Below are 121,202 nucleotides of genomic sequence, written 5' to 3'. Positions count from 1 at the left end.
GCCAGGCAAGACCCTTGCTGGGGGTCCCCAATGCAGCTCTGGCCCAGTCCTCTCCCCCACCGCCCTCTCACCACTTCTGGAAAGGTTCCTGGTATTCCTGTCTCTGCTTCAACACTCTTCCACGCTAGCTGCAATCGCCTGGGTCTCTCCACCTCTGAAACCTTTTCGTAAACCTCCCTCATTGACTCAAGCTATATCCAGAACGTGTCTATTCATCACAACCCAAAAGCTTCTAACCATTGGAGAATTCAGTACTGGGAAGGAGATGGTGGGCATGGACCCAGAACATGGGAACTGACTGGCTGGGGCAGGTGAGGGAGCAGTGGTGGGGCAGAGGGGCTCAGACATGAGAGCAGGGGCTTCCTGGCAAGAAGCTGGCCTTCCCAGTTAGGAGGAAGCAAAGCTGCTGTCACAGTCACTGTGGGCCAGTGACGCCTTCAGGAATCTGCTGCAGGAGTGAGGAGCCACAGGACATGCAGACAGGAGACGGAAGGGACACAGAGGCATCCCATGTAAGTCCCCACTCCATCCCATACGAGAGGGCCACCACCATTGCCCACTCATCAGCCACATACCCCGAGCCCTCGTGGGACACAGAAGAAACCAATGACACAGGAGAGTCCCACATCCTCCCCCAACATTCACCCACAGGCAGATGCAAACTCAAGCGCTCTCTTATCCAGCTGCTTACCAGACACTAATGAAGAGGACTCTGTGTTGAATGGTCAGTGTCTTTCCTGATTTCAAATAACTAGAACCAGCCAGGCACAGTGGCTTACACTTGTAATCCCAGCACTTTGGGAGGCCGAGGTGGGCAGATCACTTGAGGCCAGGATTCGAGACCAGCCTGGGCAACATAGCAAGACCCTGGCTCTACAAAAAAAAATTTTTTTTAATGTGCTGGGCGTGGTGGTATGCATCTGTAGTCTGAGCTACTCAGGAAGCTGAGGTGGGAGGATTGCTTGAGCCCAGAAGTTTGAGGCTGCAGTGAGTCATGATCACACACTGTACTCCAGCCTGGGCAACAGAGTGAGATTCTGTCTCAAAAACAACAACAACAAAAATCCTACAATCTATTTGAAGGTCAAAGGCCAAAAGTGGCTTTGGCAAATAAAACTGAAAAAATTGTTTTATGATCACCTGCCCAAGTTTATCACAGGTGACTTCCAAGAGGGCAAACCTCTCACTATTCTAGCTGAGCCATAGACCAGACACCCCTCACCCCCACATCTGCCCCTTCTCTACTGTGCCCTACTCAGTTCACGGCCACGTCCATTACTGAGTTGATCATTTTTACTCCAGTCTCCCTACATCCAATCCATCACTACAGCCTGCTGGTCCCCATGATGTATCTCAAATCTACCCACCTTTCTCCATCACCGTGACCACCTCCCTGGTCCCAGCCACCATCTCCTGTCTCCTGGACCTCCACAGAGGCCTCCCTCCATGTGCTCCCTTGCCTCTCAATTCATTGCTCACATTTTTAACATGCAAATTGGTTCATCCCCACTGCTGAAAATGCTCCAGAACAGACTTCAAAGTTTTTAGCTCAAGCTGCATGATCCTGTGAACAGCCCTGCCTGCCACCTTCTCCAAGCCCCACTCATCACCAGCTTGCTCTGGCCTCAGAATGTTTCCGCTCCCCTCAGAGCTAATTTCTATCCTTCTGCCTGTTCCATCAGGCGAATAGTCAAGCCAGAGAGCGTTTGGAGGGAAGTTCTTGATCCTGCCAGCAGCCGCTCCAGCACATGGACATACTGATGGATCCCCAGGTCTCCAGGGCCCCCTTGGAGAGAACTGCAAGCACCTGGGGCCAGCAGTGAAAGAGGAAGGTCTGTCTATCCAGTCTCTCCTTGGGCAGAAACTGTCCTGAAATGCTTTGCGCAGTGGTGTGATCATGGTTTGTTGTAGCCTTGATCCCTCCCGGAACCCTAGCAGAGGTGCCTCACAGGAAGATGTCTTCTAAATGGCTATTTTGCTCTCGTATACATTTTTTTATTATTGTTTGTTTGTTTGAGACAGAGTCTCATTCTGTCACCCAGGCTGGAGTGCAATGGCGTGATCTTGGCTCACTGCAACTTCTGCCTCCTGGGTTCAAATGATTCTCGTGCCTCAGCCTGCTGAGTAGCTGGGATTACAGGCATGCACCACCATGCCCAGCTAATTTTTGTATTTTTAGTAGAGATGAGGTTTCACCATGTTGACCAGGCTGGTCTTGAACTCCTGGCCTCAAATGATCCACCCGCCTTGGCCTCCCAATGTGCTGGGATTACAGGAGTGAGCCACCGCACCCGGCCATCGTATACATTAAAATCCATGTTTCACCAATGACATTTGAAAAGCTCAGCCATTTGGGTAGAAATTAACATGAGGGCCTGTGACTGTGGGATTTCTGAACAGAAGTTAATGTCCAACTTTGGAGTAAGATGGTGAAAGGACAAGAAAGAAAAGAAGAGAAAAAATGGAGCTTTTGAGAAAGGGTGTTGATATGGTTTGGCTGTGTTCCCATCCAAATCTCATCTTGAACTGTAACTCCCACAATTCCCAAGTGTTGTGGGAGGGACCTGGTGGGAGGTAATTGGATGATGGGGGTGGGTCTTTCCCATGCTGTTCTTGTGATAGTGAATGAATCTGATGAGATGTGATGGTCTTATAAAGAGGAGTTCCCCTGCACAAGTCCTCTCTTGCCTGCTGACATGTAAGAAGTCTCTTTGCTTTTCCTTCATCTTCCACCATGACTGTGAGGACTCCCCAGCCGTATGCACCTGTGAGTCCATTAAACCTCTTTCCTTTATAAATTACCCAGTCTCGGGTATGTCTTTAACAGCAGTGTGAAAACGGACTAATACAGGTGCTAAGGTTTATTTGAATTAAACATATCAAAATCACAGAGAGATACCACTTTGCCTCCATTAGGATGGCTATGGTGGGGGGCAGGGGTGGAATACACAGAAAACAACACATGTTGGCAAGGATGTGGAGAAATTGACATTTTTGTGCATTGCTGGTGGGAGTGTAAAATGGTGCGGCTACTGTGGAAACCAGTATACGGGTTCCTTAAAAAATTAAAAATGGAATTACCATGTAATCCAGCCATTCCACTTCAGGGTATATACCCAGAAGAATTGAAAGCAGGGACTCAGACAGATCCTTGTACACCCATGTTCATTGCATCATCATTCACAATGACCACAAGGTGGGAGTAACCAAGTGTTCCTTGATAGATGAATGAATAAGCAAAATGTGGTCCATCCATACAATGGAATATTATTCCGTTTTTTGTTTCTTTGTTTTTTTGGGTTTCTTTTTTTAGACAGAATCTCCCTCTGTCGCCCAGGCTGGAGTGCAGTTGTGCAATCTCAGCTCACTGCAACCTCCACCTCCCAGGTTCAAGCAATTCTCCTGCCTCAGCCTCCTGAGTAGCTGGGATTACCGGCACGGGCCGCCACACCTGGCTAATTTTTGTATTTTTAGTAGAGACAGTGTTTCGCCACATTGGCCAGGCTGTTCTCAAACTCCTGTCCTCAGGTGATCCACCTGCCTCGGCCTCCCAAAGTGCTGGGATTACAGGTGTGAGCCACCTATTCAGTCTTAACAGAAGGAAATTCTGACACATACTATGACATGGATGAAACTTGAGGACATTATGCTAAGAGAAATAAGCCAGTCACAAAAGGACAAATATTGTCTGATTCCGCTTACAGGGGCACCTTGCATAGTCAAATTCATACAGACAATAAACAGAATGATGGTTGCCAGGGGCTGAGAGGAGGGGCAAATAGAGAGTTATTTAATGGGTAAGGAGTTTCAGTTTGGGAAAATTAAAAGTTCTTGAGATAGATATGTGGATGGTTGTACAACAATGTGAATGTATTTAATGCCACTAAACTGTACAGCTACAAAGGGTTAAAATAGTAAATTCCATGTGTCTTTTACCATAAAAAAACAAACAAACAAAACAAAATCAAACAAAAATACAAGGCCAGAAGCAGTGGCTCATGCCTGTAATCCTAGCACTTTGGGAGGCCAAAGTGGGCAGACCACTTCAGGCCAGGAGTTCGAGACCAGCCTGGTCATCATGGTGAAACCCCATCTCTACTAAAAATACAGAAATTAGCTGGGTCTGGAGGCGCACGCCTGTAATCCCAGCTACTCGGGAGGCTGAGGCAGGAGAATCACTTGAACCTGGGAGGCAGAGCTTGCAGTGAGCCGAGATCGTGCCACTGCATTCCAGCCTGGCAACAGAGCGAGACTCTCTCTCTCAAAAAAAAAAATGATAATAATAATAATAATAATAAATTTAAGGCCAGGCGCAGTGGCTCACGCCTGTAATCCCAGCACTTTGGGAGGCCGAGGCGGGCGGATCGTGAGGTCTGGAGTTTGAGACCATCCTGACCAACATGGTGAAACCCCATCTCTACTAAAAATACAAAAAATGAGCCAGGCCTGGTGGCGCACGCCTGTAGTGCCAGCTACGCGGGAGGCTGAGGCAGGAGAATCGCTTGAACCCGGGAGGTGGAGGTTACAGTGAGTCCAGATCGTGCCACTGCACTCCAGCCTGGCGACAGAGCAAGACTCCGTCTCAATAAATAAATAAATAAATAAATAAATAAATAAATAAATAAAATAAAAATAAATTTAAAATACTACAAATAAACTGGCAACATATATGGTTGCAATCACAGCATTTCCTCCTGAGTTCAATGGGGTGGGACAGCTGGCCGGGGTTGCTGCTTTGACTTCAGTGCAGCTTCCTAGCATTTCTGCAATCCCGGGGCAGTGGCGGGGATGCAGGGGGCAGGAGGGGTGGTAGAGTTTGGTCAGTCCAGGTGGGAACTGCAAAGCTCAGAGCTGAGTGCCTGCTCGCCTGTGGGAGTGCCCAGACACACCCAGCCACAGTGCACCCATCCAGCCTGCTGTGTCTGCAGGCACATCCGGGGCAGTGGGCACGGTGTGTCCAAGTGCATCCAGCCATAGACACTCTCCAAGCTGCAGCCAGTTCCTAGAACCTTAATAGACCAGCGGCAGTAAAATCATTTCACCTTCAATATTGTGCAGTAATTTTAAAATTATAGGCCTGAAACGGTGATAGTAAGTATGTCATAAAAGCACCATTCCAAAAAAAAAGTGTTTTATTGCAATGAAAATGTTAGCAGCAGGTCGCCCCTTGGTTTACATAACCTTCTCTGCGGGAACTTCCAGTGCTGAGTGCAGTTCCCATTTTCAACCAAAAAGCTCCCTCGGCCTTGCTGAAGCACTCAGAAGTACCCTCAAGCAATAATCATTTGTGTATTGATTTGGGGGAGAGTCAATCCAATCCCGTCCACCTCACTAAATTATTAATGAAGCCAAGCACATCAGAAACCCCAAGATGGGTTAACAGGTAAGGTTTGTTCTTTAACCCTGTTGGCGCCTGATATGGTTTGGATATTTGTCCCTTTCAAACCTCATATCGAAATGTGGCCCTCCAGTGTTGGAGGTGGGGCCTCGTGGGAGGTGTCTGGGTCTTGGGGTGGATTCCTCACGAATGCCTTGGTGCCCTCCACACAGTAATGAATGAGTGAGAGCTGATTGCTTAAAAGAGCCTGGCACTTCCTCCCACTTCCTTCCTCTCTTGCCACGTGGCACTGGCTCCCCGTTTGCCTTCCGCCTTCATTGGATTTTTTTTTTTTTTTTTTTTGAGACCCAGTCTCACTCTGTCGCTCAGGCTGGGGGGCAGTGGCACAATCTCGGCTCACTGCAACCTCCACCTCCCAGGTTCAAGCAATTCTCTCGCCTCAGCCTCCAAAGTAGCTGAAACTACAGGCACCTGCCACCACGCCCAGCTAATTTTTGTATTTTTTAGTAGAGATGAGGTTTCACTATGTTAGCCAGGCTGGTCTCAAACTCCTGGCCTCAAGTGATCTGCTTGCCTCAGCCTCCCAAAGTGTTGGGATTACAGACATGAGCCACCATGTCTGGCCTTGATTGGAAGTCTCCTGAGGCCCTTGCCAGAAGCAGATGCTAGTGCCAAGCTTCTTGTACAGTCTGCAGAACTGTGAACCAAATAAACCTATTTTCTTTATAAATGACCCAGCCTCAGGCATTCCTTTACAGCAACACAAAGCAGGTTACTACAGAGCCACAGGAATAAAGGTGACACCCTGAGACAGCCTGAGTCTCGAGGCCTAAGTACAGATTGTGGGAATGCAAGGCTGGAGGGGTGGATGAAGAGAGCCATGGACGAGCCCTTCCGTCCCAAGGAGTGGCCCCTCCTTAATCATAGCAGGTGAGAGGAGCAGACCAAGCTCGCTTTCAGCCAAGCTCAAAGCAGCTGGCAGAGGGGCTCCAGGTGTCTGGTAGCAAGACCACCAGCCCTGAGAGACAGAGAGACAGAGAGAGAGAGAGAGAGAGAGAGAGAGAGAGAGAGAGAGAGAGAAAACCTGGGATTCCCTGGGGGATGAAATAGGAAGCAGGCAGTGCTACCCACTTGCTGGAGCTCCGTGGGCCCCTCCACCACCACAGACAGCCCATCTTTATTATGAACTTAATAGCTGTATTTAAATCCATTCATTTTTATATTATTTAAGAACAGTGTTATGTTGGCCCAAACCAAATGAAACAACATTACAAAGGGGGAAAGGGCTGGGCATGGTGGCTCACGCCTGTAGTCCCAGCACTTTAGAGGGCCAAGGCAGGAGGATCACTTCAGCTCAGGAGTTTGAGACCAGCCTGGGCAACTTAGTGAGACCCCCATCTCTATAAAAAAAAAAAAATAGCCAGGCACAGTGGTGCATGTCTGTAGTCCCAGCTACTCAGGAGGCTGAGGTAGGAGGATAGCTTGAGCCCAGGAGTTCAAGGCTGTAGTGAGCCATGATTGCACCACTGCAGTCCAGCCTGAGGGACAGAGTAAGACCCTGTCTCTAAAAGGGGGGAGGGAGAGGATTATTATGAAACATGAATTAAATTTTTTAAAAAGAAAATAAAGTAGGCTGGGCACGGTGGCTCACACCTGTAATCTCAGCACTTTGGGAGGTCAGGGTGGGCGGTCACTTGAGGTCAGGAGTTCGAGATCAGCCTGGCCAACATGGTGAAATCCCGTCTCTACTAAAAATACAAAAATTAGCCTAGCATGGTGGTGCACGCCTGTAGTCCCAGCTACTCAGGAGGCTGAGGCAGGAGAATCGCCTGAATCTGGAAGGCAGAAGTTGTAGTGAGCCGAGGGATCACACCACTGCTCTCTAGCCTGAGTGACAGAGCGAGACTCCGTCACAAAAAAAAAAAAAAAGGAATTCAATTTCCCACAAATGAAGTGCGGCGATGTTTATGGAATTCACTGGTGTTGCCATGTTCCCCACCAATCTGAAGCAGCTGGCTTGATAGAACAGTGGAATGGCTTTTTTCTTTTTTCTTTTTTTTTTTGCACTCTGTCGCCCAGGCTGGAGTGCAATGGTGCGATCTCAGCTCACTGCAACCTCTGCCTCCTGGGATCAAGTGATTCTCATGCCTCAGCCTCCCGAGTAGCGCACGCCACCACGCCTTGCTAATTTTTGTATTTTTAGTAGAGACGGGGTTTCACCATGTTGGTCAGGCTGGTCTCGAACTCCTGACCTCGTGATCCGCCTGCCTTGGCCTCCCAAAGTGCTGAGTATACTGGCGTGAGCCACTGCGCCCGGCCTGGAATGGCCTTTTGAAGACGCAGTTACAGCATCAGCTCAGAGGCGATACCTTGCAGGGTTGGAGCAAGGTTGTTCAGAAGGCGGCATAAGCTCCGAATCAGCGTCCGATAGATGGCGCTGCTGCTTCTAGCCAGGACTCGAGGGTCCAGGAATCAAGGAATGGAAAAGGAATGGCACCGTTCACTATTACCCTTAGTGAGCCACTAGGCAATTTTGTTTCCTGTTCCTCCCATCTCATGGTCTGCTGGCCTAGAGGTCTTACCTCCAAAGGAAGGAATGATTCTGCCAGGAGTCACAGCACTGATTCCACCGAACTGGAAGCTGAGACTGACTCCTGGCCACTCTGAGCTCCCCATGCCTCTGAATCAATGAGCAAAGAAGGGAGAGACTGGGCTGGCTGGGGTGATGGACCTTGCCTGCCAAGGGGAAATTGGAACACCACTCACGCTGGAGGTGAGTAAGGCTATTTGGAACTCCGGAGATCCCTTAGAGGGATCTCGGTGTACGTGTTCCAAACTTCTCTCCCCATCTATGGCTTACTTTTTTTTTTTTTTTTTTTTTTTTTGAGACAGAGTCTTGCTCTGTCACCCAGGCTGGAGTGCAGCGGCACAATCTCGACTCACTGCAACCTCTGCCTCCTGGGTTCAAGTGTTTCTCCTGCCTCAGCCTCCCGAGTAGCTGGGATTACAGGCACCCACCACCATGCCCGGCTAATTTTTGTATTTTGGGTAGAGACGGGGTTTCACCGTGTTGGCCAGGCTGGTCTCAAACTCCTGACCTCAAGTGCTCTGCCTGCCTCGGCCTCCCAGAGTGCTGGGATTACAGGCATGAGCCACCACACCTGGCCCTATGGTTTACATTTTTACTTTCTCTTTTAAAAAATGTAGGCTGGGTGTGGTGGCTCACACCTGTAATCCCAGCACTCTGGGAAGTCAAGGCCGGCGGATCAGTTGAGCTCAGGAGTTCAAGGCCAGCCTGGCCAACATCGTGAAACCCCATCTCTACTAAAAATACAAAAAAATTAGCCGGGTGTGGTGGTGGGCGCCTGTAATCCCAGCTACTTGGGCGGCTGAGGCAAGAGAATCACTTGAACCCGGGAGGCAGAGATTGCAGATCGTGCCACTGCACTCCAGCCTGGGCGACAGAGTGAGACTTCATCTAAAAAAAACAAAGAGCTTTGGGATTCACTGAAAGAGGGAAATCAGAGGTGCGCACTCCAGCATCAGAGGAATCTGATCAGCCTGGCCGTCTCCAGGGCTTGATTCTCCTAGGTGTGGATTTACTGAACATCACCTGCTGGGCAGCCATCCCAGATGTCCACCCCGAAGCCTGCAGTCACCCTTAGCTGTGTGCCTGTGGGACTGAGCCAGAGAAGCTCTGCTGAGGAATTCAAGAGCAGACAGGCTCCTGGAGCATCAGCTGGCCTCCAACCCATCCTTAAAGCAAGGCTCACAACCTGCTTATGCAATTCAATCCCAGATACGCACACGTGCCCCAGGTGATCTGCCATACACAGCATAGTAAGCCCAGCCAGTGTCCAGCTTGGCATCATTTTATTTTTTTAAATAACTGATCACAACTGCTTCTTAGGAGCCACTCTAAATTCAGAAGAAGGTGTTACATTATCTCAGAGGCACAGATCAGTGAAGAACAAAACAGCGCTGAAAGTCAGTCCACACTAATTCCAACACCACCCTTCTCTCCCCGCCTGCCTGAATTTGCCTATCCTAGGCATTCTTTTCAGGGGCGGACGTGGGGCAGGGAGAGACCGCTTCTGGTGGAAACCAAAAGCACGCTCCCGTTCAGCCCCCAGAACATGTAGTAAATTGTCTTACACTTCATAGACATCCCATGTTTGCTAAAGTTCAATTAAATTTTAATTAGTTTTTTGTATTAAAGTATAATCTAATTGACTGTAGGAAATAAAATGTGGTGCGAAATGATGTTTCTGTTTCCACACCAGTCAACCTTTTAAATTAAATGATTGAATCTTGTAAATATAGTTTGTACAAATACATTCACCATTACATTTTGATTTATAAAACTCACCCATCACTGGCCAGGCGCAGTGGCTGATGACTGCAATCCCAGTGCTTTGGGAGGCCAAAGCAGGAGGATCACTTGAGCCCAGGAGTTTAAGACCAGCCTGAACAACATAGCAGGACCCTGTCTCTACAAAAAAATTAGAAATTGCCCTGGCATGGTGGCTCATGCCTGTAGTCTCAGCTACTCGGAAGGCTAAGGCAGGAGGATGGCTTGAGCCCTGGAGTTAGAGGCTGCAGTGAGCCATGATTGAATCACCACACTCCAGACTGGATGACAAAGTGAGTGAAACCCTGTCTTTAAAAAAGCAAAAAATTGGCCTGTCGCTGTGGCTCACACCTGTAATCCCAGCACTTTGGGAGGCTGAGGCGGGCAGAGCACTTGAGGTCAGGAGTTCGAGACCAGCCTGGCCAACATGGTGAAACCCTGTCTCTACTAAAAATACAAAAATTAGCCAGGCAGTAGTGGCACATGCCCATAGTCCAAGCTACTTGGGAGGCTGAGGCTGGAGAATTGCTTGAACCCGGGAGGCAGAGGTTGCAGTAAGCTGAGATTGTGCCACTGCACTCCAGCCTGGGCAACAGAGCAAAACTCCATTTCAAAAAAAAAAAAAAAAAAAAAAAAGGAAAGATCACCATCATTGAACAGAGGTGGGTGAGAGAAATGGATGAGTGATTCTGCCTCCTGCAGCTGAGAATTCAGCATACTGGAGACCACACTCTCAGCCTTCCCCAGCAGTGAGGAGGCCCTGCTCCTCCGGAGAGGCTGTAGGAGGGTTCTTCCCCAAGGCTGAGGCCACCTCTCAGTCATTAAAGCTGAAACCCTCTCCTGGAAGCAGCTGATGGTGTGTGCGTATCTCTGCCCTCCTAGCGCAGATGAAACCTCTCTTTCCCTGTCTGGAGCCCTTCAGGCCACAGTTGCATGGGAGGTAGAAACAGAGGGAAATGGGACAGTCCACCGCCCAGCAAATGCAGGCCCTGACCTACTGGAAGAGCACAGGCCATGGGCAAGAAATAGTTAAATCCACGTGGAGCTGGTGGGGACAGGCTCGGAAGACGAACCAGACTGCTGTCAACATGACTTTTATTATTTTAAGTTTTTTTTAGAGAGAGGAAGTCTTGCTATGTTGACCAGGCCGGTCTTGAACTCTTTTTATTCATTTATTTTATTATTTTATTTGATTTTATTTTGAGTTAGAGTCTCGCTCTTTCACCCAGGCTGGAGTGCAGTGGCGCAATCTCAGTTCACTGCAACCTCCACCTCCCAGGTTCAGGCGATTCTTGTGCCTCGGACTCCCAAGTAGCCGGGACTACAGGTGCGCACCATCATGCCCGGCTACTTTTGTATTTCTAGTAGAGACAGGGTTTTGCCATGTTGGCCAGGCTGGTCTTGAACTCCTGAGCTCAAGTGATCCACCCGCCTTGGCCTCCCAAACTGCTGGGATGACTGGTATGAGCCGCTGTGCCCGGCCTTTAATATTTTTATTTAGATTAGATTGACTTTTGTGCTGTGAAATGCATAGATCTTAAGCATACAATTTAATGAGTTTTGATAAACACACACCCAAACTCCTACAAAATAAAGAGCATTTCCATCAACCCCTCGAAGGTCTTTTTGTACCCGTTTTCAAGAAATCAATCTCTGCCACCTATGCAACCATTGCTCTGCTGTCACTATAGATGAATTTGCATTTCCTAGAGCTTTACGTAAGTGAAATCATAAATGATGTACTGTTTCACTGTACACGACGTGAGATTCCACCCACGTCTGTGTAAGTGTCAGCATCCCATCCCTTTCTCTTGCTGTGTAGTGGTCCATTGCCTGGATAACCCACAGTTTATTCGTCTCCTGTGGACACCTGGGCTGTTCCTGGTTTTTTACTATTGTATTGAGAGCATCTGTGGCATTTTCTTATAGACGTTGTTTTCATTTATTTTGGATAAATACTGAAGGCTGGGATTGTTCATAACCCAGCTTTTCAGATTCTGATAGAATGCGGTAATTTTCACTGCTTTGCTATACCCCTTGGGCCCTTCCTCTGCTGAAAATTATTTTGTCACTTATATGTGTTGTAGATATCTTTTTCTTGTTTGTAAGTTGTCCTTTTTTTTCCCTTTAAGATCAAAGTTATCATTCACCATCCCAATTTGCACAATTCAGAATCTGCCCAAAAATCAAACAAGCAATCAGCAGTAATAAGACAGTCAAGACAGTCAGGCAAGAGGGCTGCTTTAAAGAGCCACATTTAAACATCAAAGGCATTCCCATTTAGCAGGAGTATGCAATTTTTAAAAAATGGAATTATCCCATTCACAGTATCTAGAAATAACCCCAGCAAGAAATATATGGGACCCAGGCTGGGCACAGTGTCTCTTGCATGTAATCCCAGCATTTTGGGAGGCCGAGGCAGGCAGATCTCTTGACGCGAGGAGTCGGAGACCAGCCTGGGCAACACGGTGAAACCCTGCCTCTACTAAAAATACAAAAATCAGCCAGGCGTGGTAGCACACGCCTGTAATCCCAGCTACCTGGGAGGCTGAGGCAGGAGAATTGCTTGAACCTGGGAGGTGGAGGTTGCAGTGAGTCAAGATCGCACCACTGCACTCCAGTCTGGGCAACAAGAGTGAAACTGCTTCTCAAAAAAAAAAAAAAAAATCTATTTATAATGGTATCAAAAAAAGAAAATACTTAGAAATGTGCTTAACAAAAGAGGTGTAAAACTTATGCTCTGAAAACTAAAAACCTTGTTGAAAGAAATTAAAGAAGACCTAAATAAACTGAAAGCCAGTCCATGTTCATGGATTAGAAAACTTAACATTATTAAGATAACAACATCCCCCCAAATGATTTATTTCTATCAAATGCAATTTCTATCAAAATCCCAACTGGATTGTTTGCAGAAATTTACATGCTGATTCTAAAACTCATGGAAATTCAACAGACCCAGAATAGCCAGAACAATCTTGAAAATAACAACTTTGAAGTCCTCATACGTCCCAATTTGAAAATTTAGTACACAGCTATAGTTATCAAGAGTGTGGCACAGGCATAAAGCTAGACATGTAGATTAAGGGACTAGAATTAGAAATCCACAAATAAGCCCCCATATTTATGGTCAATTGATTTTCTACAAGGGTGCCAAGACCTTTGGGAACAGAATGGTCTTTTCAACAAATGGCGTTTGGATGAATGAAAATCCACATGCAAAACAATGAAGTTGGACCCCTCCTTCACATCATATACAAAATTGACTCAAAGTAGATCCAAAACTTAAATGTAAGAGCAAAAGCTATAAAACCCTTATAAGAAAACATTAGTGTAAATCTTTATGACCTTGAACTTGGCAATGGAGTCTTGAATATGACATCAAAAGCATAAGCAAAAAGGAAAAGTAGATACATTAGACTTGATCAATATTGAAACGTTTGCACTTCTAATGACAGTATCAAGAAAGCAAAGAAGGCCGGGCACGGTGGTTCACACCTGTAATCCCAGCACTTTGGGAGGCCAAGGCAGGCGGATCAAGAGGTCAAGAGATCGAGACCATCCTGGCCAACATGGTGAAACCCCGTCTCTACCAAAAATACAAAAATTAGTTGGGCGTGGTGGCACGCGCCTGTAGTCCCAGCTACTTGGGAGGCTGAGGCAGGAGAATCGCTTGAACCCGGGAGGTGGAGGTTGCCGTGGGCAGAGATCACACCACTGCACTCCATCCTGGTGACACAGTGAGACTCCGTCTCAAAAAAAAAAAAAAAAAATGCGGTGGCTCACACCTGTAATCCCCACACTTTGGGAGGCCGAGGTGGGCGGGGCGGATCACCTGAGGTCAGGAATTCGAGACCAGCCTGGCCAACATGATGAAACCTCGTCTCTACTAAAAATGCAAAAATTAGCCGGGCGTGGTGATGTGCACCTGTAATCCCAGCTACTCGGGAGGCTGAGACAGGAGAATCGCTTGAACCGGGGAGGCGGAGGTTGCAGTGAGCAGAGATCACACCACTGCACTCCAGCCTGGGCGACAAAGACTGCATCTCAGTAAATAAATAAATAAATAAATAAATAAATAAATAAATAGCAAAGAGAAAAGGAAACGGAGAAAAGATTTCAAACCCTGTATCCAATGAGGGACTTTTTAATTTTTATTTTTTCTTCGAGATGGAATCTCGCTCTGTCGCCCAGGCTGGATTGCAGTGGCGTAAGTATGAGCCAGAAATAAACCAGCTCCACAATGACGCAAGCCCAGTTTCCAATAAATTCATCCCTAATTGGATCCAGGTGAACGCTCCTATCAGCACTGCAAAGCGTCAAAGTCTCCTTACAAGCTTTCCTGGGCAATGTCAGTCAAAAACAACCAAGATACAAAGGCGCGAGAATTGACTAGAAAACGACAGAAATAAACAAACAAAAACAATAAACCCAGATCCATAGAAGAGGCAGGAAGAGGAACTGCTTCTGGGGCAGGTGAATTTGACTACACAGCCTTATGCCGTGACTGCAATTTCTGCACTGGGACTGTCCTGTCGGGTTTGACATGTGAAACCCTGGAGAATGTTTGTAAAAACTCCAATGCCTCACCCCACCCTACCCCACCACCCACAAAGCCTCGAATGCACTTGCTCAGGAATAGGTTCCCACATACAAATGTGGGTAGAACCCCAGCGCTGAGCAACCAACCCCAGCCCAGGCAGCTGGCTTCAGCCCACACCCGGCCGTCTGCAGCTGGGGCAGAGTCCCCTGCCTGGCCTGGAGTTTCCACGCAGTCATCGGACTGAGGGTCACGCTAACCGGACTCAGTCCCGCATCCCTCCACATGGGGTCCCCTTGGCCTCGCCGCCGGCCCAGGTCTTGCATTTGTGAAAAGGCTGCACCCACTGCGCGGCTGCAGGGAGACGGGCAATCTTCAGGCCTTTGCGAGGCTCAGCTAAGCCCGGCGAACGTCGAGGATCGGCACCCGCGTGGGCTCCCCCAAGTGGCAGCTTGGAGCCAGGAAGACTAGCGTGAGGAACCCACGCCACAGAAGGCGGCGCGGGAGAGCGCGTCCACCGCCCGCCCTGAGGAAGCAGCCTCGGGGCGAACACCGGCTCCTCGCTGGACTCGCACAGCTGCTTCCCAGCCCGCCCGCTCGCCTCCCACGGCCAGCCAGCACCATGGCAACCGCGGTCGCCTGGGTCCCCGCGCCGCCTACGCCCCACAGAGCCTGAGACCCGAGAAGGTGGAGTCCGAAGCCCGCCTGCACCCGCCCCCGTGGCCGAGGCCACGCCCCGTTGGGGGGGCCCGTCTACCTAGGCCGCTCGGGATCCCCCTCACACCCTCATAGTATCGGGCAGCCAGGCACAGAGTACAAAAGTGCAGGAGCAAAAACGGAAAGAGCTTGGACGCTCGGTTGAGGCACCGCTGGGATTCGAACCCAGGATCTCCTGTTTACTAGACAGGCGCTTTAACCAACTAAGCCACGGCGCCACCCGTGCAGGTACTTTCTGAAACTATTCTTTATTACTATTTACCATACGGGCCGCGCGCATGCGCACACACTCGGCCTGTTGTGGCGCACGCGTAGTGTAGCTCCCGATTCACACAGGCAGCTGAGACTGAGACCGGAAGCTCGGGCTGCACGGAGCGGGCGGAGCCTGGCCTCGGTCCGACTGTGACCCCGGTGAGCTTCGGACCATTCTGCCCCGCGACCTCAGCCTGAGAAGACCGGGGCCCTGCCAGCTCCCGGGACTATAACTTCAGTTGAGTCGCTACTTCCGCGGATCCTGAGCTGGGGGAAAGTCGAGGGGTCCGGAAGGCTCAAGAGGGATCGTGGACTTCAGGGTTCCCAGGCTGCTGGCGTGGAGCACCAACACCTTACATGGAGGGGTTTCTGCTGCCAGAGCAGGCAAGGCCCTCCCCTCCCTGGTTTCTCACTGACCCCTTCTGGGTGTCCTCACGCAACTACACCAGCCACTGGTCTCCGCACTTTCCAGAGGGCCTGTGGGCATCTACGAAGCCGAACACTGCCAACCCATCCACCCAGCATCCCTGCAGCATGCACAGAAAGGTTCACCCAGCATGGTGTGCAATAGGAAACTAAGCTCCTATCTCAGCCTATTTCTGGATTGATGCACGCTGTGCAAAATGCCGTGGCAGCAGGAAGAGGGCTGCACATAGGCAAGGGGTTCTGGAAATTAAGACGTCTAGAGGAGAAAGCATGAGACATCCCGTGATGGCAATGCCACCGCCACCCCCTTGCCTAACCAAACCGTCCTCTGCTCCGGGCAAGTGGCCATCTGGGAGCATTAGCCAGGGAGGCACTCGTGTCTTGCCATCACGTCCACAGAGGGGGCCCCACACCTTGTCATATTCATTTGACAAACTCTCCAGAACTGCTGGTGCCAGCCCCCACAGGTCACCTTACAGGGCAACTCCAGACTCCACAATGTGAGTCTAATATGTGTTCCAAGAATCAAACAGGATGAGCACCAAGACATAAAGCTTAGAAATAGCAAGACTGCTTTTCAAATGCACATGCACGCTTGTTTTCAAAAGAATTAGATTTATTCTGCGTGAAAACGGAAAGTAAAGTGTTCACTCCCCAAGCTGAGAGCTGAGGAGGTGGCACTGTGCTGAGAGTCCAGCCAGGGCTTGGGTCCTGCCCCAGTCTGACAGGCCTACTGAGCCTGGGAGGGGCCCAAGAGAAAGCCCCTGCAGAGCCCCGAAACCTACATGCTAGGTAGCCTGTGCAGGAGTCACTCAAAGGGGCCTGTGGCTGTCAGTCATCCTTGCTTCCCCTTGGCGGCGGTGAGTTCTCCCTTTCCGATGATGATGATGACGATGAAGGATCTGCTGGCAAGCCCCTTGTATCTATCCGGCAGAACACGCATTGGGTGAACATTTCAGAAGAGGTGTCACTCTTGAAGATGGAGAAAGGCCTGTCACATCTTTCGCACTGACATGGGATATTTTAAAAGAGCAGAAAGGAGGTGCTGGTCAGAGGTGATCCAGGCATGCCATTAGAATTCTCCCAGCTACCTTGAGCTGGGGCAAGGCAAGGGTTCCCCTCTCTGGAATCTCTTTTTGGTTTGTTTGTTTTTCTTTTTGTTTTTGAGACAGAGTCTCACTTTGTTGCCCAGGCTGGAGTGCAGTGGCACCATCTGGGCTCACTGCAACCTCCGCCTCCCAGGTTCAAGCAATTCTGCTGCCTCAGCCACCCGAGTAGCTGGGATTACAGGCGTGCACCACCACATCCTGCTAATTTTTGTATTTTTAGTAGAGATGGGGTTTCTCCATGTTGGCCAGGCTGGTCTTGAACTCCTGGCCTCAAGTGATCCACCCACCTTGGCAGCCCAGAGTGCTGAGATTACAGGCGTGAGCCACTGGGCGCAGCCCCTCTCTGGAATCTCTAACCCCACAAAGGTGGAAATTGCAGAGAGAATGAGCACAGGCTGCTTCCCCACCAATGGCTAAGCAGGTCCTGCCAGCTCATGTCTCCTGCCATGGGGGTCCTGAGGACATGCGTGGCAAGCCCCTTGACAGTTGGGAGGATGGGGGTGAGTGTCCTGCCCCATCCATTGTTCCGTGCAGAGTAAAATTGTGGGACTGAGAGGATGACTCCCTGACATCCTGAGAACACCCAACTTTTACAGAACCATGAGACGCAAGTAGGCAAGATTTCTGAACAAAGCAGGGGTGTGAAGCAGATTGATGCAGGTGCTAGGTGCCCTCCTGCGTCCCTGAGCCTGTTTCTGGCCAAAGCTCACAGAGTACACTGAAAACAAATGGCACAGCTCACCCATCACGTCTGCTTCCCACTAACAAGCAAGAGTGCCATGGGATGAGGTCTCCTAGGCCATGGGCAGAGGCCCCTCAGGGGTTCCCGCCATGCATGGTCCCCTGGAGAAGAGCCTGCAAGGTGGCGCGCCCCTGCCCTGGCTCTCCCAGCCCCTGGGCTTTGCTGTTCTGCCCACTCCAGGACACTGAGGCCTGCTGGAGAGGCGGGTAAACCCCACCTGGGGCAGGCCTCGGGGGAGCCTGGCCTCTGAGGCTTCTCATGTTGATTGATTCAGAGCAAGTCAAATGCAGCAGGCTCATCCTTGCTTCAGCTTCAGGTAGGCCTCTTTCTTTTCCTTTTTTGCAAGAAATAAATTAGATCCCAGTTCAGGTGCGGATAGCTTGCGTCTGTAGTCCCAGCATTTTGGGAGGCTGAGGCGGGCGGATCACTTGAGCTCAGGAGTTCGAGACCAACCTGGCCAACATGGTGAAACCCCGTCTCTAATAAAAACACAAAACAATTAGCCAGCGTAGTGGTGGGCGCCTGTAGTCCCAGCTACTCGGGAGGCTGAGGCAGGAGAATCGCTTGAACCTGGGAGGCGGAGGTTGCAGTGAGACGAGATCGCGCCATTGCACTCCAGCCTGGGCGACAGAGCGAGACTCCATCTCAAAAAAGAAATAAAAAGAAAAAAGGAAATTTGATCCTTTACCTATCTTATCCTACATTCCTACATCCCACGGTCCAACCCCAGAACAACAGGGCTCACAGAGGAGGCGGCTCCCAGGCCTTGCCGTAGGTGGCCGGTGAAAAACAAGGGCCATCACTGCTCTGTAGCAAGTCAGCTTTCACAGTTTAAGGGCCAACACCGCCACAGGGACAAGGTCCATGTGAGTCCCACCCCTCACAGAACTGCCTTGCAGTGCGGCTCCCAAATTAGCCATTCCCAGAAGCAGTGGCTCCCAGCCGAACCTTCTGAGAGGAGGCCAAGTCTAGGCGGCTCCAGGATTCCCAGGGAAGGACTTAAAGGGGCCCAGCCCGCACTCCAAGGCAGCAGCCAGGTGTGTGCACAGAGAGGCTCCAGCGGGGAGTTGCCTCCGCTGCCCAGGGACAGCCTCTGTGGCCAGCCCCAGCTGTGCCTGGTGAAGCAGAAAATATGCTGGCCCGACCACCAAGCTCTTGCACTAGAGAAGCGCAGGCACCTAAGCCTTTTGCATGGGAAGTGGGGCACTGGGGACCTGCCCAGGGTAGGAGGCTCACGCAGTGCCCAGCTGTGTACCCGGCCATTCCTCCACTGACCAGTGCTCCTGCAGGTCTCATCCCCTCCAAGCCCCCTCACTCCACCCCTCGGACGCACCAGGCTGGCTCCTGCCTCTCAGGCTCTGCATTGGCTGTTCTCTATGCTGGGAAGTTCTTTCTTCTCTTTTTTTTTTTTTTTTTTTTTTTTGAGACAGAGTCTCGCTCTGTCACCCAGGCTAGAGTGCAGTGGCGCAATCTCAACTCACTGCAACTTCCATCTCCCAGGTTCAAGGGATTCTCCTGCCTTAGCCTCTCGAGTAGCTGGTACTACAGGTGTGCACCACCAAGCCTGGCTAATTTTTTTGTATTTGTAGTAGAGACAGGACTTAACCATGTTGGCCAGGCTGGTCTCGAACTCCTGACCTCAGGTGATCCGCCTGCTTCAGCCTCCCAAAATGTTGGGATTACAGGCGTGAAACACTACATCCAGCTGGAAGTTCTTTCCTCTAAATATCTGCACGGCTCACCCCCTCACCACCTTCAAGTCGACACAGCGGTCAGTCCTCAATGAGACCTATCCTGACCACCCTTTAAAATCTTGCAACCTCCAGCACTCCTATTCCTGTTTCCTATGTATTTTTCTGTCAATTACTTATCACCATGAGACTTACTACACATTTTTCTTGTGTCTTTCCTCTTTGTTTCCTCTCTTAGAATTTAAGCTCCCCTGGGGCAAAAATGTCGGTCTGTTTGTTCACGATTGCATCTCCAGGTGCCCAAAGTTCATTCAAATGATAAATTAATTTATAGAGGGAACTAACGAAAGCCTTCACTGGGCTTAATTTTACCCAATACCAACCTGTTTCAACTTTAAGCCCACGGCCTTTTTGTACTTGATTACCAAAGGAATTTCATCAATTTCTTCAATATTCCACAGTCTCATGGTCCTATCCTAAAACAAATAGCAAACCAGCAGTCACAAAACAGGCTATGGTACATCCATACAAAGGAATATCATTCAACAATCAAAAGACATGGGCTGTCAAGGCACAAAAAAGACAGAGGAACCTTCAATGCACATTGTTATGCCATAGAAGCCAACCTGAAGAGGCTACAGAGTATAATTCCAACCATATGACATTCTGGAAAAGGCAAAACTGAAGAATATAAATAGATCAGTCATTGCCCAGGATTATAGGGAAGAGGAGGAGGGATGAATAGTAAAACTATTCTGTATGGCCAGGCGCAGTGCCTCATGCCTGTAATCCCACCACTTTGAGAGGCCAAGGTGGGTGAGGTCAGGAGTTCAAGACCAGCCTGACCAATATGGTGAAACCCTGTCTCTACTAAAAATACAAAAATAGCTGGGCACAGTGGCGTGCACCTGTAGTCCCAGCTACTTGGGAGGCTGAGGCAGGAGAATCGCTTGAACCTGGGAGGCGGAGGTTGCAGTGAGCCAAGATCGCACCACTGCACTCAAGCCTGGGCGACAGAGTGAGACTCTGTCTCAAAACAAACAAACAAAACTATTCTATATGACACTGTATTGGTGGATATATGATATGCATTTGGCAAAACTATACAGTAACACAAAGCATGAAACTATATAAACCATGGACTTTAGTTAATAATAGTTCCTGAAAGGAATGCAGTCCTGTTGATACCTAGATTTTAGCCCAGTGAGAGCTTATCAGACTTCTGTCTTACAGTACTGTACGATATTAAATTTATGTTGTTTAATGTTTAAACAGTACAGTCTGGTAACTTATAGCAGCAATAAAAAATGGATACATTGAGTATGTTACATTTCTTGATTCAGCAGTTGCAACTAAATATCCTGTGGGAGAACAAAGGGGACATTTTTGTAACAGATGTGTTGACTTCATGCTGCCTAAAGCTGTCAGATCTTACCAATAAGCATACTTCCTACAGTATAGCAAGTGGTTTGTCAAATCATGACAACAAAAAACGTCCTCCCAGCTCTTAGATACTTTAATTCAAAAGTTAGTTTCAAGCTGGGCATGGTGGCTCACACCTGTAATCCCAGCACTTTGAGAAGCCAAGGCAGGCGGATCACCTGAGGTCAGGAGTTTGAGACCAGCCTGGCCAACATGGCGAAACCCTGTCTCTACTAAAAATACAAAAATTAGCCAGGCCTGGTGCTGCATGCCTGTAATCCCAGCTACTCAGGAGGCTGAGGCAGGAGAATCACTTGAACTTGGGAGGCAGAGGTTGCAATAAGCCGAGATCGCACCATTGCACTGCAGCCTGGGTGACAGAGCAAGACTCTGTCTCAAAAAAATAATAATATTTTTTATTTAGCTGGGTGTGGTGATACACACCTATAGTGTGTTTGGGGCCACTTTTCACCTTCCTCGAAATGTACAGAAGCACTTAATGAGATTTTTTCTTTTTTTCTTTTTTTAAGACAGGGTCTTACTCTGTCACCCAGGCCGGAGTGCAGTGGCATGCCCTCAGCTCACTACAACCTCCGCCTCGCAGGCTCCAGTGATTCTCCTGCCTTGGCCCCCCGAATAGCTGGGACTACAGGCATGCACCACCATACCCCACTAATATTTTGTATTTTTAGTAGAGATGGGGTTTTGGCATGTTGCCCAGGCTGGTCTCAAACTCCTGAGCTCAGGCAATCTGCCCATCTCAGCCTCCCAAATTGCTGGCATTACAGGCATGAGCCACCGTGCCCAGCCAAGATTTTCAATTAGAGAAATGGAAAGAGATATCTTCCTTAAACATGTGCCTACAAGATGGCTATTATCATTTCTGACCATAGAAAAGATGTCAAAATGGGCCGGGCACAGTGGCTCATGCCTGTAATCCTAGCACATTGGGAGGCCAACGCGGTCGAATCACTTAAGGCCAGGAGTTTGAGACCAGCCTGGGCAACATGGCAAAACCCCGCCTCCACTAAAAATACAAAAAATTAGCCAGGCATGATCGCGGGCACCTTGTAATCCCAGCTACTCAGGAGGCTAAGGCAGGAGGATCGCCTGAGCCCGGGAGGTTGAGGCTGCAGTGAGCTGAGATCATGCCACTGCACTCCAGCCTGGGCGATATAGCAAGACCCTGTCTCTTTAAAACATAAATGGGCTGGGCACAGTGGCTCATGCCTGTAATCCCAGCACTTTGGGAGGCCAAGGTGGGTGGATCACCTGAGGTCGAGAGTTCAAGACCAGCCTGACCAACATGGAGAAACCCCCCTCTGTACTAAAAATACAAAATTAGCCGGGCGTGGTGGTGCATGCCTGTAATCCCAGCTACTCGGGAGGCTGAGGCAGGAAAATCGCTTGAACCCGGGAGGCGGAGGTTGCGGTGAGCCAAGATTGCGCAATTGCACTCCAGCCTGGGCAACAAGAGAGAAACTCCGTCTCAAAAATAAAATAAAATAAAATAAATAAATAATGCACATTTTAGATAGATATAGCCTATACCGTGAATTTATAGTGCAAAGGACTTCATTGACAAATACCTGGTCTTTCAAAGCAAGCTTATAGATTTAGTACATTGAACATTTTTGGAGTGCTGGGAAATAAAGCCTACAAATCAAAAAACCTGTTGTTGCCAGTAAGTAAAATCTTTTTTTTTTTTTTTTTTTTTTTTTGTGACTGGGTCTCACTCTGTCACCATCAGTCAGGCACAAGGGTTCCAATTGCTCCACATCCTTTGCCAACATTCATTATTTTCTGAGTTTTTTTATTATAGACCCCCTAATAGATGTGAAGTGATACCTCACTGTGCTTTTGATTTGCATTTCCCTAATGACTAATGATGTTGAGCATCTTGTCATATGCTTCTTGGCCATTTGTATATCTTCTTTGGAGAAATGCCTATTCGAGTCTTTTGCCCATCCTTGAAATGGGTTGTTTGTTTTTTGTTGTTGAGTTTTCGAAGTTCTTTGTGTATTCTGCATATTAATCCCTTATCAGATACATGATGTGCAACTATTTTCTCCCATTCTCTAAGTTGTCTTTTTGCTTTCTTGACAGTATCCTTTGATGCACAAAAGTTCTTAATTTCAACGAAGTTTAGTTTGTCTGTTTTTGCTCTCATTGCCTATACTTTTGTTGTCATATCCATGAAATCACTGCCAAAGTCAGTATCATGAAGATTTTCTCCACTGTTTTCTTCTAAGGGTTTTATAGTTTAGCTCTCAAGTTAAGGTGTTTGATCCTGAGTTAATTTTTCTATACAGTATTAGGTAAGGGTGCAATTTCATTCTTTTGCATGTAAATTTCCAATTTTCCTAGCACCATTTGTTGAAAAGACTGCCCTTTCTCCATTGAATGGTCTCGGCACCCTCATCAAAAATCCCTTATTTCTGGGCTTTCTATTCTAAGCCATTTGTCTATATGTCTGTCCCTATGCCAGAACTACACTGTTTTAATTACTGTAGACTTGTAGTAACTTCAAAGTCAGAAAGTGTGAGTCCTCCAATTTTCTTCTTCTCCTTCTCCCTCTTATTCTTCTCCTTCCCCTTCTCCTTCTTCAAGATTCTTTTGGCTATTCGGGGCCCCTTGCAATTTCATATGAAAATGCTGTTGGAATTTTGATAGGGATTATGCAGAATCTGTAGATTACTTTGAGTAGTACTGACATCTTAATGATGAGTCTTCCTATCCATGACTATAGGATGTCTTTCCATTCATTCAAGTCTTCTTTAATTTCTTTCAGCAATACTTTATAGTATTCATTGTGCCAGTCTTTCACCACCTTTGTTAGATTTATTCCTAAGTATTGTTTTATATGCCATTGTAAATGGAATTGCTCTTCCTTTTCAGATTGTTCATTGCTGGTGTATAGAAACACAACTGCTTTTTTGTGTGTTGATTTTGTACCCTGAAACTTCGTTGAATTCATTTATTAGCTTTAGTAGCTTTCTTGTTAATTCTTTGGAATTTTCTATATTTACGATCATGCCACCTATGAATAGAAATAATTTTGGGGCCGGGCACAGTGGCTCATACCTGTAATCCCAGCACTTTGGGAGGCCGAGGCGGGTGGATCACGGGGTCAGGAGTTCAAGACCACCTTTGCCAACATGGTGAAACGCCATCTCTAGTAAAAATGCAAAAATTAGCCGAGCATGGTGGCACATGCCTGTAATCCCAGCTACTCGGGAGGCTGAGGCAGGAGAATTGCTTGAACCCAGAAGATGGAGGTTGCAGTGAGCCAAGATCATGCCACTGCATGCCAGCCTGGGTGACAGAGCAAGACTCCATCTCAAAAAAAAAAGAAATCATTTTGGCTGGGCATGGTGGCTCACACCTGTAATCCCAGCACTTTGAGAGGCCAAGGTGGGCAGATCACTTGAAGTCAGGAGTTCAAGGCCAGCCTGGACAACATGGTGAAATCCCGTTTCTACCAGGAGAATTGCTTGAACCCAGGAGATGGAGGTTGCAGTGAGTCGAGATTGTGCCACTGCACTCTAGCCTGGGTGACAGAATGAGACCCTAGAAAGAAAGAAGGAGAGAAAGAGAGAGGAGAGAGGAGGAGAGGAGAGAGGAGGAGAGGAGAGGAAAGAGGAGGGAAGGCAGGAAGGAAGGATTGAAGGAAGGAAGAAAGGACAGAAAGAAGGAAGGAAGGAAGGAAGGTTGGGAGGGAGGGAGGGAAGGAAAGGAAGAGAATTTTACCTCTTCCTTTTCAATTTGGATGCCTTTTATTTCTTTTTCTTGTCTGATAGCTCCAGCTAGCACTTCCAGTACAATATTGAATAGTAGCAATGAAAGTAGGCATCCTTGTCCTGATCCTGATCTTAGGGAAGAAAAATTTTAGTCTTTTACCACTGAGAATCATGTTAGCTGCAGATTTTTTCTAAACACTCTTTATCATGTTGCAGAATTATCCTTTTATTCCTAGCTTTCTGAGTTTTTTTATTATTATAATGAAAGGGTTTTGAATTTTTTCAAATGCCTTTTCTGTGTCAGTTGAAATGATTGTATAGGGTTTTTTTTTCCCTTTGTTCTATTAATGTAATATATTACATTGATTTTATGTTGAACCACCCTGTATCCCTGCAATAAATCCCACTTGGTCATGGTAAATAATCCTTTTAATGTACTGTTGGATTTTATTTGCCAATGTTATGTTGAGCATATTTGCATCTATATTAATATGAGATATTAGTCTGTAATTTTCTTTTATTGTCATGTTTGTTCTTGGCTTTGGTATCCAACTCGTGCTGGCCTCATAGAATGAAGTCACTGCTTTACATTAAATATAAGTAATATGTATTTAATCAGTCCTATTTTATTTGTGTTCTCTTTTTTAAACAGTCTCTTACCTCTATATATCTTAAGAATATATAATATAACCTACAAAATTTATTATTTATTTATTGGAGACAGGGTCTAGCTCTGTCACCCAGGATAGAATGTAGTGGCATGATTGTAGCTCACTGCAGCCTCCGCCTCCCATGCTCAAACCATCCTCCCATCTCAGCCTCCTGAGTAGCTGGAACTACAGGTGTGCGCCACCACTCCTAGCTAATTTTTTGTATTTCTGGTAGAGACAGGGTTTCACCATGTTGTCCAAGCTGGTCCCAAACCCCTGGGCTCAAGCGAACCTCCCACCTCTGCCTCCCAAAGTGCTAGGATTACAAGCATGAGCCACTGCGCCTAGCCAAAAGTTTAAATATTCAATAATTTTTTTTAAAGAGACAGGGTCTCACTCTGTCGCCCAGGCTGGAGTATAATGGCATGATCACAGCCCACTGCAGCCTCAACCTCCTAAGCTCAAGCATTCCTCCCATCTCAGCCTCCCAAGTAGCTGGGCCTGGAGTAACTGAGACTATAGGCTCATATCACTATGCTTGGCTAATTTTTTGTAGAGACAGGGTTTTGCCACGTTGCCTAGGCTGGTCTCAAACTCCTGAGCTCAAGCTATCTGCCTGCCTTGGCCTCCCAAAGTGCTGGGATTACAGACGTGAGTGGCCACAACACCCAGCTTTTTTTTTTTTTTTTTTTTGAGACCACAACCAGTCTCACTGTTTGGCCCAGGCTGGAGTGCAGTGATGCCATCATGACTCACTGCAGCCTCGACCTCCCAGGCTCAAGCCATCCTCCCACCTCAGCCTCCCAAGTAGCTGGACCTGGAGTGGCTGGGACTACAGCCACACACCACCACACTCGGTTAATTTTTTAAAGTTTTTCTGTAGAGATAGCGTCTCACTATGTTGCCAAGGCTGGTCTCCAACTCCTGGACTTAAGCGATCCTCCCACCTTAACCTCCCAAAGTGCTGGGATTACAGGCATGAGCCACCATGCCCAGCCAAGATTTTTTTAAAAGTAACACTAAAGTACTGTATCAAAGAATAGAAAGAAACATTATAATTTTTTTTTTTTTTTTTGAGACAGAGTTTCACTCTTGTCACCCAGGCTGGAGGGCCATGGCGTGATCTCGTGATCTCGTCTCACTGCATCCTCTGCCTCCTGGGTTCAAGTGATTCTCCTGCCTCAGCCTCCCAAGTAGCTGGGATTACAGGCGCCTGCCACCATGCCCGGCTAAGTTTTGTATTTTTAGTAAAGACGGGGCTTCACCACGTTGGCCAGGCTGGTCTCAGACTCCTGACCTCAGGTGATCCACCCGCCTCGGCCTCCCAAAGTGCTGGGATTACAGGCGTGAGTCACTTCACCTGGCCAATATTTTTGTATTTTTCTCAAACATATTTGTTTAATTTGCCCTACTGTTAATTACTACTAATTGTCGCTGTTCACTAGTCCTGTTGTTTTGCTTAAATAATAATATTCATGGAACAGAAAAGTAAAAAATATAAAATAATGTATAATTTCAAGTGAACCTTTACTTCTTATTTTTATATTAAAGTAGTAACATATGGGCATATAATCTTTTGCTATATATTGTATTATTATGGTTTGTTGTTTTTTTTTTCTGATATGTTTGTATTCCAAGTTGGCTCTCTAAAAAGTTGATCATGCTAGGCAGCGCCTCTCCCACAGTCTCCTGGATCTAGAAACCTCTAGCCTAGAACATGACATGCTCAAATAAAGGGGTCCCCGACCCCCCAGTCTGTGGCCTGTTAGGAAATGGGCCACACAGCAGGAGGTGAGCAGGGGGTGAAGCTTCATCTGTATATATAGCCGCTCCCTGTCACTAGCTTTACCACCTGAGCTCCACCTCCTGTCAGATCGGTGGCCACATTAGATTCTCACAGGAGCACAAAGCCTATTGTGAACTGTGCATGCGAGGGATCTAGGCTGTGTGCTCCTTATGAGAATCTAATGCCTGATGATCTGTCACTGTCTCCCATCACCCCCAGATGGGACCGTCTAGTTGCAGGAAAACAAGCTCAGGGCTCCCACTGATTCTACATGATGCTGACTTGTATAATTATTTCATAATATATTACAATGTAATAATAATAAAGTGCACAATAAATGTAATGCCCTTGCACCATCCCAAAACCATCCCCCGCCCCCCAACCATGGAATAATTGTCTTCCACGAAACTGGTCCCTGGTGCCAAAAAGGTTGGGGGCTGCTGCTCTAATATGGGTGGAGGGCGGAGTAGGTCCCCACTTCTCCGGGGCTCACACCTGCAGGACAGCTGTTGGGATATCCTGGGCTGGCTGCTATGTGCCAGTGGAATGGGAATCTCAAGATGCAGTGCTGCAGGAAAGGGAGACCCCCCCGGACCTTGGGCAGTGTCAAAGGCTTATCCATGAGTTGATGCTTCCCCTTCAAGTCCCCCATTGGCTCCATTGCTCACTGATCCAGCCAGACTCTTTTTCCAACAAAGTTCAAATGTCAACGGTGCAGACACAGAAATACCTGGAAACTCCAAACTCATCGCGTTTGCGCACAGAAGGACATGCTGTCCACATTCCCAGGCAGCTCCGTGAACACGATGGCCCGGTCAGGTACAGCTCACCGAACCCACCCAGGAATTTTATACTTGGCAATAACTCTTCCACTATCACCAATCCTGGCGAATGTGATCGATATTGTAAGCTTGACCACTTTTACCTTGGAAGCAGACAGGATCCATTTCTTGTTGTTGCTAATGGCAACATCCATCACCCAGTCATTATGGCCCTGAAGAAATATCAAATTTTAATGAAAACGTGGAGAAAATAATTTTGAAAGAACAACAAAAACAAGCTGGGTGTAGTGGCTCACACCTGTAACCTGCCTTTTGGGAAGCCGAGGCGGGAGGGTCACCTGAGCCCAGGAGGTGGAAGCTGCAGTGAGCCATGATTGCACCACTGCACTTCAGCCTGGGCAACAGAGTGAGGTCCCATATCTAAAAAAACAACAAAAAGTCAAGAACCCAGTGTTGCTTACATTTAAGAGTAGCTGGCTGAGTGCAGTGGCTCATGCCTGTAATCTCAGTACTCTGGGAGGTTGAGGTGGACAGATTGCTTGAGTCTAGGAGTTTGAGACCAGCCCGGGCAACATAGTGAAACCCCATCTCTACTAAAAATACAAAATATTAGCCGAGCATGGTGGCATGCGCCTGTAATCCCAACTACTCAGGAGGCTAAGGTGGGAGAGTCACCGGAGCCCGGGGAGGTTGAGGCTGCAGTGAGTCATGATCATGCACTCCAGCCTGGGCAACAGAGTGAGACTGTCTCAAAAAAAAAAAAAAAGGAAAGAGCAGAGCAGCTCATTGTACTTCCTCAGTTTCATCAACAACATTTAGGGTGGAATACAAAGTGTAAAGACATGTGATATATGTACATTCTGTGTTTTTTTGTTGTTGTTTTTTGGGGTTTGTTTGTTTGTTTTGAGACAGAGTTTTGCTCTTGTCGCCCAGGCTGGAGGGCAATGGTGCAATCTCCACTCACTGCAACCTTCACCTCCTGGGTTCAAGCAATTATCCAGCCTCAGCCTGCCAAGTAGCTGGGATTACAGGTGCCCATCACCATGCCCAGCTAATTTTTTTTTTTTTTTTTGAGACGGAGTCTCGCTCTGTCACCCAGGCTGGAGTGCAGTGGTGTGATCTCAGCTCACTGCAAGCTCCGCCTCCCAAGTCCACGCCATTCTCCTGCCTCAGCCTCCCGAGTAGCTGGAACTACAGGCGCCCGCCACCACACCCGGCTAATTTTTTGTATTTTTAGTAGAGATGGGGTTTCACTGTGTTAGCCAGGATGGTCTCGATCTTCTGACTTCGTGATCTGCCTGCCTCGGCCTCCCAAAGTGCTGGCATTACAGGCGTGAGTCACCGCACCCCACCTAATGTTTGTATTTTTAATAGAGATGGAGTTTCACCATGTTGGCCAGGCTGGTCTCGAACTCCTGACCTCAAGTGATCCACCTGCCTCAGCCTCACAAAGTGCTGGGATTACAGGCATGAGCCACCGCGCCCTACCCATTCTATATTTATTTATTTAGTTATTTTTATTTTGACACAGGGTCTTACTCTGTCCCCCAGGCTGGAGTGTAGCAGCTCAATCATAGCTCACTGCAGCCTCAACCTCCTGGGCTCAAGTGATTCTCCTGCCTCAGCCTCCCGAGTAGCTGGGACTACAAATGTGTGTGCCACTGTGTATGGTTTTTTAAAATAGTACTCGGGTGTTTAGCAAGATTGGGGGAGAAATATTATATTCCCAGCTGGTCTCAGGTTTTCATTTGCATTCTTTGTTCTAGGAAATACCCCTCAGAGGCCCTGTAAGTGAGGGGGCTTTTTGCTTCCAATAACTGCAAACTCGATCCACTGTGGCTTAAGCAGAGAAGGAGTGGGGTGTTTTCTTTGGGTACATAGGAGCTCAGAGCAGGCCGGGCGCGGTGCTCCACGCCTGTAATGCCAGCACTTTGGGAGGCCGAGGCAGATAGATCACGAGGTCAGGAGATCGAGACCAGCCTGGCTAACATGGTGAAACCCCATCTCTACTAAAAAATAAAAATAAAAATAAAAATAAAAAAAATTAGCCGGGCATGGTGGTGGGCACCTGTAGTCCCAGCTACTCAGGAGGCTGAGGTAGGAGAATGGTGTGAACCCGGGAGGCGGAACTTGCAGTGAGCCAAGATCATGCCACTGCACTCTAGCCTGGGCGACAGAGCGAGACTCCCGTCTCAAAAAAAAACAAACAAAAAAAACAGCTCAGAGCAGATAGCTGCCATTGCTGCCTCAGACACTGAATGATGTCTGGGCTTTATGCCAGCATCTCTGTCCTTCTTTGGCCTTCCCCGTATGGAAAGAGGCAGAAAGTGAGGCCATCGTGTGGTCAGAGAAAAAGGAATCAGAGGGAAGGTTAAACCGCTTAGTGTAATTAAAGGACAGGAATTTGAGGATGGGAGCACAGAGAAAGAGGAGAGAAAAGGAGAGAGAATAGAACAACCGGCTCTGTCACCCAGGCTGGAGTCCAGTGGTGCAATCTCAGCTCACTGCAGCCTCTGCCTCCCAGGCTCTAGAGATTCTTATGCCTCAGCCTCCCAAGTAGCTGGGACTACAGGTGGGCATGACCACACCTGGCTAATTTTTGTATTTTTAGTAGAGATGGTGTTTCACTATGTTGGCCAGGCTGGTCTCGAACTCCTGACCTCCAATGATCCTCCAGCCTCAGCCTCCCAAAGTGCTGGGATTACAGGCATGAGCCACTGTGCCTAGATGACAGAGGGACTTTGAGCACAGAGAGGTTTAACATTCCATTTCAAGCCGTTTATTTGCTGTGAGTAAACTCACTTTGTCTCCCCAAGTCCTAGGAGAAGACAGCTCAGACAGACCAGTCCCAGGGACCTGAATATGGGCTGCTCAAGGACACATGTCTACTTTGTGTCCCTGGGAACAGAAAGACCAAGAATCAGGGATGCATGCATTCACAGCCAAAGGTGACAGTGAGATTGTGAAACCAGGGAGTATGCAGAAATCCTGGGGTGTGGGGCCCCTTGGGGGAACAGGGGCACAGCATGAGGCAATTGTGGGTTCTTGCTGTGTTGGATAACACATCCCCTTATCATAGAGCCACTCTGAGTTGGGGCTCCTCTCATCCTCTCACTTGTAGCCCAGAGCATTCAGTTGACATCCCCATTTTGGAACCCCAAGCTTTCTGTGCATGCCTCACTAGGGCATGCGTCTCTCTTCAAGGTAATTTCTGTTTTTTGTTTTGTTTTGTTTTGTTTTGTTTTGTTAGAGACAGAATCTCACTCTATCGCCCAGGCTGGAGTGCAGTGGCGCAATCTTGGCCCAGTGCAACCTCCGCCTCCCGGGTTCAAGCGATCCTCCCACCTCAGCCTCCCAAGTAGCTGGGACTACAGGTTTGCACCACCACACCCGGCTGATTTTTGTATTTTTAGTAGAGATGGGGGTTTCACCATGTTGGCCAGGCTGGTCTCAAACTCCTGACCTCAGGTGATCCGCCCACCTCAGCCTCCCAAAGTACTGGGATTACAGGAGTGAGCCACAGTGCCCAGGCCTGCACAGTAACTTCTGCTGTTCTTAGACACTCCCACCTCAGGGTTTTTGCATCAGCTGTTCCATCTGCCTGGACTGCCCTTCTTCTTCAAGATCCCCACTTATGTAGTCCTTTCTGTTCTCAGCTCAAACACCTCCTTCTCCAGGAAGCTCTGCCCATGCAATGTGGATGGGTCCCCCGCATCTGTCCCCATCATGTCACCCTGTTGTGGTTTCTCCATTTCACTCCTCACAGTCGGTGGTGTGTTTGCTGGCTTCCTGTCTGTCCTTCATCAGCCCACGGAGGCATCAAGGCCTGTGTCACTCACAGCTGTGTCCCCAGCAACCAGCATTGAGCACAGGAAGGACTCGGGAGGGAAGTTCAGATCCTCAATCTCATGTTGGCCACATGTACCTTCAAAGAGAGCTTCCGGTAGCCTTCTGCTACATCCCAAATAGCCACAGTCCTATCAAACCCTCCAGAAATGAGAAAAGAGCCTGCAACAGAAAATGAAAGGGTGGAGATGGGGGTCAACTTTCCAAGCCAAGTGAGCCCAAAGCCAGCTGAAGATGCCTTGGTGAGGCACCACCTCAGCTCACTCTGACAACACTGAAACCCCTTCCTGGAGTGGCTCCACGACCCCAAGCTAATTACAGCTGATTCTTATCATTTGCAGTAGTCATGTTCTATGACAGGGGTCCCCAGTCCCTGGGCCACAGACTGGTACCAATCCGTGGCCTGTTGGGAACCAGGCCACCAAGCAGACAGTGAGTGGTGGGCAAGCAAGCCAAAGCTTCATCTGTATTTACAGCCGCTCCCCATCGCTCGTATTACCACCTGAGCTCGGCCTCCTGTCAGATCAGCTGCAGCATTCGATTCTCACAGGAGCATGAACCCTATTGTGAACTGCGCATGCGAGGGATTAGGTTGTGCACTCTTTATGAGAATCTAATGCCTGATGATCTGTCACTGTCTCCCATCACCCCCAGATGGGACCGTCTAGTTGCAGGAAAACAAGCTCAGGGCTCCCACTGATTCTACGTGATGCTGACTTGTATAATTATTTCACTATATATTACAATGTAATAATAATAAAAATAAAGGGCACAATCAATGTAATACACTTGGGTCATCCCGAAACCATCCTCCACAGCTCCCATTTATGGAAAAGTTGTCTTCCATGAAACCTGTCCCTGGCGCCAGAAAGGTTGGGGGCCTCTGCAGTTTTTGCAGACACTGAATTAGTGAATACTGAACCATCGCTCCCAGGGGAAATACAGGGTCAGGTTCCTACGAGCTCTGGTCACATTCTCATCAGTTGATCAGTACGTAACTTTGTTTTATGTGTGTTTCTGTTTAAAGACACCTTATTGCATATATACTGTTGATTTGTTTACATTGAACTCACAACCAACAGCTGTAACTCATGCCTGAATGGATGCATGCATTTTCCCCATCATAGCACTCTTGCGCTTAGGAATGGCAAACAGCACTTTGGCACTGTGGTTAGGGATCATTTTATTTGTTATTTATTTATTTATTTATTTTTAGAGACAAGGTCTTGCTCTGTCACCCAGGCTAGAGTGCAGTGATGCAATCAGCTCATAGCAGCTTCAAATCCTGGTCTCAAGCAATCCTCCCACTTCAGTTACCAAGTAGCTGGGACTACAAGCAGGTGCCAGCACACCTGGCTAAATTTTTTTTTTTTGGTAGAGATGGGGTCTCACTATGTTGCCCAGGCTGATCTCAAACTCCTGGGTTCAAGCAATACTCCCGCCTCAGCACCCCCCCAGCACTGAAATTAAAGCTGTGAGCCACCACACACGGCTAAGGGAGCCATTTTACACAGCAAAATCACTAACAAAAAGCAAAACAAAGCCCAGGTGTGGTGGCTCACGTCTGTAATCCCAGCACTTTGGGAGGCTGAGGCAGGCAGATCACATGAGGACAGGAGTTCAAGACCAGCCTGGCCAACATGGCGAAACCCCATCTCTACCAAAAATACAAAAATTAGCCAGGCATGGTAGTGCGCACCTGTAATCCAAGCTACTTGGAAGGCTGAGGCAGGAGAATCGCTTGAACCCAGGAGGCAGAGGTTGCAGTGAGCCAAGATCGCGCAACTGCGCTCCAGCCTGGGCAACAGAGGGAGTAAAACAAACAAACAACAACAACAAAAAAAAATGGTGGCACTAAATAGACCACAAAAAGGACATTTTACCACGTGGGAGGTGAAACAAGAAGGCAGAGTGTTGCCTTGTCCAACCTCAGCTGGGAGGTGACTTAGATTTTTTGCTGCTCTTCACATCTGTGAGTGACCTTGAAAGTGCCATGAATGTTGACTTTAGGTTTACAAATAAATATCAGCAAGTAGGTGACTTCACAAATACAGAATCTGGAATAATAATGATTAACTGCATGTGATTCTTTTTTCTTTCTTTCTTTTTTTCTTTTTTTGAGACAGAGTCTCACTCCGTCACCCAGGCTAGAGTGTAGGAGCGCAGTGGCATAATTTTGGCTCAACTGCATGTGATTCTGAACCCCATAAAGCCAAGGACAGAAGCTGGCAGGGTGCCTCACAGTGGGACTTAGACAAGGGGTGCTGCTGAAGAGGGAAAGTTGCCCAGAAGCACCCTAGTGCTTCTCAAGCCAGGCCCCAGTGGCATGTGTGCCAGCTGAGGCCCCCAGACACACAGAGCAAGCCCCACTTCTCACCAGGATAGGGGAGCATACGTTTGGCTCCTGAGTGTCAAGAGCACCCACTTCCCTCCCTGGAGCTGGCTAGCCGCGGTGGCTTCCTGTCACTGCCCCCATTCACCTCTATGTCCCTTTATCTGGCAACAGCTCCCAATTTCCTGTGGGGAAACACTCCTGGCCTACTCTTAGTCCCTCTGCATCAGGGGGTTCTGACCCCAACCCTAGCTCTGCAGGTGGGCAAGTCACCCAGACCTGGCCAATCAGAGGCTTTCATTGCCCCCTAAGTGATTCATTAAGAGATGGACATGTGTCCCAAGCTGAGCCAATGGGAGTCTTCCCTGGGACTTGTTCTGGCACCATCAGACAGAAGGTCTCTTTCTCCAGGACTGCCAGGGGCCAGAACTAGGCTGAGCTGGACCACTAAAGGTCCTCTTTACCTCTTTAATTTTATATATATATATATATATTTTTTTTTTTTTTTTTTTTTTTTTTTTTGAGACAGAGTCTCGCTCTGTCACCCAGGCTGGAGTGCAGTGGTGCAATCTTGGCTCACTGCAGCCTCCGCCTCCCGGGTTCAAGCGATTCTCCTGCCTGAGGCTCCCGAGTAGCTGGGATTACAGGCATCCACCACCACACCTGGCTAATTTTTGTATTTTTTAGTAGAGATGGGGTTTCACCATGTTGGCCAGGCTGATCTTGAACTCCTGACCTCAGGTGATCCGCCCACCTCAGCCTCCCAAAGTGCTGGGATTACAGGCGTGAGCCATTGTGCCTGGCCTTTTTTTTTTTTTCTTTTTAGACACAGGGTCTCACTCTGTTGCCCAGGCTGGAGTGCAGTAGCACAATCATAGCTCACTGCAGCCTCAAACTCCTGGGCTCAAGTGATCCTCCCACCTCAGCCTCTTGAAGAGCTGAGACTACAGGTGTGCACCACCACACCCAGCTAATTTTTTAATTTTTTTGTAGAGACAGGGTCTTGCTGTGTTGCCCAGGCTGGTCTTGAACTCCTGGCTTCAAGCAGTCCTCCCACCTTGGCCTCCCAAAGCATTGGGATTACAGGCATAAGGCACCTCATCTGGCCATCTTTGCCTCCTTGGGGGTAAAGGCTGATACAGAGGGAAGCTAGGTTGAAAGACAGAGTGGAAGGGTTGGGTTCCCAACAGCATTGACTCTCTTGTCCCATCCATGCCTGAAGTCAGACGTGCTCTTGGACTTTTCCATTACAGGATTAATCAATTTCTTTGGTTGCATACGCCACATTGAGCTGAGTTTCTACCACTGTAAACTGGTACCTGTGGTCTTCCCTCTTGGCTTTTTTGTTCTCGTGGGGAAGAATCCGCCCTCCCTGTCAGCATCATTGGAAATTGCCTCTCTGTCCATTTGAACGGAACATGGAGAACTCTGCCCAGCACTCCCACAGGAATGGAGGCCTTCTGCATGTTAATTACTCACTGTCTCTGGCAAAGTGACAGGAACTGACAGAACCTTCGTGGCCCTGCATCAGAGTCACACAGGCTCCACGGTTTCGAAACTCCCCTGTGTGGACGTTCCATATTTTTAAGTTTTTATCCCAGGAGCTTGTACACAGGAAATGGCCACTGAAGGTAAAACAGCAGTTTGAGATTGCATTGGAATGTGCCCTGAAACACAAATGGTGGGGTGCACACATTAGCGCTTTGCTCCTGGAGGACCTGAAGACATATCTAAAGCCGGGGGTATTTTCTCCTGTGAGCTCATGGTCGGGGTGCACATGCTAGTACTTCGCCCCAAGAGGACCTGAAGACATACCTAAGTGGGGGTCAGCATCTCCTGTGAGCTCATGTTCATCATGCCTTTGATCACTGCCTACCATGGTCCAGATGTGAATTGCTCAGACTGTCACGCTGTTCCAGCATTTCTCGACTGCACCAATTTTTAGAAAAATAATAATAGAGACAGTGTTTCACTATGTTACCCAGGCTGCTCTCAAACTCCTAGGCTCTAGTGATTCACCTGCCTTGGCCTCCCAAAGTAGTGCTGGGATTACAGGCATGAGCCACGGCACCGGGCCAACCACACCAAGGTGGACATTTTGAGCTGGGTCACTCAGAGTTGCGGGGGCCGTCCTGTGTTCTGTAGGAGGTGGAGCAGCATCCCTGGCCTCTCCTGGCTAGATGCCAGGAACCCCCACACCCAGTTGTGACAACAAAACATGAGTCCAGACATTGTCAAATGTCCACTGGGGCACAAATTGCCCTCATTTGGGAAGATTCTGCAGTATTCCCTTGGCGCTGGAGGGAAAAGCAGCTGGTTTCAGGAGTGATTGATTGACAGACAGCCTTTGGGGCTTGGTGCTGGATCGCGCTTACACAGAGGCTCTCTCCTGCTCCCCATCTTTCCCCCAGCAATGTCAGGCGTGGTCTCGCCCGTTCCACCCCTCTCTTACTTACTCCTCTGCTTCTCCACCCCAACTATTCACTCTCCCTTTTTCTCACTCCTATCCTCATTTGTCTTCAGTGCTATTCAAGTATATTTCAGTGTTGTATATTTAATTAATAAAATTGTGGGTTATTTGGCTGGGTGCAGTGGCTCATGCCTATAATCCCAGCACTTTGGGAGGCCTAGGTGGAAGGATTGCTTGAGCCCAGGATTTTGACACCAGCCTGGGCAACATAGCAAGACCCCATCTCTATAAAAAATATAAAAATTAGCTGGGCATGGTGGTACATGCCTGTAGTCCCAGCTACTCTGGAGGCTGAAGCAGGAGAATCACTTGAACCCAGGAGGTGGAGGTTGCAGTGAGCCAAGATTGTGCCATTGCACTCCAGCCTGGGCAACAGTGCAAGACTCTATCTCGGAAAAAAAAATGAAGTTATTCATTCCAATTTTTAAGCATCTTCTTTTTCAGAAAAATAATAATAATAAAAAGCCTGTCTGTATTTTGCCACTTTTTGTTTGTAACCCTCAATGTCTTTCTCCTGTGATTCTCACCTCCTCTTGTAAGCAGAGTTTTCTCTGAGTAGCCTGGATCATAAAATCAATCATTTGACCTGAAGAAAAGGTTGAGCAAAACAATTTTCTAGAGCTCAGATCAGAGTTTTGGAACCCATTTTGGTTCTTTGAAAGGCACAAACTGAGCAACGCCAAAGAAGAAGAAATGTCAGCTTCGCAGGGGCACCCAGGATAAACCTCACCAATTCCCAGTGCCTGGTGAGCTAAGAACCATGCTGGCATATCATGGAGGTTGACTGCAAGCTCTCCCAGCAGCCAGACACTGTCATTGAGGTTTAAACCAGAGGTATACCCAGAGGATTATAAATCATTCTACTATAAAGACACATGCACACGTATGTTTATTGCAGCATTATTCACAATAGCAAAGACTTCGTGTCAACCCAAATGCCCATCAATGATAGACTGGATAAAGAAAATGTGGTACATATATACCATGGAATACTATGCAGCCATGAGAAAGAATGAGATCATGTCCTTTGCAGGGACATCATCCTCAGCAAACTAACCCAGGAACAGAAGACCAAACACCACACGTTCTCATTCATCAGTGGGAGTTGAACAGTGAGAACACATAGACACAGGGAGGGGAACATCACACACTGAGGCCTGTCAGGGGGTGGGAGGCAAGTGGAGGGAGAGCATTAGTACAAATACCTAACGCATGCGGGGCTTAAAACCTAGATGATGCGTTGATAGATGCAGCAAACCACCATGGCACATGTATACCTATGTAACAAACCTGCACATGTGTCCTGGAACTTAAAGTAAAAAAAAAGACATAGCAATTTCTAAATAAATAAATAAATAAACCAGAGGTATCTCTATGGACTCTCATTTCACATAAATCCCACTTCTCGTAGAAGGCCATTTCACCTGCACAGAAGTTTGGGGAAATGGCTATGCTGCACGCACAGTTCTAGACAAGATGGAGTCAACTTTAAAAGTGATTTTTTTAAATGGCTGAAATTTTACCAAATTTGGCAAAATATATAAACCTACAGATTCAAGAATCTGAGTAAAACCCAACAGGATAAATCCAAAGAAATCTACACCCAGACACATAATTACACTTCAGAAAACTAAGGACAACAAAAATATCTTGAGAGCAGCAAGAGAGAAATGACTTTTTACCTATAGGAGAAAAACAATATGAATGACAGTGTAAATGAAAACCACAGTGTGGCCAGGCACAGTGGCTCATGCCTGTAATCCCAGCACTTTGGGAGGCCGAGGTGAGTGGATCACAAGGTCAGGAGTTTGAGACCAGCCTGGCCAATATGGTGAAACCCTGTCTCTACTAAAAATACAAAAATTAGTTGGGCATGGTGGCGGGCGCCTGTAGTCCCACCTACTCGGGAGGCTGAGGCAGGAGAATTGCTTGAACCCGGGAGGCGGAGGTTACAGCGAGCCAAGATTGCACCACTGCAAATGATATAGCTGATCTTGCTAGAGGATTTAAAAAATTCATAATGTCGGTCGGGCTATATCATTTTCAGTTCTCAGTGCAAAATTAATAAGCAAGATCCCCATTCCTGAAAAAGCTAAGCACAGTATTACCATTTGATCCAACAATTCCACTCCTGGGTATACAGAGTAAAGAATTAAAAACAGGCCAGGTGCAGTGGCTCACACCTGTCATCCCAGAACTTTGGGAGGCCAAAGTGAGAGGATCACTTGAGCTCAGAAGTTCAGGACTAGCTTGGGAGACATAATGAGGCCCCGTTTCTGCAAAAAAAAAAAAAAAAAAAAAAACTTAAAAATTAGCCAGGCATGGTGGTGTGCACCTGTAGTCTCAGCTACTCAGGAAGTTGAGGCAAGAGGATCACTTGAGCCTAGGAATCCGAGGCTCCAGTGAGCTATGATCACGTCACTGCACTCCAGCCTGGGCAACAGAGCAAGACTCTGTCTCGAAATCAAATCAAATAAAAAGAATTGAAAGCAGGAACTCAAAGTTACATGTACATGTGTTCATAGCAGCATTATTCCCAATAACTAAAAGGTAGAAACAGCCTAAGAGGTCATCAACAGATGAACAGATAAACAAAATGTGGCATGTACACCTATAATGCAGTACTATTCAGTCATCAAAAGGAATGAAGTTCTTAATCCCAGCACTGTGGGAGGCCGAGGTGGGTGGATCACAAGGTCAGGAGTTTGAGACCAGCCTGGCCAACATGATGAAACCCCGTCTCTACTAAAAATACAGAAATTAGCCAGGTGTGGTGGTGGGCGCCTGTAATCCCAGCTACTCAGGAGGCTGAAGCAGGAGAATCACTTGAACCCAGGAGGCAGAGGTTGCAGTGAGCCAAGATGGCACCACTGCACTCCAGCCTGGGGTACATAGCGAGACTAAGACTCAAAGGAAAAAAAAGGAATGAAGTTCTGATGTTCTGATGCAGGCTACAACACAGATGAACCTTGAGGACATTATTTTAAGTGAAATAACCCAATCACAAGAGGACAAATAATGTATGATTCTACTTATATGAAATATCTAGAATAGGCAGATTCATAGAGACAGAAAGTAGAATAAACATTACCCAGGGCTGGGGGCATGGGGAATGGGGAGTTATTGCTTAACGGGTAAGAGCTTCTGTCTGAGATGATGAAATCATTTTGGAAATAAACAGTGGTGATGGTTGCACAACACTGTGAATGTAATGAATGGCAGAGAATTGCACACTTAAAAATGGTTAAAATGTCATGTTTTATGTTGTGTGTGTGTATATATATATATATATATATTTTTTTTTTTTTTGAGACAGAGTCTCACTCTGTCACCTAGGCTGGAGTGCAGTGGCACAATCTTGGCTCACTGCAACCTCCGCCTCCTGGATTCAAGCTATTCTCCTTCCTCAGCCTCCTGAATAGCTGGGATTACAGGTGCCCGCCACCACGCCCAGCTAAGTTTTCTATTTTTACTAGAGATGGGGTTTCACTATGTTGACCAGGCTGGTCTCGAACTCCTGACCTCAGGTGATCCACCCCCTCGGCCTCCCAAAGTGCTGGGATTACAGGCGTGAGCCACCGAGCCCAGCCCCAAAATTTTTTTAAATGATAATGTAATATCTCCAAAACGACTGAATTCACTTTATTTATTTATTTTTTTTAGACAGGGTCTTACTTCATTGTCCAGGCTGGGGTACAGTGGTGCAATCATAGCTCACAGCAGCCTCAAACTCCTGGGCTCAAGCAATCCTCCAGCCTCAGCCTCCTGAGTAGCTGGGACTACAGGTGTGTGACACCACACCCAGCTAATTTTTAAATTTTTTGTAGAGATGGGGTCTTGTGACATTGCCCGGGCTGGTGTTGAACTCCTGGCCTGAAGTGATCCTCCCACTTTGGCCTCCCAAAGCTCTGGGATTACAGCCATGAGCCACACGCCCAGCCAGACCTTCCCATTTTACAGGAGATGCTGGAACTTCACATTTTGTGGACTTCTCTGCACAATGGTTTCCACTAGTGGCTCACATTGAAACAAATGCATCTGAGGCCCAGCCCAGCCCAGCCCACAGGCCACAGCTGATGGCTCCCTCCTGCCTGCCTGTCCCCAGCCTCCTCAGAGCACCTATGACCAAGCTACAGACGTGTCCACATGGATGCTGGCTTATGTGGAATTCAGGAAGGCATGAATGGGGACGCCCCACCCAAACTCCCTTCTGGCCTCCTGGGGCCCAACTCACTTAGTGATGGTGAGCAGCGTGGCCTGGGATGTAACATCCCAGATCTTGATGCACCTGTCCAATGAGACAGAAGCCACCCTCTGGCTGTCGGGGTCAAAGCAGCATGACGTGATGGACCTTGTGTGATGATCTGCAGAACACGGAGGAAAGGGACTTGAGACCACGCCTTCCACCTGCTGGGCTGGAGGACTCCCATGACTTCCCCAGCCAGTGACGATTACAAAACACAATTCCAGTTTTCATCAGGAGCTACACACCTGCACAAACATTCCTGAGTGACTACTATGTCCCAGGCTTTGAACCAGGAGCACAGCCGGTTCCCTGCCCCCGCAGAGCTCCCAGTCTGATGGAGGAGACACCCCGGACCAGGCAACGACCTGCCACGTGCCACAGATCATGAGACGAGTGCACGGGCCACCAAGGCCCAGACAACATAAGCCTGGCCACCCTGAGGGGTCCAGGAAGGGCCCGAAAAGCCAGCAAGGGAAGCAGAAATGGAAGAGCACTCCAGGAAGAAGGAACAGTGCTTGCAAAGGTGTGGGCCGGATCATGGAGCAGTGTGGGGCAAAGCTGGAGTCTGAAGAGTGGTGGGGGCAGAGTGTCAAGTGGGCTATTAGGGGCTATTAGGGAAGCTGTGGGGCAGTGCACATGGCATAGTGCCACATCGATAAAAAGAAACACAAAGCACATATGAGAAGCAGTGTTGTGTGTGCAAACACGTGTACGCACAGGCATACACACAGGGTTCAGGAAGACCGCCCAGCAATGTACGGTTCATAACAGGTGCCTCTGGGGAGGAGGCAGGACAGACACAGCAGCCTTTTGCTTTTTTATTTACATAATGAATGATTTTTTTATTTTTGAGACAGGGCCTCGTTCTGTCACCTGGGCTGGAGCACAGAGGCGCGATTTCAGCTCACTGCAACCTCCACCTCCTGGGTTCCAGCAATTCTGCCTCAGCCTCCCGAGTAGCTGGGATTACAGGCGCCCGCCACCACGCCCGGCTAATTTTTGTATTTTTAGTAGAGACAGGGTTTCACCATGTTGGCCAGGCTGGTCTTGAACTTTTGAGCTCAGGTGATCCACCAGCCTCGGCCTCCCAAAGTGCTGGGATTACAGGCATAAGCCACCACGCCCAGCCCATAATGAATGTCTTTACAATGATTACACATTTTTTTAACTTTAATTTTAAGATAATTGTAAACTCCCATGGAGGTGTAAGGAATAACAGAGAAATCACCCATGTCCTTCACCCAGCAGCCCCCATGGGAACATGTGGCATCATCATCACACAGTGTCCCAACCAGGAAACTGTCATACAACAATTACTAAGTCCTATATTTTAAAAATAGGCTGGGCACAGTGGCTCATGCCCATAATCCCAGCACTTTGGGAGACCAAGGCGGGCAGATCACCTGAGGTCAGGAGCTCGAGACCAGCCTGCCCAACATGGTGAAACGCCATCTCTACTAAAAATACAAAAATTAGCTGGGTGTGGTGGCGGGCGCCTGTAATCCCAGCTACTCAGAAGGCTGAGGCAAGGAGAATTGCTTGAACCCAGGAAGTGGAGGTTGAGGTGACCCGAGATCGCGCCACTACACTCCAGCCTAGGAGACAGAGCAAGACTCCATCTCAAAAAAGAAAAAAAAAAAAAGATACAGGTAGGCCAGGTGAGGGGGCTTCTCCTATAATCCCTCACTTTGGGAGGCTGAGGCAGGAGGATCCCTCGAGGCCAGGAGTTTGACATTAGCCTGGGCAACATAGCAAGACTCTGTTAATGTTAACTCTGTTAATGTTAATGTTAAGAAGCCTGAGCCTCCACTCAATAAAAGATTAGGCTGTCAATGACCACATGAGGTTGGAGCCGAACATTGTGTCCTTTGTTAAAAGCACAAGACTGAATGAATGGAAAAGCATTAACTGAAGAGGATCAGTTTTGGTGTGTTTTGTTTGTTTGTTTGTTTTTTGTTTGTTTGTTTGTTTGTTTGTTTGAGATGGAGTCTCACTCTGTCTGCCAGGCTGGAGTCCAGTGGCTCAATCTCAGCTCAATACAATCTCCACCTCCGGGTTCAAGGGATTCTCCCGTTTCAGCCTCTCAAGCAGCTGGGACTACAGGTGCATGCCATCACACCTGGCTAATTTTTGTATTGTTTTTGGTAGTGACAGGGTTTCACCCTGTTGCCCAGGCTGGTCTCAAACTCCTGGGCTCAAGCAACCTCCCAAAGTGCTGGGATTACAGATGCAATCCCAGCCACCGCACCTAGCCTAGTGTCCCAGCTTTAATGACATGCTTCATACCATTACAGTTTCACCAAATAAAGCAATGGAAGGTCACCGTCAGTCAGTGACAAGTGGCTTTTCCTATGGCAGACTGAAGATACAGGGAGCCCGCACACCCTCACCTTTGATGACGGAAACAGTGGTGATGTTCTCGGCGTCCATTATGCAGATTCCATGATCCACGTCGAAGCCTGAGACCACGTATTTACCATCAGGAGAAAACTTACAGGAGACGATGAAGGTATCATACCTGACCTTCCACTGAAATGAGCCAGCAATCAAAAGGTTGTTTTAAGCCAGGTGTGGTGTGTTACACCTGTAAACCCAGTGCTTTGGGAGGCCAAGGCTGGAGGATCGCTTGAGACCAGGAGCCTGAGACTAGCCTGGGAAACATGCAAGATCTCCATCTCTACAAAAGTAAAACATTAGCCAGGTGTGGTGGTGCTCGCCTGTAGTCCCAGCTACTCATGAGGCTGTGGCGGGAGGATCATCTGAGCCCAGGAGTTTGAGGCTGCAGTGAGCTACGATGGTGCCACTGCGTTCCAGCCTGGGTGACAGAGCTTGCAAGACCCTGTCTCTAAAAATCATCATCATCATCATCATAAAATAAAAACTTGGCTTATCTTGTCTTTCTAAAAATGTTTACTATGAATATAAACTGACCTTTGCACTAACAAGAAAGGTTGTTTTTTAAGGAAAGGAAGGAGGAAGGGACAGGAAAGGCCTGTGGGAGCTGGGAGGGAGGGACGGCAGGGGTGGGGCAGGAGACCCCGAGGAGGCCCCTGAGCAGAGCTGAGGCTGCCTGGAAGGGGTGCAGGGCCGAGTGGGAGTCTTGGGCCTGTGGGATGGACAGAGAGTGGCCCCCTCCAAGATATAAAGAGAACAGACTGGTAAGGGCCAGAACCCTGGTTCTTGGGGGCACATGGCCTTTGTCCCATGGCCTCAGCCCCACTTCCTGTCTAATCAAATCCAAACATCTTACCGGGGAGCCTGGAATACCAGCCCCCACACCCCAGCCCCAATTCTGGCTTCTTTCTGTGTATCCAAACCCATCCCATCTTTCAAGCAGAAGCCTTGGTTCCCTCCGCCTCCTCCAGGAGTCTTCCCCCCCAGTGCCCACCCTCTCACCCTCCAGACTTTTTGCAAGCAATGGCTGTTGTGGGTGCAGTTCACATCTGTACTTCCATCCCCAGGAACATGCTTCCTTCCTAGAAGAATGGAGTTTTGTCACCTCCCCCTACCCAGGGTCCAACCCAAAGCTGCCTGAGGCTTGGTCAAGCCCCTGGGCTGCAACCAATGCCCCCACTGGACAGGCATACGTACCAGCAGCTTGCCTGTCTCCAGGTCCCAGGCCCTCACTGTCTTATCATAGGATGCGGCAATGACTCTGGAAATAAGATGACGAACACTGGTTCTTTTTTTTTTTTTTTTTTTTTGAGACAGGGTCTCTTTCTGTTGCCCAGGCTGGAGTGCAGTAGTGCAATACCGGCTCACTGCAACCTCCACCTCCCAGGTTCAAACGACCCTCCTGCCACAGCCTCCTGAGTAGCTGAGATTACAGGCGCCCGCCACCACGCCCAGCTAATTTTTGTATTTTTAGTAGAAACGGGGTTTTGCCATGTTGGCCAGGCTGGTCTCAAACTCCTGACCTCAAGTGATCCACCTGCCTCGGCCTCCCAAAGTGCTAGTATTATAGGTGTGAGCCACCGCGCCTGGCCAAACATTGATTCTTAACAACAGAGACAGTTAGGTCTGTGGTCCTTTCCATCCTCCCCCGCCCCCACCCTTTCCTTTTCTTTTTTGAGACAGGATGTCACTCTGTCATCCAGGCTGCAGTCCAGTGGTGCAATCCTAGCTCACTGCCACCTTGAGCTTCTGGGCTCAAGTGATCCTCCTACCTCAGCCTCCTGAGTAGCTGGGACTATGGGCACTCATCATCATGCCTGGCTATTTCTCTCTCTCTCTCTCTCTCTCTTTTTTTTTTTTTTTTTTTTTTTTTCTTAGAGACAGAGTCTCTCTCTGTTGCCCAGGCTGGTCTCTCCTGGCCTCAAGCGATCCTCCCACCTCAGCCTCCCAAAGTACAGGAATTACAAGAATAAGCCACCACGCCTGGCCTGCCTATGACTTCTATGAAGACTTTTTTTCATTTTTCTAATTTAGGACCAAGATTATAAATAACACAATCATCTTTAAAAGACTGCTCCATCACCCACCCTAGGGACCATTCGGTTCTCATTGAAACTAGAGAGAAACAGCCAAGCACGGTGGCTCATGCCTGTAATCCCAACACTTTGGGAGGCTGAGGCAGGCAGAACACCTGAGGTCAGGAGTTCAAGACCAGCCTGGCCAACATGGTGAAACCTCATCTCTACTAAAAATACAAAAATTAGCCAGACATGGTGGTGCACACCTGCAATCCCAGCTACTCAGGAGGCTGAGGCATGAAAATCTCTTCAACCAGGAGGCGGAGGTTACAGTGAGCCAAGATGGCGCCACTGCACTCCAGCGTGGGCAGGAGAGGCTCCATCAAAAAAAAGGAAAGAAGGAATGAAGGGAGGAAGGGAGGAAGGAAGGGGGAGGAAGGGAGGAAGGAAAGGGAAGGAAGGAAGGAAGGAAATAGAACCTAACACACAAGGAACCACAGCACAATCATCCCCAGTACTCTTCAGCCACCCACACATGTTCCTTTATATCAAGGGCTTTCAAAGTAGCATTTCTTCTGTTTTCCTCTTCTTCTTTTTTATTTTTTCTTTTAAGACGGAGTTTCGCTCGTCGCCCAGGCTGGAGTGCAATGGCGTGACCTCAGCTCACCATAACCTCCACCTCCCGGGTTCAAGCAATTCTCCTGCCTAAGCCTCCGAGTAGCTGGGATTACAGGCATGTGCCACTACACCCGACTAATTTTGTATTTTTAGTAGAGACGGAGGTTTCTCCATGTTGGTCAGGCTAGCCTTGTTCAAGGCTACCCGACCTCAGGTGATCCGCCTGCCTCGGCCTCCCAGCTGTTTTCCTCTCCTAAAGGGATCTCTACACCCACAAGGATCAATCGTTTTCCTGTCTGCTCCCATGTCTGTCTTTTCACAGCAATATAGTTTAAGAGACTACTTATTTTGTTCTGAAATGTTTTCTTGTACAAAAAGACATAAATGTATCCTTGTCTTCTTACATGGCACGTTTCTGTGGCAAAGTTTGTCCTCTATATAAGATAAATTCCCATGTGGGCATGGAGACTCACACCTGTAATCCCAGCACTTTGGGAGGCCGAGGTGGGTGGATCACCTGAGGTCAAGAGTTCGAGAACAGCCTGGCCAACATGGTGAAACCGCTCTCTACTAAAAATACAAAAATTAGCCAGCTGTGGTGGTGTACACTTGTAGTCCCAGGTACTCAGGAGGCTGAGGCAGGAGAATCACTCGAACCCAGGAGGTGGAGGTTGCAATGAGCCGAGATCGCACCACTGTACTCCAGCCTGGGCAACAGAGCAGGACTCCGTCTCAAAAAAGAAAAAAAAAAAGATAAATTCCCATGAAACTTACATTTTCATACCAGTACACTACAGCGTGGGTGACAAAGCAAGACCCTATCTCAAAAACAAAACAGGCCAGGTACAGTGGCTCATGCCTGTAATTCCAGCACTTTGGGATGCCAAGGCAGGATTGTTTGAGCCTAGGAGTTTGAGACCCGCCTGAGCAACATAGCAAAACCCCATCTGTACAAAAATACAAAAATTAGCCAGGCATGGTGGTGCACACTTGTAATCCCAGCTACTCAGGAGGCTGAGGCAAGAGGATCACTGAGCCCAGGAGTCCATGGCTTCAGTGAGCCATGTTTGCACCACTGCACTCCAGCCTGGGCAACAGAGCAGAATCCTGTCTAAATAAAAAATAAAAATTAACAAAGGCCAGGTGTGGTGGCTCATGCCTGTAATGTCAACACTTTGGGAGGCCAATGCAGGAGGAGAATCGCTCGAGGCCACAGGTTCGAGACCAGCTTAGGCCACATGGTGAGACCCCATATCTATTACTTCAAAAACAAAAACAAAAATGTCACAGGCATACCTATTTATGGCCTGCCTGCTCGCCCTCCCTCTTCCCAGTGTAAGACGAGGGAAAGATCACCTGCTGCTGTCGGCGGTGATGCTGCACTCTACAACAGGAGCTTTGGGCCTGTGCTCAAAATCGCGAACCACAGAACCATCCACCGGATCCTCAAATCAACGGGAGAGAGAGGAGAAGAGAGTGGTCACTGCCGTGTTTGCTGAAGTCGTAAATCGAGGTCAACATTAGCCCTTAGCTTATCTCTGGTAGCAAAATCTGAGAACTCCACGGTCCTGGGACTCTCACTCAGCTCCGAAAGAGGAAGGGACTTTGCAACATGTCCGTCCCCTGAGCGGAAAGGACACCCTTGCCATTCCTGGCATCCATGGGAAATTACCCCGCAATTCCAGACACCAGGTGGAAACTGGCCATGCTGGGGGCAGAGCTGCAAACAGATCGTGTTTTCCTTTCCTACTGACCAAAAAGTCTTTGCAGAATCTAGCAATATCTTCCAGGCCGGGCGCGGTGGCTCACCACTGTAATCCCAGCACTTTGGGAGGCCGAGGTGGGTGGATCACCTGAGGTCAGGAGTTCAAGACCAGCCTGGCCAACATGGTGAAACCCCGTCTCTACTAAAAATATGAAAATTAGCTGGGTGTGGTGGCGCGCGCCTGTAGTCCCAGCTATTCATGAGGCTGAGGTAGGAGAATCGCTTGAACCCGGAAGTCGGAGGTTTCAGTGAGCTAAGATTGCGCCACTTCATTCCAGCCTGGGCGACAGAGCGAGACACCGTCTCAAAAAGAAAAGAAAATGATCGTCTTGGGTTGTGGGATCCAGGCCCCTGCACGCACTCTGGGCGGGCCGGGGCCAACTGAGGGCAGCGCCAGAATGATCAGTGTCCGTGGGGCTGCGCAGTTTTAGACTCGACAGTGACACCAAGTGGCCAAGAGCAGGAACAGCGGCTGTGCAGAGATCGGCCCACTCCCTCCACACTGGGCATTTAGAAGCATGACCCCACCCCTGTGGACCCAGACAATTTAAAGGGGAAATACTGGTTAGACTTCAAATGAATGAGGGAAAGGGGGTCTAATAAACAGTTGGAAAATAAAGGAGATGTGACAATATTTGGCGTCTAAGTTTATGGTGAGTACATATTCAGTATTTTGGTACAGTCCCACTTTCATAAATGTATGTGGATGTTCGTGGAGAAGAAAAAAATACCTATGACAACATTTTCACAGCCGTTAACTTTGGGGTCATGGAAAGATGAGTTTTTTTCTTTCTTGTGTTTTCATGTGTTTCCTGTAATAAAATCATATTACCTTTGTAATAATATGAGAAAAACTACCAAACTTTTTTTTTTTTTTTTTGAGAGAGGGTCTTGCTCTATCACCCAGGCTGGAGTGCAGTGGCAAGAACACGGCTCACTGCACCCCTTGGCCTCCTGGGCCAAAGCCATCCTCCCATCTCAGCCTCCCAAGTCGCTGGGACCACAGGCACACGCCACCACGCCTGGCTAATTTTTTTGTTTTTGGTAGAAACAAGGTCTCACTATATTACCCAGGCTGGTCTCAAACTCCTTGGCTCAAGCGATCCTCCTGCCTCAACCTCCAAAAGTGCTGGGATTACAGGCGTGACTCACTGTGACCAGCCTTTTTTTTTGACACTGGATCTCACTCTGTTGTTACCCAGGCTTGAGTGCAGTGGTGCAATTATGGCTCACTGCAGGCACCACCTCCTGGGCTCCAGCAATCCTCCCATCTCAACTTCCTGAGTAGCTGGGACTACAGAAGTGCACAACCATGCCTGGCTAATTTTTTATTTTTTAATTTATAGAGATGAGGGTCTTGCTACATTGCCCAGGCTGGTCTCAAACTCTTGGCCTCAAGCAACCCTCTCACCTCAGCCTCCAAAAGCACTGGGATTACAGATGTGGGCCATTGCACTCAGCTTTCAGGGAGCCTTAAACCCTTTCTTAATCCTCTGGGGTGACTGAGAGACCCCAGGGGCAAGGGAGCCTCTCCCCTTGTCATTGCCCAGGGGATGGGATGGTAACTTGCCACCTGTGCAGTCCACCTTGCATCTTCCAATTCTCCCACGTTATTCCCGCCCCCCGGTCTTTTTTTTTTTTTTTTTTTTTTTTTGTATTTTTAGTAGAGACAGGGTTTCACCATATTGGCCAGCCTGGTCTCAAACTACTGACCTTGTGATCCACCCACCTGGGCCTCCCAAATTGCTGGGATTACAGGTGTGAGCCACTGCGCCTGGCCCTTCTTTCCCCTTTTGAGTCGGCAGAAGGGCCCCCCGGGGCTGCTGTCTGTGTTGGCCAAAGGGCTCTTGTCTCCATGAAGGGAAGATGCCTGTTTTCACTTTGGTTGTTGTCCCAAGATTAGAGACCCTAATCTTGGAGAGGCCCTCGGTCCCCACAACAGCCTTCTTGCTCTCATTCCCTGCCTGTTCCATGCCCCATCCACAATGCAGGCACTGTCACCTCTGCCACCTCATATGCCCTCCTTCCCATGAGCCGTCCTTCTCCATGTCCCAGGAAGTGCATCCAAGTGTTCCCCACCCGCACCACAGACTGCTTCCAGCCCTCCTCCCTCCACCACTTTCTCCAGGCAGCCCCTCATCCCTGTGCTCCCTCCCTCTGGCCTCCTAGTGCCTTCGCCCCTTGTCCCATAAATCGCCACCTCTCCTCTGAGCCCCTGCCTTAGCTGGTCCCATTGGCTGCCACTCCAGAGACCTGTCTCCTCCCCTGGCTCTCTTCTTCCATCTTCGTCCCCCCCTGCTGGCTCCTTGAGACCCTCAGCTGTGGCTCCCAGCATGCACTCCATGTCCCTCCGTAGAGGGTGAACCCATAACCCTACACAGTCATCTCCTCTTGTCACAGTATCTTGGCCAAAATCTCCCCTGGCCTCCCCTCTCTGCCTCACCTACTGACCCCGTTTCCAGTCCCTGCCCCCAGCAACACCTCAAATCCAAATACCTTTAAAATCTTTTAAAAGCCCCTTTTCCTCTAGGTGCGGTGGCTCACGCCTGTAATCCCAGCACTTTGGGAGGCCAAGGCAGGCAGATCACCTGAGGTCAGGAGTTTGAGACCAGCCTGGCCAACATGATGAAACCCCATCTCTACTAAAAATACAAAAATTAGCCGGGCGTGGTGGCAGGTGCCTGTAATCCCAGCTACTTGGGAGGCTGAGGCAGGAGAATCGCTTGAACTCAGGAGGCAGAGGTTGCGGTGAGCCGAGACCACGCCATTGCACTCCAGCCTGAGCAACAAGGGCAAAACGCCATCTCAAAAAAACAAACAAACAAAAAACCTTTTCCCCCTCATTGGAGATTATTGTGAATAACTTGGAAAGTCCATAAACGTACAGAGAAGCTGGGAAAAATATTCTTCATCCTATGCCCAATCTCCCTCTAATATATTGCCACCTTTTTTCTGGTCATTTAAAAATAAGTTTGGGGCTGGGTTTTGGTGGCTCATGCTGTATCCCAGTGTTTTGGGAGGCCAAGGAGGAAGGACGGCTTGAGGCTAAGAGCTCAAGACCAGCCCGGGCAACACAGGGAGATCCCATCTCTACAAAAAATGATAATATTAGCTGGGCATGGCAGCCTGTTCCTGCAGTCCCAGATACTCAGGAGGCTGAGGTGGGAGGATCACTTGAGCCCAGGAGGTTGAGGCTGCAGTGAGCCATAATTGCACCACTGCACTTCAGCCTGGGCAACAGAGTGAGATCCTGTGTCAAAAAAACAAAAACAAAACAAAAAACATGCTCCCACACCTGTAATCCCAGCACTTTTGGAGGCTGAGGCAGGAGAGTCGCTTGAACCAAGGAGTTTGAGACCAGCCTGGGCAATGTAGTGAGACCCTGTCTCTACGAAAAACAAAAAAATTAGCCAGGCGTGGTGGTGTGTGCCTGTGGTCCCAGCGGCTTGGGAGGCTGAGATGGGAGGATGCCTTTAGTCCAGGAGGTAAAAGGTGCAGTGAGCCGTGTTCTTGCCACTGCACTCCAGCCTGGGTGATAGAGCAAGACCCTGTCTCAAAAAAAAAAAAAAGTTTGGTAGTTTTTCTCATATTATTACAAAGGTAATATGATTTTATTACAGAAAACACATGAAAACACAAGAAAGAAAAACATTCATCCTTCCATGACCCCAGAGTTAACAGCTGTGAATATGTTGGCATATGTCTTTTTTTTTGTTTTTTGAGACGGAGTCTCCCACTGTCGCCCAGGCTGGAGTGCAGTGGTGCAATCTCGGCTCACTGCAACCTCCGCCTCCCAGGTTCAAGCAATTCTCCTGTCTCAGCCTCCTGAGTAGCTGGGACTACAGGCACCTGCCACCACACCCAGCTAATTTTTGTATTTTTAGTAGAGACGGGGTTTCACCACATTGGTCAGGCTGGTCTTGAACTCCTGACCTCAGGTGATTTGCTCGCCTCGGCCTCCCAAAGTGCTGGGATTACAGGTATGAGCCACCGTGCCCAGCTGACATGTCTTTTTTTCTTGTCCACACATGTCCGCATACATCTATGAAACTGGGACTTTGGTGGCCCATGCCTGAAATTCCAGCACTTTGGGAAGCTGAGGCAGGAGGATTGCTTGAGGCCAAGAGTTTGAGACTAGCCTGGGCAATGTAGCAAGACCCTCATCTCTACAATATAAAATATAAAAAATTAGCTAGGTGTGGTGGTGCACTCCTGCAGTCCCAGCTACTCGGGGTGTTGAGATGGGGGGATTGCTTGAGTCCAGGAGGTTGAGGCTGCAGTGAGCCATAATTGCACCACTGCACTCCAGCCTGGGTGACAGAGAAAGACTCTGTCTCTAAAACAAAACAAACAAAAAATTCCTCTAGTGTTATCCTGTGGGCTGTGGGGGTGAGGCTCCCAGAGAAACCAGTAGTTTTTCTAACAAGATCTTGAGGCTCTGGGCTCTGTGGGCCAGGTGTCCATAAGGACAGCTACAGAGGGCGGGAGTGGAGGTGAGTGGAGCCCCGGGGCAGCCCCTTCACACAACTGGTCCTGTGCAGCATGGGCAGACCCAGGGAGGCCCAGGAGGTCATGCAACCCCCCAGGGTCACACAGCTGGTAAGTCCTAAACGTGGGGTCCACCACAAACCCTTCTGCCCAGTTGGCATGGCCTTGGCACAGATTATATCTTGTGGCTGTGTGTGTGTGTGTGTGTGTGTGTATGCATATTTTCTCCCATTTCCATTTCACAAAAGAACAAGTATGAAGTTATAGGCCAATGGTCTTAAATTCATTAAAAACAAACAAACAAACAAAAACAGACAATAGTGGGGATTGACTGATAATGTCTCAAAAAAATCCTCTGTTCCAAACCCTTAAATCCTTTTTCCTGTACCATCCTAAGAACCACTCAACTGATGTCTTTATTTCCGATCTCCATGCGAGTATCTGTCCCCCTAGCAGGAAATACCACAGAAAACATTCCCTTGAGGTCGTCTGTAGGGTGAGGGGCTATCCTCTTCCCCGTTACCCAAACCAGAACCCAGGAACCAGCCTCAACTCCCTCCACTCCTGTCCCTGAAGCCAGATGCTGCAAAACTCACAACTGACCGTCCTCTCCCATGAGTCCCAGCCCCAGCCACACAGCCTTCTGCGGCCTGGCCTCATGGCCACTGCCTTCCCCCAGCCCTACTCCTCCCCAGCCCTCCTGAGTGATCTGCACTGCCCGGGCCTGCTGGCCATGCCCTGCAGTCCCCAGAAGGGCTCCAGGAGCCACCTCTGCAACCTCATGTGAACATCACAGCCCCATCCCCGGTGCCCCTGCCTCCTGCACCTTGGGGTGCTGATCTGCACCCAGGCCTGCCTCTTCCAACCACCGCTCATGAACAGGTCCCAGGCCTGGACACCTTTCTGTCCTCTGTGACCACACAGGCCTGGCCATCCAGTCTCTGTGGATGGAACTCAGTTTTCCAGATGAGAAGGAGACCCAGAGAGATGACATCCTAGGCCCCAAACACAGCCAGGACTTCCGTTCTCTGACAGGCGTGTGGGGTGGCCAGGCACGGTGGCTCACACCTATAATCCCAACAATTTGGGAGGCCGAAGCAGGTAGATCACTTGAGGCCAGGAGTTTGAGACCATCCTGGCCAACATAGTGAAACACTGTCTCTACTAAAAATAAAAAATTAGCTGGGCATGGTGGCGTGCCTCTGTAGTCCCAGCTACTAGGGAGGCTGAGGCAGGAGAATCACTTGAACCCAGAGGCGGAAGTTGTAGTGAGCCGAGATCGTGCCACTATACTCCAGCCTGGGCGACAGAGCAAGACTTTGTCTCAAAAAAAAAAAAAAAAAAAAAAGAAAAGAAAGGAAAAAAAAAAAAAAGGTGTGGGGGCCAGGCACGGTGGCTCACACCTATTATCCCTGCACTTTGGTAGGCTAAGGCAGGTGGATCATCTGAAGTCAGGAGTTCGAGACCAGCCTGGCTAACGTGGTGAAACTCTGTCTCTACTAAAAAAATAAAATCAGCCAGGAGTAGTGGCACACACCTGTAGTCCTAGCTACTCAGGAGGCTGAGGCAGGACAATCACTTGAACCCGGGAGGTGGAGGTTGCAGTGAACTGAGATCATGCCATTGCACTCCATCTGGGCAACACTCGTTCTCAAAAAAAAAAAAAAAAAAAAAGGGCCAGTCACTGTGGCTCATGCCTATATTCCCAGCACTTCGGGAGGCCAAGGTGGGTGGATCACCTGAGGTCAGGAGTTCAAGACCAGCCTGACCAACATGGTGAAACCCCATCTCTACTAAAAAACACAAAAAACAAAAAACAGAATTAGCTGGGTGTGGTGGCACATGCCTGTAATCCCAGCTACTTGGGAGGCTGAGGCAGCAGAATGGCTTCAACTCAGGAAGCGGAGGTTGCAGTGAGCCGAGATCACGCCATTGCACTCCAGCCTGGGCAACAAGAGCGAAACTCCGTCTCAAAAAAAAAAAAAATGTGTGGCACTCTCAGTCCAGAGGTCTCCATCCCATTCCCACTGTTTCCAGGCCCGCAGGCTGGCAGCAGCCACCCTAACTTCGTCTAGGCTGGGCTCTCACCTTCCCCTCCTTCTGGCACTTTGCTCAGAAGACCTGCAAACCAGGACCCACAAGTGCCTGTGAGTTCAGTGCTGGGGAACTCGACACAGGAGGTGCCTAAGCTTAGGAAAGGTTGTCGCTCCAGGAGCACCTAACAGCCGGCCACCTACCCACAGCTTCACAGTGCAGTCATAGGAGCCACTGAGGAGCTTTGTGTCATCCACACAGAAGTGGCAGGTGCTCACAGTGTGCTCGTGCCCACTCAGAATTTTAAATGGGATCTGAAAAAAGGAGAGACCAGATGAGCTAAACATGTTGCAGGACACAAGATCAATGTACAACAGTTAATTCTATTTCTAAACACTTGCAATAAACCACCTGGAAAAAAATAAATTTAAAAAATTCTGGCCAGGGGGGTGGCTCACATCTGTAATCCCAGCACTTTGGGAGGCCGAGGCAGGCAGATCATCTGAGGTCAGGAGTTCAAGACCAGCCTGGCCAACATGGCAAAACTCCATCTCTACTAAAAATACAAAACTTAGCCGGGCATGGTGGCGCACGCCTGTAATCCCAGCTACTCGGAGGCTGAGGCAGGAGAATCACTTGAATACAGGAGGCGGAGGTTGCAGTGAGCCAAGATTGCACCACTGCACTCCAGCCTGGGTGACAGAGTGAGACTCCATCTGAAAAAAAAAAAAAATTCTGGCTGGGCACGGTGGCTCATCCCTATAATCCCAGCACTCTGGGAGGCTGGGGCAGGAGGACTGCTTGAGCCTGGGAGTTCAAGACCAGTCTGGGCAACATAGTGAGACTGTCTGTACAAAATTGAAAAAAAAAAAAAAAGAAGAAGAAAGAAAATGAGCCAGGCATGGTGGCTCACACTTGTAGTCCCAGCCACTCAGAAGGCTGAGGTGGGAGGACTACTTGAGCCCAGAAGGTTAACGTTACAGTGAGCTATGATTACAGCACTGCACTCCAGCCTGGGTGACAGAGCAAGACCCTGCCTTTAAATAATTAAAATTAAAATTTTTAATGGGCAAAGGAGTTGAATAGATATATCTCCAAAGAAGATATGCAAGGGCGGGGCGTGGTGGCTCACAACTATAATCTCAGCACTTTGGGAGGCTGAAGCAGGTGGATCACTTGAGGCCAGGAGATTAAGACCAGCCTGGCCAACATGGCAAAACCCCATCTCTACTAAAAAATAAAAAATAAAAATAAATAAATTAGCCAGCCATCGTGGTGTGCTCCTGTAATCCAAACTACTCAGGAGGCTGAGTCATGAGAATTGCTTGAACCCAGGAGGCGGAGGTTACAATGAGCTATGATCATGTCACTGCACTCCAGCCTGGGTGACAGAGTGAGACCTGTCTCAAAAAGAAAAAAAAAAAAAATAGTTGATAGCACATGAAAAGATTCTCAACATGACTCACCACATCAGGAAAGTGCAAATGAAAACCATAGTGTGGCCGGGCGCGGTGGCTCATGCCTGTAATCCCAGCACTTTGGGAGACCAAGGCAGGCGGATTACCTGAGGTCAGGAATTCAAGACCAGCCTGGCCAACATGGCAAAACCCCATCTCTACTAAAAATACAAAAATTAGGCCGGGCACGGTGGCTCATGCCTATAATCCCAGCACTTTGGGAGGCTGGGGTAGGTGGATCACCTGAGGTTGGGAGTTTGAGACCAGCCTGACCAACATGGAGAAACCCCGTCTCTACTAAAAATACAAAATTAGCCGGGCATGGTGGCGCATGCCTGTAATCCCAGCTACTCATGAGGCTGAGGCAGGAGAATCGCTTGAACCCGGGAGGCGGAGGTTGCAATGAGCCGAGGTCATGCCATTGCACTCCAGCCTGGGCAACAAGAGCAAAACTCCATCTCAAAAAAAAAAAAAAAAAAAAATTAGCCGAGTGTGGTGTTGGGCACCTCTAATCCCAGCTACTTGGGGGGCTAAGGCAGGAGAATCACTTGAACCTGGGAGGTAGAGGCTGCAGTGAGCTGAGATCATGCCACTGCACTCCAGCCTGGGTGACAGAGCAAGACTTCGTCTTAAAAAAAAAAAAAGAAAGAAAGAAAAGAAAACCAAAGTGTGATACTGTGTCATATTTGTTAGGATGGCTATCATCAAAGTCCCATAACAAGTGTTGGCAAGGATGCGAATAGTTGGAAACCTCCTACATTGCTGGTAGGAACATAAAGTAGTGCAGCCACTTTGAAAAACAGGCGGTTCGGCCAGGCGCGGTGGCTCACGCCTGTAATCCCAGCACTTTGGGAGGCCAAGGTGGGTGGATCACCTGAGGCCAAGAGTTCAAGACCAGCCTGGCCAACATGGTGAAACTCCGTCTCTACTAAAAGTACAAAAATTAGCCGGGCATGGTGGCACATGCCTGTAAGCCCAGCTACTGGGGGACTGAGGCTGGAGAATTGCTTGAACCTGGGAGGCAGAGGCTGCAGTGAGCCAAGATCACGCCACTGCACTCCAGCCTGGGCAACAGAGCGAGACTCCGTCTCAAAGAAAGAGAAAATGTGTCATGGCCATGCAACAGAATATTACTTGGTAATGAAAAGGGAAGGGAGCACTGCTACAGGCTACAACATGGATGAACCTTGAGAACGTTAGCTAAGGAAATGAAGCCAGTCACAAGAGACCACGTATGGCTTGATTCTATCGCTATAAAAGGTCTAGGACAGACAAATCTATGGACAGAAAGCAGAATTGCCTGGTGTCGGCAGGATGGGTATTGGGGAACTGGGGAGTACAATACTCTGAATACCCTAGAAACCACTACAGCTTCTATGATTAAATTATATGGTACGTGAATTATATCTCAGTAAAACTGGGGGAAAAAAAAGAGGACAGAGCAGGGAAGCCTGAAGATGTCCCGCCCCACCCCCACCCCCCCCACCCCCCCCCACCAACTCCAGCCCGCGCATGGCGACACGTCCCAGGTTGAGCTGCGGAAGTGTGGGGGTGGGGGAAATGTTGGCGGCAAGACCAGGGGTGTGGCCTGGAAGGCAGTGTCAGGGCGCTGGGCTGAGTCGGCAGGAGGACAGGGGTGAGGGGATGCGACGGTTCAGGGCGGCGGTGGCCTTCCGGTTGCAGGTGATGCGGGCGGTGAGGGGGGGGGTGTCGGGGACGTGCAGGTGGGGATGCAGGGGATGAGAGGATACCCCGCCTCGCCTCTAGGGGGCTCGGGGACACGAGGACACTGGAACGTGAGCTCTGTTGCCAGGGAGCGTGGAGAGCTGGGACTGGGCTTTTCTCCGGGGGAGTTCGCTAACCCCGTCGGGCCAGGCCGGGGCCGCGCGTGCAGGGTTGGCTCCCTACCCCAGGAGCGGCCCCAGTCCCCGGGACATGACCTGCGCACCCTCCCGCACCGCCCCTGGCGACCCCAGCCCCTGCCGCCCCTGCAGGGTTTGGGTTATCTCTCTCATTAGGAAAACCCAACTATCATTAAAAATTGAAATTAAATTTGCTGGGTGCAGTGGCTCACGCATGCAATTCCAGTGCTTTGGGAGGCCCAGGAGTGAGGATTGCTTGAGGCCAGGAGTTTAAGACCAGCCTGGGCAACATAGCGAGACTCCCCCTCTCTACAAAAAAAATCAAAATTAAAATTAATAATTTTAAAAATATATAATTTAATTTAAAAAATAGGAAAACAAAAAACCTAGAACTCCATCATGGAAAAACATTAGCAAGAGGGGGGAACCATTCCGCTACCCCCACCACAGGCTTTTCTGGGGCTCTCGTTTCAGGTTTTTTTCTGCACACAGTCCCTTGGGATCCACTAGGTAAAGGGGTCCCAGGGGCCGCAGAGAGAAGTCCCCAACACATGAGTACATTTCAGAGGTGCTGACAAAGCTCATGCAGAGGACAGAGCAAAAACAAAACGGTTCTTCTATGTGTAGCGTTCATTCACATATTCCACAAATAAACCTCAAGAGCCTCCTCCCCCATGGGGCCTGGACCTGATGTTGCAGCTCAGCAGCCACCTAGGAGCAAAGTCCCTAACCTCGAGGGGCCAGTTGCTGGCAGCCAGAGGACACCTTGAGGATGGAACGGGGATGTCAGACCATGGCATGAGGCACAGAGGAGACAGTGGCCCTGGCTACTTTAGACGGGCGGTCAGGGAGGACCTCCCCAAGAGCGCAATACCGTGGGGGCAGGGACCCGCCAAGAGCCCTGAGGCCAGACCTGCTTGTAGGTCAGCGAGACAGGGGGATGGGGGAGGAGAACATGGAGAGGTGCCAGATTTGAAATGGCCTGGAAGGCCACAGGCAGATCGCCAGACTTCATCTTAAACATGCTGGGAAGCCAGGCAGAGGTTTCCAGGAAATTGTTAAAAACACACTCTGACATCTGCATGTGAGTGCATTAAATCAAGGCCAAGCATGAAACGCTACTTATTGAGAATGTTCTTTATTGGGTTTTTGTTTTGTTTTGTTTTTGAGATGGAGTGAGATGATCTCAGCTCACTGCAACCTCTGCCTCCCGGGTTCAAATGATCTTGCTGCCTCAGCCTCCTGAGTAGCTGGGATTACAGGCACGCACCACCATGCCTGGCTAATTTTTGCATTTTTAGTAGAGAAAGGGTTTCACCATGTTAGCCAGGCTGGTCTCGAACCCCTGACCTCAAGTGATCTGCTCATCTCGGCTTCCCAAAGTGCTGGGATTACAGACATGAGCCACCGCACCCAGCCAGTCTTTCTTTCTTTCTTTCTTTCTTTCTTTCTTTCTTTCTCTCTCTCTCTCTCTCTATATATATATATTTATTTATTTATTTATTCTGGAGACAGTCTCGCTCTGTTGCCCAGGCTGGAGTGCAGTGGCCCAATCATAGCTCACTGCAGCCTTAAACTCCTGGGTTCAAGGGATCCTCTTGCCTTTCAAGTGGCTGGGACCACAGGTGCGCCCCATCACACTGGGCTAAGTTTATTTCTTGTAGAGACGACCTCTCACTATGTTGCCCAGGCTGGTCTCAAACTCCTGGGCTCAAGTGATCCTCCCACCTGGGCCTCCCAAAGGGCTGGGATTACAGGTGTGAGCCACCTTGCCTGGCCCAATTCATTGTTGTTATTATTAATTATTATTCTGAGTGTCCCGTTTCTTCTGACGCTAACTGTATCTCCTGGACGGGGAGAGCTGAGCCACCGACCCTTGGGCTGCAATTAGGAGCATCACTGTGGGTGGGCCTACGGAGACTCCAAGGTCTAGATGGGGTCACATGGTGGGGCAGAGCCTCTTCCCAGCGAAGAGTCCTGGTTCCCCAGCAGGTGGCAGTGCGGGGAGCCCCCGCCGGCATCCCCAGCACGCCCTGCTCAGGTGGGTCTGACCTTTGCCCACAGATGTACCACAGATGGGGGAATGGGCCTAGGGCCTCGCTGGGGGTCCTGGTGAAGCCAGGTGGGTTTTCCATGGGTCCCCCGACAGCTCGAGCGCCTTCCTCCCGTGTGGGGAACAGGCCAGTGCCCCCTCACCCCAGCGGCGGTTCTGACCTTGGAGAGAGGCTCCTGGTCGCCCCAGATCAATTTCTCCGGCACCTGGTGCTTCTCAGGCAACAGATGCGGTGGTGGTTCCCTGTCCAAGGCCAGGGGGTCGAGGGTGGCCAGCAGGTGCGTGTGCGGGATCGACAGCTTGAAGCGGCCTAAGGCCCTCGCCATGGTCCCCCAGGACAGCTTGCCGGGACAATACTCGCTGGCGGGGGCCGAGGGTGGCGGCAACTTGCATTCCCTGTCTGGGGCTGTCGGGGAGCACCGCGGCGGGGAGGCCATCTCAAAGCCCGGTCCGCCGGTGGCCGCCGCCAAACCTGGATGGGAACGGTGGCGCCGCGCGCCCGCGCCTGCACCAAGCCCTTCGGAGGCGCGCGCTACGCTGGGCCCGCGACTTCGCTGCCTCCTCGCCCGCTGGGTGAAAACTAGTGCCACCCCGCGCAGCACAGGTTACCTATAGAAAAATGGGCTTTGCAGCCGGGCGCGGTGGCTCACGCCTGTAATCCCGGCACTTTGGGAGGCCGAGGCGGGCGGATTACCTGAGGTCAGGAGTTGGAGAACAGCCTGGCCAACAGGTTTAGTGAAACCCCATTTTTACTTAAAAAAAAAATAATAATAACAAAAATTAGCCAGGCATGGGGGCGTGCGCCTGTAGTTCCAGCTACATGGTAGGCTGAGGCAGGAGAATGGCTTGAACCCAGGAGGTGGAGGTTGCAAAAAAAAGAAAAATGGGCTTTGCATTCTGGGAACCAGGCCGAGCCAGCAAAACCAGCACCCCAGCCTCCAGCCCTCCGCTGTGGTTTCCCTGGCTCCTGTCACAGGGCAATTTCTTCATGTCCTCTGCCTGGGTACAGCTCCTGGCCAACCCACTTCATGACAAAACAGAAAAGGTCAGTAAGTTATGAGGTAGCCCCTGCAAGAAATAAGATGCAGTTATTAGGGGTGGGTTTACAACATTTATAATAGATGAGGGAAATATCTGTCACAACCCCAACAACAGTGACAGGGAATAAAATGCTACCACCAGTCAGATAACAGCCCCATAGCTAGAAAAGGACAGGGTGGAATTATTCAAAATATTGAAGAAGGGTGTCATCTTTGGATGATAAAACTAAAAGTGATTTTCTTCCTTTTTTTTTTTTTTTTTTTTTTGGTGGAGACAAGAGTCTCTCTGTCACCCAGGCTGGATTGCATTAGCGCAATTTCGGCTCACTGCAACCTCCACCTCCAGGGTTCAAGGGATTCTCGTGCCTCGGCCTCCCACACAGCTGGGATTACAGGTGTATGCTCACCAGACCTGGCTAATTTTTTTGTATTTTTAGTAGAGACACGGTTTCGCCATGTTGGCCAGGCTGTTTTTGAACTCCTGGCCTCAAGTGATCCGCTGGCCTCGGCCTCCCAAAGTGCTGGGATTACAAGCATGGGCCACCGCACCCGGCCTCTTCCTTCTTTCTGCTTTTAAAATTGTTGTGATCTATGATGCTACTTTCATAATGTAAAATACAAATGCTCAGTACTTTATTTTTTTGTGGAGACAGGGGTCTCTATGTGGCCCAGGCTGGTCTGGAATTCCTGGGCTCAAGCAATCTTCCCACCTAGGCCTCCCAAAGCTCTGGGATTACAGGCATTAGCCATCACACCTGGTCTGCACTTTATTTTTCAAAAAGGTCTCCTTGGTACACATGAGGTGGCCTCAGAGCAGGGAGCTGCAGCCGTGTAACCCAGGCTGTGGGTGCACATTCTCCTGCCTGGTTTCCCTGCCTGTCTCAGACACTTTAGTGACATCTACCCTGAGAGGCTGAGGCCCCCTGCCAGGCCCTGGCTCTGCCCTCCCATGGGGCTTCCTGGGCACCAACAGCAACCCAGCCACCCAGAGAGGGAAGAGCTTCACTCCCAAGAAATGGCAGGAGGGGCCGCAACCGCCCCCTCTCACACGCTTGTCCTTCAGTGAGTCCAGACTGTCTTCATCACAAAACCAGAGAGAAGCCTTCACTTTTAACTTCTTTTTTAACGTCCCAGGAAATTTTTTAAAAATCAAGAATAGAAAAATTCCACTTTAATTAAACTGTTCAGTCTGGATTTTTTCCCCCCGATACTAACTGAAATTAAAAATAGAAATCAATTTCTGCGACCTTTCAAGGCAGTCTTTGAAATGTCAAGGTTTTAAAAATTATTTTATAGCAGGAATTTACATATAAATACACTCTGTACAATGCGTTAACTGAACAATCACTGGGCTTCCATCATGGAGGAGAAATGATTCTAGGACGAGCCAGGGCAGCATTCAATTACTGCCTTCTTAGTGGAAGACTTTTCAGCCTGGAAAAGAAAACAGAAAAGAGAGAAATGGAAAGTTAGCTAGGAAGTGAAAAACCAAACAGCTCCGTGGAGGCTGAGAATGCCAGGCCTCCCCATATCACAGCAGCATGTCTGCACCTATAAAATGCACTCACAATAACCCACAATGAAGTACTGCCTAATCTGTGCTTTTTTTTTTTTTTTTCCCAAGATGGAGTCTCACTTTTGTTGCCCAGGCTGGAGCGCAGTGGTGCAATCTCAGCTCACTGCAACCTCCATCTCCCAGGTTTAAGCAAGTCTCCTGCCTCAGCCTCCAGAGTAGCTGGGATTACAGGCACATGCCACCATACCCAGCTAATTTTTGTATTTTCAGTACAGACGGGGTTTCACCATGTTGGCCAGGCTTGTTTCGAACTCCTGACCGTGATCTGCCCGCCTCGGCCTCCCAAAGTGCTGGGATTACAGGCATGAGCCACCGTACCCGGCCAATCTGTGTTCTTAAAATGCTTCTTCTATTACCCTGAAAACACACAGAGACTCACTCACCCACACCTCGTATTAAGACCACTTATAAAAGCAACTTTCTTCCCTAGTCTTATTTAGCCTTGAGAATACAAGCAATTTTTAATCTCAGTTTCACTCACCTACCGCATCCGTTGCATGACCCTTGGGAAGGAACTAAAATACATTCACTCCAGGGCCCAAAGCATCCAAGTTGTCTTTTTTTTTTTTTTAATTTTTTTAGAGAGACAGGGTCTCCCTATATTACCCGAGCTGGTCTTGAACTCCTGGGCTCAAGCGATCCTCCCATCTTGGCCTCCCAAAGTATTGGGATTACAGGCATGAGCCACCATGCCCAGCCCCCAAGTTGTCAGTCTTAAATCTGAATTTCTTTTCTTTTTTTTTTTTTTGAGACAGAGTCTCTGTCACCCAGGCTGGAGTACAGTGGCGCGATCTCGGTTCACTGCAACCTCCACCTCCCAGGTTCAAGCGATTCTCCTGCCTCCACCTCCTGAGTAGCTGGGACTACAAGCGCGTGCCACCACGCCCGGCTAGTTTTTTTTAGTAGAGATGGTTTGGGGTTTCATTGTGTTAACCAGGATAGTCTCGATTTCCTGACCTCATGATCCGCCTGCCTCGGCCTCCCAGAGTGCTGGGATTACAGACGTGAAATACCGCACCTGGCCTAAATCTGAATTTCATACATATAGGAATGTTCGTGGCAGTTCTATTTGAAACAGAGCTGGGTCACACTGGCTGCAAATCCCTGCTCCACAGACTCAAAGTAAAAAACCCAGTATCCACACAACAGAAGAGATAAACACACCGTGGTGTGCTCACAAGAAGGAATCTTCCACAGCAATGACTACAAGCCCCTCACTGCTGCCTACCATCATCTGAAGGAATCTCAGAAGCCAGACACTCAAAGAATTCACACAACACCCTTCTTCCCAATAAAGATAAAACTGGCAAGAGCAGGCCTGCGCAGCGGCTCACGCCTGAGGCTGAGGCAGAAGGATCACTTGAGGCCAGGAGTTCGAGACCAGTTTGGGCAACATAGGAGATCCCATCTCTACAAAAAAGATTTTTTTAGACCAGGTGTGGTGGCTCACGCCTGTAATCCCGGCACTTTGGGAGGCCAAGGCAGGCGGATCACCAGGTCAGGAGATTGAGACCATCCTGGCTAACACGGTGAAACCCCGTCTCTACTAAATATACAAAAAATTAGCTGGACGTGGTGGCGGGCACCTGTAGTCCCAGCTACTCAGGAGGCTGAGGCAGGAGAATGGCGTGAACCCAGGAGGTGGAGCTTGCAGTGAGCCAAGATCGCGCCACTGCACTCCAGCTTGGGTGACAGAGTGAGACTCTGTCTCAAAAAAAATGATTTTTTAAAAAAATTAGCTGGGTGTGGTGGTGCACACTTACAGTCCCAGCTACTCTGAAGGCTGAAGTGGGAGGATCCCTTGAGCCGGAGAGGCAGAGTTTGCAGTGAGCTGTGATCAGGCCACTGCACTCCAGCCTGGGTCACAGAGCGAGACTCTGTCTCAAAAAATAAAATAAAATTCATACCCTATAAATATATGCTATATAAAATTATATTACTTATATTTAAAATGTGCACAAAAATCTGTATATAGGCCAGGCATGGTGGTTCACACCTGTAATCCTGGCACTCAGAGGCCAAGGTGGGTGTATCACCTGAGGTCAGGAGTTTGAGACCAGCCTGGCCAACATGACGAAACACTGTCTCTACTAAAAAAATACAAAATACAAAAATACAAAAATTAGCTGGGTGTGGGGGCGGGTGCCTGTAATCCCAGTTACTTGGGAGGCTGAGGTAGGAGAACTGCTTGAACCCGGGAGGCAGAGGTTGCACTGAGCCAAGATCGCACCACTGTACTCCAGCCTGGGTGACAGAACGAGACTCCGTCTAAAAAAAAAAACAAACAATGTGTATGTGCCTCCATGTACATGAGTGTGTATGTGTGTGTGTGTGTGTGGTTGCACAAAAAAGGTCTTAAAGGTTATATATGAAACTGATGGCAGAAGTTACTGTGGAGAAAGTAGAGGTTTGGAGAACTGGTCAGGGCTCCTTTAAGCATTGGCTGTAAGGTCTGAATTTTCTTTTCTTTTTTTTTTTTTGTTGAGACAAGAGTCTCACTCTGTCGCCCAGGCTGGAGGGCAGTGGCACAATCTCAGCTCACTGCAAGCTCCGCCTCCCGGGTTGACGCCATTCTCCTGCCTCAGCCTCCCCAGCAGCTGGGACTACAGGCACACGCTCCACGCCCAGCTAATTTTTGTATTTTTAGTAGAGACGGGGTTTCTCTGTGTTAGCTAGGATGGTCTCGAGCTCCTGACCTTGTGATCCACCCGCCTTGGCCTCCCAAAGTGCTGGGATTACAGGCGTGAGCCACCGCGCCTGGCCTGAATTTTCATAATGATGATATATTCACATATCACTTACATAATTAGATATTCAAACTTTTTAAAAAGCCTAGTTAATACACACATTTTTTTTTTCTTTTAGGGAGAGGGTCTTGCTCTATCACCCAGGCTGGAGTGTAGTGGTACGATAGTGGCTCACTGCAACCTCCAACTCCCGGGCTCAACAGATCCTCCCACCTCAGCTTCCCAAATAGCTGGAGGCACAGGTATGCACCACCACGCCCAGCTAATTTGTTTTTTTGTTTGTTTGTTTGTTTTTGTAGAGATGGGGGGTCTCACTACGTTGCCCAGGCTGGTCTCAAACTCCTGGGTTCAAGCTATCCTCCCGCCTCAGCCTCCCAAAGTGCTGGGATTATAGGCGTGAGCCACTGCCCCGGGCCTACCAATTTCTCATTTCTGATATTTGCCTCTAAGCAAACACATCAAGCACTCAGTAAGCCTCTAAAGGTTTCTGAAAAACCCTCCATCTCCCACTACCCACCGTCTCAGCAGCTCCTGGGGCGACACGTCTGCGGTTTCCTCGTCACTCTGGCTGTCGCTGCTGTCGGAACTCTCAGAGCTACTACTTTTCTCTGGTTTTTTATTCTTTTGCTTGCCTTTGTGTTTGTGCTTCCTGTGTTTCTTCTTCTGTAAAAAACAAATAGTGGTGGGGGAAAACAAATGTATTTTTTCCTCCTTAATTCAATACAATGAAAGGTTAACAAGGCTGCAGTGATGGAGTCATTCAAAAAAATGTTTAAACCTCATTTAGAGTGAGTGAGAGTGAGAGCCTAACAAGACAGCACAGGGCAGACGGCTGTGCCACTCTCAACTGCGCACCCTGACCCAGCTGCGCCTCCAGCAACAGACACAGCAGAACCAAGAAGGCGCAGACAGAACCTATCGTAACACTTGGTGTCGTAAGACGTGACACCACACATCTTGTGCATGGTGACCTGTGCCACCTCCGGTGAATCTGACTTGTTTATTTTGTCAGGCCCCTGGGAAACTTCATGTCAGGATGACGGGCACCCAGGAAAACCACAAGGAAGAAACTGGCAGAAGGTTACCGAACAGCAGATACACTGGTAAGGACACACAGATTTGGTCGGCACACATTTTCTTCCTTTCACTAGGAGGGAACGCCCGTCATCCGCCATACATGGGAGTGCTTCCCTCTGGTGGCCAGTAAGGAAACTGTTTCTAATTTCTTCAGCTGCTAGCCCAGACTACTTTGGGTACCCAACAAGAACATTAACCTAATTAAAAGCCTGTGATGAAACCCAAAAGAAGACATGGTTGATGAAATAAGAGACGTCAACAGTGGAAGCACATGCCTGCCTTCCATTCGAATTCTTTTACTTCAAACGGCAAGTGACGGACTAAAATCTCAAACTAATAAAGACAAAGTAGCTGAGAAATGCTGAAAATAATACCTTCACTTAACATTGAATAAATAAGAAATAAATTGTTTTATTATTTAATACTCACCCATTGCTCTAAGATCCTTAAATGCCCTTTTTTCTGCTTTTTAATGTTCACAAAAAAAGTTTTTTTAAGGGCTGGGCATGGTGCCTCATGCCTGTAATCACAGCACTTTGGGAGGTAGATCACCTGAGGTCAGGAGGTCAAAACCAGCTTGGCCAACATGGTAAAACCCCATCTCTACTAAAAATACAAAAAATTAGCCAGGTGTGGTGGTGCACACCTGTGGTCCCAGCTACTCAAGAGGCTGAAGCAGGAGAATTGCTTGAACCCAGGAGGTAGAGGTTGCAGCTGCACTCCACCCACCCTAGGCAACAGAGTGAGACTCCGTCTCAAAAAAAAAAAAAGCGGGGGGGCGTTTAAGAGCAAAAGAAAATGTTTCTGAAAAATCAAGCGTTTGCATTGAATGTCAACATTTCTGTTAAGTCTCAGAGAGAACTGTGACTTGGCCACCAGATCCACTCTTCAGCTGCAGTATATGACACTCCTGGGGGCTGACCAGCGGGTCCCACCCCACACTGATCCTAGGGTACACACAAGTCTCTCACCTTCTCTTTCTTCCGCCTGTGCTCTTTCTTGGCCTTGTGCTTGTCTTTGTTCTTTTTATGTTTCTCTTTTTGAGGAACCTCAAGTGTCTGACGAGCATCTGAAACACAAAGGTAATAAACACAGGACCTATATAGCACGAAAACAAAGACTATCCAAAACTAAGCTCCTAAACTGCTGAATCAGGCATCTAGTGTAGATGGAATGTTTAACACTGAGGAAGAACTCCTGCCCTCGGATTAGCTTCTGCCTCACTGAGAAACAGATTAGCACACCACCTTGCACAGTTGTATTTAGAAAGCTGCCAGAGACTTCAACAAAGACCTGTGTGATCCAATCAGTATCCTGCCGTGACCCCAGCTGCCAGATGCAGATAAAGTCGGACCAGAAAGCCCACAAAGCCTTTTGTAATTCAACATCATCAGATAAGCTCAGAAACAGACCAAAATTGGAACTCAGCTCTGCTGCCAGCACTGTGATCTTCGACACGTCGCCTAACCTCTCCCACGCCCAGTTTCCCCAACTATAAAATGGGGACAATAAGAATCCCAATCCTTTTAGGGACACAGACTAGACTAGACAGGGCCACGTCCATGATTCTCGAAGCTCAGAATCTGGCACCTAAATGTTAGCTCTTCTTATATCATCCTCTCTCTACAAAAACGTATTTTATAAGAATTTGTCTTACAAGTGGAAACACTGAAAAAACTACCATCAAAACAACATAATGGGCTGGGAGCGGTGGCTCATGCCTGTAATCCCAACACTTTGGGAGGCCCAGGCAGGAGGATCCTTGACCTCAGGAGTTCAAGGCCAGCCTGGGCAACATAGTGAGACCCTATCTCTACCTAATTTTAAAAAATAATAATAATGTATATAATCATTAAAAATCATTAAAGAATTTGCATGTGCCTCAATTCTCCATCTCCAAATTCAGACCAAAATGTTTTCATAGGTCATTAATTTCTGGGTAACTAAATCAACAAAACTTCACAATAGTAGAAGCAGTGAAAGGCATTAAATCAATTTTTTTCACCTAAAGAAAAGTTTCGGCCAGGAATGGTGGCTCATGCCTGTAATCCCAGCACTTTGGGAGGCTGAGGTGGGCGGATCACTTGAGGTCAGGAGTTCAAAATCAGCTTGGCCAACACGGTGAAACCCTGTCTCTACTAAAAATGCAAAAATTAGATGGGTGTGGTCGCATGCATCTGTAATCCCCACTACTCAGGAGGCTGAGGCAGGAGAATCACTTGAACCCGGGAGGCAGAGGCTGCAGTGAGCCGAGATCGTGCTACACTCCAGCCTGGGTGACAGAGCGAGAATCCTTCTCAAAAAAAAAAAAAAGAAAAAAAAAGGAAAGTTTCAAGATGTTTTGTAAGGGTGAATATTTTCTCAACTCAGTTAACAGATGCCTGCAATTTTGTAGTCCTATTTCTTTTTTTTTTTTTTTTTTTTTAAGGTTCTCGCTCTGTCACCCAGACTGGTGGGCAATGGTGCAATCACAGCTCATTACAGCCTTGACCTCGGTTCACATATCCTCCTACCTCGGCTTCCCGAGTAGCTGGGACTACAGGCATGTACCACCATACCCGGCTAATTTTTTAATTTTTTTGTGGAATTGAGAGTCTCCCTATGTTGCCAAGGCTGTTATCGAACTTTTGGACTCAAGGGATCCTCTGACCTTAGCCTCCCAAAGTGCTGGGATTACAGGTGTGAGCTACCATGCCCAACCAGATTTTTCAAAATTCAACCTCCCAAAACTTTTTTTTTTTTTCCAAAATTCTTTTAATTTTTTTTTTTTTTTTTTTTTGAGACAGAGTTTCACTCTTGTTGCCCAGGCTGGAGTGCAATGGTGCGATCTCAGCTCACCCCAACCTCTGCCTCTCAGGTTCAAGCGATTCTCCTGCCTCAGCCTCCCAAGTAGCTGGGATTACAGCCATGTGCCACCATGCCTGGCTAATTTTGTATTTTTTGTAGAGATAGGGTTTTTCCATGTTGGTCAGGCTGGTCCCAAACTCCCAACCTCAGGTGATCTGCCCACCTTGGCCCCCACAAAGTGCTGGGATTACAGGCGTGAGCCATCGTGCCCAGCTTTTTATTTATTTATTTATTTATTTATTTTTGAGACAGCATCTCGCTTTGTCACCCAGGCTGGAGTGCAGCAGTGGGATCATAGCTCACTGTAGCCTCCACCTCCTGGGCTCAAGCAATCCTCCCACTTCAGCCTCCTGAGTAGCTGGGACCACAGGCACGTACCACCACACCAGGCTAATTTTTTTCTTTTTTCTTTTTTTAAGAGATGCAATCTCTCTATGTTGCCCAGGCTGGCCTCAAACTCCTAGACTCAAGTAATTTTCCCGCCTCAGCCTTCCAAAGTGCTAAGATTATAGGCGTGAGCCACCGCACTCAGCCCAAAACTTTTTTTTAACACCAGTTTTTTTCAAAAATCATTTCCCTAAATAACCCATAGACCAAATTAAGTCACTATTACGAGGGTATCAAAGACATTATGGTAAAGGGACATAAAAGACTTGGCTTTCAAGTGCTGATACCAGTTTGAAACTAAAGAGCCGGCCGGGCGTGGTGGCTCACGCCTGTAATCCCAGCACTTTGGGAGGTCGAGGCGGGTGGATCACAAGTTCAGGAGATCGAGACCATCCTGGCTAACATGGTGAAACCCCATCTCTACTAAAAATAAAAAAATTAGCCAGGTGTGGTGGCAGGCACCTGCAGTCCCAGCTACTCGGGAGGCTGAGGTAGGAGAACGGCGTGAACCTGGGAGGCACAGCTTGCAGTGAGCCAAGATTGTGCCACTGCACTCCAGCCTGGGTGACAGAGCGAGACTCCGTCTCAAAGAAAAAAAAAAAAAAGAAACTAAAGAGCCAAACAACCAGGCCACAGTGGCTCACGACCGTAATCCCAACACTTTGGGAGGCTGAGGCAGGTGGATCACTTGAGGTTAGAAGTTCAAGACCAGCCTGACCAACATGGTAAAACCCCGTCTCTACTAAAAATACAAAAAATTAGCCAAGCACCTGTAATCCCAGTTACTCCGGAGGCTGAGGAAGGAGAATCACCTGAACTTGGGAGGTGGAGGGTGCAGTGAGCCGAGATCGCGCCACTGTACTCCAGACTGGGTGACAGAGTGAGACTCTGTCTCAAAACAAAACAAAATAAAACAAAAGTGCTGAACAACTATAGCAAATAAGAAATACATTCACTGCAATTTATCAAAACTTCATACTTTTTTTCTCTGCTTTTTAATCCTGTCTTTGAAAGCAGTTAGCTAATCAAACCAGTATTCACATATGGGCACCATGAGAAACTATAAAGTGAATAATGATATTTTTATGTTAGTTATATATCTGGGCCATGTTACAGATGTTTGTAAACCCAGCCCTCAAAGAGATGATAAACCAGTGTAAATGTTTTAACTTGAGATGCCAATTTAAGATGCAACTAAATAGAAGTTGTTGACAGATATTTGGGGAACAGAATGGGGGATAGATTGTATTTACTTCTGAGAGGACCATTTTATTTTATTTGCTACATTAGCTAAGGTAAAAAGGAGGCTTGGCGGCCGGGTGCGGTGGCTCATGCCTAAAATCCCAGCACATTGGGAGGCTGAGGCGGGCAGATCACCTCAGGTCAGGAGTTCGAGACCAGCCTGACCAATATGGAGAAACCCCACTCTACTAAAAATACAAAATTAGCCAGCCATGGTGGCACATGCCTGTAATCCCAGCTACTCGGGAGGCTGAGGTAGGAGAATCGCTTGAACCCAGGAGGTGGAGGTTGCAGTGAGCCGAGATTGCGCCATTGCACTCCAGCCCAGGCAACAAGAGCAAAACTCCATCTCAAAAAAAAAAAAAAAAGAAAAGAAAAAGAAAAAGACAAAAAAAGGAGGCTTGGCTGCATGCAGTGGTTCACGCTTGTAATTCCAGCACTGTGGGAGGTTGAAGTGGGTGGATCACTTCAGCCCAGAAGTCATGCAGTGAGCTATGACAGCACCACCACACTCCAGCCTAGGTGACAGAGTGAGACCCTGTCTGAAAAATAAATAAATAAATATTAAATAAATAAAATTTTAAAAATATATTAGTCTTAAATACTCTTCTTGCAATTCCCCTCCAATTTTGTATACTATTTTTTTAATTTCTCTTTTTCTCTTTTTTTAATTTTTTTTAAATTAATTCATTAATTTATTTTTTGAGACGGGGTCTTGCTCTGTCGCCCAGGCTGGAGTGCAGTGGCGCAATCTTGGCTCACTGCAAGCTCCGCCTCCCAGGTTCACGCCCTTCTCCTGCCTCAGCCTCCCCAGCAGCTGGGACTACAGGCACATGCCACCACGCCCGGCTAATTTTTTTGTATTTTTAGTACAGATGGGGTTTCACCGTGTTAGCCAGGATGGTCTCGATCTCCTGATCTCGTGATCCGCCCACCTCAACCTCCCAAAGCGCTGGGATGACAGGCGTGAGCCACCGTGCCCACCCTTTTTTTTAAAATAGAGATGGGTCTCCCTGTGTCACCCAGGCTGGGCTTGTCTCGGACTACTGGGCTCAAGCGATCTGTCTGCCTTGGCCTCCCAAACTGCTGATATTACAAGTATGAGCCACCGCACCCAGCCTCTTTTTCCTTTTTTTTTTTTTTTTTGAGACAGAGTCTTGCTCTGTCACCCAGGCTGGAGTGCAGTGGCACGATCTCGATCTCGGCTCACTGCAACCTTTGCCTCTCAGGTTCAAATGATTCTCGTGCCTCAGCCTCCTTACTAGCTGGGATTACAGGCACACACCACCATGCCCGGCTAATTTTTATATTTTATATTTTTATAAAATTTTATATTTTATAAAATTTTTATGTATAACAAGATATAATTTTATATATAATTTTTATGTATAAAATATATAATTATATATATTTTATATATAATTTTTATGTATAAAATATATAATTATATATATTTTATATATAATTTTATATAATTTTATATATAATTGTTATATATAAAAATATTATAAAAATATATTAAAATTTATAAAATATCTAAATATATATATTTATATGAATATATTTTAATATGTATTTATATATGAATATGTATTTATTTTAAATATTTACATATTTTATTTAAATATATTTAGAAATATATTTAAATTAAGTTAAAATATATTTAGAAATATATTTAAATTAAGTTAAAATATATTTAAATATTTAAATTTATATTTTAAATATATAAGTATAAATATATAAAATATAAATATATAAATAAATAAATATATAAAATATACAAAATATAATATATAAATATATAAAATATATAAATTTGTAAAATATATAAAATTTATAAAATATAAAAATATATATAAGTTTTATATATAAAATATATATAAGTTTTATATAAAATATATAATTTTATATTTTATATTTTTATAAAATTTTATAATTTTTATAAAAATTATAGTAGAGATGGGCTTTCACCAAATTCACCAGGGTGGTCTCCAAACTCCTGACCTCAAGCGATCCGCCCACCTCGCCCTCCCAAAGTGCTGGGATAACAGGTGTGAGCCACCAGCCCAGCTAGAGCCATTGTGCCTGGCTGTGGCCCCTTTTTTTTTTTTTTTTTTTTTTTTGAGGCAGAGTCTCACTCAGTCACCTGGGCTGGAGTGCAATGGTGCAATATCGGCTCACTGCAACCTCCACCTCCCGGGTTCAAGCGATTCTTCTGCCTCAGCCTCCAGAGTAGCTGGGACTACAGGCGTGCGTCACTACGCCCAGCTAATTTTTGTATTTTTAGTAGAGACGGGGTTTCACTATGTTGGCCAGAATGGTCTCGATCTCTTGACCTCGTGATCCGCCCACCTCAGCCTCCCAAAGTGCTGGGATTACAGGCATGAGCCACTGTGCCCGGCCAGGCTCTTTTTCTTTAAGCTCTGTTGGGAAACTTATATTTCTATAACAAAACTTAAGATACTTAGGACCCTCCTGTAAACATGCGGCAGGTAAAGGAAATAAAGTTTGGAGGTCTCTGAAGGTGTATAGAAACAACTATCATTTCAGGCACTAGGTGGAGACAACGGGTTTAAAATATGACTGAAAACATATAAACCAGAAGCAAGCACGTATGTTTGGTCGGCTCTAAGTCACACTGTCCCCATCTCAGGGCAATCACACACTGATAAAAATGGGCGAACCAAAGGGCTCTGCACTCACTGGGGCAGAAGATGGGAGGCAGCCGCGGGCCGAACTCTTCTCTTTCATCTATCTGCATCTTTTGTAACGGGAAGGAAGGTGGCGGCTCCTGGGGTGCTGGCACAAGAGCTGAAAAACAGCGGGGTGTTCATGTCATTCGTCTGCCCCATGTTAATGTCTCTGAGTCTTTCATTCATGTCTTTTGCCACCAGATAACATATGCTTGCCCACACCACTTCACTCCTGCCAGGTGCTAAGGATGCAGCAGTGAACACGCAGACCCCGGTGCTGCCCTTGTGAACTCCAGAGCTGGAAGTCAGTCACACGAGGGCACCTGCAACCAAGGGCACCAATAGCTGAGGTACAGCGTGCCAAGTGCACCTGTGGGCACGTAGCCTAGCGCCCCTAAGACCTGAAAAGTAGAAATGTGTCCCCAAGAAAGGGCCATCTGAGAAGGAAAATCTTACAAACCATCAGGAATGTAAGACTATGTATGTCCCATCACAGAGAGCTGCGGGAGACAAGTTTCACTCAAAATAAAGTATCAAAGAAAAAACCTTGAAGATAAATGATCATATTCACGTTAATAATCTTGTTTTTTAAACAGATTACTATATATTCAGATAGAAGAGATATAAAAATTTTTAAAGTCTGGAAAACTAGCCGGGCACTGGGATTATGCCTGTAATCCCAGCACTTTGGGAGGCTGAGGTGGGCAGATCACCTGAGGTCAGGAGTTAGAGAGTAGCCTGGCCAACATGGTGAAACCCCATCTCTACTAAAAATACAAAAATTAGCCAGGGGTGGTGGCACATGCCTGTAGTCCCAGCTACTCAGGAGGCTGAAGTGGGAGGATTGCTTGAGCCCAGGAGGTGGAAGCTGCAGTGAGCCGAAGATTGCGCCACTGTACTCCACCCTGAGGACAGAGCCAGATCCTGTTTCCAAAAAAAAATTATATACATATAAAAGATTACATATCATTGATTGCTAATCATTCGGGTTTAAGATTATAGAGTAAACAGAGAAGCAGCTGTCCTAGAGTCATTGTCTTCTCCTTTAGATCCCCGAGTCTGAAATACTGACATACCGTGAGCCACAGATGATGTTTCCCCCAAGTCAGTGTCTTGGGAGCTTTGGAAGTTGGCCTGCCCAGAGCCTGACTGATCATCTTCGCTGTCACCTTGCTCATCCTCGGAGGATGAGGACTTTTCATCTGAGGAACTGGCAAAGATGGCCCTGAATAAGTCCATGGATGGGCGGCTCCCTTCTCCTTCAGCCTGTGCGTCCACACCTTTGTTGACTGTCTGTATTGACAGTGAAATAAGAGTCAGGGATACAGAGGCAAGGGTAAAAGGGAGGAGACATTCTAGAATACACTCCCAGACACACATATTTATGTTTATGCTCATGTACGTGGGTATCCATAGCCACACACCACCCAACTAAACAGTGATCACTCACATAGCTTTTATTTTTGTGGTGTTTCCGAGTCAACAACTGTACAGTGTGCTGATGAGGTCAAAGAAGCAAAACCGGGCCAGGCATGGTGGCTCACCCCTGTAATTCCAGCACTTTGGGAGGCCTAGGCGGGTGGATCACAAGGTCAGGAGATCGAGACCATCCTGGCCAAAATGGTGAAACCCTGTCTCTACTAAAAGTACAAAAATTAGCTGGGCATGGTGGTGGGCGTCTGTAATCCCAGCTACTAGGATCCCCAAAAATGCAGTAGAGCACTGTGCCTCTGTTCTATTTCCAAACTCAGATTCAGGCAACTTAACAAACCCCAAACAAAATAAACTCAGAAGAATTCACACCCAGATACATCATAATCAAACCGCTAAAATCCAAAGACCAAGTAAAAATCTTGGAAGCAGCTAGGGGAAAAATCACCTCATTATGTACAGAGGAATAATAATTTGTTTTGGGGTTTTTTGAGCCAGGGTCTCACTCTGTCACCCAGGCTGGAAAGCAATGGTGCGATCATAGCTCACTGCAGTGTTGACCTCCTGGGCTCAAGTGATCCTCCCACCGTAGCCCCTTGAGTAGCTGGGACCACAGGTGCATGCCACCACACCCAACTAGTTTTTTAATTTTTTGTAAAAGATGGGGTCTCACGATGTTGCCCAGGGTAGTCTCAAACTCCTAGCCTCAAACAAGCCCCCTGCCTCAGCCTCCCAAAGTGCTGGGATTATAGATGTGAGCCAACACACCCAGCCTGAGGACAATTTGAATGGTTGAAGATTTCTCATCAGAAATCACGAAACCCCGGAGGAAGTAGCAGTTTAATTTTTAAAAAAATTGGCCATGCGCAGTGGCTCACGCCTGTAATCCCAGCACTTTGGGAGGCCGAGGCGGGTGGATCACGAGGTCAGGAGATCGAGACCATCCTGGCTAACACAGTAAAACCCCGTCTCTACTAAAAATACAAAAAATTAGCCGGGCGTGGTGGCAGGCGCCTGTAGTCCCAGCTACTCGGGAGGCTGAGGCAGGAGAATGGCGTGAACCTGGGAGGTGGAGCTTGCAGTGAGCTGAGATCGTGCCACTGCACTCCAGCCTGGGTGACAGAGCGAGACTCCGTCTCAAAAAACAAACAAACAAAACAAAACAAAACAAAAATTATCAACCCAGAATTCTATATCCAGCAAAAACATCCTTCAGGAATGAAGACAAAATATAAGACATTCTCAGATAATGGCAATTTAAGAGAATCACTTGTTGGAACTGGTCTAAAAGAAATGCTAAAGGAAGTTCCTCAGACAGAAGTGATAGGTGAGGGGAACGTGGAACTTCAAGGATGAAGAAAGAGCAACAGAAATAGAAAATATCTGATTAAACAGAGTAGGCTATTGTCTCTGCATCGGTTCTTTTAAAATATGTTTAATGACTAAAAGCAAAAATGATCACCACTGGTTTGATGGCATTTTCATTGTGTGTACATGTAATATGTAAGACAGCATAGAGGGAGGAGAGTAAAAGGACCTACATAGTGCTAAAGCTTCTCTATTCTACTTGAAGTGGTAAAACATTTAATTCTCAGTAGACTGTAAAAAGGTAAGTAGGTATACTATAATCCCTAGAGCAATCACTAAAAAAAAAATACCAAGAGAAAAAAAATAGAAAAATTCAAATGGAATATAAAAATTATTCAAGTAATCCAAAAGAAGGCAGAGAAGGAGAAAAAAAGAAACAAAAAAGAGTGGTAATAAACAGAAAATATAACATCATACACGTAAATCCAAAAATATCCATGATCACATTAAATGCAAATGTTCAATATAAATTATCAAAATGTATTTTAAGAAAGACTCAGTGACACGGTGTTTATAAGAAACCCACTTTAGCCAGGCGCGGTGGCTTATGCCTGTAATCCCAGCACTTTGGGGAGGTTGAGGCGGGCAGATCACCTGAGGTCAAGAGTTTAAGACCAGCCTGACCAACATGGAGAAACCCCGTCTCTACTAAAAATACAAAATTAGCCAGGCATGGTGGTGCCTGCCTGTAATCCCAGCTACTCAGGAGGCTGAGGCAGGGGAATTGCTTGAACCCGGGAGGCAGAGGTTGCGGTGAGCCAAGACAGTGCCATTGTACTCCAGCCTGGGCAAGAAGAGTAAAACGTCATCTCAAAAAAAAAAAAAAAGAAACCCACTTTAAATATAATGAAACAGATGTGTTAAAAAGAAGATGAAAAAGATATATACTACGCAAACACTAAAGAAAATTACCAGGGATAAAGATGATATTACATAATGTTAAAAGGGTCAACTGGGCATGGTGGCTCACGCCTGTAATCCCAGCACTTTGGGAGGCCAGGGCAGGAGGACTGCTTGAGAGCAGAAGTTTGAGACCAACCTGGAAAAACATAGCAAAGCCCTTTCTCTGAAAAAAAAAAAAAAAATTAGCCAGGCATGGTGGTGTGTGCCCGCAGTCCCAACTACTCAGGAGGCTGAGGCAGGATTGCTTGAACCTGGCATTCGAGCCTGCAGTGAGCCATTATCACAACACTGCACTCCAGCCTGGGCACAGAGTAAAAGCCGGTGTCAGAGAAAAAAAAAAAAAGATCAATTCACCAAAAAGAAATAGCAATCCTAGTTCGAGACCAGCCTGGCCAACATGGTGAAACCCCATCTCTACTAAACATACAAAAATTAGCCAGGCATGGTGGTGCGCACCTGTAGTCCCATCTACTTGGGAGGCTGAGGCAGGAGAATCACTTGAACCCGGGAGGGGAGGCAGAGCTTGCAGTGAGCTGAAATCATGCCACTGCACTCCAGCCTGGGGGACAGACCAAGACTCCATCTCAAAAAAAAAAAAAAAAAAGAGAGAGAAATAGCAATCCTAAATGTATATACACCTAAGAAGTGCACTTCAAAATACATAAGGCAAAAATAACTTTGGAATACAGTTTGACAGCTTCTTATAAAGTTAAATATACATGTACATATTTTCCAGGATTCCCACTACTAGGTTTGTACTCTACAGAAATGAAAACTTAGATTCACACAAAAACCTGCACATGAATGCTCCCAGCAGCTTTACTTGTTATAGCCAAAAGTTAGAAACAAGCCAAATGGCCTTTAAGGGGAAATGGATCAATAGTTGGCTGCCTCTGCTCATGAGTCACGAGGAGAAAGTGTCACCAAAGAGAAAAGCAAGGGCCACACTCAGCGTAGCAAAGAGAATCTGGAAGCCCCAAATACCTGATTTGCGGATGATTCTGGTGCACGCTCTTCCTCTTTGTTTACTAAGGGGCTGGACTGTTGTTTAGGTGGCCCGGCTCTTGATCTAGCCAAACTTAAAAATTCACTAATGGAATCTTCTTTCTTTTCGTGTTTAGAGGTATCCCATCTGGATGGTTTTCTTGATTCTGAAAGGAAGGACATAGATATAAACTCCAGCATTAGCAAGGAAAAGGCCAGTTCTTCACCACTGCTCTTTCATTCACTCAGAATGTCAGTGTGCCTACTATGGGGCCTGGCACTGTGTAGGGTCCTGGGGAGGTAGGTGGCAGAGGCAGAGACAGAGCCCCAACCCCAAAGAGTAAACATCTGGACCATTACAACATGAGCTAAGTTATTAGTAAGAGTAATTCCCTCAATGGAGGGAGAATATGCACCATTCACATTGTTAGGACTAAACTACCCTTTAATTCTGTCTTCCTACAGGCTAGGGGTTGAGGCCCTGGTCAATCAGAGACCCCGGGGACCCCCTACTCACTGTCGGGACCTCGGTGCTGTGATACTTTTTCACTTGATGCTTGAGTGGTGGGCAAGGAAGCTGTCTCTGGGAGCGTCAGAAAGTTGAAGACTGAGTACTTGTCACGCTTCACTCTTGGTAAGCCAACTAAAGTTGAACTGGGAATTGAAAAAAGAATCATTTTAGTAACAACCAATAGGACAAAATCCACCTCCTGAAAAGCTTTCCATCTCAAGTTTTCCACCTCTTCTGCATGGCTAAAAAGTCTCCTAAGATGCTTTCACTTCTCAAAGCAGTTCGAGAGTCTGGGTGACTGATTTTAGGTCCCATGAGATTTTCCTTATTATGATAAGGACAATAATTTAACTTTCAAAACGGATTTCCATTAAGGAAAAGCTCCACTGATAAAAATATACCTAAAGTTTCTGACAGTCTCTGGTTTGACTACATATGCTATCTTTTTGTTTTGTTTTTTTTTCTCTTGAGATTGAGTCTCGCCTTGTCACCCAGGCTAGAGTGCAATGGCACAATCTTGGCTCACTGCAACCTCCACCTCCCAGGTTCAAGCAATTCTCCTGCGTCAGCCTCCCAAATAGCTGGGACTATAGGCACGCACCACCACGCCCGGCTAATTTTTTGTATTTTTAGTAGAGACGGGGTTTCACCATGTTGGCCAGGCTGGTCTTGAACTCCTGACCTCAAGTGATCTGCCTGCCTCAGTCTCCCAAAATACAGGGATTACAGGCGTGAGCCATTGCACCTGGCCTACTATCTTGAAGTGTTCTGTTTGTTTGTTTGTTTGATTTTTTAGAGATGGGGTCTTACTATGTTACCCGGGCTGGCCTCGAACTCCTGGGCTCAAGCGATCCTCCTGCCTTGGCCTCCCAAGCTAGGATTACAAGTGTGCACCACCACACCCCACCTCTTGAAGTGTTATTAATCAAATAAGAAAGTGTTTAACTTTTATAATGATAATTTAAAAACATAAGTAACATTATAAATGTAAACCACATGAGCAGCAACAAGAAGGTGGCAAATGAGAGAGGCATAATGCTTTTGTAACTTGACATATCTGAGTTTCATAGCTTCAATATGGAATAAAGTTTGCTATCCAGATTTTGTTTTAGTAACAAATTATAGAAGTAATTTATCAAAGCAAATCTATAAAATGTGTAGATTTGTATATCCAGTGATATGCAAATAAGTTCATGTAGAAAAAATAAGAATTTATATGAGTATGTAAGGGGAAAATTAGCTTTAATATCAAGAATACATTTTGTACTGATGTAAAGGTTTATCCAACTTACTCTGGATAAGGGTCAGGGACATTAAATCTCTTACATAGAAGCTTGTCAGGGTGCCACTCAAACGTGTCTCGGGTGAGCTTCCCAAACATCTTCATCTTCACAGCCGACTGCTTATCCCCAACATCATTCTGGAAAAAGACATGCATTCTGTTTCATCAAGTGGCCGCACCATTGACCTGACTGCTCTCCCATTTAAAATTTTCAAGCAATCTTCTAGAACTGCGAAAAAAGTTTGTGCTATAACATTTATGCTCCAGTACATTGGAAACTAAGGCATAAAATGGTTTCCTATTCTCCTATACATGTATATTTTTATCTTCTCACCAAGGGATTAAAAATATTTGGCTCGGCCGGGCGTGGTGGCTCATGCCTGTAATCCTAGTACTTTGAGAGGCCGAGGCTGGTGGATCACCTGAGGTCAGGAGTTCAAGACCAGCCTGGCCAATATGGTGAAACCCCATCTCTACTAAAAATACAAAAATTAGATGGGTGTTGTGGCGAGCGCCTGTAATCCCAGCTACTTGGAAGGCTGAGGCAGGAGAATCGCTTGAACCCAGGAAGCGGAGGCTGCAGTGAGCCGAGATCACACCACTGCACTCTAGCCTGGGCGACAGAGAGAGACTCCGTCTCAAAAAAAAAGAAAAAACAATTTTGGCTAGGCAGTGCTTTAATATTAAAGTTCACCAGGTAAGGGACATGGTGACAACAGACCTCTTGGTCTCGAGGGACTTCAACCTGATCTGAGTCATCCTCCTCCTTGGCGTGAGTGAACCTGGAGGACAAGGTCGAATGGGAAGACGCGTACAGCAGGGCCGCCCGGGCAAACTCATCCCGCTCACGGCCTCGCTCCCACTCTGTCATGCTGGGGTCCAGACAGCGTTCCAGAGCATCTGCGGGGCAGAGAACAAGAAGCAGCTTCACTTTTCAGGAAAACATGGGGCTTACAAGAGAACATCTGCTGGGCACCACTGTATCCCTGTATATTTCATAAGTCCTTATCCTTGTTTTTATGACTATGGGAATGGTGAGGTATTTGGCAGGTAATATTGCTGTTTCCTTCAAAATTGTGCTTTTTAAAAAAAAATTTAGGCCAGGCGCAGTTGTTCATGCCTGTAATCCCAGCACTTTGGGAGGCCGAGGCGGGTGGGTCACTTGAGGTCAGGAGTTCGGGACCAGCCTGGCAAACATGGTGAAACCCCATCTCTCTTTTTTTTTTTTTTTTTCGGAGATGGAGTCTCACTCTGTCTCCCAGGCTGGAGTGCAGTGGCATGATCTCCGCTCACTGCAAGCTCCGCCTCCCGCGTTCACACCATTCTCCTGCCTCAGTCTCCCGAGTAGCTGGGACTACAGGCGTCCGCCACCATGCCCGGCTAATTTTTTGTATTTTTAGTAGAGACGGGAAACAAAAAATTACCAGGCATGGTGGCACATACCTATAGTCCCAGCTGCTCAGAAGGCTGAGGCAGGATAATCACTTGAACCTGGGAGGTGGAGGTTGCAGTGAGCTGAGATTGCAGTGAGCCAAGATCCTGACACTGCACTCCAGCCTGGGCAACAGAGCAAGACTCCGTTCAAAAAAATAAATAAAATATTATGTGTGTGTGTGTGTGTGTATATATATATATATATATATAAAATATATTTTATAAAATATATTTTATATATACATATATATCTTTTTTTTTTTTGGTAGAGGCAGGATCTCACTATGTTGCCCAGGCTGGTCTTAAACTCCTAGGCTAAAGCGATCCTCATCTCAGCCTCCCAAAGTACTTGGATTACAGGCATGAGCCACCATCCCCAGCCAACATGATGCTTTTATTGAATTCTGTCTACCAAACAACAGAGAAAACCATTTGAGAAGCTAATGGTTGGTTAAATCTTCAGCAGTAAGGAACTTGTCACCACTCCCAGGCAGTGATAAGTTCACCTCAACCACATCCCTATGTTTTGGCAGAAAAACACTCTTTCACTAACCTTTTTTTTTTTTTTAAAGCAAATAAACTAGTGATGTAGGTTCTTAGTAGAGAGTTAAGGCACAGTAAATAGACTTTACATTCCGCAAAGATCTGTTTTTAAAAAACAACCCTGTAATTTACTGATAAACTCTCACGAGGACTACTGCATACAACAGCAACCCCTTTCCTCATTCTTGCCCTATTTACTTCACAGATCACAAAGTGATTGTTTTCCCTCTGTAACGGTTCAATAGCTAACTATTGTTTTAAGTCATATTTTAGACTATGAGTCAGGAATGGATGGTTAGGATCTTCGGATGAGGTGGAAGATGATGTTGATATGAAATGTGAATGCAATGCTTGTAGCAGTCAAGCACTTGCAAACACCAAACGGCCTGTAAATACCGGCCACCGCCAGCTGTGTTCTCTACTTAAACAGCTAGCTTTGGCCTGAGATATGGAGGAACATAAGCCAACTGTTCTTGCTTTCTGAGGTCAAGAGCCAAGGCCTGAAACCTTTGCACTATTTGCAGCAGGATAAAGCAAAAACACTGACAGAACAGGATACCTCAACTGTAAACATGGGTCTAGGATGAGAACAGTGAGAATATGACCCCGCCCGGGCCGAGATATGGGACACCCAGGCCCAGCACCCACCTTTCTGACCCTGTTTCATGTGTACTAAGAACTCGTCGTATCGCTTTTGCTTTTCCGGATCTTTGGCGAAAGGCTTGAAGTTGCTGGCTTTTAGGGTGGCCGTCCCACCACCTAATGCCATGTTCCAAGAGCAGTGCCCAGCAGCCGCTGCAGGGGAGGGCTGGGCTCTGCTGCTCTGAGCGTTCTGGGCCAGACTCCTGGCCTTGAGCTGAGCTGCTTTCAGGTCAGTTGCCTGCTTCATTTCTTTGATTCTCTCTTTGTCTTTTTGGGACAGAAATTCTAACACTGAAGTAGCTGAACCTAAATAAAAACAGTAATTAGAAGAGATGAAAAGAGCCATGAGACAACCACATTTACGTTTCTCTGTACATACATTTCAATAACACAAATTTACATAATTGGGGATGAGGATTTTATGTTTAGTGTTTCATTTATATTAATATGTCCCTGTGGACTAGACAGTGATAAAAATTGAGATTATTATTATTATTATTATTATTATTATTTTAGATGGAGTCTCGCTCTATTGCCCAGCCTGGAGTGCAATGGTACCATCTCAGCTCACTGCAACCTCCTGGGTTCAAGCAATTCTCCTGTCTCATCCCCCCCGAGTAGCCGGGACTACAGGCATGTGCCACAATGCCTGGCTAATTTTTTATATTTTTAGTAGAGACAGGGTTTCATCATGTTGGCCAGGTTGGTCTCAAACTCCTGACCTCAGGTGATCCACCCACCTCGGCCTCCCAAAGTGCTGGGATTACAGGCGTGAGCCACCACGCCCGGCCGATTCCTATGTTTTTTTTGAGACATGGTCTCGCTCTGTCACCTGGACTGGAGTACGGTGGTGTGATCATGGCTCACTGCAACCTCCACCTCTCAGGCTCAAGTGATCCTCCCACCTCAGCCTCCTGAGTAGCTGGGACCACAGGTACACACCACCATGCCCGAGTACTTTTTGTATTTTTTGTAGACAGGATTTCGCCATGTTTCCCAAGCTGGTCTCAACTCCTGGGCTCAAGAGATCATCCCACCTTGGCCTCCCAAAGTTCTGGGACTACAGGCATGAGCCACTGTGTCCAGCCAAGATTCCTGTTTTATAGTCAGCAAAAATGGAAGTTAATACATGCACACTTACAGGGCACGTGAGTGATCCCAGGATGGGGAACCTGACATCCCCGGCTCCAGACCTGCAGTCCACCACCACTAGCCCTGGTTCCGAGTACAGCTCCCCAGCAAGCCGTCACCAATGGCACAAACACTCATGAGTGCCAGCTCTATGCCAGGACCTGGCCCAGGAGCTTGGAGGGCAGTGGAGACACGAAAGAAGCCCAGGAGCAATACACTGGCCCTCAATAGAGGAGGGCTATGAAAAAAACAGGACGATGTGACTGAGGGGGGCTTGCGTGAGCGGGCTGGTAGAGGGGACAGGCAGATAACCAGATTATATGGTGGTCGGGGAAGGCTGGAAGAAAATAACATTCGAGATAAGTCATAAGCTAAAAAAAAAAAGAGCCAGATTCACAAAAATATGAGGGAAGAACAGAAAGGGAGGTACAGCAAACACAAAGGCCCTTAGGCAGTGTCATGGATGACGGCGTGTTCAAGGGGAGGAAAGGAGAAGGAAGACGCTACACTGTGGGAGGGTAAGGGAAGGTGGTGGATGGTGCAGCCTGAAAGGCGGGCAGGGGCGGGGCCGCACAGGGCCTCGTGGGGAGCCTGGAGGTTTCTGTAGGTGGGAGAGGTGTTGGCTGGTATAGTTGGCCTCATCCAGCTGCTGGTGAGGGGAACAGTCTACGGGGGATGGACAGGAAACAAGGAGACCACCAAGGAGACTGCAGCAACGGTCCAGGTGGAGGGGTGGGGCTCAGACCCGGGAGGCCACGGAAATGCAGATGAGTAGTGGACAGAACCCCCACACGTGTGGGTAGAGCCGAGAGGACTCACTAAGGGCCAAGGAGGGTCAGGGAGGGTGCGGGAGGACCGAAAAGAGAGGAGCTAAGAATTAGGCCTCCTGGGGAAGGGGGGAGGGATAGCATTAGGAGATATACCTTATGTAAATGACGAGTTAATAGGTGCAGCACACCAACGTGGCACATGTATACACATGTAACAAACCTGCACGTTGTGCACATGTACCCTAGAACTTAAAGTATAATAAAAAAATAAAAATTAAAATTAAAAATTAAGAAAAAAAAAAGAATTAGGCCTCCTACATCCTGGTCCGAGCAGTGGATCATGGTGGCACCACTTCCTGAGATGAGAAGACTTAGATGAGGAAGCGCAGTGTGTGATGGGGGTGGGGAACCAAGGGTTCTGTTTGCCAATTATACGAGACACCTATTGAGTTCCCCATGGCAGTGAGACCCGAGCCCCTAAGAGTCCAAGTCCACCTCTCATGGTGGGTCTTTCCTGCTGCACCCTGCAGGGGATTCTCCATGTCTTTCCAGACTTTCAGACGCATTCATCCCTTTCAGACTTTCGGGAGAAGAGTTACACAATGCGATCCCCAGGAGGAAGAAAACATACTCTCCCAGGCTGTGCAGAGAAGGGGAAGGCACCTTAACCACATTCCCTGATAATTATGACAAGTCTGAAAACAGCTGAGCTTACAACAAAAGTTGTGATTTGAACGACATCAACCAAACTGAAGGTGGAAAAACAAGCCTTGGCTGGGCGCAGAGGCTCACACCTGTAATCCCAGCACTTTGGGAAGCCAGAAGTTCCAGACCAGCCTGGGCAACATAGTGAGACCCTCATCTCTATTTAAAAAATGTGCCAGGTGTGGTGGTGGCACATGCCTATAGTCCCAGCAACATGGGAGTCTGAGGTGGGAGGATCGCTTGAACCCAGGAGTTCCAGGTTATAGAGAGTTACCACTGCCTTCAGCCTGGGTGACAGACCTAGACATTATCTCAAAATAAATAAGTTTAAAAATAAAACTTAAAAAAAGAAGTAAAAGATATGCACACTATTATGTATGCCATTTACAATAAATAGTGTTATTTCCACAGTTTGGGAATACAAATTCATGTAAAAAACTTCAGTGGGAAAACAACAACTTTCCATTTTGATTTTGATAACTCGAATTATGTGAAATGATTTCCGTCTTCTCCATGGCACATACCTTGAATAGGCGTCTCTCCAAGCAACTCAGCCCGTTTGGAGGCATTCAGTTGGTGCTTACTGTGTGTCCCTGGGTCAGGCGTTGCCTTTCCAGCTGACTCTGATAATACCTGCAGTAAGTGTGAGTTCTCGGAGGTGGCGGCCACCATGGGTCTGAAATAATGCACTGGTCGATAGTCTCTTGGCAGCTCTGGAGGTGGATAGATCTTAACAAACCAAGACAAAACCCAGAAAATACAGGCTGCAAGATCATGTTTGATTTAATCAGGAAAACCTGTTACCTCTGAGCCTTGTTAACCCCGCCCCTTCCTGGGTTAACACTCAGCAGGCAGGTAGCACAAGAACAGGCTGGCCAGAGGTCCAGCCAGCATCCCCTCTGGACCTGGAGGGTCACAAGAGCCACCGTGTTCCAGTGGTCAGGCATTTCGAATATCCTCCCACCCATTTCTACAGAAAGAAGCTAATGTGCCTGTTTCATAGGATAAGAACTATAAAGATGACAATAGATCATAAATGTCAGGGCCTACAGGTAGGGCTGGCCCACTGTACATCAGAAAATTTAGAAAAAGTACCATTCAAAGCATGGAGGAAAATAATGGCTGGGCGCAGTGGCTCACACCTATAATCCCAGCACTCTGGGAGGCCAAGATGGGAGGACTGCTTGAGCCTGGGAGTTCATGACGAGCCTGGGCAACAGAATGAGACCCCATCTCTATAAAACTAAAAAAAAAATTTTTTACAATAATAATTGGGGCCGGGCACGGTGGATCATGCCTGTAATCCCAGCATGTTGGGAGACCAAGGCGGGTGGATCACCTGAGACCAGGAGTTCGAGACCAGCCTGGCCAATATGGTGAAACCCCATCTCTACTAAAAATACAAAAATTAGCCAGGCGTGGTAGCGCACACCTGTAATCTCAGCTACTCGGGGGTGCTGAGGCAGGAGAGTCGCGTAAACCCGGGAGGCAGAGGTCGCAGTGAGCTGAGATTGCGCCACTGATCTCCGGTGCAGAGCTGAAACAGAGCGAGACTCCGTCTCAAACAAAAAAAAAAGAAAAACAAATAAATAATAATAATAGCTGGGCACAGTGGCTCATGCCTATAATCCCAGCACTTTGGGAGGACAAGGTAGGCAGATCACTTAAGGTCAAGAGTTCAAGACCAGCCTGGCCAACATGGTGAAACCCCGTCTCTACTAAAAATACAAAAATTAGCCAGGTGTGGTGGTGGATGCCTGTAATCCCAGCTACTTGGAAGGCTGAGGCAGGAGAATTGCTTGAGCCTGGGAAGCAGAGGTTGCAGTGAGCTGAGATTGCACCACTGCACTCCAGCCTGGGTGACAGAGTGAGACTCCATCTCAAAAATAATAATTAATAATAATAATAATAACTGTAGTTATTTTTAAATTCATAATTATTTTTTCTAGTTATGTTTCAGTTGCAAATTGAAGCTTCAGGCTTTCTTTTTTCTTTTTCTTTTTTTTTTTTTTTTTGAGACAGAGTCTTGCTCTGTCATCCAGGCTGCAGTGCAGTGGTGCAATCTCAGCTCTGGGTATGCAATTCTCCTGCCTCAGCCTCCCAAGTAGCAGGAATTACAGGCACGCATCACCATGCCTGGCTAATTTTTGTATTTTTAGTAGAGACGGGGTTTCACCATGTTGGCCAGGCTGGTCTCAAACTCCTGACCTCAAATGATCCACCCGCCTCAGCCTCCCAATGTGCTGGAATTACAGGCGTAAGCCACCACGCCTGGCCTATTTTTTTCATCCAAGATATTACTATGAATAATGTGAGTAGAGCCAAGAGGACCTGGCCCAGGAGCTAGGAGGGGAGTGGGGACAGGAATTTAAAAACTTTAATTTAAAAGTTGACGGAAGTGAAATGAAAATCTATTTGGGAAATTTGGGGATTTTTAACACTGACAGGCATGAATGATGGCACAGCAGACAAGGTAAAGGAAAGTACTAAATATTGTTAAATAACTGCATTAAATGGTCTCCCTTGCTCTTGGTCTAACAAATCCACATGTGTTTGTTATTTAAGCTATTTTCTAGACTTTTCTTTACTATTTTTTCCCCCAAATTCACACTGAAATATTCTCTAGATTTTTAAGCTACATGAAAGCTGAAGTCCATGATGAAGTAACCCTGTGGCTGAAAGCACTGACCCCTCTCTCCCGGCCCCTCTCTCCGCTGGCTCTCAGGTCCAGGTGCATGCTGGACTCGCCTGAGGAGTTGTAACTATACTGATGCCTGCGCCCCACCCCAGAGAGTCTGCTATAACTGGAGTTCCCCAAGCTCCCCAGGTGGTTGTTAAAATACACAGCCTGGGTCAAGCCCCTGGCACAATGAAAGTCCATGAAAGAGTGGTGTTATCATTGTCAAGAAATCCTGTTTTTTTATCATCTTAGCTTCATCACCTTCTGGAGACACACCCCCAAATCAGCCAGAAAACACTCTCATGTTACCACCACACAAAAACCCAGAGGAACATGGCAGAAAGGAGGAGTGTGTCCACTTCTCTATATCCTCCATGGGATTCAAAGTATTTCTTTTTTTTTTTTGAGACAGGGTCTCACTCTGTTGCCCAGGCTGGAGTGCAGCAGCCAATCACAGCTCACTGCAGCCTGGACCTCCCAGGCTCAAGCAATCCTCCCACCTCAGGCCCCCAAGAGGCTAGGACTACAGGCACATACCACCACACCCAGCTAATTTTTTTTTTTTGTATGTATTTTTTGTAGAGATGGGGTTTCACCATGTTGCCCAGGCTGGTCTCGAACTCCTGGACTCTAGCGATCTGCCCGCGTTGGCCTCCCAAAGTGCTAGGATTACAGGCGTAAGCCACCATGCCCAGTCTTGGATTGAAAGTATTTCTCTCTGTCTGTCTGCCAAATCATTGTTCTGTTTGACCTCTAGATTCAGATCTAGAGAACCATCTAAATCTGTGTGTGAAAGGCTAGATGAACACAGCCCTCTTCTGAAGTGTTCCTGCCCAAAGCCCTACTCCAGAGAAGCGCCAGGAACCCCCAGGACTGTGTCTCTCCACTTAGGGATGTTTGCCCACGACTCTGTATTTGTGTATCTGCTACCTTTGTTGGATGGGAGCTACCTGGGGCCAGGCTGGACTATTTATCCTAAGGACCAGTGAGTGCTTCTCCATCATTTTTAAACTATGCTTCCTTTTCTTTTTTTTTCTTTTTTTGAGATGGAGTCTTGCTCTGTCACCCAGGCTAGACGTGCAGTGGCACAATGTTGGCTCACTGCAACCTCCACCTTCCGGACTCAAGTAATTCTCCTGCCTCAGCCTCCCGAGTAACTGGGATTACTCGGTGCGCCCACCACCACACCTGGCTAATTTTTCTATTTTTAGTAGAGACGGGGTTTTGCCATATTGGCCAGGGTGGTCTCAAACTCCTAACCTCAGGTGATCTGACAACCTTGGCCTCCCAAAGTGCTGGGATTACAGGCGTGAGCCACCACGCCTCGCCAACTTAATTTTTTTTTTTTTTTTTGAGACAGAGTTTTACGTGTTGTCCAGGCTGGAGTGCAGTGGTGTGATCTTGGCTCACTGCAACCTCCACCTCCTGGGTTCAAGTGATTCTCCCACCTCAGCCTCCCTAGTAGCTGGGATTACAGGCATGCGACACCACGCGCAGCTAATTTTGTATTTTTAGTAGAGACGGGGTTTCTCCATGTTGGTCAGGCTGGTCTTAAACTCCCGACCTCAGGTGATCCACCCACCTTGGCCTCCCAAAGTGCTGGGATTACAGGCATGAGCCACTGTGCCTGGCCCTGATATTTCTAACGTAGAATGTTTTTCTAGACAATCACTAGTAACCAGGCTGTTGTTTTTTGAAAACAGAATTTACTTATCTTTCCTGTTGTTAATAGAACTCAGATCACATAGCAGCAAATATTTTAAGAACTAAACCAGTAAAAAAAGAAAGAAAAAAAGTTTTTCTTACTTTCTTAGAAGATAAAGGTTTAGAAGCCAAGGAAAATCCATCCAAAATTTTGCCAACGTACCGAAGGTCTTTCTCTGATTCTACAAAATGATGTCATAGATTAATTCCAGAAGTAGAGATGATTAGAATAAGACAGAACACATCAGCATTTTACGTTCTTATCTCTAAGAACATAAATAGTACGTGTCATACATGCTATCACTCAACAGCAGCAGTAAAGGGAAGAACAAGTGGTAAGCAAAGCCCCACACCTCTGTTGACTCAGTGACTAGGGCCCGGCCCACACCGCCCTGGACAGATTGGGCTACCCAGGTCACAAGGCTGTGGTCCTCCAAGACAAGCACACTGACGTGACTTTTAGAAGAAGTACCTTAGGGGCACCAAAGGATATACCCCGTGGAGTAAAAGATCAAGAAAAACCACCAAGAGGACAAGCATGGAGGAAAATACAAATCACAACTGTGAGAGCGTCATGTGTAAAACTAGGTGAAGAACTACAGGGTGACTACCTGGCCATCTCCTTAGCAACAATCCAAATAGGGATGAAAGGCAATGCCACCAGGTCAGCCTGTAATCTTTAACAAGACATAAAGATCACAGACATAGGAAACTGAATGACCAATGCCCTCTGACCTGGAGGTGGGGATCGTCTTCTGGTCATAGAGACAACCCCACCAACAAAAGCTCTTTGATTTGATTCTCAAGGTTTTCCTGCACGTACTGGTTACGCCAGAAGTCCGTATAAATGAACTGTATTCTCTGCACTCAAAAGCCCCTTCTGAAAAAAAAAAAGCCCCTTCTACATGACCATCAAAAGCTCCTTCACAGGCTAGGAGCTCAGGCCTGAAGCAGGAACAGCCCACAGTGCAGATGAGCTAAGGCTTTTAGCCACTCATCATTCAGCACCACCACATCTCTCCCCTCCCCACAAAACCATTCTTTGTGCTTTGACTCCTGTTGGGCTTTTTTTTTTTTTGAGATGGAGTCTCGCTCTGTCACCAGGCTAGAGTACAGTGGCACAATCTTGGCTCACTGCAACCTCTGCCTCCTGGATTCAAGTGATCCTCGTGCCTCAGCCTCCCGAGTAGCTGGCATTACAGGCATGTGCCACCACACCCAGCTAATTTTTGTATTTTTAGTAGAGACGAGGTTTTACCATGTTGGCCAGGATGGTCTCGATCTCCTGACCTCGTGATCTGCCTGCCTCAGCCTCCCAAAGTGCTGGGATTACAGGTGTGAGCCAATGCACCTGACATGTTGGGCTTTTTTTTAAGCTTCTAGAACTTACTAAAATTTCTTCAGGTAATGTGGGATTCAATTTCACATTCTTGGAACTTGTATTATCTCAAAACCCAGAAATTTCATGTTTATGAGTTCATTCTGAAGAATTCTGAAGAAATAAACAAATGTACATAAAGACAGAATCAGAAAAATATTCATTATAGCCCTATTGATCATGGAAAAAAAAATGAGAATTTAAAAATCAACCATGGCCAGCCGTGGTAGCTCACGCCTGTAATTCCAGAACTCTGGGAGGCCGAGGCGGGCGGATCACCTGAGGTCGGGAGTTCAAGACCAGCCTGGCCAACATGATGAAACTCCATCTCTACTAAAAACACAAAAATTAGCCGGGCGTGGTAGCAGGCGCCTGTAATCCCAGCTCCTTGGGAGGCTGAGGCAGGAGAATTGCTTGAACCCGGGAGGCATAGGCTGTGGTGAGCCAAGATCAGGCCATTACACTCCTGCCTGGGCAACAAGAGGGAAATTCCTTCTTCCAAAAAAAAAAAAAAAAAAAATTAGCTGGGCGTGGTGGCGCACACCTGTAATCCCAGTTACTCAGGAGGCTGAGGCAGGAGAATCGCTTGAACCCAGGGGACGGAGGTTGCAGTGAGCCGAGATCATGCCACTGCTCTCCAGCCTGGGTGACAGAGTGAGACTCTGTCTCAAAAAAAAAAATTTTTTTAATGTAAAAAATCAACCGTGGAGACTAGGTAAAATAAAGATAGATTCACCGAATAGAAAATCATACAGTCAACACTACAGATGCTGTGACCCTGCAGGGGGGGAGAGAGGAAGCTGGGGGAGAGAGGCCACAGCAGAGAGGGACAAGGACAGGCTCGGAGCTCAGTGGAAGGAGTGAGAACCAATCAGCTGGGGGCAAAGCTGGTGCACGAGGGAAAAGTGAAAGATGTGGTTCAGCAGGCGGACTTAAATATATGTCATTACATATCATTAATTATTAAAGGATTGATATATTGTTATTAATATGTTGTATAATATTAAATATCATTTATATTAACAGATATAGGATATTATCAATTTCATACTCCCACCACTTTTAATAAATAATGAATAATTAAAATAGATCAATACATTATTATGTAATAATGTATTGGTATGTTACATAATATACCGACAGTATTGATATATTAATTATATAAAATATAAATCATATACAATATATAATGGTATATTGATTATAATATAGTATTAAAATTAAATAGTATATTATGATATATTAATATATCTTCATTTAAGTTATATAAAAATAATCCATAGTTTGGGGACAGAAATCAGAAACTATAGGGAGGCAAAAGGAAGAAGGCTCAGAAGCTAAATGACTCGGGAAAAAAAAACAAAAACATTGGAAGGAAAAAAAAAAGGAAGTAAGTACTAGCAGCCCACTGACCACCCAGAGGTTAAGTCTCCTAAGACTGGGTACACATGCCCTTCCAGTGTCCTGTGTAAAACCCTGGGTTCCCTGTCATACCATCCCAGTCAAGTGACACATGACTGTATGATAACCAAAGAATAGTAGGTGCCACTTCTTCAGTTTTTGGGGCAGGTGCTATGCCAGACACTGAGTTATGCCACTTAATCCTCACAACCGCCTCTGGAGTGGATTTTATCCTCACTTTACAAATGTGGACTCCAATGCCCAGACAGGTTATGAGCCTTGCCTAAGGTCACAAAGCTGGGCAATGGAGAGCTGGCATCCAAACCTAGGTCTGACTGACTCCAAATCACATGCTGCTAATACCGACTCTACACTGTCTGGCCCTGCACCTTTTCTGGAAACAACTGAAATGTGACTTCAAACCACAGGATCTGATTCACCTTGAAATTTCAACACAGCATGAAGTTAAAGTTGTGTTGAGAGATGTCAGCCTCTTATCCCAACAAGAGCCTCCTCAGAGCCAGGGACTCAAGGGAGAAGACGGACTGGGCGCCCAGCTCCATCTTGCTGCAGGCTGTTGGTGTACCTGCCTCCTGGTCCCCTGGCTTGACCTTCTGACCTGCTGCATGTGTTGGCCTCCTTTGGCCGCCTGCCCAGTTCCTCGAGCTCTGGGTGCTTCCCTTTGACCCACTGCCAGCTCTGACCAGCCATGTGGTCACTGGTCCAGGCATTCCTCTTTCCCTGATTACAGACCTCTCCCTCCCTCCCACCTGGGCCCCACCTTGACAGCTGGCTTTGGCCTTGGCCAGGTCTGAATCCTGCGTTTGTTTCACTTCCCATGCTGGGCCTCGCTTCTTTGTTTTGTTTCTTACCGTGACCTTGACCAACAACAGAGGCTGGTGCTCCTGTATCGCTCTTGCAGCCCCTCCTTCCTGATACCCTGACACTTGGTCCTGCCATTAGGTTTGTGGCTGTCGAATTACCTTTCTGGTTTTTATACTGCCTGGGTGCTGTCCAGCCATAGAGTCCGTCTCCAGGCTCCTCGTCCTTCAGAACAGTGTCATACTTGGATAGAGTTTCTGTGGCATAGATATCATCATCTTCCTCTTCCAGGGCACCTACACCAAAAGCCTTTAAAAAACAAGGTTTCAAACTGAGCACAGGTGTTAGGGTATGTCTGGGATCTTCACGGATAAAGCTACTTTAAGGATGTGATTGGAAACCAAGTTAGCACTTCAAGATCACCAAGAGAGAAGTGAACGGGGGTCCCAGATCGACCAACACACACACAAGTTTTCTGGAAAACAGTGACCAGAGGTGAATGCCATGTCCCTACTGCCAACACTGCCCTCCAGTCCCCACAACAGCCATGGCTCCAGGTCCCCGCACAGGAAGAAGAGTGGAGAACAAAGCCAAGCAGCAGTGCAGGGGTGGAAATGTGGCTTCCAAGAGGAGAAAGGAAGAAATGTTCATCAACTGATCAATGCGGCCTGGGCCAACGCTGGTGGCTGGGGTCTAAGGGCCGCTGCTACTCTACTGCCCGCTGGAAGAACTCCTACTCTCTGCGGAAAGGAGCCTCTAACAAGTAGCATTTTTGTTTAAAAGACTGAAAAAAAAAACACGTTTATAAAAAGAAAAGGTGGGCCGGGCGCAGTGGCTCACGCCTGTAATCCCAGCACTTTGGGAGGCCGAGGCGGGTGGATCACCTGAGGTCAGGAGGTCAAGACCAGCCTGACCAACATGGAGAAACCCCATCTCTACTAAAAATACAAAATTAGCCAGGGTGGTGGCACATGCCTGTAATCTCAGCTAGTCGGGAGGCTGAGGCAGGAGAATCGCTTCAACCTGGGAGGTGGAGGTTGCGGTGAGCCGAGATCGCGCCATTGCACTCCAGCCTGGGCAACAAGAGTCAAACTCTGTCTCAAAAAAAAAAAAAAAAAGAAAGAAAGAAAGAAAAGGTGGCCAGGCGCAGTGGCTCATGCCTGTAATCCCAGCACTTTGGGAGGCTGAGGCAGGTGGATCATCTGAAGTCAGGAGTTCGAGACCAGCCTGGCCAACATGGTGAAACCCCGTCTCTACTAAAAATACAAAAATTAGTTGGGCATGGTGGCACATGCCTATAATCCCAGCTATTCAGGAGGCTGAGGCAGGAGAATCACTTGAACCCAGGAGACAGAGGTTGCAGGAAGCCAAGATCGCACCACTGCACTCCAGCCTGGGTAACAGAGTGAAACCCCCTCTCAAAAAAAAACAGAAATGGTAATAATGAAATGGCAAAGTCACCATTTTAAAAATGCATTTTAAGAAAGAATCTTTGACCTGATTCCACTTGAGGATTGGGGGGAAAAAAAAGAAAATAAAGAACCTCTAAAAAGAAGAAAGAAAGAAAGTAGACTCATTTATCAATGACTCCCCCTTTATAAAATAGAAAATAATTTTACCTGGCCTGAAATTCCCAATTTTCTTCCTTTATTCAGTCCAATTTCTCCAAGATCGCCAGCTCTCTCAGAACCACCACTGAAAAGATTAAAATGTTCTCCCGAAGTTCCAAACAGTGCCTGGTGGGGATCCAGGCCCTTGTAAGCCAGACCATGCACATTATCTTTAGGTGTGAAATCCACAGGTGTGACATCTTTGGGTGCAAAGGTCACATTATCAGGCAAGTAGTCATCATCTTCACCCTATTTCCGTTTAAAGTGGAATTAAGGTGAGTCACTGAATGATGCAAAGTAAACCCACAAAATACTAATTGAAAACGCAGTGATTAATGCCACACAGAACAATTAGCAAACTTTCATTGGTGCTGTTACAAATGACTAAATCACTTTCTGGCACAAAGGATGCTAACACCAACTCCATTTTATGAAGCTGAACAGACCTGGGTATCTGTGGTGCTGGCATGTTGCTGAATATGTATGCTGATATAATGAGGATAGCTTTAGGGTATGAGTATTTCACTGTATAGTTATTGGATCTGATTTCTAAAATTGTCTCCAACCCTAAAATTTCACAGTCATACAGAAACAGGTGCTGTTGTACCAAAGTGAAGGTCAGTCAGACCGTGCAATACCTCAGATCCTTCCGAGCTTCCAGGGGGTAATGCACAGCCATAGATTTTGACTCCAGGATCTAGAAAAGAGATTTCAAATGCAATAGTCATGAGTGACTACAAATAGAAAACCCCGACCAGGCCGGGCGCGGTGGATCACACCTGTAATCCCAGCACTCTGGGAGGCTGAGGTGAGAGGATCGCTTGAGCCCAGGAGTTCAAGACCAGCCTGGATAACATAGTGAGATTCCGCCTCCACAAAAAATTTTTTTAAAAAATGGCTGGGCGCAGCGGCTCATGCCTGTAATCCCAGTACTTTGGGAGGCTGAGGCGGGGTGGATCACGAGGTCGGGAGTTGGAGACCAGCCTGACCAACATGGAGAAACCCCGTCTCTACAAAAAATACAAAAAAAAATAGCCAGGCATGGTGGCGCAAGCCTGTAATCCCAGCTACTCAGGAGGCTGAGGCAGGAGAATCGCTTGAACCGGGAAGCAGAGGTTGCAGTGAGCCGAGATCGCGCATTGTACTTCAGCCTGGGCAACAAGAGCGAAACTCCATCTCAAAAAAAAAAAAAAAAAAAAAAAAACCTCACTGATAACTCTTCAGAGGTACATGGGTACATTTATAAAATGTGCTACAGCATTATGGTGAGAGGCAGATAACTGGGAATTGTTTTAGAAACAGGGTCTCGCCCTGTCACCCAGGCTGAAGTACAGCAGCATGATCATAGCTCACTGTAGCCTCAACCTTCTGGACTAAAGCCATCCTCCCACCTCACTCTCCTGAGTCGTAGCTGGGACTACAGGTGCACTCCACCACACCTGGCTAATTTTGGTATATTTGGTAGAGGCAGGGTTTCACCGTGTTGCCCAGGCTGGTCTCAAACACCTGGGCTCAAAGATAATCTCACCTCAGCATCCCAAAGTGCCAGGATTATGGGTATGAGTCACTGCACCCAGCCAGGAATCATTTTCTACCAGCACCTGCCCTACCTAGCAGTAATGTGCTCAATGAGTAACCAATACTGCCCCACGGCATAAGGAACCCAAAAGAAATGACTGTTGCCCTCAAAGAGTCACTTACAGTCTGGCTGGGGAGACTCAGGGCAAGAAATAAGGAACAGGTAATAATGTTAAACTGTGACAGCTTGGGGGAGGGTAGGAAACATGAACTCTCACATGCTGCTGGCAGAAGCATAAACTAGCACAGCCTTTCTGGAAGCTGTCATGCATTACACATAAAAAGCCTTAGAAGACACACATACCACTGGGCCCAGCTATTTCGTTTATTGGAATTTGCTCAGGCAATCCTCAGCCTGGGCCTGGGCAACATGGCAAAACCCCGTCTCTACAAAAAATACAAAAAATTAGCCTGGCATAGTGGCACATGCCTGTGGTCCCAGCTACTTGCGGGGCTAACGTGGAAGGATCACTTGAGCCCAGGAGGTCAAGGCTGCAGTATGCCGGGATCACACCACTGCACTCCAGCCTGGGCGACAGAGCAAGACCCTGTCTCAAAAAAAAAAAAGTACGCTGCAGCAGTGATAACAGTTAATCAATTAACATACACACCAGGTTTCTGTCGGCGTGGCCGTCTCTTTACTCGAGGACCAACTCCTTGTCCTTCTTTCCAACCCATTTTTCTTAGCAATTCGAAACCAACAGATAATCTAGGATAGCAAGGCATTGAAAATGAACTTTTCAAAATAACATTAACAAAGAATATGAAATAAGCGGCTTCTGAGTTCCTGCTCAGTTCCTAGGCCTGTCTTGCCTGGGCCCTTGCCCTCACCCACATTACATCTGGCGTGACCCTGCCATTCCAGCCACAGCAGGCTGCACTGGGGTGCACACCTGAACTGGGGAAGTCAATCAGATGACCTTTCTCCTGGGCCTTTATGATGGGATCACAGGGACTCTAGACAGTCCTTGCTAAGCATGTGGCCTGGGAATCCCTGAAGGTCTAAGGCTGCCATATCAGGCCACAAGCCCAGGAGCACAAGGAGATACACAGAAAGTGAGGGTAGAAGGAGGCAGACAGAGGCGAGGCTATAAGGTCTGGAGGGGTGGTGGGAGAAGTCACTGTAATTCCTAACAGCTCTCCAGCCTCTGAGAGCCCCAGCAGCACAGCTAGTGGCTGGAGTTCTTAATCTCTCCGTGCAATGACAGTGCAAGATCCTTTACGCAAAACCCCCTTTTTCACTTAGACTTTGAGCCTAAGAAGGCTTGTCTCACTTGCAATCAAACTATCCCTCAGCAAGAGAATCATACGTATGCAAAACACCGGTGCTAAGATCATGACAGTCAGAAGGAAATGCTCACTTTGCTGGCGTTATGAGGTCATCAAGGAAGGTGGCTCCAGGAATAGGGGCAGTGGCAGCGGCCAACTGCCTAGCCTTTTCTCGTATTCTGTCTTTGGTTTTGGAGGCAAAATCGTCTGTGGTGACAATCGCTTTAGGTGCTATCCCAAATTCACTAAGATCCTTCAAAAAAATTCAAACAGAATTACATTATTTGGAAAGTGACTATACACAATACATCACATAGTTTTATTTCTGTTAAAAAAAAAGTTAAAACTACAAAATTTCGTTCTGGATCAGCAGAGTGACAGACATACACACTGACTTTATTTTTTATTTATTTATTTTTTTGAGACAGAGTTTCTCTCTTGTTGCCCAGGCCGGAGTGCAGTGGTGCAATCTGGGCTCACTGCAACCTCCACCTCCCGGGTTCAAGTGATTCTCCTGCCTCAGCCTCCCAAGTAGCTGGGATTACAGGCACACACCACCATGCCTGGCTAACTTTTTGTGTTTTTAGTATAGATGGGGTTTCACTATGTTGGTCAGGCTGGTCTCGAACTCCTGACCTCAGGTGATCCACCCGCCTCAGCCTCCCAAAGTGCTGGGATTACAGGCATGAGCCACCGTGCCCCGCCTCACACTGACTTTAGAACCTCATCCTCACACAAGGTAAAGCCAGTGGCCAAGGGCAGGGCATGATAGTCGCTGCTCATTAGGGCCACCCCGAGCATGACCAAACTGGGAAGACAGGAAGTAATGGCCGTGTTCTTCTCGACAGTATCTCAAAGGTCAGCGTGAAAGAGACAAAGCCTGGAGTTCCAGCCAGCAAGCATTCACAAGTGTGAGTGCCAGGCCTAGAGTCAGGTGCCTTTGCCTTTACTGGAGCAGATGTTGCTGGCTGCCTGTCCAACCATTGGCACGTTTCCTCTTTCCTTGCAGAGTCCTGATGTTGTCTAGGCACCTGCCTTCCTCTGCACCGCCACACACTGCAGGAGTGGTACTCCCAGTGTTGGGGAGGCAGGATTACGAAGTGGGGCTTTGTGTCTTATCTAAGCCAGTCATTTTGATCCCACTTTCCTTGCCAGGGACTGCGTTAGGAATGGGCATGTAAAACAATTTGTGCAAGCAAATGTAGAGAAAATTCATAGTAGGACTTATATGAAAGGCTACTTTGCTTTTAAGAAAAGAGACTGCCGGGTGCGGTGGCTCACACCTGTAATCCCAGCACTTTGGGAGGCCGAGGTGGGTGGATCACCTGAGGTCAGGAGTCCGAGACCAGCCTGGCCAATATGGTGAAACCCCGTCTCTACTAAAAATACAAAAATTAGCCAGGCATGGTGGTGCACACGCCTGTAATCCCAGCTACTCGGGGGAAGCTGAGGCAGGAGAATCACTTGAACCTGGCAAGCAGAGGTTGCAGTGAGCCGAGATAGCGCCACTGCACTCCAGCCTGGGCAAGAGAGCAAAACTCCGTCTCAGGAAAAAAAAAAAAAGAAAAGAAAAGGGACAAGAGGAAAGTTCTCTTGAACAACGTCATCCTGGATGTGCCACCTGGAACTACTACAGCCATTTTGCAATCATGAGGAGAGGTAGTATAAGGACAAGCTGCCAACAGAAGACTGAGAAGAGAGAGCCTGGGGTCTCAGCACATCTAGACTTCTTGCTACATGAGATATGTTTCCTTCTAGATGATGCTACTCAAAAAAAGAATGAGACTTCCTTCCCTCTTACCTGCAGCCTCGCACATGCTGATATAAATGTTTTCTTTAATCTTTTTTTTTCCTTCAACTTTTAAGTTCCAGGGTACATGTGCAGGATGTGCAGGTTTGTTACACAGGTAAACGTGTGTCATGGAGGTTTGCTGCACAGATCAACCCATCACCTAGGTATTAAGCCCAGCATGCATTAGCTATTCTTCCTGATGCTCTCCCTCCCTATTTAATCTTTATCAAGGGTGAATCCGCGACCAGGTTTTAAGGTAGCAGAAGTTTAATTTTAGTGCAGTCACTCACAGTTCTTTACTGCAGTGTGCCTGAGAGTTACTGTGGAAAGCTGCAGACCCAGCACCATGGATACTGAGCTTTTGAGGCAATGGAGGCTTTTTTTTTTTTTTTTTTTTTTCTTGAGACGGAGTCTGCTCTGTCGCCCAGGCTGGAGTGCAGTGGCGCAATCTCAGCTCACTGCAAGCTCTGCCTCCTGGGTTCACGCCATTCTCCTGCCTCAGCCTCCCGAGTAGCTGGGACTACAGGGGCCCGCCACCACACCCGGCTAATTTTTTGTATTTTGTTTAGTAGAGACGGGTTTTCACCGTGTTAGCCAGGATGGTCTTGATCTCCTGACCTCGTGATCCGCCTGTCTCGGCCTCCCAAAGTGCTGGGATTACAGGCGTGAGCCACCGCGCCCAGCCACAAGGCTTTTCAAGTAAATTGCCTGTATATGACTTTCCCCTTACACTCTTGATTTTAGAAATTGGCCCCAGTATAAAATGCTCCTCCAATGAACAAGACTCTACTGATGTACAGGACACTGCACATCAAATACCTAAAAGATAAAGCCTTACAAACAAAGAGGAAATCGTACATTGGACCTTCTGGGGAGAGAGAAGGCACTTACAGCAACCAACTAGACCTGTCCCACCAGCTAATTGGCAATTAAAGTTTTGCACACGCACCTCTTCATCCATAAAATCTTCAGGACCAAGAACAGATTTGTCTGCTCTGTTCTGTCGTGAAGACACAAAGGTAGAGGGTGTCCATCCTGGAAAAAAAAGAGTTTAGAACTTTACAATCCTAGAGAGTATTTGGGTCTATGAGTAAATGATTAAATAACATGTATGGACTTGAAATTCCCAATAACTATAAACTCTTAGCTACTTCCCATCTCAGTGCTTATATAGACGTAATTATTCCACATAAATTTCTTATTAATCCCTGTATCCCCTGATGTAAAACTTAGTGGATACATTAAGGTTTCCCCATAAGAAAGTGAAACCAAGAGATATAGAATTACACATTGAAAGTTAAACTGTGAAATGAACACAAGCAGATCTGAGCTGACAGATGCAAGGTCACCTTAAAATGCAGGACGTGAGACCAGCAACCTCCACTGGCATATTAACATATCTAAAGAAATGATGTCATCGCTTCTAGGCCTTTTGGCTAAGATCAAGTGTAAAGATATGATGTCAAGGTGTTTTAATCAGTCACAATGGATAAAGAGAGAGTAACAGAAGGAATCCAGGCAACATTCACAGTACCCTGGCCAAAGACTCAACCTGGCAGGTCCAACGGCAATGGCTCTGCCAGTCCCCCAGTTTCAACAGACACTGGAATCCTGTAACCAATGGCCTTGTTCCCTGACCACGGTTACCGAGCATGTGCCACGTCCACAAACAGGGAATGCTCTGGAGGTCACATATGTCTGTAACCTCTGCACATAAAGTTGTTTAGTTTTCTCTAAGAGGGTTGCACCTCCTTCCTGATTCTCTCCAAGGGCCCTGTGAGCTGAGGCATCTGGGGAAGGTCTACTCTCAGTAGGTGCACCACTGCACTAAAGCCTGGGTGACAGAGTGAGACCCTGTCTCAAAAAATAAATCAATTAATTAAATAAAATGGTAAGGCCGGGCATGGTGGCTCACGCCTGTAATCCCAGCACTTGGGGAAGCTGAGGCGGGTGGAACACTTGAGGTCAGGAGTTCGAGACCAGCCTGAACAACATGGTGAAACCCCATCTCTACTAAAATACAAAAATCAGCCGGGTGTGGTGGCGGGCACCTGGGACTAGTCCTAGCTACTCAGGAGGCTGAGGCAGGAGAATCGCTTGAACCCAGGAGGCGGAGGTTGAAGTGAGCCGAGGTCATGCCATTGCACTCCAGCCTGGGCGACAGAGTGAGACTACATCTCAGGAAAAAAAAAAAAAAAAATTATAAAAGATCTAGCCCATCTTTTTCTTGATAATTGCTATGTGAATTAATCAGTTCATCTTCCGTGCTCACTTTGGCAGCACATATAATAAAATCAGTTCATCTTCCATTCATAACTGAGATATAGAAAGCCATTTCTTCCAGTTCAAAAAAATGCTTCTAGATTAACATATCTTAAAACATACAATACTTTAAACAACTTGGCATTTATAAAAGTACATAACATAAAAGATTTAACTGACTTTTCCCCAGGTAGAGAGCACTGAGGAGCCAGTCTTGCTGTGGTCCCCAGTGTCTGAAGAGGGCACCTGGTGACTCTTCCCTCAGCACTAACGCCATGCTGGCTCCTTAACCTCTCTGACCCTTGGTGGCGTCATCTGCAAGATCCCTGTGACACCTGCCCTCTTCACTCACTGAGTCACGAGAGACAGTCAATGATTAACTGAAAGACTCTGTTTAAGAGTATTTCGTGAATGGCAAGACACAATAAAAACCAAAGTCATTATCATCATTTAATCATCTGATTAGGAGGTATGCATTTTTTTACAAAGTGAAAGAAAACTCTTTAACCATAAGGTTGCAATCAATGAACAAGATACAAGTTGACTCTGGAAACATCCAAATATCCAAAGAACACAAGAGATTACAGTGTATGTTCAGAGAAAGCTGAGCGCAGTGGCTCACACCTGTAATCCCAGCACTTTGGGAGGCCAAGACAGGCGGATCACTTGAGGCCAGGAGTTAGAGACCACACTGGCCAACATAGTGAAACCCTGTCTCTATAAAAATACAAAAAAATTAGCTGGGCATGGTGGCAGGCGCCTGTAATTCCACCTACTCGGGAGGCTGAGGCAGGAGAATCGCTTGAACCCGGGAGGCGGAGGTTGCAGTGAGCCAAGATCACACCACTGCCCTCCAGCCTGGGCAACAGTGCAAGACTCCATCGCAAAAAAAAAAAAAGCAAAGGTGGCCGGGTGCAGTGGCTCACACCTGCAATCCCAGCACTTTTGGAGGCCAAGGTGGGCAGATCACTCAAGGTCAAGACTTTGAGACCAGCCTGGCCAACATGGTGAAACTCCTGTCTCTACTAAAAGTATTTTTTTTTAAATTAGCCAGGCGTAGTGGCATGCGCCTGTAATCCCAGCTAATTGGAAGGCTGAGGCAGGAGAATCGCTTAACCTAGGAGGCGGAGGTTGCAGTAAGCCAAGATCACACAACAGCACTCCAGCCTGGGCGACAGAGCGAGACTCTGTCTCAAAATTAAAAAAAAAAAAAAGCAAGGGTGAGGGAGAATCAATATTTTGATCATTTGCTTTAATGGTATAATAGCTACAATTAGGAAAATCATACCTTCTTTTGAGCCAACAGTATTGAAGTATCCAGCAGAGAAACCTCCGCTAAAGGCCCCGTGGAATCGTTTATACCTTCCTTTTTCATCTCTGACAGTCTGATCCTGAAGAGGGATTGGTTTCTTTGGTCTTTCACCTAAAAAAAAAAAAAAAAGTTTTTTAAGAAAAAGAGAGGAGATGGTCGGTTCAAATTTAGGGAAAATGTCACTTTTTAAATATCATAAACTGTTTACTTCTTATAATTCAAATATAATCATTTAAATTGTTATTCCTAGACTTCACTACTTTATATAGCCTAGAAAACAATATATTTTATAAGCTTATGTAATAATGATTGCCCTCTTTTCCCACTAAATTCCATTACAAAACCTGGTCAACATGGCAAAATCCCGGCTCTACTAACAAATACAAAAATTAACCGGGCGTGGTGGCAGACGTCTGTAATCCCAGCTACTTAGGAGGCTGAGGCAGGAGAATCGCTTGAACCTGAGAGGTGGAGGTTGCAGTGAGCCGAGATCACACCACTGCACTCCAGCCTGGGAGACACAGCGAGACTTCTCCCCCCCAAAAAAAAAAAAAAAAAAAAAATTATAATGTCAGGAGAGTTCCGACAGATGAAATTGAAATCTCCTGGCTTCAAATGAAGGGCGCAGAAGCTGGGGTGGCACTTGGCAAGGAGAGATACACTTCCATACCTCTTCTAGAACTTCACACCATCCCTGAATCCGGCATTTTTCCTTTGGTATTGCCTATTTTCCCTGACTCCTAAGAGTTTCCTTAATTTCTGTGAATCTCCTGATTCCACAGTGTTCTTTAAACCTATTCCTTTTCCTACTTTGTTAAAAGGGCTGGGTTGAGACATCACACAAGCAAGGGAATTTAATCTAATACATTTTAGGCCTAGCCTAACAATTCCTTAGGTTTAAACTCCCAGGTACTATGGCACAAATTACTGCCTCGTTTTATCAACTACAATTCAAATCCTGAATTTATTCAAATTTTTTTAAAAAATAAAAAAAATCAAGTTATTTTCAAAAGTTCACAAGAGGAAGTAGGTTATACAGTGGTTAAGGGTATGAGTTAAGGGTGAGAGTCACAGTGGAGTTTCAAGCCAACTCCCTTTACTAGCGCTGGACTTTGGTCAGCCTTGACTCTCTGTGCCTCAATTTACTTATCTGTAAAATAGAAATGGCATTAATGGTAACAGTTATTTCATGGAGTTGTTAGGCAAATTAAATGCCTATAAAGTACTTAACAAGAAGAGGGAGACACAAGAAATACTTTTTTTTTTTTTTTTTGAGATGCAGTCTCTGTCACCCATGCTGGAGTGCAGTGGCATGATCTTGGCTCACTGCAACTTCTGCTTCCTGGGCTCAAGTGGTTCTCCTGCCTCAGCCTCCCAAGTAGCTGGGATTACAGGTATGAGCGACCACGCCCAGCCAAGAGCCCAGGTTTAAAGACCTAGAGATCTGAATTCAAATCCCCTTCTACTACTTGTTAAGATTCGTCATCAGCCTGGCGCAATGACTCATGCCTGTAATCCCAGCACTTTGAGAGGCTGAGGCGGGTGGATCACCTGAGGTCAGGAGTTTGAGAACAGCCTGGCCAACAGGGTGAAACCCCGTCTCTACTAAGATACAAAAAATTAGCCAGGCATGGTGGCAGGCACCTGTAATCCCAACTACTCGGGAGGCTGAGGCAGATGAATCGCTTGAACCTAGGAGGAGGAGGTTGCAGTGAGCCAAGATCATGCCATTGCACTCTAGCCTGGGTGACAGAGTGAGATTCTGTCTCAAAAAAAAAAAAAAATTTGTCGTCTTGAACAAGTTACTTCATCACTCTAAGCCTCAGCCTCCACAACTGTAAAATCAAGGTAATAAAGAAGCCCATCTTTGTAGGGTGGTAACGAGGATTAAATATCATACGTAAACAGCTGAGCACAGTCCCTGGCCATGGGGGAAATCAGTTAATATCAGCTACAATGTCTTTTCCCTCTAAAGGACTAAATTACAACTTGGGTCCCACAACCCAAGATGTTCACCATTTCATGGAAATGCAGTACACACACTACATTACTATATATGCACTTGGCATCATTCTTGGCTATGGCAGAGCTTCTCAATCTCAGCATATTTTGTGCTGGAGAATTCTTTGTTGCAGGGGAATGTTCTGTACATTGCAGGATGTTCAGCAGCATCCTGGGCCTATAGCAGCAGCTTATGCCCCACAGGCATGACAACCAAAAAGGTCTCCAGGCATTGCCAACTGTCCCACCGGGCTACGGTAAGAGGGAACAGGTGCTGCCAGTGCTTGGTGCTATTCTTGAGGTGCTTCTGATCTCGAAGGGGAGATAAGATCTGCAGACAACTGAGTGCAACCTGTGGCGGCAGATGATGAGGGCCAAGCAATGTGGCCAACTAACTCCCACAGGTCTCCTGAGCAGGAGGCACCACCTCTAACCAGTGACGGAACAACTCCAGAAAGGAGGTGGGTGGCATTTTAGCCAGGCCATGTCCTAATTACTGCTACTAATGACAACTAATTCCTTCCTTTAGTACATATCATCTCATTTATCATACCCTGATAAGGATACTGATTAAGTAACTTCCCTGAGACTCACTGCTAATAAGCACAAAGGTGAAACTAGATCTCAGCTCTGTCTCCAAGCCAGAGATGCTTCCTATACTGTTCCTTCCTCTCATTCCCTGACCAAAATTTCAACGAGCCCCTGGTTGGCTAATGGTTACATTTTTTTTAAAGGGTGGGGGAGTCAGGTGCAGTGGCTCACACCTGTAATCCCGGCACTTTGAGAGGCCCAGGTAGGAGTGGTTCGAGTCATTAGAAGCAGTGGTTTGAGACCAACCTGGGCAACATAGTGACGCAATGTTTAAAATTAGCCGGGCATGGTGGTGTGCACCTATAGTCCTGGTTACTGGGGGCTGGGGGGTGCTGAGCTGGGAGGATCGCTTGAGCCCAGGTGGCCAAGGCTGCAGTGAGCCATAATCATGCCACTGTACTCCCGCCTGGGGGATAAAGCAAGACTGTCTCAAAAACAAAAACAAAAAGTTGATGAGGGCCTTGCCATGCAAGCAGCCCTTCTAGAGCCGGGGTATAGAAAACTGAACAAAACTCTGCTCCCGTTCTCAGGACACTCCGAGCCCAGCAGAGAAGACCTGCACGTACTGGAGCACTTCTGACAATGAGAAGGTCTGCAACATCAGCCACCGTTAGGAATAAGCAGAATTTTGATAGCTGCAGATAGGGACACAGAGCCACTGACTCCCACCAGTAAACAGAAGGACGGATAAAAGGGCAAAGTCGCTGGGCACAGTGGCCCACGCCTGTAATTCCAGCACTTTGGGAGGCCGAGGCGGGCGGATCACCTGAGGTCAGGAGTTCAAACCCTGCCTCTACTAAAAATACAAAAATTAGCCGGGCGTGGTGGCACGCGCCTGTAAGCTCAGCTACTCAAGAGGCTGAGGCAGGAGAATCGCTTGAACCTGGGAGGCGGTGGTTGCAGTGAGCAAAGATCGTGCCACTGCACTCCAGCCTGGGAGGCAGAGCAAGACTCCATCTCAAAAAAAAAAAAAAAAGGGCAAGGTCAGGTGTATTGAGAAAGTCCAGTCTAACGGGAGGCCAAGGAATGAGCGGAAGATGGAACCAGAAAGGCGGACAGTGCAGGGGGCCTTGAACATAGTGCTGCAGGGTTTATGGTATGTCCTGGGGGTGAGGGAAGCCACAGTTAGTTTTAAGTGTGAGAGTCACAGCATCAAGGAGGAGAAAATTGGCCCTAAAATTAATCTGGGTATAGAATGAGCTGTAGATAAGAATTCTAGAACCAAGTGGAAGTGTCTAAGGAAAGAATAGGTAAGTATCTGGCCCCCTTCTTTCCAGATTAGAAGGCCTATGTGTCTATAAAGTTCAGCCACCGTCACTAGGCTCCCTGGTTAACTCTTAACTAGTAAACCTTTCTGTCAGGGCCAGCAACTTTAATTAAAATAGAGTTCTCCTCTACCAATGCCTGTCTAACCTGTCACTAAAACTTCAAAGCAGGGAGTAAAAATAATTATTAGTCTAGTGTGTTATATCGTAAAATACAGACAGAGTGCATTTAAATTTCAAAGTGCTTAGAAAACTGGCTGGGCATGGTGGCTCACACCTGTAATCCCAGCACTTTGGGAGGCCGAGGCAGGCAGATCACCTGAGGTCAGAAGTTCGAGTCCAGCCTGGCCAACATGGTAAAACCCTGTGTCTACTAAAAATACAAAAATTAGCCGGGCATGGTGGCGGGCACCTATAATCCCAGCTACTCGGGAGGCTGAGGCTGGAGAATCCCTTGAACCTGGGAGGCAGAGGTTGTAGTGAGCCGAGATCGCGCCATTGCACGCCAGCCTGGGTGACAAGAGGGAAACTCTCAAAAAAAAGTGCTTAGAAGACAATGAATCAATCCTCAAAAACTTGTATTACTGAGAAGTTAAAGAATGTTTTTAGTCCAGAAAAACAAAGTCTACAAATCCATGTCCTTTCCTTCTACTTCAAAAGCAAGGTTGGGGGCCACATGCAATGGCTCACGCCTGTAATTCCAACACTTTGGGAGGTGAAGGCAGATGGATTGCTTGACCTAAGGACTTCAAGACCAGCCTGGCCAACATGGCGAAACCCTGTCTCTACTAAAAATACAAAAATTAGCCAGGCGTAGTGGAATGTACCTATAATCCCAGCTACTTGAGAGGCTGAGGCAGGAGAATCGCTTGAACCTGGAAGGCGGAGGTTGCAGTGAGCCGAGATTGCACCACTGCACTCCAGCCTGGACAACAGAGCGAGACTCTGTCACAAAAAAAAAAAAAAAAAAAAAAATGGTTGGGGCCAGGCGTAGAGAGTCACGCCTATAATTCCAACACTTTAAGAAGCTGAGCTGGGAAGACTACTTGAGGCCAGGAGTTCAAGACCAGCCTGAGCAACATAGAAGGATCCCGTCTCTATTTTTTTTTTTTTTTTTTTTTTTTTTTTTTGAGACAGAGTCTCGCTCTGTCGCCCAGGCTGGAGTGCAGTGGCGCCATCTTGGCTCACTGCAAGCTCTGCCTCCCAGTCTCATGATATTCTCCCGCCTCAGCCTCCCGAGTAGCTGGGACTACAGGAGCCCCCCCACCACGCCCAGCTAATTTTTTTTTTTGTATTTTTAGTAGAGACGGGGTTTCACCGTGTTAGCCAGGATGGTTAGGATCTTCTGACTTCGTGATCTGCCCGCCTCGGCCTCCCAAAGTGCTGGGATTACAGGCGTGAGCCACCACGCCCGGCCTCATCTCTATTTTTAAAATGAAAAATGTTGGGCACTGTGGCTCATGTATGCAATCCAGCACTTTGGGAAGCCAAGGTGAGAGCATCGCTTGAGGTCAGGAGTTTGAAACCAGCATGGTCAACACAGCAAGACCCTGTCTCTACAAAAAAAGAACTTGGGATAGTAAGTGTAGAACAGAGATGTCTTAAGAAAATGCAACAGCTGACTTCAAACACATAAAAAGCATTCGGAAGACTAGCCTTTCTCAGCCTTTTGTTTCGTTTGTTTGTTTGTTTGTTACAGACAGAGTCTCACTACAATGCCCAGGCTGGTCTCAAACTCCTGACCTCAAGCGATCCTCCCACCTCAGCCTCCCAGAGTGCTGGGATTACAGGTGTGAACCACTGTGCCTGGCCCCTTTCTCAACCTTTTGTAAGCCGAGGGTAGAAGAAGGGCCAGTATCCAGCAGAAGTTTCCACCAGAACTGTTTGTAGGAAATAAAGGGGGCATAAGTGGAGATATCCCAGAAGTACAATCAACTTGGCAGGATGTGGTCAGGGTGAAAAAAGGGAGGGGACCCCCACCAACAGGAGGTCTGCAAATAAATTGTGGCCCAATGATTCCACCATTCTTCCTCTGCCTTCCCTACAGGGCTAGCACAGCCAACAGCCCTTACTGGACACTCAATACATAACTTGCTGAACAAGTCAAGTCATTAAGTGGAACAGACCAGAAACACAGGAGAGAACCTTGATTCATCTTGCCCCTCACCCCCACATTCCACCAGCAAGTATGGTCAACTCTGCTTTCAAAATATATCTCCACCCAGACCACTACACACCACCACCACTGCTAACTGTCCCATCCATGCCACCATCATCTCCTGACCTCTTTTTGCTAATCTCCCTGCTTCACTCTTACCCATCCCCAACCAGTGTATTCTCAACATCAAAGATAGAATAACATTAAAAATTGGCGGAGCACAGTGGCTCAAGCCTGTAATCCCTGCACTTTGGGAGGCAGAAGCGAGAGGATCACTTGAAGTCAGGAGTTCAAGACCAGCCTGGGAAACAGAGCAAAACCCTGTCTCTAAAAATCATATATATATCCCTCCCTGTGTAATTTCCCATGACCCTAACCCTAACCCTAATCCTGCACTTAGTACAAGATCCAAACTCTTTACCCTACCAAGTAAGATCCAGCCCCTGTCAGCCCCTCTGACATTCTTTTCTACCTGTCTCCCCCGCTGTCGTCTGCTGCAACCATACCCGTCCTGCCTGCCCCTCAATTTCCTAAACTGGCTCCCACTTCAGGGCCTTTGCACTTTATGTTCCTTCTGCCTGAAATGCTTTCCCTCCAGATTTGCTCATGGTTGTTTTCTTCCTCGGTTTCAAGTCTGAGCTCAAACGTCCTCTCTCGGGGAAGACACTGCCTGAGCACCCCCCGCTCTCACACTAGCTATTCCGTCATTTTCTTGTTTCTATCTCGCCGCCCCCTTGTTCGGCCACGCTTGTGTCTCCCGTCCCTGTAAATCTCTCTCTGTCGCTGCAGAAGGTGAGCACCCCGAGAGCGCGGCTAACGCCTCCCTCGCCGCCGTGTTCCCAGCGCTGGGAACGATCTAACAACGGTCCAGCACCGACTTGTGCTTTTGTGGCCCGAATCCTGGGCCCTTGGCCTGTTTTCCACACGCTCCGCCGGCCCACGCGGCCCGCACCTTCTTCCAGAGGCTCCAGCCCGGTCCCATAGCTGACCAGATCCTCTTCGCTGTCACTGTCCCGCGCCGCCATCCTGCTCTTCCGGGCCCCGCCCCCTCGCTACGGCGGCCTTGGCAGGCCAAACGCCTTTCCTCTTTCTCCTCCGCGAACCCCGGTGATGCTGGAAGGCTGGGTCCGCGGGCGGGGGAAGGTGTCCTAGCGGCCCGAGCCTGCGCTCCGGATTCTCAGGCCCATCCTGTGGTAGGCCGTCCCAGGCAGGAATTGCCTCGGAGGATTTGGTAGCCACGACATCCCATCCTAGCCCCGCGATGTGCGGGTGAGGAGGAGACTCCTGGCATAAGCTGGAAGCCACCCAACAGTTCCCTGCCAGGCGACACCGATGCCTGCCCAGCTCCCTACCCCCGTCCCTCGCGCCGGCCCCCTGCCCTGGCAGCAGTCACTGCCCAGCCCCGTCCACTCCCACCGCCCACCCAGCCACCTCCAGGGAAATGGCTGAGCTCCCAGATTTCATGCTCGCCCCGTGGGGCTTCGCTTTATTTTTATTATTATTATTTTTTACTTTTATTTTGGGTTCAGGGGTACATGTGCAAGTTTGTTATATAGGTAAATTGCATGTCGCAAGGGATTTGGGTTACAGATTATTTCCTCCCCAGGTAATAAGCATAGTACCCAATAGGTAGTTTTTCCGATCCTCACCCTCCTCGTACCTTCCACCCTCAAGTAGGTCCACCCTCAAGTAGGCCCTGGTGTTATTCCCTTTTTTTTTTTTTTTTTTTTTTTTTGAGACAGAGTCTCGCTCTGTCGCCCAGGCTGGAGTGCAGTGGCCGCGATCTCAGCTCACTGCAACCTCCGCCTCCCAGATTCAAGTGATTCTCCTGCCTCAGCCTCCTGATAGCTAGGATTATAAGCGTCCACCCCACCAAGCCCTGCTAAATTTTTGTTTGTTTGTTTGGTTGGTTGTTGTGGTGGTTTTTTTTTTTTTTTCTTGAGACAGTTTCACTCTTGTTGACCAGGCTGGAGTGCAATGGCACGATCTCAGCTCACCTCAACCTCCGCCTCCCGGGTTCAAGCGATTCTCCTGCCTCAGCCTCCCTCGTAGGTGGGATTACAGACATGCGCCACTATGTCTGGCTAATTTTGTATTTTTTTTTTTAGTAGAGACGGGGTTTGTCCATGTTGGTCAGGCTGGTCTCGAACTCCCCACCTCAGGTGATCCATCCACCTTGACCTCCCAAAGTGCTGGGATTACAGATGTGAGCCACCGCGCCCGGCCATTTTTTTTTTTTTTTTTTTTTTTGTATTTTTAGTAGAGACTGGGTTTCACCATGTTGGCCAGGCTGGTCTTGAACTCCTGACCTCAAGTGATCCACCAGCCTCGGCCTTCCAAAGTGCTGGGATTACAGGCGTGAGCCACAGCGCCTGGCCCCTGTCATTCCCTTCTTTATGTCCATGTGTGCTCAATGTTTAGCTCCCACTTATACGTGAGAACATGCAGTATTGGGTTTTCTGTTCCTGCATTAGTTTGTTTAGGATAACGGCCTCCAGCTGCATCTATGTTGCTGCAAAGGACATGGTCTTGTTGTTTCTCTTTTTTTTTTTGAGACGGAGTTTTGCTCTGTCCCCCAGGCACGCCATTCTCTTGCCTCAGCCTCCCGAGTAGCTGGCACTACAGGCGCCTGCCACCACGCCCAGCTAATTTTTTGTATTTTTAGTAGAGGTGGGGTTTCACCGTGTTAACCAGGATGGTCTCGATCTCCTGACCTCGTGATCCTCCCATCTCAGCCTCCCAAAGTGCTGGGATTACAGGCGTGAGCCACCGCGCCTGGCCAGTCTTGTTCTTTTTTTATGGCTGTGTAGTGTTCCATGGTGTATGTGGACCATATTTTCTTTATCCAGTCCACCGTTTGTGGTTATATAGGTTGGTTCCATGTCTCTGCTATTGTGAGTAGTGCCTCAATGAATATATGCATGCATTTGTCTTTATGGTAGAACAACTTATATTCCTTTGGGTATATACCCAGTAATGGGATTGCTGGGTCTAATGGTAGTTCTGTTTTAGGTTCTTCAGGAAATCTCCCGACTGCTTTCCAGTTGTAATTGTAATTTAATTGTAATTTTCTTTTTTTTTTTTTTTTTTTAGTTTATTTTCTTTTAGACAGAGTCTCACTCTGTTGCCCAAGCTGGAGTGCAATGGTGCGATCTCGTCTCACTGCAACCTCCAACTCCTGGGTTCAAGCGATTCTCCTGCCTCAGCCTCCTGAGTAGCTGGGACTACAGGCGTGCGCCACCACACCTGGCTAATTTTTGTATTTTTTTAGTAGAGACAGGGTTTCGCAATGTTGGCAAGGCTGGTCTCAAACTTCTGACCTCAGGTGATCCACCCACCTCAGCCTCCCAAAGTGCTGGGATTATAGGCATGAGCCACCTTGCTCATAGATCCTCTTTAGACAGAGGATCTCTGTCTATAGAGACCCTGTCTCTAAGGGAAAAAAAAAAAAAAAGATATGAAGCAATTAGCCAGGTTTAGTGACAGTACTTGGGAGGGTGAAACAGGAGGATCACTTGAGCCCAGGAATCAGAGGCCAGCCTGAGCAACATAGCAAGACCCTGTCTCTAACAACAACAACAACAAAAAGATATGGGATAATTCATTAACAGCAATAGGTAATCAGAAAAACCTATAACCTGTGACAATACTATGAGTATTTTAAACTCCCCATGAGTTATCTGCAACATATGTTGATAAATGAGTTGTGGAATTAAATAATTCAAACTTAAAGCTGTTGGAACTTTATTGTTGATATTATTATTTTTTAGAGGCAGGGTTGGTGTGCAGTGATGCAATCATAGCTCACTGCAGCCTGAAACTACTGGGCTGAGGCAATCCTCCAGCCTCAACATCCCTGGTACGGGACTACAGGCACCAGCCACCACGCCCAGCTGCTGTTGGAATTGTAAATGATCCTGAAACTTGAGAGGAATGTGGTTATGCAGCATGAATCACATGGCGAGCAGCTGTACCTTCTGCCCCTTTTACCCTAGAAATAACTAAGACCAAACAGGGCAGAGATAAGACTTCCTCAGACGGGTACACCCCTCACAGAGTAATAAAGCAATGTTCCTTGGAATGTAGCATCCTATAGCTAGTCAAGTCACTGTAAGGATTGTATGTCTCTGCCTATATAAGTGAAACCGTAACTTCTCCACTTTGGAATGCTTTTTTGTGTGTGTTTTTGCTTTCGTTTTTGAGACAATATCTCATTTTGACACCCAGGCTGGAGTGCAGTGGCAGGATCATGGCTCACTGCAGCCTTCCTCTCACCTCAGCCTCCCAAGTAGCTGGGACTACTAGTTGACAACGCTCAACTAATTATTTTATTTTTTGTAGAGACCAGGTCTCACTATGTTGCTAAGGCTGGTCTCAAACTCCTGGGCTCAAGTGATCCTCCCACCTCAGGCTCCCACAGTGTTGGGATTATAGGCGTGAGCCATCGTGCCTGGGCTCCCCTTTGGAATGTTGACCCTATACATTTGGAATTGGTGTTTCTGGGTGGCTATCCTCAAGCTTTGGAATGTTTGAGGATACATAAACATAGTAAACTATACTTAATCAGGGTGGGTGCAGTGGCGCACGCCTGTAGTCCCAGCACTTTGGGAGGCCGAGGCAAGTGGATCATCTGAGATCAGGAGTTTGAGACCAGCCTGGCCAACACGGTGAGACCCTGTCTCTACCAAATGTACAAAAATTGGCCAGGTGTGGTGCCTCATGCCTGTAGTCCCAGCTACTTGGGAGGCTGAGGCATGAGAATCGGTTGAACCTGAGAGATAGAATTTGCAGTGAGTCAAGATTGTGCCACTGCACTCCAGTCTGGGCCACAAAGACTCTGTCTCAAAAAAAAAAAAAAAAAAGTAAGTAAAGAAACTTGGGCGAAGTGGCTCAAGTCCATAATCCCAGCACTTTGGGAGGTCATGTCAGGAGGATCACTTGAGCCCAGGAGTTCAAGACCAGCCTGGGCAACATGCCAAAACTACCTCTACAAAAAATACAAAGATTAGCCAGGCATAGTGGTGCGTGTCTGTAGTCCCAGCTACTCCAGAGGCTGATATGGGAGAATCAATTGAGCCCCTGAGGCAGAGGTTGCAATGAGCAGAATTTGCGCTACTGCACTGCAGCCTGGGTGACAGAATGAGACGCTGTCTCAAAGAAAAAGTAAAAGAAGCCCGGTGCAGTGGCTCACGCCTATAACCCCAGCACTCAGGCAGATAACCTGAGGTCAGGAGTTTGAGACCAGCCTGACAAACATGGAGAAACCCTGTCTCTACTAAAAATGCAAAATTAGCTGGGCATGGTGGCGCATGCCTGTAATCCCAGCTACTCGGGAGGCTGAGGCAGAAGAATCACTTGAACTCAGGAGGCAGAAGTTGCAGTGAGCCAAGATCATGCCATTGCACTCCAGCCTGGGCAACAAGAGCAAAACTCCGTCTCAAGAAAAAAAAAAAAGTAAAGACAAGAAAAAGTAAAAGAAAGTAAAAAAGATTGGGGACAACTTCATATATTCAGACAAAACACCAAAGTCCATGATTTTATTTCTATATTACTCATAATTTTCTTACAGCTTGTAGCTTCAAAATAGGCAAAGAACACCCAATAACTTTTTTATTTTATTTTAGTTTATCTTATCTTATTTTATTTCATTTTATTTTATTTTTGAGACTGGGTCTTGTTCTAGCACCCAGTCTGGAGTGGCGGCATCGTGGCTCACTGCAGCCTCCGCTGCCCGGGTTCAAGTGATTCTCCTGCCTCAGCCTCCCGAGTAGCTGAGATTACAGGCGCCACCACGCCTGGCTAATTTTTGTTTTTTCAGTGGAGACAGGGTTTCACCATGTTGTCCAGGCTGGTCTCAAACTCCTGACCTCAAGTGATCTGCCCTCCTCGGCCTCCCATAGTGCTGGGATTACAGGCATGAGCCGCCGCACCTGGCCACCACATAGCTTTGCTTTTCTTTTTTTTTGAGACAGGGTCTCATTCTGTCGCTGGAGTGCAGTGGCACGATCATGGCTCACTGCAGCCTCAACTTCTCCAGGTTCAGGGAGTCCTCCCATCCCAGCCTCCCAAGTAGCTGGGACTGCAGATATGTACAACCATGCCTGGCTAATACTTGTATTTTTTGTAAAGAAGCAATTTTGCAGTGTTGCCCAGGCTGGTCTCTAGCTCCTGGGTGCCAGTGATCCTCCCACCTCAGACTCTCAAAGTGCTGGGATTTCAAGCATAAGCCACCACACCCAGCCCACATACCGTTCCTTTCTTTCTGTTCTATTTATTTATTTTTTAGAGACAGGGTCTCAGTCTGTCACCCAGGCTGGAGTGCAATGCAGCCTGGAACTCCTGGGCTCAAACAACCCTACTACCCTAGCCTTCTGAATAGCTGGGAATACAGGTATGTGCCATCAAGCCTGGCTAATTTTTCTATTTTTTGTAGAGACGGGGTCTTGCTGTGTTGCCCAGGCTGGTCTTGAACACCAAGGCTCAAGTGATACTCCTGCCTTGGCCTCCCAAAGCACTGGGATTACAGGTATGAGCCATGGTGCCTGGCCTCTTATTTATGTATTTATATTTATGGCAGGGTATAATCCAATATAGGCTTGCTTTCTTTCTTATTCAGACATGCAAGAAAGTGCAAATCTCAGGACCTTATGAGGAAACTGCAGATAGGAAGATGGGCTGAATCACCTGGGCCCAGTGTCATTCCTTCCTCTGGGTCCATGCATGGGTGCTGGCAGTGTGATGGTCACTCATAACATGCACAGAAACCCACCCAATATGCTTTGAAAAGAGTTATCACTCTTTTTTTTGTTTTTTTGTTTTTTTCGTTGTTGTTGTTTTTGAGACCGAGTCTTGTTCTATTGCACAGGCTACAGTGCAGTGGTGCGATCTCGGCTCACTGCAACCTCTGCCTCCTGGGTTGAAGTGATTCTCCTGCCTCAGCCTCCCGAGTAGCTGGGATTACAGGCACCTGACACCACACCTGGCTAGTTTCTTTGCATTTTTCGTAGAGACGGGGTTTCATCATGTTGGTCAGGCTGGTCTTGAACTGATCTCAAATGATCTGCCCTCCTTAGCCTCCCAAAGTGCTGGGATTACAGGCGTGAGCCACCGCACCTGGCCAGTATCACTCATTTTTATCATTGTTTTCCTTTTTTTTTAGATGGAGTCTTGCACTGTCACCCAGGCTGGAGTGCAGTGGCGCGATCTTGGCTCACCGCAACCTCCGCCTCCCAGGTTCAAGCGATTCTCCTGCCTCAGCCTCCCGAGTAGCTGGGATTACAGGTGCCTGCCACCACACCCAGCTAATTTTTTGTATATTTAGTAGAGACGGTGTTTCACCATGTTGGCCAGGCTGGTCTCAAACTCCTGACCTTGTGATTCACCCGCCTCAGCCTCCCAAAGTGCTGGGATTACAGGCGTGAGCCACTGCGCCCAGCCCATTATTTTCCTTTTTAAAATATAACATGTATGTTCAGCAGGACATGGACTAAAATTTAAGAAAATAAAAAAAAAATAACGTGCATAAATCATGAGCACATGGTTCTATGCAATTTTGTTGTTTATTTTATTTATTTGTTTATTTTTTTAGATGGAGCCTTGCTCTGTCAACCAGGCTGAAGTGCAGTGGCGCCATCTCAGCCCACTGCAACCTCCCCACCTCCCAGGTTCAAGCGATTCTCCTGCCTCAGCCTCCTGGGTTGCTGGGACTACAGGCATGTGCCACCATGCCTGGCTAATGTTTTGTATTTTTAGTAGAGATGGGGTTTCACCGTGTTAGCCAGGATGGTCTCCATCTCCTGACCTCGTGATCCGCCTGCCTCAGCCTCCCAAAGTGCTGGGATTACAGGCGTGAGCCACCGCGCCTGGCCCTAAAGAGATAGGGCTACTTGGGAGGCTGAGGCAGGAGAATCGCTTGAACCTAGGAGGCAGAAGTTGCAGTGAGCCGAGATGGTGCTACTGCACTCCAGCCTGGGCGACAGAGCGAGACTCCGTCTCAAAAAAAAAAAAAAAAAAAAAGAGATAGGGTCTTGCACTCTTGCCCAGGCTGTAGTATAGTAGCGCCATTGCAGCTCACTGCAGCTTTGACCTCCTGGCCTCAAGTGATCCTCTCACTCGGCCTCACAAGTAGCTAAGACTACAGGCGGGCACCATCATGTCCAGCTAATTTGTTTATTAATTGTAGAGAAATGGTCTCTTTATGTTGCCCAGGCTGATCTTCAGCTCCTGAGCTCAAGCCAATCTCCTGTCTCAGCCTCCTGAGTAGCTGGGATTACAGGCACAAACCACCACACTGGCCTGGTTCTGCGTATTTTCACAAAGTAAACATATCTGTGTAACAAGTAGATCAAGAAATAGAAAATTTCCAGAATCCCAGAAGCAATAACCCCATAATGGGTTAGTTTTGTCTATTTTGTACTTTATATAAAATGGAGGCTGGGCGTGGTGGTGGCTCACGCTTATAATCCTAACACTTTGGGAGACCAAAGCAGGTGGATCACCTAAGGTCAAGAGTTCAGGACCAGCCTGGCCAACATGGTGAAACCCCATCTCTACTAAAATTACAAAAAATTAGCCAGGCATGGTGGCACGCGCCTGTAATCCCAGCTACTCAGAAGGCTGAGGCAGGGGAATCACTTGAACCCGGTGAGTGGAGGTTGCAGTGAGCAGAGATCTTGCCACTTCAATCCAGCCTAGGCGAAAGAGCAAAACACAGTCTCAGAAAAAAAATAAATAAATACAAATAAAATGGAATGATACAGTATTTGTGCCTAGTTTTCTTTGCTCAATAACATTTTTGTGACATTTATCCATGATGTTGCACATAATAGCAATGTGTTAATTTTCACTGTGTGCAATTTTCTATTGTGTGAATATACCACAATTTACACTCATTTGTTCTATAGTGGATTGGCATTTGGGTACTTTCTAGTTAGAGGCTTTTTTTTTTTTTTTGGTTTTTAGAGATGGGGTCTCACTATGTTGCACAGGCTGGTCTCAACACCTGGGCTCAAACGATCCTCCTACCTCTGCCTCCCTAAGTGTTGGGATTACTGGCGTGAGCCACCGCACTTGGCCACGCTATTTTGAATAGTGCAGCTGTGAATATTCTGATTCCTGTTTTATAGTAAATAGATGTATGCATTTCTGTTGTGTATCTACCTAGAGTTGGAATCTCTGGATCATAAGTTGCATGCATATATTCTTTTTTTTTTTTTGAGATGGAGTTACACTTTTTTTGCCTAGGCTGGAGTGCAATGGCATGATCTTGGTTCACTGCAATCTCTGCCTGCCGGGTTCAAGTGATTCTCCTGCCTCAGCCTCCCGAGTACCTGGGCTTACAGGTGTCCACCTCCATGCTCAGCTAATTTTTGTATTTTTTGTAGAGACAGGGTTTCACCATGTTGGCCAGGCTGGTCTTAACTCCTGACCTCAAGTGATCCACCCACCTCGGCCACCCAAAGTATTGGGATTACAGGCATGAGCCACGGCACCTGGCCCACATATATTCTTTAGTAGCAAATGTCAAACAATTTTCCAGTGTGGTCATCCCAATTTACACTCCCATAAGCAATATATGAGATTCCACAGTCTCACCAGTACTTGGTATTATTTGCCATCCTGTAATTCATTTATTCTTTATTTTTATTTTATTTTTTATTTTTTTTGAGACAGAGTCTCACTTTGTCCCCCAGGCTAGAGTGCAGTGGCACCATCTGGGCTCACTGCAGCCTCGACCTCCCAGGTTCAAGCAATCCTCCTGCCTCAGCCTCCCAAGTAGCTGGGACTACAGGCACGTGCCACCACACCTGGTTAATTTTTGTATCATTTGTAAAGATACAGTTTCACCATGTTGCCCAGGCTTGTAGTTCATTTATTTTTAATCCACAATCACTTCCTCCCTATATGTCAAAACACTTTTCCTTTTAAGTACTAGGGAATAGTGTAATACAGTATAGTATATAGCATAGCATCAGACAGCCCTGACTCTGCCACTTAGGAGGCTGGTGACCTCTGAGGCTCAGCTTCCTTCTCTGTAAAAAGGGGATGATAAAGTACCTACCTCATAAGGTTGTGGGAGAACTGAGCTAATGCATGCAGTGTACTTAGGACAGCACCTGGCACGGAATAAGGATGCAGGAAATGACAGCTATGTGTAAGAATTTATTGTAGACTGGGCGCGGTGGCTCACGCCTGTAATCCCAGCATGTTGGGAGGCTGAGACGGGCGGATCACTTGAGATCAGGAGTTCGAGACTAGCCTGATCAATATAATTTAGCCTGACTAAAAATACAAAAATTAGCCAGGCATGGTGGTACACACCTAAGATCTCAGCTACTCGGGAGGCTGAGGCAGGAGAATAGCTTGAACTCAGGAGGCAGAAGTTGCAGTGAGCTGAGATCACACCACTGCACTGCACTCCAGCCTGGGGGACAGAGCAAGACTCCATCTCGCAAAAAAAAAAAAAAAAAAAAAAAAAAAAAAAATATATATATATATATATGTAGTAAAGTGGGGAAAACTGAGACTGTGAGGGCCAAAAGGGTGTGGCTAAGGGGACTCTGAGCCTGCTGAACTTGATGTGGTCCTCTCTAGTTGGTGTTCCTCCATGGCACCAAATGGCTTCAATTTCTGAGAATTTTAAATTTTTTTTTTTTTTTTTTTTTGAGACGAAGTCTCACTCTGTCGCTCAGGCTGGAGTGCAGTGGCGCCATCTCAGCTCACTGCAACCTCCACCTCCCGGGTTCACGCCATCCTCCTGCCTCAGCATCCTGGGTAGCTGGGACCTTACAGGCGCATGCCACCACGCCTGGCTAATTTTTTGTATTTTTAGTACAGACGGGGTTTCATCGTATTAGCCAGGATGGTCTCGATCTCCTGACCTCGTGATCCACCCACCTCAGGCTCCCAAAGTGCCGGGATTACAGGTGTGAGCCATCGCGCCTGGCCAATTTTTTTTTTCTTTATAAGACAGGATCTTGCTCTGTAGCCCAGGCTGGAGTACGGTGGTGTAATCTTGGCTCACTGCAGTCTTGAACTCTTGTGCTCAAGAAATCCTCCTGCCTCAACTTCCTGAGTATCTGGAACTGCAGGCATGTGCTACCACTCCTGGCTTTTTTTGTGTGTGTGTGTGATGGAGTCTCACTCTGTTGCCCAGGCTGGAGTGCAGTAGTGCGATCTTGGCTCACTGCAACCTTCATCTCCTGAGTTTAAGAGATTTTCTTGCCTCAGCCTCCGGAGTAGCTGGGATCACAGGTGCCCACCACTACGTCCAGCTAATTTTTTGCATTTTTAGTAGAGACAGGGTTTCACCATGTTGGCCAGGCAGGTCTCGAACTTCTGACCGCAAGTGATCCCTCCGCCTCAGCCTCCCAAAGTGCTGGGATTACAGGCGTGAACCACAGCGCCCGGCCACTCCTGGCTAATTAATTAAATTTTTTTGTAGAGATGGATGTTTCAGTATGTTGCCCAGGATGGTCTTGGACTCCTGGGCTCAAGTGATCCTCCTGCCTTGGCCTCCTAATGTGCTGGGATTACAGGTGAGAGCCACTGGGCCTGGTAATTTCTAAGAATTATTTTTACAAAAATTGCAAAATGGGCCAAGCACGGTGGCTCATGCATGTAATCCCAGCACTTTGGGAAGCCGAGGCAGGTGGATCACCTGAGATCACGAGTTCAAGACCAGCCTGGCCAACCTGCTGAAACTCCATCTCTACTAAAAATACAAAAAATTAGTAGGGCGTGGTGGTGCGCACCTGTAATCCCAGCTATTAGGGAGGCTGAGGCAGGAGAATCACTTGAACCTGGGAGGCGGAGGTTGCGGTAAGCTGAGATCGTGCCACTGCACTCCAGCCTAGGCAACAGAGGGAGACTCTGTCTCAAAAAAAAAAAATTGCAAAGTTGAGTTTACTATTTGCAGTGAATTTTGTTCATTCAAGGATTATCTTATAATTTCTGCATTTAATTTGGCAAACTTCATCAGATTCCCCAAGAGAGGATGTTATGTCAGGCTGCCCTCAAAAACCAACATTCCTTTGTCAACAAGAAGGTCTTAGGACGTGACACTTGAATTTTACTTGGAGGAACTGGGTCCCTGGACAGGCACCTGCTGACCTAAACCAGATGGTAAAATGAGACTTAACAAAACAGTTGTTTGCAGTTGAGATTTTAATCTTTTGCATAGCTCAGAAGTTCCCACCCAGCTCTTTTGTTAGTAGCACAGGAGCTCATGGGTGGTCCTTGTTGCACAGACCACCAATGGGGTTGACAAATAGGAGGTGAGATGCTGCTGTCCTGTTGGGTCAGCGGCGGCAGTTCTAATTTCCTGGTCAAAGTGGGATCAGAGATAAAAGAACAGACCTGTGGGTACCAGTGCAATGAGTCATGAGAATGTCTAAAGATGTCTGGTTCTGCGCAGCTGTAGCCCCAAGCACTGACACTCAGATGGCTCACATGGCCAGGAAATGCCCCGCTGGGACTTACACAGAGAGGAGCCCGTTTTCCTCTGAAGATGCTCAGGAGGTAGTCTTTGGGTGGGCTGGTGTGTGTTTAACACCACGCGTCCTTTTCTTACTCTTCATCCTTTTTATTTTTTACATTATTTATTTATTTATTTACTTACTTATTTGAGACAGAGTCTTGCTCTGTTTTCCAGGCTGGAGTGCAGTGGCACGATCTGGGCTCACTGCAACCTCTGCCTCCCGGGTTCAAGTGATTCTCCTGCCTCAGCCTCCTGAACAGCTGGGATTACAGGCACATGCCACCATGCCCGGCTAATCTTTGTATTTTTAGTAGAGACGGGGTTTCACCATGTTGGTTAGGCTGGTCTCAGACTCCTGACCTCCTGATCCTCCTGCCTCGGCCTCCCAAAGTGCTGGGATTATAGGCGTAAGCTACCACGCCTGGCCTATTTATTTATTTATTTTATTATTACTATTTTCTT

The 121,202-nt window shown here is 47.4% G+C and overlaps 2 protein-coding genes and 1 non-coding gene across 3 annotated transcripts; all 3 read right to left on the bottom strand.

The window, feature by feature from the left end:
• Positions 1-15,087: 15,087 nt before the first annotated feature.
• TRNAT-AGU (transfer RNA threonine (anticodon AGU)) lies at positions 15,088-15,161 on the bottom strand. Its single transcript has one exon. It is a non-coding gene; the product is annotated as a tRNA-Thr (tRNA).
• A 1,058-nt stretch (positions 15,162-16,219) lies between these two features.
• On the bottom strand, positions 16,220-59,619 carry WDR88 (WD repeat domain 88). The gene is given in 11 exon segments (NM_001246428.1): positions 16,220-16,629; positions 19,547-19,639; positions 27,687-27,755; positions 31,469-31,551; positions 35,201-35,388; positions 40,426-40,555; positions 42,828-42,966; positions 44,029-44,092; positions 46,824-46,912; positions 53,958-54,068; positions 59,288-59,619. Coding segments are annotated over 11 exon segments (1,419 nt in total). The 5' UTR covers positions 59,564-59,619; the 3' UTR covers positions 16,220-16,452.
• A 1,817-nt stretch (positions 59,620-61,436) lies between these two features.
• GPATCH1 (G-patch domain containing 1) lies at positions 61,437-109,625 on the bottom strand. Its single transcript, XM_512571.8, has 20 exons — positions 109,215-109,625; positions 102,224-102,358; positions 99,623-99,708; positions 96,974-97,134; positions 96,224-96,321; positions 94,673-94,731; positions 94,044-94,283; positions 92,586-92,733; positions 88,926-89,005; positions 84,964-85,168; positions 81,840-82,139; positions 79,936-80,114; positions 79,225-79,352; positions 77,939-78,075; positions 77,422-77,588; positions 73,812-74,028; positions 72,746-72,853; positions 66,538-66,635; positions 65,007-65,152; positions 61,437-61,600 (listed from the first exon to the last, which is right to left on the bottom strand). The coding sequence occupies exons 1-20, from the start codon at positions 109,285-109,287 to the stop codon at positions 61,570-61,572; spliced, it is 2,796 nt and encodes a 931-aa protein (XP_512571.3). The 5' UTR covers positions 109,288-109,625; the 3' UTR covers positions 61,437-61,569.
• Between the last annotated feature and the right edge of the window lie 11,577 nt (positions 109,626-121,202).

This window comes from Pan troglodytes, chromosome 20, assembly GCF_028858775.2.
Source record: "Pan troglodytes isolate AG18354 chromosome 20, NHGRI_mPanTro3-v2.0_pri, whole genome shotgun sequence".
In the NCBI taxonomy this organism is placed as follows: Eukaryota; Metazoa; Chordata; class Mammalia; order Primates; family Hominidae; genus Pan; species Pan troglodytes.
The sequence above is the reverse complement of the archived record's forward strand: the minus strand, read 5'-3'. Positions and strand labels throughout refer to the sequence as shown.

What these genes read in the sequence shown, in the direction of transcription:
- GPATCH1 (XM_512571.8), bottom strand. Translation starts at nt 109,287, where the DNA reads ATGGCGGCGCGGGACAGTGACAGCGAAGAGGATCTGGTCAGCTATGGG. An exon ending in TACTGTTGGCTCAAAAGAAG is followed by an intron (nt 99,709 to 102,223) that starts GTATGATTTTCC and finishes TTTTTTTTCCAG; the next exon opens with GATGGACACCCTCTACCTTT. An exon ending in AACATCATCTGTGGCTCACG is followed by an intron (nt 72,854 to 73,811) that starts GTATGTCAGTAT and finishes GCTGTTTTTCAG; the next exon opens with CTCTTGTGCCAGCACCCCAG.